At 43.0% G+C, this 144,179-nt stretch overlaps 5 protein-coding genes, 2 long non-coding RNA genes, 2 other non-coding genes and 1 pseudogene across 24 annotated transcripts; 7 read left to right on the plus strand and 3 right to left on the minus strand.

The window, feature by feature from the left end:
• Nucleotides 1-7,317: 7,317 nt before the first annotated feature.
• Nucleotides 7,318-17,205, plus strand: mc6zb (Zygotic DNA replication licensing factor mcm6-B). Its single transcript, NM_001173752.1, is given in 19 exon segments — nt 7,318-7,473; nt 10,732-10,878; nt 11,591-11,701; nt 11,814-11,901; nt 12,045-12,206; nt 12,296-12,461; nt 12,569-12,714; nt 12,838-12,988; nt 13,072-13,213; nt 14,194-14,335; nt 14,439-14,546; nt 14,626-14,781; nt 14,861-14,989; nt 15,588-15,752; nt 15,950-16,058; nt 16,060-16,077; nt 16,153-16,386; nt 16,454-16,593; nt 16,714-17,205. Coding segments are annotated over 19 exon segments (2,517 nt in total). The 5' UTR covers nt 7,318-7,375; the 3' UTR covers nt 16,819-17,205.
• A 626-nt stretch (nt 17,206-17,831) lies between these two features.
• On the plus strand, nt 17,832-25,066 carry LOC123741638 (uncharacterized). 2 transcript variants are annotated; one of them, XR_014391896.1, is made up of 4 exons: nt 17,832-17,931; nt 22,788-23,076; nt 23,211-24,003; nt 24,074-25,066. XR_014391896.1 is itself a non-coding variant. In XM_045714801.2 (3 exons), exons 1-3 carry the CDS (start codon nt 17,835-17,837, stop codon nt 23,365-23,367), a joined length of 543 nt encoding a protein of 180 aa, XP_045570757.1. In that variant the 5' UTR covers nt 17,832-17,834; the 3' UTR covers nt 23,368-25,066. The 2 variants fall into 2 exon arrangements, 1 of the variants encoding a protein (XP_045570757.1); XM_045714801.2 differs by having other exon boundaries at nt 23,211-25,066.
• A 731-nt stretch (nt 25,067-25,797) lies between these two features.
• Nucleotides 25,798-29,893, minus strand: LOC106599939 (protein lifeguard 3-like; annotated as a pseudogene).
• A 7,843-nt stretch (nt 29,894-37,736) lies between these two features.
• Nucleotides 37,737-47,215, plus strand: LOC100136459 (caspase 8-like protein). Its single transcript, NM_001123591.2, is given in 4 exon segments — nt 37,737-37,996; nt 45,737-45,896; nt 46,365-46,540; nt 46,649-47,215. Coding segments are annotated over 3 exon segments (408 nt in total). The 5' UTR covers nt 37,737-37,996; nt 45,737-45,788; the 3' UTR covers nt 46,773-47,215.
• Nucleotides 47,216-52,063: 4,848 nt separating this feature from the next.
• LOC106600207 (caspase-8) lies at nt 52,064-66,506 on the minus strand. Its single transcript, XM_014191531.3, has 6 exons — nt 65,635-66,506; nt 56,081-56,427; nt 54,988-55,022; nt 54,556-54,661; nt 53,916-54,381; nt 52,064-52,697 (listed from the first exon to the last, which is right to left on the minus strand). The coding sequence occupies exons 2-6, from the start codon at nt 56,418-56,420 to the stop codon at nt 52,538-52,540; spliced, it is 1,107 nt and encodes a 368-aa protein (XP_014047006.2). The 5' UTR covers nt 56,421-56,427; nt 65,635-66,506; the 3' UTR covers nt 52,064-52,537.
• LOC145877572 (uncharacterized) lies at nt 52,564-55,748 on the plus strand. Its single transcript, XR_014391898.1, has 2 exons — nt 52,564-52,813; nt 53,836-55,748. It is a non-coding gene; the product is annotated as an uncharacterized LOC145877572 (long non-coding RNA).
• A 70-nt stretch (nt 66,507-66,576) lies between the features above and the next one.
• LOC145877571 (uncharacterized) lies at nt 66,577-81,222 on the minus strand. The gene is made up of 4 exons (XR_014391897.1): nt 81,136-81,222; nt 74,453-76,242; nt 67,497-67,804; nt 66,577-66,983 (listed from the first exon to the last, which is right to left on the minus strand). It is a non-coding gene; the product is annotated as an uncharacterized LOC145877571 (long non-coding RNA).
• Nucleotides 76,549-76,620, plus strand: trnae-cuc (transfer RNA glutamic acid (anticodon CUC)). Its single transcript has one exon. It is a non-coding gene; the product is annotated as a tRNA-Glu (tRNA).
• On the plus strand, nt 77,381-77,452 carry trnae-cuc (transfer RNA glutamic acid (anticodon CUC)). Its single transcript has one exon. It is a non-coding gene; the product is annotated as a tRNA-Glu (tRNA).
• Nucleotides 81,223-115,336: 34,114 nt separating the features above from the next.
• LOC106600202 (uncharacterized) lies at nt 115,337-138,378 on the plus strand. Of its 15 annotated transcripts, XM_082973486.1 has the most exons (14): nt 115,340-115,669; nt 119,944-120,137; nt 120,723-120,788; nt 121,337-121,425; nt 126,670-126,778; nt 128,997-129,073; nt 129,531-129,715; nt 129,848-129,965; nt 130,044-130,143; nt 130,410-130,746; nt 130,951-131,089; nt 132,674-132,785; nt 135,891-135,966; nt 136,092-138,378. In XM_082973486.1, the coding sequence occupies exons 6-14, from the start codon at nt 129,004-129,006 to the stop codon at nt 136,167-136,169; spliced, it is 1,215 nt and encodes a 404-aa protein (XP_082829612.1). In that variant the 5' UTR covers nt 115,340-115,669; nt 119,944-120,137; nt 120,723-120,788; nt 121,337-121,425; nt 126,670-126,778; nt 128,997-129,003; the 3' UTR covers nt 136,170-138,378. The 15 variants fall into 15 exon arrangements, with proteins under 15 accessions (XP_045570766.1, XP_082829604.1, XP_082829603.1 ...); XM_082973478.1 differs by lacking the exon at nt 126,670-126,778 and having other exon boundaries at nt 115,339-115,669; nt 119,767-120,137; nt 120,723-120,871; XM_082973477.1 differs by lacking the exon at nt 126,670-126,778 and having other exon boundaries at nt 115,339-115,669; nt 120,723-120,871.
• Nucleotides 138,379-144,179: the final 5,801 nt, after the last annotated feature.

Consider the following 144,179-nt stretch of genomic DNA (forward strand, 5'->3'; position numbering starts at 1 on the left):
AATATTGTTGACAATGGCATGATGATATAATACTGTTGTTGTCTATTGACAGTCAAACAATAAAGGAGAGGGGAAACGTTATAAACACATTCTCACCGCACAGCTGTAGTGCATCTGTATGTATGAGGGTACAGCTGCTGTGGGTGAGTGAGATAAATTGAGAGAGAGGGAGAGCGAGATTTGTGTTTGCACCACTTTGTCCCTTTGACACAGAGCTGAATCAGAACAGTCCTGCATGAGTGGCACCATGAAGAAGTGCACAGGTGTGTGAGAGAATTCTCTGACTTGCGTCATCTGATATTATTATTATGTGTGTGTGTGTGTGTGTGTGTGTGTGTGATATTATTCTCAGATCAGATAGTGTCTCCTCCCGTTCTCCGTTCTGTTAAATACCATGTTCTCCCACGGGTTCTTTGACAATAAATGAACCGTGTGTGTGTGTGTTATAACCGTGTCGCCTCTCAGTACGCTAGTCCATACTCCAGGCGCACGGTGCCATTGCGCATTTTGGGCGCTCAGTCTACCCACAGCCTGTGAAGGGTTCAGGTAGATGTGTGTTTAGGGTTGTGGTATACACCGTGGGTGTGATGTTCGTTATAGGTGAGGCATATCCTGTGCAGACATAGAGTCAGACCCAGACAACACTGACGAAGGTGTCACCCCGCCCTTACCACTCTCACACCCTTATACAGTAGGATCTTAATTTGAGCCAGTTTGCTACAAAAACTCCTGCAGCAACAGGAATGTGAATTATTATGTGGATGATCATTTATGTTTTGTATGGGTTGATACATTTCACGTCAGGGCAAATAGAGTCTGACATTTCAAAGTGGAAATTACAAACTTCAGAAGCATTTTTAAAACTTGAATACACTTCACAAAATTGTCATCAACACAGTGATCAAATTAAGATCCCAAATCTGTACCCCCTCTCTCTCTCTCTCTCTCTCTCTCTCTCTCTCTCCTCTCTCTCTCTCTCTCTCTCTCCACTGTATCTCCCTCTCCTCATAGGCCTAATTAGAACTCCACTTTGCACCCACTCTCATGTAGACTCCAAAAGACTGAAGTGAAAATGCGTTTTTTGGGGGGATTGTTATCAGGCCTTATGACACAAATATGAACACTACTACAGCAGAGTCTCTTGTAGGCCTACAACACTTACAGTATATGGGCATGAACTGACTCAGAACACACACACACACACACACACACACACACACACACACACACACACACACACACACACACACACACACACACACACACACACACACACACACACACACACACAGGCGAGCAGGTGTTTCTGGTCTAACAGGGTTACCATGGAGCCTGTTCCAACGACAGCGCTGGTAACCAGCTGGTTTAGCTCCATACCTTCAGCTGTTTTACAGACCACCCGAGGGACACACACACACGCGCACACGCACCAGAACAGAGGACCAAGAAAAGAGTATTTCCCCACATAAGTAGGATGTTGGTGTAAAATAAAAGGTGGTGGAAAGAAACAGTAGGGAACACTAGGTAGGGAACTCACAGTATTGCTGTTTCTGCTGGCCAGCTGAGCCGTTTCAACTTAGAGCCAAGTAGGTTACATGGGAGGGTGGCTCGGTGAGTGACGAGCAGAGTCAATTTTCCCAGGGCCTCTCAAGCACTTCCCATACACACACGGAAGCAGGAGAAACAGAAGCTGGAAGTTGACTGCCTCTCCCAGCATTAAAACAGAGCTTCCTGGCAGAGAGAGGGAGGAAGAGGAGGAGGAAGAATGAAGAAAACAGAGAGAAGAGAAGACAAATCAACACTCCCTAACAAGTACCCATTCCCGAATCAGTCACCCCTCAGCCACACACACGGATGCACGCACGGTCACACACACACACACACACACGGATGCACAAGGCATACCCCACATCCAAAACGTACCACTTCCCAAACCCATGCAGCTGCTAATGTGTCAAGGGTTTGGTGACCCACACACACACACACACACACACACACACACACACACACACACACACACACACATTATTCTCCTCTAGTCATAGAGTATTCATAACAGGAAGGACTTCCTCCCTCTGTATTTAGGAAAAGCAAACAGCTGGAAAGATCTCTCACACACAGACACTCCTGTACACATGCAGACACGTACACGCATACACACCTGTAAAGATATGTACATCCAGCTTTGAAACAGACACGAATGCCCTCAATTTTACCCCTCATTCTTCTCATCACTCGTCTCCTCTATTTTCCTCTCTCCTTCTACCCCCCGGCACCACTATAGTGATGGTCTATACGCTCGGGTGTGTGTACTTGTCTACTGCCTATAGAATGTTAACTCGTCTGTCAATGCAAGACAGACTTTCCTGTTGGTGAGGCTCTGAACAATCCTGGGAAATTCAGACTGAGATGGGCTACATCTTAAAGGAATAGTACACCATTTTGGCAGTGAAGCCCATATTCAACTCAGAGACATAAAAATAGTATCCACACGTTCATCTGACTCTGGGGAAGTACACTGAATAAAAATATAAAAATGCAACATGCAACAGAGTTGCATTTCATATAAGGAAATTAGTCAATTGAAATGAATGCATTAGGCCCTAATCTAGGGATTTCACATGACTGAGATTACAGGTATGCATCTGTAGGTCACAGATAGATAAAAAAAAAAAAAAAAGTAGGGGTATAGATCAGAAAAACAGTCAGCATCTGGTGTGACTATTTGCTTCATTCAGCTTCACACATCTCCTTCGCATACAGTTGATCAGGCTGTTGATTGTGCCCTGTGGAATGTTGTCCCACTCCTCTTCGATGTCTGTGCGAAGTTTCTGGATATTGGCGGGAACTGGAACACGCTGTTGTACATGTTTATCTGGAGCATCCCAAACTTGCTCAATGGGTGACATGTCTGGTGAGAACTCAGGCCATGGAGGAACTGGGACATTTTCAGCTTCCAGGAATTGTGAACAGATTCTTGCGACATGGGGCCGTGCATTATCATGCTGAAACATGGAGGTGATGGCGGTGGATGAATGGCACAACAATGGACCTCAGGATCTTGTCACAGTATCTCTGTGCATTCAAATAGATAAAATCGACTAAATGCAATTGTGTTTGTTGTCCGTAGCTTATGCCTGCCCTTACCATAACCCCACCGCCACCATGGGGCTCTCTGTTTGCAACATTGACATCAGGAAACCGCTTGCCCAAATGACGCCATCTGCCCGGTATGGTAGAAACCGGGATTCATCCGTGAAGACCACACTTCTCCAGCGTGCCAGTGACCAAGGTGAGCATTTGCCCTCTGAAGTCAGTTACGACGCCGAACTGCAGTCAGGTCAAGCCCCTGGTGAGAACGACGAGCACACAGATGAGCTTCCATGAGATGGTTTCTGACACTTTGTGCAGAAATTCTTTGGTTGTGTAAACCCACCGTTTCATCAGCTGTCTGGGTCGCTGGTCTCAGACGATCCCGCAGAAGAAGAAGCCGACTGTGGAGGTCCTGGGCTGGAATGGTCACACGTGGTCTGCGGTGAGGCCGTACTGCCAAATTCTCTAAAACGACATTGGAGGCGGCTTATGGTAGACAAAATGAAAATGTAATTCTCTGTCAACCTCTCTGATGGAAATTCCTGCAGTCAGCATGCAAATTGCACACTCTTTCAAAACTTGACACATCTGTGGCATTGTGTTGTATGACAAAACTGCACAGTTTAGTGGCCTTTTATTGTCCCCAGCACAAGGTGCACTTGTGTAATGATCATGCTGTTTAATCAGCTTCTTGATATGCCATACACGTCAGGTGGATGGATTGCCTTGTCAAAGGAGAAAGGCTCACTAAGAGGGATGTAAACAAACGTGTACCCCAAATTTGAGAGAAATAAGCTTTTTGTGAGTATGGGAAATTTCTGGGATCTTTAAATTCAGCTCATGAAACACTTTACATGTGGCTTCTTAACAGGCTTCTTAACAGCTTCTACCCCCAAGCCATAAGACTCATGAACAGCTAATCAAATGGCTACCTGGACTATTGGCGCTGCTGCTACTCTCTGTTTATTATTTATGCATAGTCACTTTCCCTACATGTACATATTACTGTGCCCTGCACATTGACCCCCTGTATATACCCTCGCTACTGTTATTTTATTGTTGCTCTTTAATTATTTATTATTTTTCTACTTTCTTTTTTTTATTTATTTTTTTACTTCAGTTTATTTTAGTAAATACTTTAAAACTTATTTGTCTTAAAACTGCATTGTTGGTTAAGGGCTTGTACGTAACCATTTCACTGTAAGGTCTACACCTGTTGTATTCGGCGCATGTGACAAATAACGTTTTATTTGATTTAATATATTTTTGTTCAGTATAGATTAAGGGCCTCATTGCCAAAGTCCCATACTATCCCTTTAATGGTATAAACGGGCTTCTTCTCCTTTATCTGCTCTGGTGTAAAAACACTGGACATGTGAATACATATTTAAAGGAATCACGCTGCTTGCTCAGCAAGTACTACTGCTCATGTTTCTTGGCCCAAGAAAAAGTATCTTCTTCTTACTGCTGTCCTTTAGTAGTGGTTTCTTTGCAGCAATTCGAACATGATTCACGCAGTCTCCTCTGAGCAGTTAATGTTGAGATGTGTCTGTTACTTGAACTCTGTGAAACATTTATTTGGCCTGCAATCTGAGGTGCAGTTAATTGCTGATTTCTGAAGCTGGTAACTCTAATGAATTTATCCTCTGCAGCAGAGAATGTGGAAAAACTGGACAGGTGAATGGCAGGCAGAGTAGGGGAGTAACGGATTATTTTTTTAAAACGGTAACTGTAATCCGTTACGTTACCAGCAAAAATATTGTCATCAGATTACAGATACTTTTGAAAAACTATGTGATTACTTTGAGGATTACTTTTAAATTCAGAAAGGAGGTTTGCAGAATTTTTTTTCGACATGTCTCTGTTTTCTCAATGATATTCAAATCAGCGTTGAAAAAAGGCGCACATTTAAGTTTGTTCCATCCTGAGCGAGTTTTACCACAAATCAAAGTCCACTATGACGACACACCAAATGGGTTTGATGGATCACGGGAAAAGAGCAGGAATAGGCTTTTGTAGGATACAGCCCAAGCTATGTCTTCCAATGGTACGATTGCTGTCGTCATCCAATGATTATCCAACGTGAATAAACGCTTGGAGGTAAAGGATGACAGCAGTGATGTAGTACGGACATCACTTATTATTGTTATCTACATAGCGCATTGATGTGAATCACACTGCTGCTCTCTCATTTAGTTATTTCGGCCTCACGGATTGTGGTTGTTGTGGATGGCTGTTCACAAATCTAAATGTCTATTTGAACCCAATAATGGATGAATTCAAGAAGTTTAAGCTGCCTATCAATAATTGTTTTTGAAACCAGTGGACAGCCAGTGAAAAAATGTGCTCTTGCACCAGCTGCATATTGCGGATCCCAGCCTATGGAATAAAAGTGGAGCTTTTATTGCTCAATCTAATTCCATTGGCCTAATGGACACATGTTCAAACTCGCACACTTTTGACAGCCTTAAAGGGGCAATCTGTAGTTGCTACATCCATTTTTGAACTTATATTTAAAAAATATATATATCCATTGATTCCTGATGAATAGAACTTACAAATGCCTCATGAGCATAGTTCAACTGTCACTCCATGAGGACCCAAAATATAAACTTGTTTTTCTCCAATGTTTGTAAACATTGTAAATGTAAACAAACACTGTATAGCCTCATAACATGGTTAAAACAATACTTCTGATATCATGGATGGTCAGTCCTTGCATCTATAGCTCTGTCTATTAATCTGAGTGATTACATTTCTCCAGGCCCATCCCTCAGCTTTTTACCAAAACAGAGGTGGGGCAACCGTTTTCTTATTGTTTCATCTTTGGATTTGTACTTTAAACAGCTGCATATTATCAAGATATCAAAGTGTCACCAACTAAAAGATAAACAATAGGCCTATAGCAAATGCAGCATATGGCATTCATTTTTCACATGTAAATAGCACTTTTCAGTAGAGCTCAAAGCATGCCATTCCATGAGCGCAGCATTTATTTTTCAACTCGATTCAATGAGCCCAATCAGTCCTCCATGACAACAAAATCATAAACAGCAGAGAAGGGCTGGCTAATAAGTCCTTAGTTTTGGGGTCATGCTTAGGTAAAACAATTTGGCTAATCTATACTTCCATATTTCCAAGTCTTATTCTTGAAGATCAAGGGGTATAACATTTACGGGAATGACTGAAATTCTGATAAGACTTTGGTTTTTAATGTAAAGAGATAATTTAATTGTATTATTATATGTAGTAGAAAGCGATGGGTTAGAAGAAGCCTACATAACCAATCCATTAAGTTAAATTTAACATCCATATATGGCCAGCTATGTAAACTTTAACATTGATTTATCCTGCAATAGATGTCGTTCAATTGGTAACATACATTTTGGTCTTCTTCTAATGCCTCTTAAGGGGAAAGTAATCTAAAAGTAACTGAATGTAATCAGATTACATTACTGAGTTTGGATAATCCAAAAATCGTTACTGATTACAATTTTGGACAGGTAACTAGTAACTTTAACGGATTACATTTAGAAAGTAACTTACCCAGCCCTGATGGCAGGTGATAAGCGATCTCCATGTTGCTCTCACCTGTCAGATAAGAGTTAACTTCTGTGTACTCTCTGGAGGAGAGATGAGAGAGAAAGGCATTTTGCCAGAGAGGACTGACAGGCTATGGTCCTCGTCCTTCCCCTGTGGAAGACCATGAAACCAGACAGTTTTGTTTGAATGTTAAATGACGAGACAGAGGCATTGATGCGAGTAACCAGTCTTGTTCAGTATATTGCAAGACATCCGGGTATCCCAAGCACACCGGTTGCAGTAAGTAACATTTACCAACAGATGGCATCACTGTGCCATTTTACACCCATAACACGTTTTTACAAAACCAACACGCAAATATAATAATGCTGCATTTGAGAACCTGCTCTATCCGTTCAACAGCTACCTCTAGTGGCGAAATCGCAGAACTGTACCCCACCATCACTCTGGAAGTAGCTTCTACCTGTAAAGCGCTATGGTTTTACACAACGTTGCTCCGACAAGGAGAAAAGGGGTTCGTATTTGCATACCACATTTGATTGGCTAGAATCTTTCAGTCTTTTACACGGTGTCAAGATACAACGATGGGATTGGTCAACTGTGTCGCCCCAAACGTCACATGGTCCTTGTTTTCGCGCGAAAAGTCCACTTTTTCTTCTCCAGCGTGCATGTTTCGTCAAGTGAAGACGGAAGAGATTTTAGAAACAATTTTAAATTTCAGTATTAATCCAGTGAAAAGATGGATCTTGCACAGACGACTCAGGAGAATGCGGGACAGATGGTGAAAGACGAGTTGGCAGAGAAATGCCAGAAGCTTTTCCAGGCTTTCTTAGAAGAGTGAGTGACATTATTTTATTGTTCTTGTTACCTAACGTTTGCTGACTGGTAGATTTATAGATAGCTAGATAATAGCTATTGGATATCTAGCAAAACTAGAGAGACAACAATGTTATGTCTAGATTAAACATATATATTTATTAGTACCAGTCAAAAGTTTGGACCTAATCATTCAAGCGTTTCTTTATGTTCCACATTGTAGAATAATAGTGAAGACATCACTATTTTTGAAATAACACATGGAATCATGTAGTAACCAAAAAAGTGTTAAACAAATAAAAATATATTTTAGATTCTTCAAAGTAGCCACCCTCTGAGTTGATGACAGCTTTGCACACTCTTGGCATTCTCTCAACCAGCTTCATGAGGTAGACACCTGGAATGCTTTTCCAACAGTCTTAAAGGAGTTCCCACATACGCTGAGCACTTGTTGGCTGTTTTACCCTTCACTCTGGGGTCCAACTGAACCCAATCCATCTCAAATGGGTTGAGGTTGGGTGATTGCGGAGGCCAGGTCATCTGATGCAGCACTCCATCACTCTCCTTCATGGTCAAATAGCCCATACACAGCCTGGAGGTGTGTTTTGGGTCATTGTCCTGTTGAAAAACAAATGTTAGTCCCACTAAGTGCAAACCAGATGGGATGACATATCACTGCAGGATGCTGTGGTAGCCATGCTGGTTAAGTGTGGCTTGAATTCTAAATAAATCACAGGCCGTGTCACCAGCAAAGCACCCCCACACCATTACACCTCCTCCTCCATGCTTCAATGTGGGAACCACACATGCGGAGATCATCCATTCACCTATTATGCGTCTTACAAAGACACTGCCGTTGGAACCAAAAATCTCAAATTTGGACTCATCAGACCAAAGGACAGATTTCCACTGGTCTAATGTCCATTGCTCATGTTTCTTGGCCCAAGAAAGTCTCTTCTTCTTACTGGTGTTCTTTTAGTAGTGGTTTCTTTGCTGCAATTCAAACATAAAGGCCTGATTCCTACAGTCTGCTCTGAACAGTTAATGTTGATGTGTCTGTTACTTGAACTCTGAAACATTTATTTGGCTTGCAATCTGAGGTGCAGGTAATTGCTGATTTCTGAAGCTGGTAACTCTAATGAGCTTATCCTCTGCAGCAGAGGTAACTCTGGGTCTTCCATTCCTGTGGCGGTCCTCATGAGAGCCAGTTTCATCATAGCGCTTGATGGTTTTTGCGACTGCACTTGAAGAAGCTTTCAAAGTTCTTAATGTTCTGTATTGACTGACCTTCATGTCTTAAAGTATTGATGGACTGTATTTTCTCTTTGCTTATTTGAGCTGTTCTTGCCATAATATGGACTTGGTCTTTTACTAAGTAGGGCTATCTGTATAACACCCCTACCTTGTCACAATACAACTGATTGGCTCAAACGAATTAAGGAAAGAAATTCCACAAATTTACTTTTAACAAGGCACACCTGTTAATTGAAAAGCATTCCAGGTGACTAACTCATGAGAGAATGCCAAGAGTGTGCAAAGCTGTCAAGGCAAAGGGTGGCTACTTTTAATGAATCTCAAATATAACACTCTTTTTGGTTACTACTTGATTCCATATTTGTTATTTCATAGTTCTGATGTCTTCACTATTATTATAGAATGTGGAAAATAGTAAAAAGAAACAAAAACCCTTGAATAGGTAAGTGTGTCCAAACTATGGACTGGATATGTTTTTTGTTGTTGTAAGAAACTTAGTCTTGCTTTAAACTTACTCTTAAAAGTTGTAGCAGTAGAATGTACGAAATTCACACCATCATTAAGTTTGCCAATGACACAACAGTAGTAGGCCTGATCAATGACGAGACAGCCTATAGGGAGGAGGTCAGAGACTTGGCCATGTGGTGCCAGGACAACAACCTCTTCCTCAACGTGATCAAGACAAAGGAGATGATTGTGGACTACAGGAAAAGGAGTACCAAACACACCCCCATTCTCATCGACGGGGCTGTAGTGGAGCAGGTTGAGAGCTTCAAGTTCCTTGGTGTTCACATCACCAACAAACTAACATGGTCCAAGCACACCAAGACAGTCCCGAAGAGGGCATGACAAAACCTATTCCCCCTCAGGAGACTGAAAAGATTTGGCACGGGTCCTCAGATCCTCAAAAGGTTCTACAGCTGCACCATCAACAGCATCCTGACTGGTTGCATCACTGCCTGACTCCAGCCACCCTAGTCATAGACTGTTCTCTCTGCTACCGCAAGCAAGCGGTACCGGAGCGCCAAGTCTAGGTCCAAGAGGCTTCTAAACAGCTTCTACCCCCAAGCCATAAGACTCCTGAACATCTAATCAAATGGCTACCCAGACTATTTGCATTGCCCCCCACTTTTACGCGCTGCTACTCTGTTTATTATCTATGCATAGTCACTTTAATAACTCTACCTACATATTACCTCGACTAACCGGTGCCCCTGCACATTGACTCTGTATTGGTACCCCCTGAATATAGCCTCGCTATTGTTATTTTACTACTGCTGTTTAATTATTTGTTACTTTTTTTCTTATTTTTAATTTAGTTTTGTGTTAATTTTTTCTTAACTGCATTGTTGGTTAAGGGCTTGTAAGTATTTCACTGTAACCTGTTGTATTTGGCGCATGTGACAAATACAATTCGATTTGAATTGGGTAGGGCATCGTCAGTTGCTCTTGTCATGTTAGTCATTGCATACCTAAGAGAGCTATTTATAACTTGTCAGAAATGCCCAAATGAACTAGCCCATGTCAGTTAACGTTTTTCATTTAGGTTTTTAGCCCATAGATATTGTTGTAATTTTTTTGTTACTCATATCACACGAATACACATTAGACATGGCAAATGTATAGAATTGCAAGCAGATTAGCTTTAAAACTGCAAAATTCTCTCCACCAACAAGAGGGGTGTGAACAGTTTGTCATGACCTGTGCTTATTCCCATAGAAATAGACGTGGGGCTTGGGTGTGGCGCGCGGGATGTTCCCCAGTGCTGGAAGTGCCCCCCCCCCCCCCCCCCCCGAGTTGGAAAACATTTGGGAACCCCTGTGCTACAGCAACTTTATTAAAAAAAATTTAATCGCATCTTAAAACGTTTTTGGCACTGTTAAAACCTAGCAAGCTAACAAGCACGTTGAAGTTGGTTAAGATGTGCACATAGTCGGTCTAACCCTCATACGAGTCCTCTAATAACCTTATACATGAAAATGGGATGCATACGAGTAATAAAACTGTTTGTTTGTGTGTGTGTAGGTACCAGACATCAGACGGTGAGGTGAAGTATGTCCGTGATGCTGAGGAGCTGATCAGGCCTGAGAGAAACACTCTGTTGGTCTCCTTCACTGATCTGGAAGGATTTAACCAGGAACTGGCAACCACCATCCAGGAGGACTTCTACAGGTAGTTACAGATATAGGACCGGAAGACGAGACGAGACACTATTCCTAAAAAATAAAAGGCGTTTATTACAAATCCATAAAAAAACGGTGTGGGCCTTCATAAGACCTTCCCCAAACTCTAAAGCCCAGTTCAGATGCAACAGCCGAGAGGAGGCGAGGCAGTTGTAGAACAAAGTTTGCTTGATCTGAGCGGTCTAATTTTAGAATGTTTCATGTCCGCTGCGGAAGTTTCCGATGTTCAACATGTCACATCTTATCGAGACTTGCGACGAGATGGATCCGTTTAGCCAATCGAAAGGTACAGTGCGCTGACGTTCTGTTTTTAGCCAAGCAGCTAGCTATATATCTGGCAAGTCACGAAATAGGCCCTGTTTCTGGTGCATGTAATTAATTATGCTTGTTTGCTACAAGTGGCAATTTAGTTTCAAATTTGTACCGCGTCATTATAAAGAAACACCGTAAACAGTCCCAACCACCCGTCTTTTATCTTAATGCCCCCTCTTTAGTCAGCTGTTCTACAACACACAATTCTAAAACTGGCTCGTTTTATCTCGTCTCGCCTTTTGTCGGCTATTTTGTATCTGATTCGGGCTTAACAGAGCCCTTAGAACAGTCCTAGAACGTTGACTGTTATTGATGATCCAAACGTTACACAGTCCAGCAAACAAACTATCTCTCCTTTTGTTTCTCCTTCTACCTCTCCTTCTCTCCAGAGTATATCCCTTCCTCTGTCGTGCGGTGAGGAACTTTGCTAGGGATCACGGGAATATCCCTGTGAATAAGGAGTTCTATTTGGCCGTCCAGGACCTGCCCACCAGACACAAGTAAGACGCATACCCGACAGAAGTTACAAGTCACACACATAGTGTTCCCGACAGGTTCTGTTCTGTAAGATGTTTTGCGCGTGATCTAACAGTCCTTGTTTTTGCGTGATAGGATCCGTGAGCTGTCCTCCTTGCGTATTGGCTCTCTGGTGCGCATCAGTGCACAGGTGGTGAGGACACACCCTGTACACCCAGAACTGGTGAGTTGCACACACCGCATACCCTAGTATAGAGCTAGGGAGTAGTGAGGATAGTTAATGACGGCCGCGCTGCAGATATCGTTCCTGAACAAATCTTTAGCTGTGCGACAACTGTCTGATCCTCTCGGTTCTGTCTCCTTCAGGTGAGCGGGACGTTCCTGTGTCTGGACTGCCAGGGGGTGTGTCCGGACGTGCCCCAGCAGTTCAAGTACGCCCCGCCCACCGTCTGCAGGAACCCCGTCTGCAGCAACCGCGCTCGCTTCCACCTCGACACACACCGCTCCAAATTCATCGACTTCCAGAAGGTAGATTGTGTTTGTCTGTACTGAGGCGTGTGTGTGTGTGTGTGACACTTCTGTGTGTCTTACGCTCGCGTCTTAACCTCTGCGTGTAGGTGCGTATCCAGGAGACCCAGGCAGAGCTGCCTAGAGGGTCCATCCCCCGCTCCCTAGAGGTGATTCTGAGGGCTGAGGCCGTAGAGACGGCCCAGGCCGGAGACCGCTGTGACATCACTGGCTCTCTCATAGTGGTGCCCGACGTCTCCCAGCTCAGCACCGCAGGTATGTACACACACACACACACACACACCGACAGACACAATCACACCGGCATGACACGTACACGGTTCACGCTGGCATGACCCATTTCCCCATCTCTCTCTCTCTAGGTGTGCGAGCGGAGACCAGTTCCCGCGTAGGAGGGAGACAGGGTTATGAGAACGAGGGCCTTCGCGGTCTTAAAGCCCTGGGAGTCAGAGAGCTGTCCTACAGGCTGGCCTTCCTCGCCTGCCATGTGGCTCCTACCAACCCCAGGGTACGACACCCTCACTCAAACCTTGGAGACACACACACACACACCCCTACACTACAAACTGGTGGCCATATCACACATGCATGTACGCCGTTTGTTTGAAGGGAGTTGTAATCGTGTGTGTAGTTCGGAGGGAAGGAGCTGCGTGATGAGGATCAGACAGCAGAGAGCATCAAGAGCCAGATGTCAGTTCAGGAGTGGGAGAAGGTGTTTGAGATGAGCCAAGACAAGAACCTCTACCACAACCTCGGCACCAGCCTCTTCCCCACCATACACGGTCAGCACTACACGATCACTACAAACACAGCCTTTGCATGGGGTATTCTGTGTGCGTAATAAATGTATAATGTGTGTGTGTAGGTAATGACGAGGTGAAGCGTGGCATCCTGCTGATGTTGTTCGGGGGTGTTCCCAAAACCACCATGGAGGGAACATCTCTCAGAGGAGATGTGAACGTCTGCATCGTAGGAGACCCCTCTACCGCCAAGAGCCAGTTCCTCAAGTAAGACTCTTACACCCTGCACACTTACACACTATACACTCCTCTATGTCAAAAATCCCTCCACCCTATAGCCTACACACTTACACAACGACATACTTGCACACTACACCCCTATTCACTTGCACAATGCATGTCTAACCCTCACACAAAACCACCTCCATCTCTATACCCACCAGTGGCGATTTTGGCATGTAAATCTCAAACAAAGCCACAACACTAAACAATACATGAATTGCACTATAAAGGCAGATAAGCGGTGCCCACAAATGTTTTAGGGACTACATAAAGCTGTCTCAACAGCAGAGCTTTCTTTCCAGCACCATGGCGTGAATCCTTACCACCGCTACACCTAGCTATCAGTGGAGCCTTGTCTGGCAGGGAAACAGTTAATTCAGCCTAATTTACTGCCTTTAGAAAAAACATGGCTGACTATGTCTCCCTGGCGTAATATCATCATTTATGCAGCAGCATATAAGATGTTTTATGACTCACCTTGTTGTGCGCGGCGGTCCTTCGTTGGCAAATTTTGCCATCAAAAAGATTTCCAATTCCGAGTTAGGTTTTGAACAGTCATCCATCTTCCCAGTCTGACTTCCCAGTTGCAATGCTTGCAGTTAGCCACTGTCACGATTCCCTCCAAACCACTCATTGTTGAATTTGCAATTTCCAACTTGTTGTGTAATGTTTATGTCCTATGGCCGATGAGCACTGATGTTTGATATTTTCTCTTCATATGACGAGGGTTAAAAAGGACTTGCCAGTAGACTTGATTCACGATGACGACTGCTAGCTAAGATTGTGAAAATGAGATGTTGACACGATCAGTCCAATCAAAGCTACTGGACATGTATTTATTTATTTGTTTGTTGCTAAAAATGTGAGTCCCAAAACAGGTGGGGCTCTGTGCCACCTGTCCTGAATGACGGGTTGCCACTGATACCCATGGTGTACTTACACACACACTGTCCCCTCTCTCTCAGGCATGTGGAGGAGTTCAGTCCCAGGGCTGTGTATACCAGTGGGAAGGCCAGCAGTGCAGCTGGTTTAACAGCAGCCGTGGTTCGAGACGAGGAGTCACACGAGTTCGTCATCGAGGCCGGAGCTCTCATGCTCGCTGACAACGTGTGTGTGTGTGTGTGTGAGCTGAGGATGTTGCGTGCGTGTGTGTTTGAATTTCTGTCTGTGTTTTGTGCTTAAAGTGGGATGTGCTTCTCTTTGTCGACAGGGTGTGTGTTGTATTGATGAGTTTGACAAGATGGAGACCAGAGACCAAGTGGCCATCCATGAGGCCATGGAGCAACAGACCATCTCCATCACTAAAGCTGGAGTCAAGGTACACACACACCATCACTTAAGCTGGAGTCAAGGTACACGCACACTCTGTCCTTCTGACCTTCCTTCCTGTCCTCCAGGCCACTCTGAATGCCCGTACATCCATCCTGGCGGCTGCTAACCCGGTCGGTGGTCGCTACGACCGCAGCAAGAGTCTGAAACAGAACGTCAACCTGTCCGCTCCCATCATGAGCCGCTTCGACCTCTTCTTCATCCTGGTGGACGACTGCAATGAGGTGTGTTCTATGTGTGTGTGTAAGAGAGAACATTTATGTGTGTGTATAATTACTAATGGAAATGTGTGTGTGTGTGTAGGTGACAGACTATGCCATAGCCAGGCGTATCGTGGATCTGCACTCTCGCATTGAGAACTCAGTAGACAGACTCTACTCTCTGGATGAGATAAGAAGATACCTGCTCTTCGCCCGACAGTTCAAACCCAAGGTAAGTGCTGTGTGTGTGTGTGTGTTTCAAGGATTTTCACACTGAGTATATTTACATGCACTCTAATAATTAGATATTAAGCTGATTTATGGCATTAGTCATGTAAACACCTTACTCTGATTATCATATGATGATGTGGCCGGTGACACTTTGCTTCTTGAAAGTCAAATATCTTAAACTTGACTGCTGACAATTTTGGGACTGCATCAACAGTGGACTAATGAAAAGAATACCAAAATACTGTTTTTGTGGCTTTTCCCTTTAAAAAGAAGTAAGCATACACCGATTTATTTTTTTAAAACACCTTTTTTTTTTAAGCAATCTTTCGAAATATTAAGACTTGTAAACACCTGAATAGGAGTTCCAGTAGTGTATTGGACCTGCGCGTGTGCTAGCGCGAGCTTCTCATTCGCGCCAGTAAAGTGAGTTCGCAAAATGTAGCCTGATTTCAGATGCGTCCATGTAAATGTTTTAATTGAAGTATTATATTAATCTGAGTATACATGTAAACATATCCTGTGTTTCTGTGCTGTTATGGGGCTTATGCCCAATTCCAATGGAGTAGTACTGATGTGGCTGAATTTGTGTCGGTGCGTAGATCTCTGGTGAGTCTGAGGAGTTCATCGTGGAGCAGTACAAACGGCTGCGTCAGCGCGACGGCTCTGGGGGCGTGGCCAAGTCGGCCTGGCGAATCACGGTGCGGCAGCTAGAGAGCATGATCCGCCTCTCTGAGGGCATGGCCCGCATGCACTGCTGCGACGAGGTTAGAGGTCACACACCCTATACCCAACGTACCAAGAACTTAGACGCACACACAACTGCTTTCTGCTCTCAAAAACCTGTGTTTCGTTGTTTGGTTCTGTCCTGATAACGTTTGCTCTGTCGGTTTGTCATAGATTGCGTGCTAATAAAGTGTGTAGGGTGTTCTGTCGTAAAGCGTGTGTTTGTTGTTCCCGGCAGGTCCAGCCTAAGCACGTGAAGGAGGCGTTCCGCCTGCTGAATAAGTCCATCATCAGAGTGGAGACGCCTGACGTCAATCTGGAACAAGACCAGGAGATGGAGGAGGAGGGAAGAAGAGGGAGAGAACGGTACACAACCACTAGTACTACTGCCGCTTTACTCCAGATATTTACATGTACTGAAACCTCTCTGTCTCTCTGCAGGTCGTGACGTTCCCAACGGAGTGAATGGCGTAAACGGCCTGGTTAACAAGCACGCCGACGGAATGAACAGCCACTCCAACGGAACTAACAGCGGCACCAACGGCGTTAACGGACACGCCGACGCTGTGAGCGGCCGCTCTGACAGCGGCTCCAAGCCGCCGCTGCGTCTGACCTTCCCAGAGTACCGCCGCATCTCCAACCTGCTGGTGCTGCACCTCCGCAGGGCCGAAGAGGGTAAGACACCCAAAACGCACACGTTCTACACATTCTACATGTGTTAACTGTTTACCTGTGTGCGCAGCTGAGGAGGAAGAGGAGTTGAAGAAGAGCGCAGTAATCAACTGGTATCTGAAGGAGATGGAGTCAGAGATTGACTCAGAAGAGGAACTCATCAACAAGAAGAGCCTGATAGAGAAAGTCCTGCACAGACTAGTGCACTACGTAAGAAAACACAAACGCACCCATTGCAGCGTTGAGTCGGAGTAGTAACACCTTTACAAACCTTAAATGTCCAACAGACATCTTTACTATTACTGTTTTTTCCTCTCTCTCCATCTGTAGGATCATATCCTGATAGAGCTGTCTCAGGGAGGGCTGAAAGGGTCAGAGACGGAGGCACAGGAAGAAGTTCTGGTCGTCAACCCCAACTACACTCTGGAGGACTAGACCCGTCTCCCTCCCTAGCACTTTCCCCCTCCTTCTCAATCGCCTCTTTCTATAACTTTTACGTTGGACTCCAATTCAGGACTCCTTGAAGTTGTTTTTGTTGAATGTTGGTCAGTGTAATTACATTCTCAACATTTGTCATGTTTAATTTTATTGCTGCTTTATAGAGTTTTTAAACAACTCTACCCTGTTTTAAGCCTTTTATTTATATTGTTGTAGCCAGGTGAATAATGTTGCTCTGATTTCTCCAGGGCTTTTACTGGCACATGGCTGTTTGTGGGTCTCCTCAGTTAACATGATGTTAATCCTGACTAGCATGGTTTTACCTCCCATGTTAAATGTATGTATAAAAGAATACACACAAATTAAAGTCTACCCTTTGATGCATATGTTTTGTACAATTTTTTGGGTTGTTGAAATAACTGTTGTAGCATGTGGACAAATGCTTCCCAAAAAAACTAAGAAGAATAATCAAATGTTTGATATTGTTTATGCCCTCCTTGTCGCCAGTGATGTTTCGGGGAACACTAACGCAATATACTTCAAAATGACTAAAACCAAAACGAAACTGTAGAAATTATAATGGGCCTACATTCATGCAGTTTCTTGACTGTCCAGCTCACTAATAATCACCGAAATGAAAGCAAGACAGTCGGGGAGAATTGAAAAAATCCCAAAAGGATGCATAGAGGACTCTTCAGCAAATTTTTACAGTGAGGAAATATGACACATTTTCAGTATTGCCCTGGGGCTCTTTGAAGACAGAATGCGGCCCCCAGTTCCAAATGAATTTGACACCCCTACAGTAAACTTTTAGCAAAGATAATTAAGTTATTAACCTGGGTGGAGGGGGATCACATTTATACCTAGTTGGAGTTGAGATGATTGTAATGAATGAGTATAGCCAAAGATAATCATGTAACGCATCTTCTTCTGATATATTAATCCAAATGACACTGTCTGGAAAATCTATCGGTGAATCATCCGCTAGGTGGCAGCAGAGGGCCGTAGAAAGCATGAATGACGCTTTGCGCATGTCCAAGCCGACCTTACTTTTACGTAACAAGATGGCGGCGCCCTGTAGGAAGCTTGCGAGGTCGGTGATGTTTAAAGGTATGTTTACTCTGAACAGCTTAAAACCACCTTTATTTCGACAAAACTCATAAACAGAGGGTGTCAGCAGTTTTTAGGGGCAAAACTGTTCCTCTCCTTGTCTGGTGGTTTGAAAACAGGTCAGATGAAAATATCAACACAACGGGTAACTTCTACAAAGCTGTGAACGATTTGAGAGACAAGGCAAAAAGGGCCTCCTTCTACGCCGTCAAAGATGAACATTAAATTCGACATCCCAATTAGGATGTGGCAAAACATAAGTCAGTTATAGAACCGAGTGCCCTCTGAGGTCTCGGGCATAGAGAGCCTATAGAATTACAAGAGGGGATATCCTAAACCTTAACATTTCCGTAATGGGGCCAAAATGGTAGCTATCTTGGTCTGGGAGAAAATCAAAACCAGTCTTAAATACTGTCATATAATTATATATACAGTTTACATGGGTTTTATACCAATTTTCTGTATAAATAGCCTTTAAAATGCTGTATCTGTAAACAGACCATAAATGTCATTGTATTTTCATGGAAAGCTGTGAGTGCTATTATATGATACAATATCAGTACTTGGTGCATGTACAACTTGTCTAAGTCCCATTATCAACTGATTGCAGCCAGTGTATGGCTGTGGGTTGACTGTATTGCTGGAATGGAATGTTGGCATATTGGCAGTTAATTTGAAAAATATATATAATGGAATCATTCCTCAAACTGTCTGGCTAGCTACTTAATACACATACAGTGCAGATAATATCTCATCACAGCACTGACAAATCACGGTTGACCAACATGGCTGACCTTTTGACCATCATAAGAAGGTTCATGTCCTTTCTAGTATTCAAATTCGTAATTATATGGGTCTGGGGTCCTCTCACCAACCAAGAATTCACAAAATGGGACAAACACCAAATTCAGACTGCATGCAGAATTCTGAAAAAACATCCTCTGTGTGCAATGTAAAACACAAAATATTGCAGAATTAGAACAATACCCGCTAATTATTAAAATCCAGAAAAGAGTTGTTAAACTCTAACACCACCTAAAAGGAAGTGATTCCCAAACCTTCCATAACAAAGCCATCACATACAGAGAGATTAACCTAAAGAAAGAGTCCCCTCAGCAAGCTGGTCCTAGGGCTCTGTTCACAAACACAAGCAGACCCTACAGAGCCCCAGGACAGCAACACCATTAGACCCAACCAAATCATGAGAAAACTAAAAGATAATTACTTGACACATTGGAAAGAGCTAACTAAAAAAACAAAGCCAACTGGAATGCTATTTGGCCCTAAACAGAGAGTACACAGTGGCAGAATACCTGACCACTGTGACTGACCCAAAATGAAAGAACGCTTTGACTATGTATGGACTCAGTGAGCTTAGCTTTGCTATTGAGAGTTCACCGTAGGCAGACCGAGAGAGAAGACAGGCATATGTGCCCACTGCCCACAAAATTTGGTGGAAACTGAGCTGCACTTCCTAATCTCTTGCCAGATGTATGACCATATTAGAGATGCATATTTCCCTCAGATTACACAGACCCACAAAGAATCGACAGTTACTAACCTCGATTTCGACTTCATTTCTGACTCAGCTGTTCCTTTGTTCATTCCATTGTTTCATGGGCTACCAAAACGCTGCAGGCGTAGATGCAGCAGACGAGCCGGCATCCTTCTAAAACTGAGACGGAAGAAAATATCGACCGGCACTTCCCTATGTTCTATTGGCAAATGTCTAGTCACTCGAGAATAAGATAGGAGACTCTCAAACTAAGCTCATCCATCAGAGACTTAAAAAGCTGCAATATTATATGCCTTGCAGAGATGTGGCTGGATGACTGTCACAGCAAATCTAATTTTATTGGTCACATACACATATTTACCAGATGTTATTGCGGGTGTAGCGAAATGCTTCTGTTCCTAGCTCCAACAGTGCAGCAGTATGTCTGTTAAACTCTGTGGTTTCTCCATGCAGTGGCACAATTGGACGAAGGCGGCCATGGGCAAGTCCAAGGGGGGAGGGGTGTGCCTCTTCATAAACAACAACTTGTGCGCTGTTTCCATTGTGAAAGAAATGTCGAGCTTTCACTCACCTGATATAGTATACCACATGGTAAGCAGCAGGCTTTTATCTACCAAGAGAGTTCTCATCTGTAATTATCATGGCAGTCTACATCCCTCCGCAAGCCAACACCACTTTGGCACTTAACGAACTGCATGGGGTCATAAACAAACAAGAAACCGCTCACCCAGAGGCAGCCTTTCTTGCAGGTGGAGACAGTAACGTGGGGAGGACTTAAAACCTTTCTACATCACTTTTACCAACACGGCTCCTGCGCCACAAGGGGCGCTAAAACTGTGCAACACTTTTATTCTACCCACAGAAATGCATACAAGGTCCTCCCTTCGGCAAATTTAATCACGACTCTATTATCTTGCTTTTATTTATTTATTTTAACCGAAGGTTAAATCAAAGGTCGAGTCATGCGTCCTCCGATACATGACCTGCCAAACCACGCTTCTTAACACCCGCCCGCTTAACCCGGAAGCCAGCCGCACCAATGTGTCGTAGGAAACACTGTTCAACTGACGACCGGAGTCAGCCTGCAGGCGCCCGGCCTGCCACACGGAGTCGCTAGAGCGCGATGAGCCAAGTAAAGCCCCCCCCAGCCAAACCCTCCCCTAACCTGGAAGACGCTAGGCCAATTGTGTGCCGCCCTATTGGACTCCCGGTCACGGCCGGTTGTTACACAGCCTGGGATCGAGATGAAGCAGACACGAGGATACAAGACTGTTTTGCTAGTACAGACTGGGAAATGTTCTGGGTTCACCCGATAGCATTGAGGAGTTTACCACATCAGTCACAGGCTACATCAATAAGTGCATAGACCACGTCATCCCCACAGTGACTTTACGAATGTATCCAAACCAAAAACCATGGATTACAGGCAATATCCCCTCTTGGCTAAAAGCTAGAGCTACCGCTTACAAGGAACAGGACACAGACGCATACAAGAAAGCCCATTACGACCTCCGACGAGACATCAAACGTGCAAAAGGACAATATAGGAGGAAGTTGGAATCATATTACACCGGCTCTGACACTCGTTGTATGTGGCAGGGCTTGCAGACGATAATGGATTACAAAGGGAAACCCAACCGTCAGATGCCCAGTGATGCAGAACTCCCAAATGAGCTAAATACTTATGTTCGCTTCAAGGAATACAACACTGAGTCATGTGTGAAAGCCCCTGTTGTTCCGGGTGACTGCGTGATCTCACTCTCCGTGACTGATGTGAGTAAAACTATTTAACAGTTTGACACTCGCAAGGCTGCCGAGCCAGACGAAATACCAGGGCGCGTTCTCAAAGCAAGCGCAGACCAGCTGGCAAGTGTCTTCACTGACATTTTCAATCTCTCCTTGTTCCAGTCTGTAATCCCATGATGTTTCAAGCTGACCACCATTGTCCCTGTTCCCAAGAACTCCAAGGTAAAATGACTATCGCCCTGTAATTAATTAACAATTGCATTTCACACTGCCCTCTCCCACCTGGATAAGAGGGGAAATAACTATGTGAGAATGCAGTTCATAGACTACAGCTCAGCATTCACTGCCATACTCCCCTCAAAGCTCATCACCAAGTTGGGGACCATGTTTCTGAACACCTCCCTCTGCAACTAGATCCTGACTTCCTGACGGGCTGGCCCCAGGTGGTGAGGGTAGGCAACAACACCTCTGCCACGCTGACCCTCGACACGGGGGCCCCTCTGGGGTTTGTGCTTAGTCCCCTCCTGTAATCCTTTTCACATACGACTGCGTGGCCACGCACAATTCCAACACCATCATCAAGTTTGCTGACGACACGACAGCCTGATCACCATGGAGATGAGGCAGCCTACAGGGAGGTGGTCAGAGAATTAGCATTGTGGTGCCAGGACAAGAACCTCTCCCTCAACGTCAGTAAGACCAGGAAGCTGATTGTGGACTACAGGAAAAAGGGGAGAGCATGCCCCCTATCCACATTGACAGGGCTGTAGTGGAGGGGGTCGAGAGCTTCAAGTTCCTTGGCGTCCACATCACTAAGGACTTAACAGTGCACGGCAGTGCCTCTTCCCCTGCAGGAGGCTGAAAAGATTTGCCATGGGTCCTCGAATCCTGAAAAGGTCCTACAGCTGCACTATTGAGAGCATCTTGACTAGCTCCATCACCTCTTAGTATGGCAAATGCACCGCAAATTGCTACAGAAGGTAGTGCGGACAGCCCTGTACATCACTGGGGTCGAGGTCCCTGCCATGCAGGACCTCTATATCAGGAGGTGTCAGAGGAAGGCCCGAAAAATTGCCAACGACTCCAGCCACCCTAAACATAGACTGTTCACTCTGCCACCGTCCGTTAAACAGTATAGAAGCATCGTCTCTCGAACCAACAGGCTCCGAGACGGCTTGGGGGAAAAAGCTATAAGACTGCTAAATAGTTAATTAAATGGTTACCTGAACAATCACAAGACTATCAGTGAGCTCCAAAACTATTGGGACAGTGACAAATGTTGTTTTGCCTCTGTACTTCAGCACTTTGAATAGTCATTGCATGCTATGAATATGGGACCAAATACTAAACTTTTTACTACTTTAATACACAAATTAATTTGTCCCAATACTTTTGGTCCCCTAAATGGGGGGGGGGGGGCTTATGTACAAAAAGTGCTGTAATTTCCAACCGGTTCACCCAATATGGATGAAAAGACATCGTCTCATTTTTTAATTTTTTTTTTTATGTGTACTCATCGTCAACATCTCTAACGCAGGCAGCTGAAGCTGAAGGCTAGAATTATTTGACCTGACCAATACTCTCACTGTTTTAGGTTTGTGTCAGATTCCAGGCCGGTCACTATGGACACAGAGGTGCCCGGTCAAGTTACAGGCTCTGAGGTGCATTCCTCCCCGGTGTCTCGCCCGACTCTCCCGGCCACTGACCACCACCAGGTCGACACTGATCAGCACCAAAACAGAACAGCCGAGAAGCACCGATCAGCAGAAAACGACTGACACGCAGAAAGAGCAAGAGAAAGAGACTGAGGAGGAGGAGGAGGGACCAGTGTACATCCCCACGAGAAAGGCCAAGAACCCCATGATGAAGATCGGCTATGCCTGGTGAGAGACCCTCTGTTCTCTAGCGTGGTTTACGTTCCGATTTCTGTTGTAGAGAAACAGCTGACAATTTGATATTGTATTCAGGTGAATAACCCCCTTGATAAGTTCCCATTCTCTTCCCCCTCTCTCCATAGGATGATAGGTCTCCCTGCAGGTATAATAGGGTTCATCCTGACCAAGAGAGAGGTGGATAAGAACCGCCTGAAGCAGCTGAGGATTCGCCAGCGGATGAACCGGTCCAATGAAGGAGAGTACGAGGGCAGCCGCTACCGCAACAACAGACTGGACTGATCCCAACTACATTGAGAAGATGTGTGTGTGTGCGTGCTTGAGTGAATGTGTATGTCTGCAGCTTGTGTGTGTGTTCACTGCCTCTGCTACCGTTGGACTGACGAAGCCTTAAAAAGAGACTGATGTATACAGATTGAAAACAGTTGTTGAGAGACACCCGTACTACTTTGCTCGGTGTTCACACCTACAAGAATGTATATGAATCAACTGTAAACAAGTCCATGAGGATCACACAGACTGTCTGCGCGGGTCAGTATAGGATCCAGAGTTCTTCCTATGTCGTGACCTTATCAGGAAAAACGCTGGCCATGTCAATTCTGCTACATTCAACAGACCTTTTCTTTCCAGATTTTTCAAACATGCATCAGTAAGTACACCCTGCAAACTGTGTTCCCATATGATTTCTCTCAACAGTCAATCATTTAATATCAATAGTCTAAAACTTCCATTCTTCTCATGTGGTAGAATAGAATCTTGTATTTTAATGCTTTGAGATGTGAATTTGGGCCTTTTCTCAGTGTTCTGCTATGTCATCGAATGTTCTGTTCTGAGGGTTCTAAACACATTCGAGTCTAGAACTGTATGTTCAAGCCAGTACATGACAATAAGGCTAAACATTTCACAATACTATAATAGGTACACTGTATGTGTTAACAACAATACTATAATAGGTACACTGTATGTGTTAACAACAATACTATAATAGGTACACTGTATGTGTTAACAACAATACTATAATAGGTACACTGTATGTGTTAACAACAAATACATCAGAAACAGTCATCGCATTTACATAAAATGAAAATGAATTTACATCTATAAGATGGCATCACTAAGACGAGACCATTACCAAACGGCGTATCAAAATCACGCCAGTCAGCCCAGAGCTTTCGCTCATGATTACCTTGTTGTTACCTATGTTTAAATCATAGAAAAGCATCAGACATGCAGAGTAAAAATAAATACAAAAAAGAGCAGCGGATAATTTATCCAGAGTGGGTGGAGGAGGTGAGGCCAGACAGGGTAGTCATCTGCTCTTACTCCTGTGCAGCACTGATGAGCTTAAATTAATATGTGTCTCATGTATGTATGTATGAAGTTTTGCAGTGTTTGTATAAGGTGAAACAGATGGGGGGGTATTTGTGATGTTCCTCTGGGTACCAGCTCATGTGGGTGTAGAGGGGAACGAGGAAGTGGATATTATTGCCAATCAGGCTCTTAAACACCCTAATGTTGAGATGGAATTGTCAATTAGTAAAGCAGAAGCTAATGGATTAATAAGAACAGTGGTTAAAAGTAAGTGGCAAGAGTTGTGGAACAGGGAGAGTAAGGGAAGACACCTTTATAAGATTCAGGAAAAGGTGGGGGCAGGGAGGTCCTCAGGCCCGAGAGAGAAGGGAGGAAAGTGTAGTCACAAGGCTAAATAGTGCATTGAAAGTGGTGGGGAAACATCCGACTGGGAGGTGTGATCATGGTCAGGAAGGAGATGGAGACAGTGGAACATGTTCTATTTCAGTGCCAGAAATATGTGAGAGAAAAGGAGCGATTGCCATTAGATTTGAGGGGTTGAAGAGCCTTCATTGTCTCTGGTCCACACTCCAGTCCAGTTGGTGCCGGTAATGCACCTTAAAGTTGGTTGCCAACCGCCATATGAAATCCACAGAAGAAGAAGTAAAAATAAAACCTGTCTCTACTTTGATGTTGCCTCTATCCATGTCTCATAGCAAGATTGATATCAGGGGACCCTTTTCCCAGTACAAGACTGAGATGCGCACAACTCTTGGCAGCAGTAAGAAAGCAGTCGCCATCTGCGCCTATTCAACATAGTATAGATTTCCGCTATAAACAAACTAACTTTTTGGGGTTCTCATGCGCTTACAATAATGTTTTGATTCTTGCTTGAACAGTCGCTAAGATTATATTTGGTTGTGACCTTTGCAAAATAACTTTTGAATGCTACAGTTGTTAGCTAGAATTCTAAAACTCATTGGTCGTGGTCCCGTGTGGCTCAGTTAGTAGAGCATGGTGTTTGCAACGCCAGGGTTGTGGGTTCGATTCCCACGGGGCACCAGTACGGAGAAAAAAATGTATGAAATGTATGCATTCACTCCTGTAAGTTGCTCTGGATAAGAGCGTCTGCTAAATGACTAAAATGTAAATGTAAATGATATAGGCTGTAGCAAAAGCTAGCCAAAGAGCCATTTTACTGGTGGAAGTGTTTAAGTATAGTGCAGTTGATTTGCGATGATGACATAAACATCATATTAAGCAGGACATTTATATGAGCCTTAAAATCCAATTGTAATCCAAAAGTAATTTGATATGCACTCATAAGCAAAATGTAAATATAGGCTTTTTTTCACCGCAGTGTTGCCCTCGGCAGACAATTTATTTTTTCGGAAAGTACCTCACTATTCCCAGCTCATTGTTTCAAGGGGAGTCTGCACAGATGAGCTTCAGCAGCCACAGGAATGTCTGGGGTGCATTCCAAACAAACAGACACACCATCAGCCCTCAAATTAAGTGGACACTTCTGATGACGTGTCAGACGCGTTTAGACTTGCAGGGCGAGGGAGAAAGGAATTCATTTTAAATGGCCCGCCCTTTCCCGGAAATTCGTCACTCGTTCGTCCCACTACGATTGTGTTTTCAGCCACTGGTAGCTTGTGGTTGAGAATGGGGGCATGCCTGGCCCTCCTTTTCCTGTGGTCATTATATTCACTAGAGCCAATTATGATTGCATGTCTAATTATATTAACTGTATTAATAAACGCCTACTGTAGCTTACTAACGTTAGCCTGCCTAGCTACTTCTGAAGAAGGAAAATGTTTTATTTCTACAATTTCCAAAAGCTAACCAAACAAAAACATGACTTTTACGAGACGTTTGTGCATTAGTAGCACCATTTCTAACTTATTTACATTCATTTTACTTACACTTGTATGTTGACTCCATATTGATGTTGAGGTTTTAAGTTTTGGCAGACTTTTCTTAGCGGATGTACAATCATCGTGAATTGAATTATGGGGCGTTTCAGGCCCGATGTGAACATAATTGTACACTCGCACACTCCATTAAAAACGAGGGCTGAGGGACTTACATTGCAAACTTCCCATGCGTGGCTAATCATTTGGACCGACGACAAATATGGCCGCGAGGATTCCCCCAAGGGCATAAGGCGAGGGTAAGTGGACGAGGGTGTGTCTTTTGAGTTTGAAACGCAGCCCTGTGCGATGTCGACGTAGATGGAGAGTGCTGGAAACACGTATTCCTCCGGGCTGATGGAGTTCTTCCCTTTGCCGATTTACAGATGCGTGTGGTATGTCAGAAACTACGCACAGCAATATAGCAGAACTATAGCTGTAGGAACTATTTTGGCCTGTTTCTGTGTTGTGTATGTTATCCTTCAAGGGTTATTTTAACTTGTTTTGTACACTAGAGGGCACTTTATTTTGGGGTCATAGGTCACATGTATATAGGTAACCAGGAAGGGTTAGCACAGGTGAGAGGTTCTTACCATATCACAGATACAGCTTATAGAGTGCTTCTCTCTGCACCTTTTGAATAGGAATCTGTTTTGTAGCTATTTATATTTTATATGCGCAATATATGGGAACTTTACCCAAAAAGAGTAACGTTTGGAAAGCTGATTCTTGACACCGCGTTATGGACGGCTTTCTCTTGTGGCAGTGACTTATTGGGAATCGCCATTACAATAGCAGTAATATATAAATAACCACAGTAATATATAAATTACCACAGTAAAACTGCTATTATAAACTGGGTGGTTCGAGCCCTGAATGCTGATCGGCTGACAGCTGTGGTATGAGACCGTATACCATGGGTATGACAACATTTATTTTTACTGTTCTAATTACGTTGGTAACCAGTTTATAATAGCAATAAGGCACCTCGGGGGTTTGTGATATATGGCCAATATACCACGGCTAAGGGCTGTATCCAGGCACTCCACGACGAGTCATGCTTAAGAACAGCCCTTAGCTGTGGTATATTGTCCATATACCCCCCCCCCCCCCCCCCCTTGTGCCTTATTGCTTAAGTATATCCCACTAGCAACACATCAATACAAACAACAATGTATCAGAAATACCATCACTACAAACCTCAGCATATCAGACATATATTATACATATTATATATGTTATAGGAAGAAACACATGCTCATACAGTTTAAGTGTTTCTGTTTGTACTACATCTACCTGTGTTTTATCCTCAGTAGTGTGTAGACTATGGCTCCAATGGCCGCATACACCATGTGAAGCCAAGGAATCTGGCCAGGAGGAGACGACACCATTAGAAAACACTGAACCATTGCGGTAATACAATAGTAATGGTAAAAAAAAAAAAAAACATGACTCGGCATCAGCGGAGGCTGGTGAGGGGAGGACGGCCCATAATAATGGCTGGAATAGAGTCATTGGAATGGTATCAAACACCTGGTGTCTAACATGCAAGCTCACATATGTGAAGGAGAGCACAATGGCTGTGATAATGCCTGTCACCATGACAACGACCCCCAGTACACAAAATAGGCTTGTGCATGAGGTGAGGTCCACACACATACACACGCACCACAGGAGGTTGGTGGCACCTTAATTGAGGGAGAACGGACTAATGGTAACAACCGGACCGGAGTTGGTGGAATAGTATCAAACGCATGGTTTCTAGGTGTTTGATGGCATTCCATTTGCGCCGTTCTCCTCTTACCTTGGTCTGGAAGCAGAATACTGTGGTGGTGATGATGCATACGATGACCGCGATGCCCAGAGCCAGAAACACTGCCTTAGTATCATAGAAACTACACACAGAGCAGAGACGCACACACGGCGACAGACAGACGTTACTACCGCACTGTGTGTGTGTGTCTGTCTCACCTGGATATGGTCCCTGTCATGTACAGTAGGACATGGCCAGTGTCTGTGCAACAGAAAACACAGATCAATATAAACCACAGCAGGCCAGCACAAACCACTAAAGTCCATCATAGACCAGTAAAGACCATTGTAGACTATAGACTAGCCTGGACCAGTACAGAATAGTGCTAGTTACTTACAAAGGTGGGCAGCAGGAGGACTTTCCGTGGGAATTTCCTCCTAAAGACAGGCAAGAGGCCACGTTAAGGGCAGCACTTTAATACAATAAAACTCTATTGTCAACTATATTGTAAACTCTATTATTAACTTTATGGTCAACTTTATTGTCATGTTCTAGAGGTGATGTTCTTTAAGAAAGAGACTCACCTGGGTCCTTTACGGCAGACCGGCAGAATGTGAGTGACGATATACACAGTGCTACAAAGGCATAGGTCAACACAGCTGTCAATCAAACAGCACAGCCAAGACATAGGCCAAGCACAGCTGTCAATCCAACAACACTGTAAAAACATAGGTCAGTACAAAGGGATAGTACTTACAATGACAACCAGTAGACGGCTGGGTTTCTGATCACAAACCGCTTTACAGAGTCACTGCAGAGAAGAGTAACTCAGTTCAACACACGTGTGCAGTAACACAAAACCACTAATACACAGACATACCACAGTCATAGTAACACACACACTGCAACGAGTGCGACAGTGATGAGCAGCTGAGATGCCAGAATCATATACACCTAAGAGAAAGAGACAATATTATACTATATTATAAACTGGGTGCTGATTGGCTGACAGCCGTGGTATATCAGACCGTATACCACAGGTATGACAAAACATGTATTTTTTTACTGCTCTAATTACATTTGTAACCAGTTTATAATAGCAATAAGCCACCTCGGGGGTTTGTGGCATATGGCCAATATACCACGGCTGAGGGCTGTATCCAGGCACTCCGCGTTGTGTCGCGCTTACAGTAAGAACAGCCTTTAGCTGTGGTATATTGGCCATATACAGTACCACACTCCTCGTGCCTTATTGTTTAATTTTATCACCTTGTGTTTGTGTGTGCTTGCTTGTTGTGCTGTCTCACCTTTCGTATGAAGGCATGTCGCACTTTCAGACTGTCGAAGCTGCATGCCGCAAACCCCTCCCCATCGCCTGTGACATCAGCAGAAACCTCATTAATGACATTGTAACATCATCAGAACACAAGACTGGTGATCAACTACTAAAGTATAACCTTCAGTATCAAGGATTCGTATTAATCTGTGCAAAAGAGCTTATTCGGCAGTAAGAGAAAGCTCAGAATAAGCCCCAGCCAGGTGAGAGAGGAGGGTTCAGGCTTACCGCACAGTGCACTGGTTGGCATTGTAGGAGTAGTGATGCGGGGCATGGGTGGTATTGTGGGCTGGGTGTGATACCCTGGTGTTGGACCACCAAGGTGAGGCTGGCCTGGGTAGGTCCCAACGGGGTACCCTGCAGGCTGACCGGGGTATGGAGGACCATGGGGACCAGAGGGGTAGGGGGCAGATGGCTGGCCTGGTGGGGGACTTCCATAGGCCGGGAAGCCGTATGCAGGAAGAGGGGAGTAGTCACCACCTCAGGGGCCGTAGAGGTGGGTACTAGAGTCATCAAAAACCCGGGGGGAAGTCAGACCGCTGCATACCGTCTGGGAGGAAATCAGACCGCTGCATACTGTCTGGGAGAGAGACAGAGAAGGAGTGAGAGAGAGAAGTGGTTAAGGTTACCCCGAACTAAGAGAGGATTCTTATAAGTTAGGCTACTTTCTTTCGCTAAACAAGAAAAATGAAGTACTGTATACAAGGAGTTTAAAAACATCTCATTGTAAATTCGGAAAGAGCTGAGCCTTTACTCTCACTGCATCCTAAACATTCACACACACACGCACGTACGCACAGCTAACGAAACTGCTCATTTAGTCTTAAAGGCTCTGAGTGGTTTGTAGTAGTTATGTCTTTAGAGGATAATTGGGTTGAAGTGGAGAGTTTCCATGTGCTTCTGCATATATCTGTGGTTCACACACACCGCAGAACAACCACACATACACCGGGCACACATCGCAACCACGCTCCGAAAGGAAATTTCTAATAACCACTATTCTACTATTACATATACCACACATTTTACATGCACTGAACACTACACCCAAGAAAGAGAACGAGAATTGAGTTTATACAGTTCAACCTTCTCTTGCCCAGGGACCCCCTCCCAGGAAAACCGGTGACCCAGGGACCCCCTCCCAGGAAGACCGGTGACCCAGGGACCCCCTCCCAGGAAAACCTGTGACCCAGGGACCCCCTCCCAGGAAAACCGGCTACCCAGGGATCCCCATCATATGTTAGCAAAACTTTTTTTTTCACATCTTGTCTTATCATCAGGTAAATAATAATGGCAAGGAGAAGTAATCTACATTAGAAAAGAATAGATTTGGAAGAGCGTTTTTTATGATTTTGACCTCCGCACATAGTTGAAGAAAAATTACTTTGAGAAGCTCCACAGCTCATTAGTGGTGGTGAGTTAAGACAATCAGAAATACTATCAGACATCCCCAAATGGGCACATTTATAGGCCTATATTTGTGCGCAGGCCAGGTAGACTAGTCCTACTTCTATATGTGTAATCAGGTGCGCGACCTTTGACTCTTTAATGCATTAGTTCTTTCATCTCCTGTGTGTCAACTGAACTATTAGTGGTTTGGGCAGTAAGGCAGAGCAGTTGTTATGAAGGAAATGACATGGGGGGGACTTTACTAGATTATTGAGACATAAATTAGGAATTAGAGTTCATTTTCAGCTGTGTGTGGTCTCAATTGAAATTTTAATAAAGCATTATTTTTTTATTGAAGGAAAATGTGCTATTGTGGTTGTCTTGATTGCACTTAATACAGTTGAAGTCGGAAGTTTACATATTTATTTATAAAAAAAAATATTTCACCTTTATTTAACCAGGTAGGCCAGTTGAGAACAAGTTGTCATTTACAACTGCGATCTGGCCAAGATAAAGCAAAGCAGTGTGACACAAACAACAACACAGTTATACATGGAATAAACAAACGTACAGTCAATAACACAATAGAAAGGTACAGTGTGTGCAAATGGCGTAAGGAGGTAAGGCAATAAATAGGCCGTAGTAGCGAAGTAATTACAAATTAGCAAGTTAACACTGGAGTGATAGATGTGCAGATGATGATGTGCAAGTAGAAATACTGGAAATACTGGTGTGCAAAAGAGCAAAAAAGTAAATAAAGCAATATGGGGGTGAGGTAGGTAGTTGAATGGGCTATCTACAGATGGGCTGTGTACAGCTGCAGCAATCGGTAAGCTGCTCAGATAGCTGATGCTTAAAGTTAGTGAGGGAGATATAAGTCTCCAACTAGAGCGATTTTTGCAATTCGTTCCAGTCATTGGCAGCAGAGAACTGGAAGGAAAGATGGCCAAAGGAGGTGTTGGCTTTGGGGATGACCAGTGAGATATACCTGCTGGAGCGCATGCTACGGGTGGGTGTTGTTATGGTGACCAGTGAGCTGAGATAAGGCGGGGCTTTACCTAGCAAAGACTTATAGATGACCTGGAGCCAGTGGGTCTGCCGACGAATATGTAGCGAGGGCCAGCCGACGAGATTGCAGTGACGGGTAGTATATGGGGCTTTGGTGACAAAACGGATGGCACTGTGATAGACTGCATCCAATTTGCTGAGTAGAGTGTTGGAGGCTATTTTGTAAATGACATCGCCGAAGTCAAGGATCGGTAGGATAGTCAGTTTTATGAGGGTATGTTTGGTAGCATGAGTGAAGGATGCTTTGTTGCGAAATTGCAATTCTAGATTTAATTTTGGATTGGAGATGCTTAATGTGAGTCTGGAAGGAGAGTTTACAGTCTAACCAGACACCTAGAATATGTGGACATCTACAAATACCTAAGTCAGAACCGTCCAGAGTAGTGATGCTGGACGGGTGGGCGGGTGCTGGTAGCGATCGGTTGAAGAGCATGCATTTAGTTTGACTTGCATTTAAGAGCAGTTGGAGGCCATGGAAGGAGAGTTGTATGGCATTGAAGCTCGTCTGGAGGTTAGTTAACACAGTGTCCAAAGAAGGGCCAGAAGTATACAGAATGGTATCGTCTGCGTAGAGGTGGATCAGAGAATCACCAGCAGCAAGAGCGACATACAGAGAAAAGAGTCGGCCCGAGAATTGAACCCTGTGGCACCCCCATAGAGACTGCCAGAGGTCCGGACAACAGGCCCTCCGATTTGACACACGGAACTCTGTCTGAGAAGTAGTTGATGAACCAGGCGAGGCAATCATTTGAGAAACCAAGGCTGTTGAGTCTACCGATACAAATGTGGTGATTGACAGAGTCGAAAGCCTTGGCCAGGTCAATGAATACAGCTGCACAGTATTGTCTCTTATTGATGGAGGTTATGATACCGTTTTGGAACTTGAGCGTGGCTGAGGTGCACCCATGACCAGCTTGGAAACCAGATTGCATAGTGGAGAAGGTACAGTGGGATTCGAAATGGTCGGTGATCTGTTTGTTAACTTGGCTTTCGAAGACCTTAGAAAGGCAGGGTAGGATAGATATAGGTCTGTAGCAGTTTGGGTCTAGAGTGTCTCCCCCTTTGAAGATGGGGATGACCGCAGCAGCTTTCCAATCTTTGGGGATCTCAGACGTTAAGAAAGAGAGGTTGAACAGGCTAGTATTAGGGGTTGCAACAATTGTGGCAGATAATTTTAGAAAGAGATGGTCCAACTTTTCTAGCCCAGCTGATTTGTAGGGATCCAGATTTTGCAGCTCTTTCAGAACATCAGCTATCTGGATTTGGGTGAAGGAGAAATGGGGGAGGCTTGGGCAAGTTGCTGTGGGCGGTGCAGGCCTGTTGACCAGGGTAGGGGTGGCCAGGTGGAAAGCATGGCTAGCTGTTGAAAAATGCTTATTGAAATTCTCAATTGTCATGGATTTATCGGTGGTGACAGTGTTTCCTAGCCTCAGTGCAGTGGGCAGCTGGAAGGAGGTGCTCTTATTCTCCATGGATTTTACTGTGTCCCAGAACCTTTTGGAGTTTGTGCTGCAGGATGTACATTTCTGTTTGAAAAAGCTAGCCTTTGCTTTCCGAACTGCCTGTGTATATTGATTCCTAACTTCCCTGAAAAGTTACATATCGCGGTGGCTATTCGATGCTAATGCAGTACGCCACAGGATGTTTTTTTGCTGGTCAAGGGCAGTCAGGTCTGGAGTGAACCATGGCTATATCTGTTCCTGGTTCTACATTTTTTGAATGGGGCATGCTTATTGTGAGGAAAGCACTTTTAAAGAATAACCAGGCATCTTCTACTGACGCAATGAGGTCAATATCCTTCCAGGATACGCGGGCCAGGTCGATTAGAAAGGCCTGCTTGCTGAAGTGTTTTAGGGAGCGTTTGACAGTGATGAGGGGTGGTCGTTTGACCGCAGACCCATTACGGACGCAAGCAATGAAGCAGTGATCGCAGAGATTCTGGTTGAAGACAGCAGAGGTGTATTTGGAGGGCAGGTTGGTCAGGATGATATCTATGAGGGTGCCCATGTTTAAGGATTTGGCGTTGTACCTGGTAGGTTCATTGATAATTTGTGTGAGATTGACGCCATCTATCTTAGATTGTAGGACTGCCGGGGTGTTAAGCATATCCCAGTTCAGGTCACCTAACAGAACTAACTCTGAAGATAGATGGGGGGGGCAATCAATTCACATATGGTGTCCAGGGCACAGGTCGGAGCTGAGGGGGGTCTATACCAGGCGGTGACAGTGAGAGACTTATTTCTGGAGAGATTCATTTTTAAAATTAGAAGCTTGAACTGTTTGGGCATAGACCTGGAAAGTATGACAGAACTTTGCAGGCTATCTTTACAGTAGATTGCAACTCCTCCCCCTTTGGCAGTTCTATCTTGATGGAAAATGTTGTAGTTGGGGATGTAAATCTTTTTGGTGTCCTTCCTAAGCCAGGATTCAGACACGGCAAGGACATCAGGGTTGGCGGAGTGTTCTAAAGCAGTGAGTAAAACAAACTTAGGGAGGAGGCTTCTGATGTTAACATGCATGACACCAAGGATTTTACGTTTACAGAAGTCAACAAATGAGAGCGCCTGAGGACCCACAGGGCCTGGGTTAACCTCTACATCACCAGAGGAACAGAGGAGGAGTAGGATGAGGGTACGGCTAAAGGCTATCAAAACTGGTCGTCTAGTGGGTTGGGGACAGAGAATAAAAGGAGCAGATTTCTGGGCGTGGTAGGATAGATTAATGTACAGACAGAGGTATGGTAGGCTGCGGGTGCGGGTGCAGTGGAGGTAAACCTAGGCATTGAGTGACGATAAGAGAGATTGCATCTCTGGATGCACTAGTTATGCTGGGTGAGGTCACCGCATGTGTGGGAGGTGGGACAAAGGAGGTATCTGAGGCATGTTGATTGTTGCTAGGGGCTCCACAGTAAACTAAACAATGATAACTATCCTAAACAACAGTATACAAGGTATATTGACATTAGAGAGAGACATAAGGCGAGGCATAAAGCAATCACAGGTGTTGATTGGGAGAGCTAGCTAAGACAACAAATTGGTAAGACAACAACAGCTAATCAGCTAAGACAACAACAAAAGGTAAAATGGCGATGAATGGGCAGAGAGGGTCAGTTAACTACACACATGGCCTGGGTTCGAGGCTGGGGCCAACAGATAAACAAAATAAACAAAATAAACAAAATGGAGTACTGTGATTAATGAACAGCCCAGCAGGCATCAGCTATGTAGCCAAGTGATCATAGTGATCAGTGAACAGCAATAGATGAAACAGGGAAGCCGCTAGGTAGTCATTACTACGCTAGCAAGCGGAGACACGGCGTTCCAAAAAAAGTTAGCAGGCCGGGGCTAGTAGAAGCATCTTCACCGATGTCCGGCAAAGGCCGGGTGAGGGCACAACAGATGGAATTACGTTGGCAGACCAGTCGTGATGGATCGGCGGGGCTCCGTGTCAACAAAGGGTCCAGGCCAGTTGGCAAAAGAGGTATTGTAGCTGTAGTAATTTTGTTTGCTAGCCGGGAGATACGCCTGGCTTGAGGCAACTGGTGCTAGCTTCGGACAAGGGCATTAGACACTATAGCCACTCTGTAGCCGCTAGCTAGCTGCGATGATCCGATGCAAAGGTCCAGAGCTTACGGCAAGAATCCGGTGATGTAGTGGATTCTAGTCGTGTTAGTGAAGAGTCCGGGAGGCATCAGCTGTTTAGCCGAGTGATCATAGGGTCCACTGAGCAGGCCGGGAGATGGGCCTGTGCCTGGCTCAAAGCTAGCATCGGGGCTGGGCCACTCGGTAGCAGCTAGCTAACTGCGATGAACAGGAGTAATGGTCCAGGGCTTACGGCAGCGATCCGGTGTTGTAGTGGAGAAAAAACAGGCTAAAAGAGGGTGGTGTCTGTGCTACAGGTAAAGGCCACTAGCAGTGGCTAACAATGACTAAATAGCTAGTAACTGGTTCGCTTCTGATGGAGGTTCTGGCTATAAGGTCTAAAAATAGCAGATCCGTATCACATTGGATGAGGCGGTTTGCCGGAAGGTATATTTAATTTAAAAATGGAAAAAGAGATTGTATACATTTCAATATATTTCAAATAAAGACGAAAAAACTAATTTACACAGGAGAATGACAAACAACGTCTGCACTGCTACACCATCTTTGTTTAAAAAAACATACACCTTAGCCAAATATATTTAGACTCAGTTTAACAATTCCTGACATTTAATCAGAGTAAAAATTCCCTGTCTTCGGTCAGTTAGGATCACCACTTTATTTTAAGAATGTGAAATGTCAGAATAATAGTAGAGAGAATTATTTCTTTCAGCTTTTATTTCTTTCAGATTTTATTTCTTTCATCACATTCCCAGTCGGTCAGAAGTTTACATACAACCAATTAGTATTTGGTAGCATTGCCTTTTGTTTAACTTGGGTCAAACGTTTTGTGGAGTCTTCCACAAGCTCCCCACAATAAGTTGGGGGAATTTTGGCCCATTCCTCCTGACAGAGCTGGTGTAACTGAGTCAGGTTTGTAGGCCTCCTTGCTCGCACACGCTTTTTCAGTTCTGCCCACAAATTTTCTATATGATTGAGGTCAGGGCTTTGTGATGGCCACTCCAATACCTTGACTTTGTTGTCCTTAAGCCATTTTGCCACAACTTTGGAAGTATGCTTGGGGTCATTGTCCATTTGGAAGACCCATTTGCGACCAAGTTTTAACTTCCTGACTGATGTCTTGAGATGTTGCTTCAAAATATCCACATAATTTTCCTCCCCCATGATGACATCTATTTTGTGAAGTGCACCAGTCCCTCCTGCAGCAAAGCACCCCCACAACATGATGCTGCCATCCCCATGCTTCACGGTTGGGATGGTGTTCGTCGGCTTGCAAGCCTCCCCCTTTTTCCTCCAAACATAATGATGGTCATTATGGCCAAATAGTTATATTTTTGTTTCATCAGACCAGAGGACATTTCTCCAAAAAGTACCATCTTTGTCCCCATGTGCAGTTTCAAACCATAGTCTGGCTTTTTTGTGGCAGTTTTGGAGCAGTGGCTTCTTCCTTGCTGAGCGGCCTTTCAGGTTATGTCGATATAGGACACGTTTTACTGTGGATATAGATACTTTTGTACCTGTTTCCTCCAGCATCTTCACAAGGTCCTTTGCTGTTGTTCTGGGATTGATTTGCACTTTTCTCACCAAAGTACGTTCATCTCTAGGAGACAGAACGTGTATCCTTCCTGAGCGGTATGACAGCTGTGTGCTCCCATGGTGTTTATACTTGCGTACTATTGTTTGTACAGATGAACGTGGTACCTTCAGGCGTTTGGAAATTGCTCCCAAGGATGAACCAGACTTGGGATTTTTTTCTGAGGTCTTGGCTGATTTCTTTTGATTTTCCCATGATGTCAAGCAAAGACGCACTGAGTTTGAAGGTAGGCCTTGAAATACATCCACAGGTACACCTCCAATTGACTCAAATGATGTCAATTAGCTTATCAGAAGCTTCTAAAGCCATGACAACATTTTCTGGAATTTTCCAAGCTGTTTAAAGGCACAGTCAACTTAGTGTATGTAAACTTCTGACCCACTGGAACTGTGATACAGGGAATTATAAGTGAAATAGTCTGTCTGTATACAATTGTTGGAAAAATGACTTGTGTCATGCACAAAGTAGATGTCCTAACCGACTTGCCAAAACTATAGTTTGTTAACAAGAAATGTGTGGATTGGTTGAAAAACGAGTTTTAATGACTCCAGCCTAAATGTATGTAAACGTCCGACTTCAACTGTACATACAACATCGAAGGCCCTATAATTATCTGTCTCTGTAAACAGAAGAGGGATGTCGAAATCTTTGAGCATTTTTTTCAATGCGTCATGTTACTGTACAACCACGCCCATTGTCATGACTTACTTCCTGACTCAAATGATAAAACCGTGGAGAAGAAGTCGAACCGAAAGAAAACGGGACAGCTCGAAGAGTGCGGTGGCAGTGGTATTTATTTTTTATTTTTTTGTATACATTTTGTGTACAGTGTATGTTACAGTTGAGTGAATTGGCTGTTCTCTTTATTTAGTCGTGTCTTATCTCATTGGCGTCTCATTAACTGACTACGTAGTTTCGTTAGTAGAAGAAGCCGGCGGGAAATACTCGCCCAGCCGACCCAAGGTGAGTTTTGTCCGCCTTTTAAAGTTTATTTTAAGTTCCTATCCATGACAACATTAAAATGCTGTATTACAGTTTAATTACAAGTTGATTTCATTTAACATGGTGTAGCCATTTTTTGCATAGTATTTGCGATTTCAAAAGTACAGAATAAACTATTCTGCCAGCAGCACAAATGATGACCTCACTTTTTATGCTAATCGGGGAACTTTCTAAATAAAAGCCCACATTTCAACACTGTATTTATTAGTTTTTATTTAACCTTTTATTTTGCTAGGCAAGTCAATTAAGAACAAATTCTTATTTGCAATGACGGCCTACCAACAGGCCTCCTGTGGGTACAGAGGCTGGGATTAAAATATCATTAGCTGATAAAAAATATGTCAAATTTTAATCAATGGCCAATGTTCTACCTGTCTCTGCCTAAGTGGGGTGGGAAATACTCAGTTGGGTCTGTAGAATCTACAGATGGTGTTATTTCATGGGGGACTGTGGTCTAATGCCACGTTCACTTTATGTCAAATTAATGTAAGTTATTTGCGTAAAGCTTCCTATTGTTTGATTCTGATACTTCCCAAGTGGGAAACTCGAGTTTCCGACATCATGTGAATGTGTCATAATTACCCAGGAGCACTTTATTTATTTTTGAAAAGTTTTATTGTCACATTTACTTTTTAAACAGCTCATTTATACATTTACAACATTTATACACATAAAAACAGCATTTGAATATTACATTTAAGTTGTTAAAAAGTACATGTTGTAAAAACAACCATAAATAAAAGTACTTTTTCATGTAAAACATCCAAATGTGTAAAAGCCATTTAAAATGTGTATAAATTATTTAACAAAAGTAAAACCTTTTTAAGACATGAAAACATGTATATAAAAAAAAAAGTGACTTTGTTAAAAAGCTGTCTTCGGTCCTTTGTACAGGAACGGGGTGAGTTCTTATCAAACTCGCCTCTTCCGAATCGATTTCCGTCCTGTCAGTCGGGGCCAGGAGCACTTTATACTCCACCCATTCCATTGGCCACAACTAAGTTGTAGGTCGGTAGCGTAGCCTCGAGGTTAGAGCATTGGACTAGTAACCGAAAGGTTTTAAGATCGAAACCCCGACCTGACAAGGTACATATCTGTCGTTCTGCCCCTGAACAAGGCAGTTAACCCACTGTTCCTAGGCTGTCATTGAAAATAAGAATTTGTTCTTAACTGACTTGCCTAGTTAAATAAATGTAAAATAAATAAAAGTAGGGTCTGTAAAAAAGCATAACAGCATAACTTGGGGGCTGCCTTACGTAAAGTTTTCTGAGCTTTTTTGTTGTTGAATTGTATCATTGTACATAACTATAAAAACACAAGGAAATCAGCTCCAAATTATTTTAATAAGTGAAATCTGTTCTGAAGTATTTCCATGCATAATCGAGAGACACGTGATCATATACAATTGTAAGTAAGGTTTGAAATTGTTTTAGTCAAATATTATATCTGTTTGGGCTTCTTGCAGTCTACAAATTATTTGTAATTATATTCCGACCATCCCCTCAAGAAAAAAATCGTCCCGCTGCTGAATCTAGTTGATGATCCCTGATGTAAAGTCTTTATACTAATCAAATATTCTGTTTTTCAGGGGGGTTTTGTCAAACGGCTGGTTATTACTCAGTCTGTCTTGTTATAGACACTCATTTAGTCCTGCATGTTATATTAATTCAAAAACAATAAAATAATTTACTATTGCTGTGTTGAATATCAGCTAGAAAAACAAAACATCGTAAAAAAAAATTGTCCTTACCCTGTTTGCTTCCAGTGTGAAATAAAATGCCATTCCGTACTAGACTTTCATGTACTCTTGTCTTGCCCTAATGGATTGGTGATTGGTTGAGAACTGCTTCAAAGAGTATGATGGACTGACATTAATCTGTCCTAGATTAATCTAATGGGGATGTGCTGGCTGCACCTTTACACATTTAAATCAGCCTGAGGGCAGCCTTGACATGTTCCAAATAATGCATCAGGTCAATTGCTTGGCCTAACAAATAAAAAGTTGTCAGTATCCCAGTAAAATCATGTTGCTCTAGGTTCACCCCAGCTATGCATAGCCTTCCAATTATTTTCTTAAACCCAGCTTGGTCACAATAAAAAGGTTTGACTTTTGGACTTTAATGGGCTATATGTATCCCATGTACAGCATTGGGGGCAGTGGAAGGGGTATCTGTGGTTTTTTGGGGTATCAGTACTTTACTATATATATTTTATCAATTTTTACTTGATTACATTTCTGAAGAAAATAATGTACTTTTTACTCCATACATTTTCCCTGACACCCAAAAGTACAGGGGCAGCCAACCAGCGCAAAAGTAATATTGCGATATTGTTGATACGATATACATCGTCAAAAATAATATCCAGATATGTAACTGTATAATGCGATCACTAATATGTATAACACAGTCCCCCTCCAAAACTACACATATTTGGTTATTAGAGACCCTAGAGTATTTCCCACCCCACTTTAGCTGAGAAAGGTAGAATAATTTTCTCTCTACAACCCAATTTTTATCTCATGTACATTGTATTGTTAAGAACAAATTCTTGCTATCATTGTAAGCCTGACACACACGATAGATTTATTAAACATAAGAATGAGTGTGAGTTTTGTCACAACCTGGCTTGTGGGAAGTGACACAGAGCTCTTATAGGACCAGGGTACAAATAATATTATTATAATAATAATCAGTAATTTTGCTCTTTATTTAGCCATCTTACATATAAAACTTTTTATTTGTTAATTGAAAATTGTGAATAACTCACCACAGGTTAATGAGAAGGGTATGCTTGAAAGGATGCACATAACTCTGCAATGTTGGGTTGTATTGGAGAGCGTCTCAGTCTTAAATAATTTCACACACACAGTCTGTGCCTGTATTTAGTTTTTATGCTAGCGAGGGCTGAGAATCCACTCTCACATAGGTACATGGTTGCAAAGGGCATCAGTGCGATTTGCCAAGGCAGGATACTCTGAGCGCAGCGCAATCCAGAAATCTGGCAGTGGCTTCTGATTAAATGACATTTTCACAGAACCGCTTGATACAATTTTGATGAGGCTCTCTTGTTCAGATATCAGTAAGTGGACTGGAGGCAGGGCATGAAAGGGATAACGAATCCAGTTGTTTGTGTCATCCGTTTCGAGAAAGTAACTGCGTAATTACGCACCCAACTTACCCAGATGCTTCGCTATATCACATTTGACATTGTCCGTAAGCTTGAGTTCATTTGTGGACTTTGGACAATAGCTTTCAACATACCAATATTTGTGTAAACTTTCAAAAGAAATGCTGGTAGAAATAACTTTTATTTTTAATATTGTATGTCAAATAATCCATCTATTTGTTTTTTCCAAAGGTGATGGCAATGCTGTGAAAAACAGTTGTACTGCACGAGTGCTAAAAATAAATATTCCCGAAGTTGAGCATTTCTTTGCATAGAGACTTTTATTTTGAAGGGGAAAATCTGCATCTTTACTACTAGTATAATATTCTGCTGCTAGCTGGAACCTTGCCACTTTGTTGCCACTCCTGTTGAGGCTGAAAGACATGTACATATAGAGTAGTAAGAATGTCTCACCTCATGTTCAAGAATGGCCATTTTCCCTTTGTGCAGATTACAACCGCTCACTTTCGGTTATTTGAAATTGAAATCATCTCCAAAATATCATAATTTTTTTAAAGAAGCCATAGAAAGTTGGTTGCAATTTCAGTTTAATCCCAAAAACGTTTTCAACAAAATGATAGTCTAGAAACTAAAGCTTTGGTTGTCTTCCTCTCGAGCTTCCATGTCTTCTCCATGGACCTCGTCAATGTCCACCTCTTGAACATCAGACTCTGAGGCCTCATCTTCGCTGTCACTTTCCAGCCTGGTTGTGGATGGCTCGTTGTCAGGCTCAAAAAGCCTCAAATTTGCCCGGATGGCCACCATTTCTCAACACTTTTATTGGTCAGCCTGTTGTGTGCTTTAGTGTGTGTTTGTGTGTGTGTGTGTGTGTGTGTGTGTGTGTTCCCAAACAAGGACCAGTTGCGCTCTGAGGCGGCTGATGTTGGTGGGATTTGGAGGATGACAGGCAACAGGGGAAAGAGCCTCTGGCACGACTGCCATATTATAGCTCCATCCCAATGCCCTAGCTTGGAAGTGTACTTCGCAAGACTGCCAAGAACTGTGGCAAGACACAGTAGTCATGATACCATTGTTGATCTCTGTACCAGTCAGGATGCTCTTGCCAGCATACTTGGGGTTCAACATGTACGCTGTGGCGTGTATGGGCTTCAGGCAGAAGTCTTCATGCTTATTGATGTATTTCAGAACTGCAGTTTCCTCTGCTTGGAGCAACAGTGATGTGGGCAAGGCAGTACGGATTTCTTCGCTTACATCTGCAAGCAGAGTCTGAACATCAGACAGGATGGCATTGTCTCCCTCAATCTGTGCAATGGCTACTGCTATAGGTTTCAGGAGTTTCAGGCTGCTTACCACTCTCTCCCAAAATACATAATCCAGGAAGATCCTCTTGATGGGGCTGTCCATATCGGCAGACTGTGATATGGCCATTTCTTGGAGAGACTCCTTCCCCTCCAGGAGACTGTCAAACATGATGACAACACCACCCCAACAAGTGTTGCTGGGCAGTTTCAATGTGGTGCTCTTATTCTTCTCACTTTGCTTGTTGAGGTAGATTGCTGCTATAACTTGATGTCTCTTCACATACCTAACCATTTCCTTGGCTCTCTCGTAGAGTGTATCCATTGTTTTCAGTGTTATGTCCTTGAGGAGCAGATTCCATGCATGAGCAGCACAGCCAATGGGTGTGATGTGAGGGTAGGGCTCCTCCACTTTAGACCAAGCAGCGTTCATGTTTGTAGCATTGTCTGTCACCAGTGCAAATACCTCCTGTGGTCCAAGGTCATTGATGACTGCCTTCAGCTCATCTGCAATGTAGACACCAGTGTGTCTGTTGTCCCTTGTTTCTGTGCTCTTGTAGAATACTGGTTGAGGGGTGGAGATGATGTAGTTAATTATTCCTTGCCCATGAACATTCGACCACCCATCAGAGATGATTGCAACACAGTCTGCTTTCTCTATGATTTGCTTGACCTTCACTTGAACTCTGCATCCAGCAAATGAGTAGATAAAGCATGTCTGGTTGGAGGGGTGTATGCTGGGTGAAGAGCATTCAGAAATCTCTTCCAATACACATTGCCTGTGAGCATCAGAGGTGAAGCAGTTGCATACACAGCTCGAGCAATAAATTAATCAGCATTTCTTGGACTACGTTCTGCAATTGAGTCAAAAAAACTTCTGATTCCAGGAGGACCGTGAGCTGTTGCTATTGATAAGGTATCTGATTCATCATTTTCACCTTGAATAGAAGTAGAGGGACTTTTGTCAGAGGTTGCTTGTTGTGAGTGCTGAGGGAACTTTATGCACTTGGCCAGATGGTTCTGCATCTTTGTTGCATTCTTCACATATGATTTGGCACAGTATTTGCAAATGTACACTGCTTTTTCTTCCTTATTAGCTGCAGTGAAATGTCTCTACACATCAGGTAGTGCCCATGGCATTTTCCTGTAAAGATGAGGGGGGGAAAAAAAAAAAATATATATATATATATATATATATATATATATATATATATATATATATATATATATATATATATATATATATATATATACACACACTTCCATGTACAGATAAATAGTTAAGCAGTTAGATTAAACAATTCCTTTGTAAGATAAATGTTTTATAATGAAACATGTATGGAAACAGGTGAATTAATACTCCTCAGCTAGCAGGCTCAAGCAAGCTAAAACCCACATGGAAGCAAAAACTAACTAGTAGAAATTGTTAACAAGTTAGAAATCATTTAAACACACTTTGCTGTAGGCTACTATTTACTAGTTAGCAAGAAATCTGGTATGTCATATAAAATATATTCACCCCACCCAGTATTGTAATCAAAACTTACCAGAAAGCATGTTGTCCTTGACTCAGACAGTGTGGGCTCAATAGCATCTCATTAGTGTGTAAGATCTTGAGAATCGGCTGTACATGTGATGGAAGAGTGCACTGTGCATGCAGAGGGTTGCAATTCCATTGCATTGGGGATAGTTTAACCAAAATATGCCACAAGACCTAGAATTGCCTTCTGTGTATCCCACAAAAACAGGTTCACAGTTAGCTTATAACTTTTTTGATGAATTTAAGCAAAATTCCACAAATTCCATGGCTTAACTTCCCATGGAAAAATTCTGGGAAAATTCCAGAAATTCACCGGAAAGTTTCCCGACCCTTTGCAACCCTGTGTGTGTGTGTTACCCCAAAAATATACGGGGATTGGAAATGATGCAGACATTTACATTGATGGAAGCTACAATCTATCCGTAATATTAAAGCTGATTTCTCCCCCCCCAGTAGGAGGCACTCTTTCCTCTGGTCTAAGGCGATCCTAATGCCCCAGGAAATAGAAGCCTGTCTCTAGTATGCGCCGATCACTAATATGCACAACACAGTCCCCCTCAAATTACACGGATTTGGTTATTAGAGACCCTACTGAGTATTTCCCACCCCACTTTAGCTGAGACGGGTTGAATAATTTTCCAGTAGGAGGCACTCTTTCCTCTGGTCTAACATGCTGACCACACCGCTCGCGTTGCAAAATAAATGTACATGTTATTCAATCATTGCACCCACATTGCTCGCGAGTGTCTGCGTAGCCGTGCGCTAAAATAGAACTTGGTTCTATTTGTGATGCTCAACGCGCTGCAAGTCCTGCCTCTCAAATCTCCTCATTGGTTTTTAGGAGCATATACCCACGTGGGTGATTGAAAGATAAACTGAGTAGAGGATCTTGTGCATTTCAGGTAAAATAACAACCCAATGTTTATATCCCAGTACAAATTAGCTAGCAACAGCAAGCTCGCTAGCTAAATTGTCATAAATGTTTCATGCTTTTCGACCTGTCCCCAAATGTAATATAATTGGTTCAGAGTTTGATATTTCAACCTGCATGTCCTGATCGCGTCTGGTGTGGGGAGACAAAATCAACATGCGTGCAATGGCAGACGCGCGTGCAGTCTGGTCAGCATGTAACGAGAGTATAATGCCCCAGGACAGTGATTGGGGACATTGCCCTGTCTTTCGGATGGGACTAAATGGGTGTCCATCCTGACTCTCTGTGGTAACAAACGATTCCTTGGCACTTATCGTAAGAGTAAAGGTGTTAACACCGGTGTCCTGGCCAAATTTCTAATTTGGCCCTCGTACCATCGTGGCCACCTAATCATCCCCAGCTTCCAGTCGGCTCATTCATCTGTTTCCTCCCCCTGTAACTATTCCCCAGGTGGTTGCTGTAAATTACAATCTGTTATCGGTCGACTTGCCTGGTAAAATAAAAACATCTATGACTAGGAAAAAACGAATCAGGTAATGATGGAAAAAAAAAAACACATGTTGACATCCTATCTATAAAACAATATCAACTCACTGAGCTCACCTCTCCTTCATTCATACATCCTTCACTGATGACTGTGGCCTGTGGTTTTCTCATCCTGTCATCCAGGAGTTATATAGAGGCTGGTCACTTCTCATAGCCCTTTAGGAAGCCTTCCTCCTGGTCATCTCCTCATACCTGACCCAGCAATAATGCACCAACATGTTGGACTTCAAGCCTCCTCTACTTTCGCTCTCTCATAGCCCTGTGCAAGTGGATGTTGTAGTGCGGTCTGGTCAGGGGATCCAGTGTGTGATGGACCTGCGCCTGCTGTCCCGTATCGATGAGGAGCTGGACTCCTCTGAGGTGGCTGCCCTGTGCTTCCTGTGCACAGATGTGCTCAAAAGGAAACGCCTGGAGACGGTGAGGGATAGGGACCACATACAGAGGGATAAAATCCCACATACAGAGGGCTAAAATCGAGATGAATGGCCAATACTAACCTCTTTTTGAAGTGATTGGATGATAGGTATTAGGATTGTGGTAATAGCACATCCTAGCCCTCAAGCAGACTATGGAGTTTCTGCCATATTGCTATGCAATCCTTTCAGATGTTACAAGTGCCAAATGGAAACTGGTGAAAGGTGTAACCAATACCATCAATTTGAATTGAATTTGGGTATAAAACATTTTTAACTCAAAATGTACATTGGATCCCCAGAGCATGTTTTAAGTAAAGCTTTAATTAAAACGCTTGTTTTCAAAGTGGTCCATGGCTATAGAGTTTCCTATCATTATATTTCACATCAGTGCATTCCTTTTACAAGCAGTGAAAGCAAGTGTAGAGAATCAGAACGCAACACCGTCTAATCCTTTGTGGTCTGGCTTCAGGTGGAGGATGGGCGTGGCCTGTTCCTGAGGCTGCAGGAGAAAAGCCTGCTGGAGGACCACTACTTCCTCTCCCAACTTCTCTCTGTCATTGGTCGACTGGACCTTCTCCGCCTCCTGGAGACAGACAGCAGACAGCCGACCCAGACAGACGCATGCCCTGCCCTCTCACAGTACAGGTGAGCACAGAGGTGTGTGTGACTGCATTCTCACCACATAGCACAGCTGGACATTCTGGTAATTCACTGGTTGCATTACGTCTTTCTCTTTCTTTCACTCTCTCTCAGGAGGATGTTGTATAAGGTCTCAGAAGATGTAACTAAGGAGAATCTCACTAAGATGAAGTTTTTGCTGAGCGACAAACTGCCCAGAGGACGACTGGATCTCTGCACTGTAAGAACACCTACATGAACACACTCATTTGCAAATGCACACTAGAAAATTTGAGCCCGGTCCGACCTAGCCCGAGCCCCACCCGAGTCCAACATCACATAAATGGAATGAACCCGATTTCTAGAAAAGATAATGTTGCCATTTCACCAGTAGGCTATATTGACTGTTGACAACAATGTGGTTGAGGTGGCAGCAGCGTGGGAAGACGAGGAAGCATCTTTTCTCAGAACTCTCCGTTGAATGTATCTTGACTACAAAATATCCATAGCTTTAGAAATTAGACAGATCTTGCTGCTGTTGCCCGTTTTTTGAGTGTTTGTTTAATACTGATTACGTAATCCGATATCAATTGAGCTTCAAGCCTCACGCAACCGCAACATGTATAAAGCAATTGCATTTTATGAATGCGACTGTTTTATTTTGCTATGCTGTAATAAAGGCTTTACAACTTGATTTCATTAGAAAAGACTCTGGGATTGTTTTATTTCTTTAGTGTTTACATTGATCTATTCTAAACGGTCAAAAGACAAACTTTTTTTAAAATCTTCCAACACCCATTTAGCACAGAATACGCATGCAGGGCACATGTCTCTTCCTCCTTCTTGGTCTTGTATTTTTTCTTATTATTTCTCTTATTATTAGAATTATTATAATAATAAGTGTTACTTTTATCAATATTAGGCCTAGTAGGCTAGTAGCCTTGCTTAATCTGTCCACCATCGAGCTTGTCGTGTTATAGCCATCTTCAGTCACTTAGGCCATTGTATCTCAATCAATCATTAATTCATGTCATCACACAGCATGATTCATGCCTTTTTAAAAACGATAAAACAAAACATTTTATTTTGAAAATGAAAAAAGAACCTAGAATAATTAAACGAACAAACACCGTAATACTTCAATTAAACGCAGTCTCAAATAGCAGCCTGTCCCTTATTTAATAGCCGGGCAACGGCACACATTTCAGAAAATGAACACCTGTTTCAAATAAACGCTGGTCTATCTGAATTTCTTACGAGATTACCATGAATTACCATAAATTGTTTTACGAGGTTTGTTTGATTTTGTTAAATTTCCATAATTTGAGTCATTACTGAATTATTTAATCCTCCGTTTTTATTGCCAGTAAGCTAGCCAACTGCTAGCCGTTGGCTCCTAACAGCTGAGAACTGCTAGCTAACTGGCAAGCACATAGTCAACAACTTCAGGAGTACTGTGAATCACCATAAATTGTCCGATCGCCGCCTAGTGGCGAAAGTAAGAACTGACAAATGTACAGTCAAAGAAGATAATAATAATTCTGTCAAGGAAAATTATTGTTATTATATTTATTTTTTTAGGCATACTAAGACAAAATAAATGTGACGTAGTGTGTACATGATAACATATTAGTGTAGGAATTGAAGAATTGTTTAAAATGCTGGAATTATACAGTTAACTAAGCAAATGAGCAAAAGCTGTGTGCCTTAAGGAAATAGACGCCTGGCTCAAATTGAAGTCAGTCTCTAATGAGCACATGTTGTGTTCAGTGATTTAAGCAAATAAATACTGTGCTATTAACTGAAGTTTTATGGTAAGTATATTTTCTACTGAACATCCATCATTTGCATAATTGCTCAAAAGCCCCATGTTGTGTGTGGATGCATGTTATTCTGAAATAACGGCATCAAGCCTAGACCTGATTAGGAAAACATTTGGATCAGTTATGGGTCTCTTTTCAATAGTTTACAAGGTCAAGAAGGGCCCATTAGCGGTGCAGTCATAGGGTGTATATTTGTTAGGATGTGTCGGCTTCTCCTGATTCTGAGAATCTCCCGAGTGCGCTCCAGCCTTTTTCGCGTCACAATTTGAAAACGTTTCAATCATCAGAAAAATATGTTTCGTCATGGCCACAAATGTCTCATACCCAGCCAATATTGTAATCCTGGTGCCGATAGTGGCTACTGCAGCGAAGAGAGAGCAGTAGTAGTAGTAAAAGGTGTGCAGCAAGCCCGAACCCCGCACAGACCGAATCAATTCTCGGAAATTCAGACCCAGACTGTTAAAAGCCCGTCAGGCCCCGTCGGGTTCGGGCTGAAAATGGGAGCTCTATGGCTGCGTTTACACAGGCAGCCCAATTCTGATCTTTTTTTTCACTAATTGGTCTTTTGTCCAATCAGATCAGCTCTTTTGCCCATAAGTGGGCAAAAGATCAGAATTGGGCTGCCTTTTTGTAAACGCAGCCTAACACACACACACAATTACACTCTCTCTCTCTCGCTCTTCCTCCCCCATAGACGGCCCTGGAGGTGCTGTGTGAGATGGAGAGGCAGGAGCTGCTGACAGAGGACAGACTGGATGAGCTACAGAGGATACTGGAGGAGTGTGACACACAGCTGGCCAACACAGTACGGCAGCATAGAGAAGGTACATATTGACACACCTGGCTAGCCGGTACAAGTCACTCTCACTGTTCACTCTTCTCTCTCACACCACTCTCTTGCGCTGATTGATAGTTCAGTATTTATGCAGTATATTAAAATAGTTATTTTTTTCATGTGGTTGCTGTTTTTCAGCAAGGGGCAGTGTGTCACAGCAGGAGTACTCTGTTCAGCCAATCAGCAACCAGGAACAGCAACTCAGCTTCCCTCAGTCACTACAGAGCCTGTCTATATCAGAGACACGGCCAAACCGTAAGTCACACACATAAACACACACACCCACACACACACACACAGGTAGTTGAAGTGTGTTCTTGTCCACAGTTGAACGTGGGCAAAGCATAAGGTTGTACTCCGATGCAATGACGGAACCTCAGCCTGGGTCTGGGCCTGACCAGGTGACCACTTCAACGATGCCATCCTGGAAGACCTCTGAGGTTAGACAGTGGGATACACTTTAGACACCAAACATAGAATCTAACATTTGGTTGATTATTTTTGTTTTTGTCCATGGTGGTAACTCCTGTGTGTGTGTTTGCCCAACAGATGGAGCACTATTCCATGACTTGTAATCCTCGGGGGACGTGCTTAATCATCAATAACCACCACTTCATGGGATTTTCAGGTCTGACAGACAGACCAGGAACTGAGCAGGACGAGAGTAGGCATTCTCGCTCATTGGTTGATATTATGAGCCTGATCTCATTGGCCAACCTGGATGTTAAATTCTGCCATCTGTCTCTCTGTCTCTGTGTGTAGAGGCTCTGCATAATGTGTTCTCCAGGTTGGGGTTTAAAGTGGAAGTGTGTAGCGACCTGACAGAGAAGACCATGTTGAGGGCGGTAGAGGCGCTTGGAGGGCGGAGTCACATACATGCAGACGCTCTGGTGAGTAGTGAGGTCATAACTCTCCAGTCTCTTCAGGAGGTACAGTAGCTCTACTCTTGAAGCCCAATTGGACTCCAATGAATTAAAGTAGGTTCAACTGTTCTAATCCCTGTGTCTGGTCCTAGGTGGTGTGTGTGCTGTCCCATGGGGAAAAGGGTTGTGTGCTTGGGACAGATGGGGTGGAGGTGCCCATTCGCTCCCTCACACAACCCTTCACCAGCGAGCAGTGTCCTTCTCTGATGGGCAAACCCAAACTGTTCTTCATCCAGGCCTGCCAGGGGAAGGGCTTCCAGCAAGGGTCCGTATTCCTGCCCTCCATAAGGCAGAGAGAGGGACAGGGGCGGTATGAGGCAGACGCCGGCGCCATCGAGTCCATCCCCTGGGATGCAGACTTCCTGATTGGTATGGCAACAGTGGAGGAGTGCAAGTCATTCCGAAACACTAAGGAAGGTTCCATCTACATCCAGGAGCTCTGCAAACAGCTGGAGTGGGGAGCGGACAGGTGAATTAAAGGGAAGGGGGTTAGGTTTGGCATTACCCATAGAGATGTATAAAGATCATTACATAGAAATAACCAATTTTTGTGATGTTGCCATTGAGGGATTCCACCATTTTAAAGGCCCAATGCAGCCGTTTTTATATCAATATCAAATCATTTCTGGGTAACAAATAAGTACCTTACTATAATAGTTTTTCAGAATTTTTTAGCAAACTATTTCTCAAGGAAGAATTTTGCTAGGATTATCTGGGAGTGGTCTGAGTAGGGAGGGGAAACTTAAAACTAGCTCTTATTGACAGAGATTTGGAACTCTCTTCGTTATTGGTCTATTAACCAATTTACTGCCTTGTGATGTCACCAGGCAAGCCCAAACTTAATTTTGACTACATTGGGCCTTTAAATAGTCAACTGGGTGGGAATTCCTACGGGTTGGGAGCGATCAGCCAATGATCAGACCCTTATGGTCTTCTTCAAATTGGTTTGTTTAGTTTGTAAATGGCTTTAAGCTATATGACCGGCGTCTCGTGGTCACAAATTCATTTCACATAAGATTTGATTTCAAGACTCCGGCACTGCAGGTCACCAATATAAGCTTGCTACTTTTTTCAAACATCAAAAGAAGAAATTTGACTATTGGAGATGGCCTCAATGACGCTGCCCATGCAGTCAGACACCATAATGGCAGATACAACGTTGTGATCTCTGGGCTCCCGGGGTGGTCTAAGGCACTGCATCTCAGTGCTTGAGGCATCACCACAAACACGCTGGTTTGAATCCAGGCTGTATCACAACCGGCCGTGATTGGGAGTCCCATAGGGTGGCACACAATTGGCCCAGCGTCTTCCGGTTTTGACCATCATTGTAAATAAGAATTTGTTCTTAACTGACTTGCCTAGTTAAATAAAGGTTAAAAACATACATCTCTATAACAGGTGAGCTGTATCGTGATGTGTATTTCCTGTTTCCTGTGTAGAGGGGAGGATATTCTGTCGGTGCTGACACGTGTGAATCGTGAGGTCAGCAGAGGAGTGTATAGAGACTCCAAACAGATGCCCGAGCCCAAGTACACCCTCACCAAGAAACTCTTCCTCCCCTACATCTGAAACCTCTGGTTGGCTGACTTAAAGCGTCAAATCCTGTCCCTCCTTCTGGATCGAGACACTTCAGAATGGCTGTCATGTCTTAACAGTAAGCTGTCACTCTCAGGAACCCTACCACAGCAGCCTCTACCTTGGCCCATCTCCCATAAGACAGTGTGTTTAACATTGGTTGGCATGTCTGATTTCCTGAAAGATGTTTCAAACTCATGAGATTAATACATTTTTCCATTAAATGCTGGAAATTGTGGAACATTTACTTTATATGTAATAAATGTGTTCTGGAGATGGATCAGTAAAATGGGTGTCTATTTTTCTATTAGCCATGTTTCACATTTTTAAAGTTCAACAAGATGTCTCTAATTCTGAGGAGAATGCGATTTAATAAGACTTCAGCAACCAACCGTTGATTAAAATATTTATTTTCAGGTATAAAATGTGTTAAGGTGAAAGGCAGGTAAGAACATGATTGTAAAAATAACCTAAATAAGGAAAGAAGATTAAATCACAACATGTAATAAAGTCAAGCTTAAGCAATGTGTTGATATCAATTACTTTGTTCTTGCTATGAGAATCCACTTGTTTACAAAGAATGGTGATTCTGAATTGTCTCTTCACATATCAAATACATTCTTAGTTTGGTTAAATCTAGGCTAGTTTACTTGATTGAGATGCCGCAATGGCACGCTTTCCCGAGTGAGCTAACAGTTCCTTGGTAAAATCTGGCATGCTCACGTGAGAGGGAACGCCCACTTATATAGACAGGATTTTTTTCAATGGAAAACTGCCCAATAAGAACTGTCTCTCCGCCCGCCTTACCCTACCATAAAAAAATTGGCCTGTGAGATGTCTCACTTTCTCTTCTGTCTCTGGCGTCGTCTCATTGGGGCGGCACTGTGAACACCAGCCTCTTCGTCAGCGTGTACTTGGGCTCGGGCATCTGCTTGGCCTGCTTGTTTTTGCCGGCCTCCCAGTATCGGACATCCATCTGGCTCACGTCTCTATTGACCTGTGTTAGGATGTTCAGGATGTCATCACCTCTAGAGAGAGCAGGAGACACACGCATACCAGACAACGAAGACATTAACACCCAGTAAAGACAACACAGCGCCCATAAAATATACAGCTCTCATCGCCAGCAATGCATTAATTTCAGGTTAGTCAGGGGACTTGCTCACTGCGAGCTAATAGATTTTATGGTAATATTGTTCTAGCCTTTATTTAACTAGACAAGTCCCTGGTTTATACCTGACAGTGTGTAGACTGGAGTTCTGAATAACACCGTTATTCTGGTGCATATGCTCAGTTTTGTATTGTCAGCTCTTTCCTACTAAACATCTGCTTTGTTAGATCATGACCATGTAAGAATATTTTAGCCTCTAGAGCATTGTTTCTCAAATGGCTTGGCCTCGGGACAGAAATTGTACTAGGCTGTTTCATTTGCGACCCAATAATTCGTATCGCGAAAAATAAATCTCTAAAATACAATCTGGAAAACTATTTTTAATGCTATATTGATAGTAAATGTAACAATTATAGGGAAAAACATTCCCACCTCTTTCATTGTCAATTATAACATTTTGCCCATATTCTTTTAAGAATGTTAATCAACTCACTAGTTTGAGACCACAAAAATCAACCAAAATAGCGCTGCTAATAGCTTTATATTGAAAATACTGTGATGAAGAAAACATTTTCAGAGATTACAATTACACTATGCAGAAATCGCTCTGCCATTTCCTGGTTGCTAAAACTGTAATAGTTAGCCTAATTTTAGTTTATGTGACAAAATAAGATGGTGCAATGATTCTCTACACTATACTATCTAAACCACTGAAATATATTTTATATATATATAAAATTGTTGTTTCAGGTCTTTGAAGATTGTGTACCTAACCGAAAGTAAAAGACATAACAAAAAAAATAAAGAACGGGAGGCATAGAAATAGCGCACATAGAACAGATCTACCGCTTTAGACTTTCAATTAGAATGATAGATCTATAACTCACATTTATGTGAATTTGGTCAGGTCGCCCAAAAAGTGACGCATTGCCACTTTAAATTATTTAAAAAAATGTAAGTTCATTATAATTTCTACACACTTTTTAACCTGGTTTAAAGTTCAGACTAGTATTTTTTTCATTAAAAAATTATAAATAAACTTTGTTTTTACTCAGATGCCTGCGAGCCATTCAAAACCTCCTGACGTGACCCACCAGAATTGGTGCTTTAGAGCACATATTCAATCAGGCTTCACCTGGGACAGCCCTGTTTGAGCTGTTTGCACAGAGTCTGGATGAACCAGGACCCACTGGTTGTGTCTCTGAACGAGCAGTGGTCTTCAACAGTGGCCATGGCAACCAGGAAATCGGCATCAGCTGGAATGTAGATCTGGGGACCTGGATTTACGTCTGCCTCCAACTGCACTCTAGCTTGGATATCTTTCCCCCTACATGCCTGGATGAAGAAGGCTTTGGGCTTGCCAACGAGGGTGGAGCAGTTGGTGCTTTTGAAGGGTGAGAAGAGGTCATTGGTGGAGATGGGTTCGTCGTCTGTGCCATAGATAACTCCTTTGTCACCATGACTCAGTACGCAGCAGACAAAGGCGTCGCCATGCGTCTCGTCACCAAACCTCTTCAATTCCTCGCGGGCCTGCACTGCTGTCTGGTCCAGGAGTACAGTCACCTTAAAACCGAGCCACTGGAACACATCCTCCAGAACAACTACAGGAAAAGCACACACAAAACAATTTCAAGACAAACACTAAACCAAGCCACATAAATATCTCCCTTTTACAATATCAGGATGTTTTGAGACAAGAGGAACAAGATCAATGTTCATGCAACAACAATATGGAACAAATATGTTAGAACTGTTTTACACATTGGTTACATTACCAACATCTTTGTCTGATCCCTTTCTTTCCCCCAGTTCATTAAAGTGCACATTGTTGATGATTAAACAATGACCACGTGGCAGGCTGGTCATTCGGTATTGACAGACCTGGAAACAGAGAAAAGTCATGGGATTAAGCACAAAAATGCATACACACACACACACCGCGCATTCAGGAGACTAACAAACACTTAACTCAGAGCTGTGTACACAGGTTAAAAGCTCTATGTTCCTTGTGTATGTTTTGTAGTGCAAAAATAAAAATGTTTTATTCATTGGCTTGACTGGAGTTGGTGGTGGTCTGAGGTGCTCAGTTGGGTTGTGAGTAGTATTGTGAATGTTGTGTTTTGAGCAGTTTAGTTTTGTGTAGTTGTGATGATTTGTTTGGTTTTGTTTCAGCTAAGAATGAAAGCATACGGGATTGCGGCAATTACCTCACTGCTCATTCCAACCGCCTGGTCAGTAGTATCTGGAAAAACCCGTTAGCATGTGTTAGTGTCCCTACTACAGACAATATGAGTAAGCAGATCCACGCTAACTGACGGTACTGGTTGGCAGCATGTTATTGTACGGGAAGGATTGTTCCATAGGGGTGTATTTTTAGGGAGTGATATTGGTTCTTGTAGAATCTTTTGTTTTCTTGAAGCTGTTAATGTTCTTAGCTTTATCCTTTGAAAATAGACCCGTTAAAAGATTCTGGGTATGACCCTGGGTTGGACCATACTTTTCTGGTCAATCATTTTGGGAAAAAGTTTACTTAACTGGAAATCAAATAATCCTCTATCGTTAAGACAGTGGGAGAATCAAATGCATTATTATTGAAATATTTTTTTTAAAGATTGGTAACAGAGAAACAAATTAGCACAATTTCAATCCATATGGCATAAAGTATTACAAGCACTAGAAATATCCAAAGGATAAAAACAAAATTGAAAAAAAATATTATGAGAACAAACAAGATGGGTATGGATATGGTGGGAACATGTAGGTCTGAGCAAGTACGATGTCATTAATGTTTGTTGAAATGTATGTACGTCTGAGTTGGTGTTTTTGTCTTTCAAAGGTTGGGCATTAAGTCCCAGCCAACGTCATGTCTAGTTTATTGGAGCCATGTCTGTGAAATGTTAAGTTGTCTTTTGTCTATGTCAATTTTCTATTGTCTAACCTAAATAAAATCTTACCAAAAAAATTTGAACATGTATATATGAGTGCATCCTAAGAAAAAAAAGAGGGACATTTTACAACAAATGTAATACCTGAATTCCCACCCAAATCCATAAAGGGTTAGGGTTATTATTCAGTCAATATCTGATGGGTTTTTAACAATTCTAAACGTTTGGAGTATCTTCACTCATTGTCCAACTGTTGCATTTAATAGAATTGTTTTTAAAACCTTATAACAAATTTGATGACCGTTGCTAATGTAAGTTGATTGATCTGTAAATGGACATGTTGTGTTGAGTCTACTGGTGGATGTGTCAGTGAACAATGAAAGACCTGTGGTGCACAGCTAGTAGTGTGCAGTACCTGTACTGGGGGTTGTGTATGGGCCTCTGGTTCCTGTGCTGAAGGTGTGGTCACTGGGTGCTGTGAGGTTGTTGAATACTTCCTCCATTCTAGAGTAGGTATCTATGATTTTTGGTTGCTGCAGCAGGGTCACAAAGTCAAGGCATTTTGCCGTTCCTTTGTTCATCACTTTATCCAGAAGATTGATGATAATGGTCTCTGGGGGATGACCAGCGACGCTTAGGTTGTTGTATTCACGCAGATTCACTATGTTCGCCTGCTGCACATGCTGAAGGATGAAGTCAGGTTCCGCAGCCAGGATCTCTATAATCAAAGTCTTATTCTCTCTTAACGTCTGCATGGTGGACCTTAAGAGAGAAAGATTGTTCATGATATTAAATATTTTAAACATTAATAAAACATACCCGGTTCCTAAAATGTTTTTTGGAAATTCCAAGAATGGGTCACATTCAAAATGCATTGACTGATACAAGTTATAGCTAGCCTATGATTGCGTTCAGGGGAGAACGACTGCCCCCTCTCCTTGAAGCCATGAAGTAAAAAAAAAAAAAAAAAAATCTAGCTCTATCTTTGGCCACTTCCTGCCACTGTACTTCCTCATCTTCGGTGGGGTTTTACAGTAGTTGGCAGCCAATGTTATTGGCGCATTACCGCCACCTACTGTACTGGAGTGGTAGCTAATGGTAGTAGGAGTAGAGACACCAGAGAATGTTCCTTGTCAACAGACGGATCCTGACATGTTGCATGTAAAGAAGGTGGACTTCGTAGTTTATTGCGTTGGTTATCAACTGTAGAGTGCAAACAGAGAAAATCGGAGAAAAATAGGCATTGTGATGAGTGCTGCTAAGCATTTTTTGGACTCAGGGATTTTACAGCAGAGGCTTACAACGAATCCTGTCGATGAATGCTCCATCTTCACAGGCCCCTGAACCTGTGTAGGGAAGTGATTTCAACTGTGACTAAAGGAGAGGAATTTTATTTTATTTTGTATGTCAGGTCCCCCCCATTTTACACAGTGGAATATTTTTGTTCAACTACCCCCTACAGTAGGTGGCTGCAATACACAAGTAGGTTGTAGTCTGCCATAAAACCTTAAAGAATAAAAATATATTATTGGATTTATACCCCTGTGGTCTGTCTGGGTTCCCCTCTGTCTGTGGAGTTACTTTAGCATTAGCTATCCTAGCATGCTGACGAAAAAGTTTGTTTCATTAAAAACAATCAGTATCTATCACGAAAAACCATACATACTTTGGGATAATTAGGAGTACAGCGACATTTTCCATCTCTGAATTGAGGTACATATTCCCAGCCATACATACAGTGCATTCGGAAAGTATTCAGACCCCTTGACTTTTTCCACATTTTGTTACGTTACAGCCTTATTCAAAAATGTATTACATTGTTTTTCCCCCTCAATCTACACACAATACCCCATAATGACTTGTAGATTTTTTTGCAAATGTATAAAAATAAATGAAATATCACATTTATATAAGTATTCAGAACCTTTACTCAGTACGCTGTTGAAGCACCTTCGGCAGCGATTACAGCCTCAAGTCTTGGGTATGACGCTACAAACTTGGCACACCTGCATTTGGGGAGTTTCTCCCATTCTTCTCTGCAGATTCCCTCAAGCTCTCTCAGGTTGGATGGGGAGCGTCGCTGCACAGCTATTTTCAGGTCTTTCCAGAGATGTTCGATTGGGTTCAATTCTGGGCTCTGGCTGGGCCACTCAAGGACATACAGAGACTTGTCCCGAAACCACTCCTGCGTTGTCTTGGCTGTGTGCTTAGGGTCGTTGTTCTGTGGTAAGGTTTTCAATCAAGGATCTTTCTGTACTTTGTTACATTCACCTTTCCCTTGATCCTGACTAGTCTCCCAGTCCCTGCCGCTGAAAAACATCCACATAGCATGATGCTGCCACCACCATGCTTCACCGTAGGGATGGTGCCAGGTTTCCTCCAGACGTGACGCTTGGCATTCAGGACAAAGAGTTCAATCTTGGTTTCATCAGACCAGAGAATCTTGTTTCTCATGGTCTGAGAGTCCTTCAGGTGCCTTTTGGCAAACTCCAAGCGGGCTGTCATGTGCCTTTTACTGAGGAGTGGCTTTCGTCAGGCCACTACCCTAAATGCCTGATTGGTGGAGTGCTGCAGAGATGGTTGTCCTTCTAAGGTTCTCCCATCTCTACAAAGGAACTATGGAGCTCTGTCAGAGTGACTATCGGGTTCTTGGTCACCTCCCTGACCAATGCCCTTCTCCCCCGATTACTCAGTTTGGCCGGCTGGCCAGCTCTATGAAGAGTCTTGGTGATTCCAAACTTCTTCCATTTAAGTATGATGAGGCCTGTGTTCTTGGGGACCTTCAATGATGCAGACATTTTTTGGTAACCTTCCCCAGAGCCGTGTCTCGACACAATCTTGTCTCGGAGCTCTATGGACAATTCCTTCGACCTCATGACCTGGTTTTTGCTCTGACATGCAAAACTGTGGGACCTTATATAGACAGGTGTGTGCCTATCCAAATCATGTCCAATCAATTGAATTTACCACAGGTGGACTCCAATCAAGTTGTAGAAACCTCTCAAGGATAAGGATGAATGGAAACAGGATGCACCTGAGCTTCATTTTGAGTCTCATAGCAAAGGGTCTGAATAATTATATAAATAAGGTATCTGTTTTTTATTTTTAATAAATGTGCAAAAAATTCAAGGTGTCTGAATACTTTACGACTACACTGTATCTAGCGCCAGCTCTGCGCTGTTCACATTATGACATAGCACCTTTCCGACTTGAGAGAGAAGTAAATTATGCCAGGCATGCACTATTTGCCACGAATTCGCCACGTTTTTACCGTCCCAGACGTTTCATGATAGGGGGGAAATCCTATGAACTTGGGCTAGGATAAGTACGTAGGGACTCCTGTAGTTTGAGCGGGTCAAAGGACGCACCGATGATGGCTGTTCTGTTCTCCAGACCCGTCGGATGTCCTGATAACTTTGACGTCTGAAATTTTGTTTGTGCATCTTGCAGTGTGAGAAGTACTACGACGCAATCGGGCATGGACTGCTGCCAATAGCCAGTGAGCATTCAGCATGTGAGACCAAAACAATGATGGCGAAAAGGAAAGCAACAACAACACGCACTGTGTGGACCGAGGTGATGGAAGACAGACTAGTGGAGCTGTGGAGAGAACGCATCTGTCTTCAATGGGCGAGTTTGTTTTAAATGGTCCGGTACCCCGGTTTGGGCAGAGTTTAAATATTTCTAGACCATTTCATTAGTCCTTCAGTAAATTTCCACCCACACGTGGCACCGGGCCATGAAAGAAACCAAAAACATCATTCTTATTGTAGCGACCCACACAGACACCTGTGTGTTATGTGTTAGATAGACTATTAGTTGGTTGTGTTGTACTTACCAGTACCCAGTGTTCACGGGGTCTGCCATGCCAATCAACCTGCTATCTGCCAATCACGGGAATGCCCAGAATGTTCTAATGCCGGGCATCCTGGTGGTTGGCGGAGTGGCGTGGAGGGAGGGTTGGGCAGGGGGAGCATTGGAAGTTAAGACCAGGTTTAGCCATTGTTCTCTCTCTTACGTCTGGCCTTCACAAGAGAAGGTCACGGTTGTTTTATAGGGTATCCTTAATTTATTTAGAATGGGCTACGGCCAAACAGTAGCCTGTATGAATTTGGGTTAACAAACCGTAAATTCGTAAACTCAACCCTCTGTCTGGACAATTGTTCCTTTATGATCTAGTCAGGTCATTACAATATTATAATGATTATTTCATATTAAGTGCATATTCTGTGTTTCCATCTCTCCTTTGATGTTTCTACACATAATAATGTGCACACAAATAAAACCTCTCGCTGTTTGCGTGTCAGCATTTCTTTCCTAGGACAACCGAGAATCAACTAGGGCAGGATCAACTAGGGAAGGATCAACTAGGGAATCATCGTGTAATGTCAGCACCCACGTCCTGGGGTTGAAGATGGACAAGGAAATAGTGAAATGTGAGCGTGTCCAAGTTGTTAAGATTTTATAAATCGTGTAGTGTACAGTGGTGTAAAGTACTTAAGTAAAAATAATTTAAAGTACTTTACTATTTGTATTACTTTTACTTGTATTTTACTCCACTACATTCCAAAAGAAAATCATGTACTTTTTACTCCTTACGTTTCCATGACACCCAAAAGTAATTGTTACATTTTTGAATGTTTAGCAGGACAGGAATTTTTTTATATTTTTTTAATTAACAAATATCAACAAACAAAAGAGGAATAGTCACATGCAAACAAGCATACATACAAACTATTTACATTGCCAGGAATCCTAAACAAACAAATCATATTCATTAATAATACAACAAGTTTTAATTGCCTTTTTGTTTTTCATTTTAGTTAAAGTAGTGCCATATTGTTTAAATTCATTTATAAAGGGGGAGGAAATGGTTTTGAATTAGACCATTTGCGAATATGAAAAATACCTAGTATTATTAGCAGTTGAATTAAATATACTACATCTTTATCTATGTCAGAATTTCTGAAATAAATTATCATATCAAAACCATTAAATTGTACAACCGGTCCTATTTTTTTTTGTAACAAAATTATGTATGTCAATCCAAACAATCCTACTATAAATACAGGCAAAAAACAAATGCAAAATGGTCTCCTTCTCCATTCCGCAGAAATCACAGTTATAGTCAATATTCAGCTTGAATCTTTCCGAAACATGTTTCACAGGAAAAATTCTATGTAACATTTTAAATGAAACTTCCTTTACTTTGTTACTGATACAATATTTGTTAGCAATTTCCCATGCTTTCCCCCACTGTATGTCACCATAGATATTTGACCAAAATAATCTTGCTGAGGGAATTGTAGTATCACAAACAATATTCCTAATCTGTTTATTACTACATTTATCTTTGATGTTAATATTGCCAATTCATATATTTTTGTGTAAATCTGTGTTACTTACATCAACCACAGAGGAATTTAAAAGAGATTCAACCCCCCTTGGAATCGCATCAAAAACAATTGCATATTCTTTCGGGGTTATTGGAATTTTAAACTTATCAAGAAATTCCCCATATGAGAGTAGATATCCTCATTCAGTAACTGACCAACCAAAATAATTTTATTCTCAAACCAGTTATGAAAAAAAAGAGACTTATTTTTAAATCGTAAATATTTGTTGTTCCATATAAAGTATCTGTGAGGGGGAAAAAAATGTGTTTATACGCTAACATCCAAGCTAAAATTGCCTGCCAACTTTACTGGGATTTGATCAACATCAAAATTACATCGAAGCAAAAAATTCTAAAACCACCAACAGAGTCAAATAAATACTTTGGGAAAACATTCCAAATACTGTTCTGGTTCTTAACATACTTAAGAATCCACATTTTAAAAAAAGTATTATTTAGAGTATTGAAATCTAAAACCTCAAGACCTCCTTGTTCTTGGGTATTAGTGAGAATATATTTTCGTAGATAGTGAGGCTTGTTCCTCCAAATAAAATAAAGAATCTTATCTAAGTCCTTTACAATTTTTGGGGGTAAGTCAAGTGATAACGACACATAAACCGATCTGGATAAACCTTCAGCTTTGGACAATAAAACCCGACCGAATAAAGAAATATCTCTCATTAACCAGAGGTTCAATTTCTTCTTTGTTTTCTCAATAATGGGGTTAAAGTTCAATTCACTCCTTTTTCATCCTTGCATATAACAATTCCAAGATAAGTAACCTTATCTTTAAATGGGATACCATATACTTCCTGTAAAACACAATCATTGAGTGGAAATAAGACTAACTTATCCTGTTAGGGCTAGGGGCAGTATTTACACGGCCGGATAAAAAACGTACCCAATTTAATCTGGTTATTACTACTGCCCAGAAACTAGAATATGCATATAATTATTGGCTTTGGATAGAAAACACCCTAAAGTTTCTAAAACTGTTTGAATGGTGTCTGTGAGTATAACAGAACTCATATGGCAGGCAAAAACCTGAGAAGATTCTGTACAGGAAGTACCCTCTCTGACCATTCCTTGGGCTTCTTGGCTCGGTTTATTGAAAATTTAGGATCTTTGCTGTAATGTGACACTTCCTACGGCTCCCATAGGCTCTCAGAACCCTGGAAAAAGCTGAATGATGTAATTCCAGCCGCTGGCTGAAAAACTTTAGCGCCTTTGGTTAAGTGGTCTATCAGAGGACAATGAGCTGAGGCGCGTGCACGGGGCGACACCATGTTTTTAGTTTCTCTCTCTTTGTACTAAAACACAGATTCCCGGTCGGAATATTATCGCTTTTTTTACGAGAAAAATGGCATAAAAATTGATTTTAAACAGCGGTTGACATGCTTCGAAATACGGTAATGGAATATTTCGATTTTTTTTGTCACGAAACGCGTCGGGCGCGTAACCCTTATTTACCCTTTCGGATAGTGTCTTGAACGCACAAACAAAACGCCGCTATTTGGATATAACTATGGATTATTTGGGACCAAACCAACATTTGTTATTGAAGTAGAAGTCCTGGGAGTGCATTCTGACAAAGAACAGCAAAGGTAATAACATTTTTCTTATAGTAAATCTGACTTTGGTGAGGGCTAAACTTGGTGGGTGTGTAAATAGCTAGCCCTGTGATGCTGGGCTATCTACACAGAATATTGCAAAATGTGCTTTCACCGAAAAGCTATTTTAAAATCGGACATAGCGAGTGCATAGAGGAGTTCTGTATCTATAATTCTTAAAATAATTGTTATGTTTTTTGTGAACGTTTATCGTGAGTAATTTAGTAAATTCACCGGAAGTTTGCGGGGGGTATGCTAGTTCTGAACGTCACATGCTAATGTAAAAAGCTGGTTTTTGATATAAATATGAACTTGATTGAACAAAACATGCATGTATTGTATAACATAATGTCCTAAGATTGTCATCTGATGAAGATCATCAAAGGTTAGTGCTGCATTTAGCTGTGATTTGGGTTTATGTGACATTATATGCTAGCTTGAAAAATGGGTGTCTGATTATTTCTGGCTGGGTACTCTGCTGACATAATCTAATGTTTTGCTTTCGTTGTAAAGTCTTTTTGAAATCGGACAGTGTGGTTAGATTAACGAGAGTCTTGTCTTTAAAATGGTGTAAAATAGTCATATGTTTGAGAAATTGAAGTAATAGCATTTCTAAGGTATTTGAATAACGCGCCACGGGATTCCACTGGCTGTTACGTAGGTGGGACGAAATCGTCCCACTGGCCCTAGAGAAGTTATTGATATTAATTTTCAAACCCGAAACTAAGAAAAAGTCTTCAATACAGGAAACTGCTTTAGAAACCTCGTTCCTGTCTCTTAAAAATATGCTGGTATCATCAGCCAGTTGACATAGTGTAAATTCATTGCCAAGTGCTGAAACACCTTAAATTCCCTTTCTTGCTATGAAGAGCCATAATTTGAGTAACCAATAAAAAATAAAAATGGACTACTTGGGCAGCCCTGCCTAATGCCACGGCCAATATCATATCTTTGGGATGTCCCGTGAGCTAATTTTACAGAGCTAGTACAACCACTATATAAAGTTTGGACTGCTTTAAAAAGAAAAGTCACCAAACCCCAAAAAACATATTGCTTTGAACATAAACTCATGTTCTACAGTGTCAAAAGCTTTATAAAAATCAACAAACATAAGAGAACTATCATCAAGGATGAGGTCATTAAAGTCAAGGATGAGGTCATTATAGTCAATCATATCTAAGATCAACCTGATGTTATTACTAATGTGTCGACCATGCATAAAACCAGATTGTTCTTCATCAATTATATGATGCAAGCCTTGTTTCAACCTTTTAGCAAATACAAGGGCAAATAATTTCCCATCATTATTCAACAGGCTAATGGGTCTCCGGTTGTCTATATAAAAAGAGTATCCTTATTAGGTTTGGGAATCAAAGTAATTACACCTTGCTTTAAGAAGCCAGTAACTCCCCTTTTTCTATTGATTCTTGAAACATAGCAAGAATGTAAGGAATCAATTTATCATTGAATGCTTTATAAAACTCGCTTATTAAACCATCATTTCCAGGGGTCCTATTGTCCTTAAGGCTTTTAATACAGTCTTATCTAAATTTCAGATAACTCATCATCCCAAAAATCTCTGAAATCATTATCTATCTATCTTCTTAACAATGTTTGCTACATTGTCTAAGAAAAGATCCATATTGGGAGTTGACTGGGCTGATGTATACATATTCTGATAAAACTGGGCAACATGCTGAGAGATTTCTTTTGGATTTTCATTGGGAGTATTATTAATAATGAATTTACATATGGAAGTCTTTTCGCCTGCCCTTTTTTCTAAATTAAAGAAATAGTTTGTATTTTTCTCTCCCTCTTCCATCCATTTTCGTCTTGATCTTACAAACGTCCCCGTGCCTTTTCCCTTTGATTTTAGCCGTGAGGATGCGGACGATGTTGTCCTGTAGCTGGCTCATTGATGGTTAACTTCTTAGCTTCTTTGGAAGTTGCTCCTTGGTTGGGATATTCGGGTATGAAATCACATTCACCCCCCTTTTTTACAATGCAAGCATACGAGTGAGTTTCAACAACGCCTCTTTTCTCCTTGGAAGTTTCGACATCCATTATCTCAGCAAGTTTGTCATGTCCTGATTCCATGCTACTAGCTATGAAGACGTTAGCAGGCTAACTTAACTACAAAACGCTGAAACTTTTCGATAGCGAGCTTGTTCGTTGGAAATCGTCAGAAATATATATCAATGGTTTGATTAATTACAAAATTATTCAAAATAGCTACACTGTATGGTTAGATATCATTTTTGTTGGAAAAAAAACTAATTGCAACTGCAGTCTAAAACTATAAACTTTGTGAGAAAACCCTAAAACACCCTCTCATGTCGCCATCTTCAGCGCCCCCCGAAATAGTCCAATTCACACTTATCAAGAGAAACATCCCTGGCCTCCAATATGGCGGACTCACTAAACACACATGCTTAATTTGTAAATTTTGTCTGAGTGTTGAAGTTTGCCCTTGTCCATAAAAAAAATGGTGCCATCTGGTTTGCTTAATATAAGGAAGTTGAAAATATTTATACTTGAACTTGACATTTTTATACATTAAGTATATTTTAGCGATTACATTTACTTTTGATACTTACGCATATTTAAAACCAAATACTTTCACTTTTAATTGTTACTCAAGTAGTATTTTACTGGGTGACTTTCACTTTCAATTGAGTCATTTTCTTTTAAGGTACTTTTACTTAAGATAATTACCCACCACCGCCCAATAATACCAAAGATGATTTAGTAGGTTTAGAAACTCTTGATATCTACGGTAGCTAACGTTATTAGGTTTAGTGTAAAAGTAGCTAGTATTACAGTAACGCGCAGGTTTAGCATGAGTAACGTTAGCGGCCTAGCTAGTTACTTTCGTGTCAACTATCAGTGAGCATACTTTGCCGATGTGGTTATCAATATATATTAACAACGGTTTGATGGCTAATTGTAATAGCTGCGACTTACCTGTACGACTAGTGATTCGCTCGCCGATTGAAATAATTCAGTGTTCGCTTGCGCTGACTGCACTTCCTCCTCGATGCTGGGGTGGAACCTCCAAGTACTCCTTCAAAGTCATCTGATTGGTAGCATGTTTTTTTTTTTTTTGCGTTACTCTTCATCGATGCCACCAAATACCCAGCACAGGTCTGCTTCTTTTAAAGCCAAGGCTAAACTGCATCTCGTGCTGACCCAACAAGTGTGCCTTGTTGCTGGCAGGGGTGGAAAACGTACTCAATTGTAAAGATATCTTAATAGAAAATTACTCAAGTAAAAGTCACCACGTAAAATACTACTTGAGTATAAGTCAAAAAGTATCTGGTTTTAAATGTACTTAAGTACAGTTGTGTAAAAAGTACCAATTATCATACTTGAGTGAAAGTACAAAGTTATACATTCAATTCCTTATATTAAGCAGTGGTGGATATACTTAAGTATCAAAAGTAAAGTATGAAGCGTAAGAGCCGTAAATCCAAAAAGCAAAACAACCAGACCTTTTACTTGGTTTGAGCTTTTCTGAAAGTTAACAGTCTTATAGACGCAGTAAGAGCTCAGATTAAAAAAAAAGTGGATTGTCAAATAGGCAACACTTCAAAATACATATCTTACAGACAAAATAGAATTATGCCTTAATAATGAAGGAATATAGCCAGTACTCATAAGCACTTACGTTGCTTTAGAAAAAACAGCATCAAAAGTACACACAACTTCATCACCACTGATGGAACTGTATTATAAATCAGTGTCAGGTCATAGCAAGGGCACCTATAACTTGTGAATTTTAAACATAAATTAACAAAATGCATAAGGCATCCGTGTCCTTGGGCTTGCTAGCGTTAAGCCGGGGGGCGAGCACAGAAAAAAAAAAAAAAAATAATAATAATATATATAATGAAATTGTATGAAATGTATGCATTCACTACTGTAAGTCGCTCTGGATAAGAGCGTCTGCTAAATGACTAAAATGTAAATGTAAATTACTTGAAGTTGAAGAATTTACGGTTCATCTTCAGTAAAAGCTGGTTTTCAAAGTTTCTGGAATACAGCCTTGCTCTCCTGGGCTGAAAACAAGTCATGCAATGCTGAACAGCCTTTCACAGGCAGCTGATGCAGGTAAGGGTGTGTTTAACCTCAGACAGCTTACAGACTGCCGGGAAGGACTTGAGCAACTCCATATGATCAGCTGAACAGGCCAGGTATCCATCCAGCTGTTTGGAGCTTTCTTGTGCTTGAGACGTTTTCAATAAAGCGAAGAAGTCCTCATCTGATGAACTGGTGCCATCACCTAGCTGCAGCAAGGGTTCTTCCAGATGGTCCTTGATGTAGTCCATTCCAGAAATACAAGGAAGATGACAATAGAAATCATGTCATTATGAGCCTACATGAATCTATATTTTTATTTAACTAGGCAAGTCAGTTAAGAACAAATTCTTATTTACAATGACAGCCTAGGAACAGTGGGTTAACTGCCTTGTTCAGGGGCAGAGCGACAGATTTTTACCTTGTCAGTTCGGATATTCGATCTAGCAACCTTTCGGTTACTGGTCCAACGCTCTAACCACTAGACTACCTACCGTTATATAAACCAAGCAACAGGGCTAAGTAGACTGATCTAGAGGCAACGTTGGTTATTAAAATGATTGCATCTAAGCTCCTAGAGTGTGCGGCTCTCCTTTAATTTTTCAAGTGTTCTACCCATTGGACTGAACCACAAAGTCAAGAATGTAGTTTAAATGGGTGGTTCTCAAATCTATGAAGTGTCAAATGTACACTATACACAGTTGTTTATGAATAATAAAATACTGTTAATTAACCACATGTTGTCTTACCCATTCTGATGGTGGCGTCATCCTTTGTCCACGTTGTTTCGAATTTGGGGAGAAGGATTGCAGCTAATATCAGCTCAGGGTCGTGAAACATGTGGCTGAAGCACTTCTTCAGTCCCAGTTGTAGCGCATCCACCAGAGGCTTCAGGGACAACTTGATTCAGTCAAGTTTTGTGATCAGCAGGTTGATAGTTGGAAGTAGCCACCCCATCTGGACATTGGTTTCAGCCTGCAAGATGTTGATGGCCTTTGCGACTGGGCTCATGGTGGCAGCATACTCTGTGAGGAAGGCGAGTTCAGCTGGATTGAACCTATGAAAAATAAATAATAAATATATATATATATATATATATATATATAGCTAAAAAAAAATAAAGGGAACACTAAAATAACACATCCTAGATCTGAATGAATGAAAATCTTATTAAATACTTTTTTCTTTACATAGTTGAATTATGCTGATAACAAAATCACACAAAAATAATCATTGGAAATCCAATTTATCAACCCATGGAGGTCTGGATTTGGAGTCACACTCAAAATTAAAGTGGAAAACCACACTGCAGGCTGATCCAACTTTGATGTAATGTCCTTAAAACAAGTCAAAATGAGGCTCAGTAGTGTGTGTGGCCTCCACGTGCCTGTATGACCTCCCTACAACGCCTGGGCATGCTCCTGATGAGGTGGCGGATGGTCTCCTGAGGGATCTCCTCCCAGACCTGGACTAAAGCATCCGCCAACTCCTGGAGAGTCTGTGGTGCAACGTGGCGTTGGTGGATGGAGCGAGACATGATGTCCCAGATGTGCTCAATTGGATTCAGGTCTGGGGAACGGGCGGGCCAGTCCATAGCATCAATGCCTTCCTCTTGCAGGAACTGCTGACATACTCCAGCCACATGAGGTCTAGCATTGTCTTGCATTAGGAGGAACCCAGGGGCAACCGCATCAGCATATGGTCTCACAAGGGGTCTGAGGATCTCATCTCGGTACCTAATGGCAGTCAGGCTACCTCTGGCGAGCACATGGAGGGCTGTGCGCCCCCCCAAAGAAATGCCACCCCACACCATGACTGACCCACCGCCAAACCGGTCATGCTGGAGGATGTTGCAGGCAGCAGAACGTTCTCCACGGCGTCTCCAGACTCGGTCACGTCTGTCACATGTGCTCAGTGTGAACCTACTTTCATCTGTGAAGAGCGCAGGGCGCCAGTGGCGAATTTTCCAATCTTGGTGTTCTCTGGCAAATGCCAAACGTCCTGCACGGTGTTGGGCTGTAAGCACAACCCCCACCTGTGGACGTCGGGCCCTCATACCACCCGCATGGAGTCTGTTTCTGACCGTTTGAGCAGACACATGCACATTTGTGGCCTGCTGGAGGTCATTTTGCAGGGCTCTGACAGTGCTCCTCCTTGCACAAAGGCGGAGGTAGCGGTCCTGCTGCTGGGTTGTTGCCCTCCTACGGCGTCCTCCACATCTCCTGATGTACTGGCCTGTCTCCTGGTAGCGCCTCCATGCTCTGGACACTACGTTGACAGACACAGCAAACCTTCTTGCCACAGCTCGCATTGATGTGCCATCCTGGATGAGCTGCACTACCTGAGCCACTTGTGTGGGTTGTAGACTCCGTCTCATGCTACCACTAGAGTGAAAGCACCGCCAGCATTCAAAAGTGACCAAAACATCAGCCGGGAATCATAAGAACTGAGAAGTGGTCTGTGGTCATCACCTGCCGAACCACTCCTTTATTGGGGGTGTCTTGCTAATTGCCTATAATTTCCACCTGTTGTCTATTCCATTTGCACAACAGCATGTGAAATTTATTGTCAATCAGTGTTGCTTCCTAAGTGGACAGTTTGATTTCACAGAAGTGTAACATTTGTTGTTGAAGTAGAAGTCCTGGGAGTGCATTCTGACGAAGAACAGCAAAGGTAATCCAATTGTTCTAATAGTAATTCTGAGTTTAGGTTGCCCCAAACTTGGTGGGTGTCAAATTAGCTAGCCTGCGATGTACTCAGAATATTACAAAATGTGCTTTCGCCGAAAAGCTATTTTAAAATCTGACATAGCGATTGCATAAAAAAGTTCTGTATCTATAATTCTTAAAATAATTTTTATGTATTTTGTCAACGTTTATCATGAGTAATTTAGTAAATTCACCGGAAGTTTTCGGTGGGGATACTTTTTCTGAACATCACACGCCAATGTAAAAAGCTGTTTTTTGATATAAATATGAACTTGATTGAACAAAACATGCATGTATTGTATAACATAATGTCCTAGGAGTGTCATCTGATGAAGATCAACAAAGGTTAGTGCTGCATTTAGCTGTGGTTTTGGTTTTTGTGACATATATGCTTGCTTTGAAAATGGCTGTGTGATTATTTTTGGCAGGGTACTCTCCTGACATAATCTAATGTTTTGCTTTCGCTGTAAAGCCTTTTTGAAATCGGACAATGTGGTTAGATTAACGAGAGTCTTGTCTTTAAAATGGTGTAAAATAGTCATATGTTTGAGAAATTGAAGTTATAGCATTTTTGAGGTATTTGTATTTCGCGCCACGCGATTCCACTGGCTGTTGAATAGAGTGGGACGCTAACGTCCCACTGGCCCAGAGAGGTTAACACTCCGGCCATCTTACAATCTAAGCTCAATGCCCTCAATCTCACACAAATTATCAATGAACCTACCAGGTACAACCTCAAATCCGTAAACACAGGCACCCTCATAGATATCATCCTGACCAACCTGCCCTCCAAATACACCTCTGCTGTCTACAACCAGGATCTCAGCGATCACTGCTTCATTGCTTGCGTCCGTAATGGGTCTGCGGTCAAACGACCACCCCTCATCACTGTCAAGCGCTCCCTAAAACACTTCAGCGAGCAGGCCTTTCTAATCGACCTGGCCCGGGTATCCTTGAAGGATAATGACCTCATTACGTCAGTAGAAGATGCCTAGTTATTCTTTAAAAGTGCTTTCCTCACAATCTTACACAATCATGCCCCATTCAATTCATTTAGAACCAGGAACAGATATAGCCGTGGTTCACTCCAGACCTGACTGCCCTTGACCAGCACAAAATCATCCTGTGGCGTACTGCATTAGCCACTGCGATATGCAACTTTTCAGGGAAGTTAAGAATCAATATACGCAGGCAGTTAGGAAAGCAAAGGCTAGCTTTTTCAAACAAGAAATTTACATCCTGCAGCACAAACTCCAAAAAGTTCTGGGACACTGTAAAGTCCATGGAGAATAAAAGCACCTCCTCCCAGCTGCCCACTGCACTGAGGCTAGGAAACACCGTCACCACCGATAAATCCACGATAATTGAGAATTTCAAGAAGCATTTTACTACAGCTGGCCATGCTTTCCACCTGGCCACCCCTACCCTGGTCAACAGCCCTGCACCACCCAAAGAAACTTACCCAAGCCTCCCCCATTTCTCCTTCACGCAAATCCAGATAGCTGATGTCCTGAAAGAGCTGCAAAATCTGGACCCCTACATATCAGCTGGGCTAGAAAATCTGGACCATCTCTTTCTAAAATGATCCACCACAATTGTTACAACCCCTATTACTAGCCTGTTCAACCTCTCTTTCGTAACGTCTGAGATCCCCAAAGATTGGAAAGCTGCCGCGGTCATCCCCCTCTTCAAAAGGGGGAGACACTCTAGATCCAAACTGCTACAGACCTATATCTATCCTACCTTGCCTTTCTAAGGTCTTCGAAAGCCAAGTTAACAAAACAGATCACCGACCATTTCGAATACCACTGTACATTCTCCACTATGCAATCTGGTTTCCGAGCTGGTCATGGGTGCACCTCAGCCACGCTCAAGTTCCAAAACGATATCATAACCTCAATCGATAAGAGACAATACTGTGCAGCTGTATTCATAGACCTGGCCAAGGCTTATTGGTAGACTCAACAGCCTTGGTTTCTCAAATGATTGCCTCGCCTGTTTCACCAACTACTTCTCAGACAGAGTTCAGTGTGTCAAATCGGAGGGCCTGTTGTCCGGACCCCTGGCAGTCTCTATAGGGATGCCACAGGGTTCAATTCTTGGGCCGACTCTTTTCTCTTTTTGTCGCTCGTGCTGCTGGTGATTCTCTGATCCACCTCTACGCAGACGATACCATTCTGTATACTTCTGGCCCTTCTTTTGACACTGTGTTAACTAACCTCCAGATGAGCTTCAATGCCATACAACTCTCCTTCCATGGCCTCCAACTGCTCTTAAATGCAAGTAAAACTAAATGCATGCTTCAATCGATCTCTACCAGCACCTGCCCGCCCGTCCAGCATCACTACTCTGGACGGTTCTGACTTAGGTATTTGTAGATGTCCACATATTCTAGGTGTCTGGTTAGACTGTAAACTCTCCTTCCAGACTCACATTAAGCATCTCCAATCCAAAATTAAATCTAGAATTGGCTTCCTATTCCACAACAAAGCATCCTTCACTCATGCTGCCAAACATACCCTCATAAAACTGACTATCCTACCGATCCTTGACTTCGGCGATGTCATTTACAAAATAGCCTCCAACACTCTACTCAGCAAATTGGATGCAGTCTATCACAGTGCCATCCGTTTTGTCACCAAAGCCCCATATACTACCCACCACTGCGACCTGTATGCTCTCGATGGCTGGCCCTCGCTTCAAATTTGTTACCAAACCCACTGGCTCCAGGTCATCTATAAGTCTTTGCTAGTTAAAGCCCCACCTTATCTCAGCTCACTGGCCACCATAGCAGCACCCACCCGTAGATTTCACTGGTCACCCCCAAAGCCAATTCCTTTGACCGCCTTTCCTTCCAGTTCTCTGCTGCCAATGACTGGAACAAATTGCAAAAATCACTGAAGCTGGACACTCATATCTCCCTCACTAACTTTAAGCACCAGCTGTCAGAGCAGCTCACAGATCACTGCACCTGTACATAGCCCATCTGCAAATAGCCCATCCAACTACCTCATCCCCATACTGTTATTTATTTTTGCTCCTTCGCACCCCAGTATCTCTACTTGCACATTTATCACTCGTGTTTAATTTCTAAATTGTAATTATTTCGCCACTATGGCCTATTTATTTCCTTACCTCACCTCATTTGCACACACTGTATATATACTTTTTTCTATTGTGTTATTGACTGTATGTTTGTTTATTCCATTTTTTTATTTCACCTTTATTTAACCAGGTAGGCTAGTTGAGAACAAGTTCTCATTTCCAACTGCGACCTGGCCAAGATAAAGCAAAGCAGTTCGACATATACAACAACAGAGTTACACATGGAATAAACAAACATACAATCAATAATACAGTAGAAAATCTATATACAGCATGTGCAAATGAGGTAGGATAAGAGTGGTAAGGCAATAAATAGGCCATGGTGGTAATGTAATTACAATATAGCAATTAAAACACTGGAATGGTAGAATGTGCATAAGATAAATGTGCAAGTAGAGATACTTGGGTGCAAAGGAGCAAGATAAATAAATACAGTATGGGGATGAGGTAGTTGGATGGGCTATTTACAGATGGGCTATGTATAGGTGCAGTGTCTGTGAGCTGCTCTGACAGCTGTTGCTTAAAGCGGGAGGTAAGAGTCTCCAGCTTTAGTGATTTTTGCAGTTCGTTCCAGTCATTGGCAGCAGAGAACTGGAAGGAGAGGTGGCCGAAGGAAGAATTGGCTTTGGGGGCGACCAGTGAGATATACAGTGAGATATACCGGCTGGAGCGCGTGCTACGGATGGGTGCTGCTATGGTGACCAGTGAGCTGAGATAAGGCGGGGCTTTACCTAGCAGAGACTTGTAGATGACCTGGAGCCAGTGGGTTTGGCGACGAGTATGAAGCGAGGGCCAGCCAACGAGAGCGTCCAGGTCGCAGTGGTGGGTAGTATATGGGGCTTTGGTGACAAAACTGATGGCACTGTGGGAGACTGCATCCAATTTGTTGAGTAGAGTGTTGGAGGCCATGTGTAACTCTGTGTTGTTGTTTGTGTCGCACTGCATTGCTTTATCTTGGCCAGGTCACAGTTGTAAATAAGAACCTGTTCTCAACTAGCCTACCTGGTTAAATAATGGTGAATAAAAAAATATTTAAAAAAAAAGATTAATGGGGTTATGGCTCCCTCTAATGTTCCATATACATTCACGCAGTCTGTTAACTGCACTTTGACCAACCAATATCCAGACTGAATCCTACTGTAAAGATGGGATGGTACCTTTTCCCATGTGTTGAACTCTCCTCAATCTCACCAAGCATAAACAAAAAATATGAACCCGAACTATACTAAACCAGAAAATGAAACATGTAAAGATCCAGAAGGGGGTTTTCCCACCAGCTAACATGCAGGGGATTTCAACTCTCCAATGTAGACTCTTCACTCCGCATAGCCACTCTATAGCCTCATCCTTTATATATATGGAAATGAAAATCAATAAAAGAAGATTGAGGCTCTTCCACCTAAAACCAAGCCTGGGCACCAATATAGATTCACACATATCTCAGTTTGAGCTAGGGTTGCCAACTTTCTCACTACCAAATAAGGAACAAAAGGTGGCGTGCCAGTGCACGGTGACACGGCGGTGTGGGTATGGTGTAATGGGAATGAATATACAGTGTATATTGGAATTGGAAAGGCATTATGAGTTATGTGAGCTGGGCAATTAGCTTTCAGAATGCGATTGTTGTCACTGCTCAATAACTGGTAAACGGAGTGGTGTTTTCCCAAATTGACCAAAGTTGGCTGTGATGTGTCTAATATCCAGTTCATGCTTTTCCAGACAGTTCATCAGAGCTTGATGTATGCCATTTGTAGTTTCATCACTGTCTTCATAAAAGTCAAGTAACTTGCACTGCACTCCGTCAGACACAGAGAAATATCTGACGCACACTGGAAACATTTTTTCTATTTCCCTTGTTTGAGGCATCACAACTGAGAAATACACGGGCTCACCTTCCGTAGGAGGCAGATCATCATTTTCCGCAGTAGACGTCACGAAGAATGCGCCGATATTGCTAACACCTTTAGCTAGCGTAGCCTTCTTGTGCATTTCTGTGGATGCATGCCGAGTTCGGTCACTCTCCCCTCCATGGCCAATTGAGAATTCCTGACGGCATAAAGTACAGAAAGCTTTCGTCGAGTCACCACTGACAGCCTTAACCCACCTCTTTTTTTGCTTCCCATTGTTTGTTGTAGCTGCACAGTCTTTCTTTTTGCAAGTTTATCCATATTTCCTTGATATGCCAAACCGACCGAACAACAACATCAATTACTTTTCCGGAATTGGCGCGTTTACGCTATTACTGTGATTGGATGAATATACGGGACAAGGGGGATCACGTATGGGCCAAACCAATTTCGGCCAATATAATGGACATCCCGGCTAATACGGGACAGTTGGCAGCCCTAGTCTGAGCTATAGTGGCAGTTACTTTAGCAAGAAAAATGATAAAACATACGAATATTACTGAACAGGAGCACTTGAGAACTCACATCACTGCTTCATGATCAGATTCAAATAAAAAAGTTATCCAATGCTGCAGAGGTGCAGCTTAAAGTTATTTACCCGAGAGAGTCAATAAGCGCAGCAGCCTCTTCAGGTGTGTAGAGTTTTTTAGGCGATCCGTTGACCATAATCTCCAATGTGGCCCTGTACATCAGTGCGTAGTCCATATTCATTATCTGGAGTCGAGCCTTCACCTCATCAAACGTCATGCGTCTTCGTACAACCGCTGTGGAATAATCATTGAAGAATGAGACCCTTGGACTTTGACTAACGTCAGAACCGATGCGTCTGGCCGCATCCATGACGCACTGCTTGTGGGTGAAGTTGTCCAGCTTCACACGACCAGCCTTAGTATCCATTTGTAGGTAGCCAGGGATCCATTCCACGAAAATGTATACTGAACGTGTCCCTTTCCGGGAGTCCCACAACACGGATATTGCATCTGCGTCCTCGATTATCCAAGTCGTCAATGTGCTGCGCCATTTCGCGCACCTGTTTCTCAAGTGCCTTTATTTATTGATGTAGTTGAAGTTTACACAGTAGCAATTCTTCCTCCTGCCTCATCCACACGCTTGACAACCCTCTGTAGTTCAGCTGAATGGCCTGCTATTGCTTCCAAGACCGTTCCTATCTTAACATCGATCTCTTTAGTAATGTTATCCGTCTTCTTTTCAATCACCTTCCTTATTGTCCTATCGAGATTCTGGGAGGGGTGTAGTTTTCCAACCAGCAATGACCTGAGTGAGGATGTTGAGGACCTCTGGGAAGTGGGACCAGTGGTCATCTGGTCTTTGCATGGCTGGGGGGTGGCGGATGGCTGGATGTTGGACTTAATCCTGATAGCCTCCCAGCCCTCAGGGAAGAGATCCATGTGTTTCTTGAAAGCCATTTTATCAGCATCATGGTTTTTTAAATCACTACTTGCTGGCTGAGAGGCAGATTCTTTCTGCATGATGCCACCAAATACCCAGCCCAGCACACTTTCAACCACCCACTTGAAGGTCTGCTCCTTATAAAGGCCAAACTGCATCTTATGCTGACCCAGCAAATGTGCTCTGCTTGCTGGGTTGCCACCTCTGAGCAGTACAGCCCTCCTGGCTGAATCCACCACTTTGTCTGGAGACAGGCTTGCTCCATTCTCTTTTAGTAGTTTTAGTCCTGTAACTCCTGGAATCCTTACTGTCCTTTAAGACAAGGATTCCATTTGGCAGTTTTCTGAAGCTGGACTCCATGTCTGCTGTGAAAATAAAGGGGAACGTTTGTATTTAATAAGCATAAATGATATACATTTTAATCACAGTGAGCAGATTAGATTAATAGATGGAACAATAAAATGAAGTGTATAAACTCTAGCTACCTCTAGCTACTTGCTAAAGGACATTTCTACTACAAACAGACACACCAGCATAAGCAAGAGCATAGGATATCGCTCGTGCCTTTTAATTCATAATTAACATGATGACCCTATAAAAACAGTATTTACGCTATATCCGTGGCCAAGTAAAGCTTTATTTCTTCACTTTTCTCGCCTAAATGTATGGTTTCCCTGGTGGTCTAGTGGTTAGGATTCGGCGCTCTCACCGCCGCGGCCCGGGTTCGATTCCCGGTCAGGGAACATCTTTTTGATTTTGACCCCCTCAGCTGAAAATACAGTTTTTAAGTGTTTGGGATTATTTTAAAAAGTAATAGGTTTATTCCCCACTGAACAATTTATGGTTACAAGGCTTTTTCATCGTGTTTCACCTTGTTAACTGTGAATGACAATGAACAACTTTGATGGCCATGTTAACTGTTTTTCTTCATGTTAACAAAGTCGGTAGAGCAAAGGTGCAGACGCTCTGAAGTACTACAGGGCTGCTTTGGGCTAATTGCCGACGTGCTGTGAGCTATCCGGTGCCCTGTTGAAAATGTCAGATACATTAATTTGCTTGACCATGCTGTAGGAAAATGCTTTGTGGACTTCACCAGACAGATGTTGCGTTACATTTATTCTGACACTGTGTCTTCTTATTGTCTCGGATTTAGGCCTATATTTTTTATTTATTTATTTCACCTTTATTTAACCAGGTAGGCAAGTTGAGAACAAGTTCTCATTTACAATTGCGACCTATATATCATGGTGGCTAGGCCTGTGAGCTAACAGGTTACAGAGCAAACAACGCAATAATCACAACGCATATGGCTTTTTTTTAACGGATTGGCTTCCCCAGTGATTTTACCCTCACACCGATACTGCAGAGTTTTGCTCGCCGTGTGCTCCCCTCGTAAAAGCGAAGTGTGAGTATTGTAAGTTAGCTGGTGTTGCTGTCCAATCGGACAAATGTGTACTTTGTGTAATATATGTCATGTCACTTGTTGGCACTACAAATGTCGTTTCCCTGGTGGTCTAGTGGTTAGGATTCGGCGCTCTCACCGCCGCGGCCCGGGTTCGATTCCCGGTCAGGGAACTACCCTTTTGCGAACTCAAATCGAAAGTACCGTTTTTGACTGCTTGGAAGTATTCAAAAGCTCATAGGCTTATTCCCCACTAAACAACTTCTGGTTGCAAGGATCTTGAATAGTTTTTTTTTTTTACAGTTACCATGGTGAAAAACAATTAAAAACTTTGATGGTCACCATGGACCTGCCGTTCATTAATTGTTTATGGTTCATTGAACATGGGAAACAGTGTTTAAACCCTTTACAATGAAGATCTGTGAAGTTATTTGGATTTTTACAAATTATCTTTGAAAGACAGGGTTCTGAAAAAGGGACGTTTCTTTTTTTGCTGACACAGCTGTCCATTTTTTGGTCCTTAAATGAAACTGGTATATGTGTCTGTCAGCGTAGTGTCCAGAGCATGGAGGCGCTACCAGGAGACAGGCCAGTACATCAGGAGACGTGGAGGAGGCCGTAGGAGGGCAACAACCCAGCAGCAGGACCGCTACCTCCGCCTTTGTGCAAGGAGGAGCAGGAGAAGCACTGCCAGAGCCCTGCAAAATGACCTCCAGCAGGCCACAAATGTGCATGTGTCTGCTCAAACGGTCAGAAACAGACTCCATGAGGGTGGTATGAGGGCCCGACGTCCACAGGTGGGGGTTGTGCTTACAGCCCAACACCGTGCAGGACGTTTGGCATTTGCCAAAGAACACCAAGATTGGCAAATTCGCCACTGGCGCCCTGTGCTCTTCACAGATGAAAGCAGGTTCACACAGAGCACATGTGACAGACGTGACAGAGTCTGGAGACGCCGTGGAGAACGTTCTGCTGCCTGCAACATCCTCCAGCATGACCGGTTTGGCGGTGGGTCAGTCATGGTGTGGGGTGGCATTTCTTTGGGGGGGCCACACAGCCCTCCATGTGCTCGCCAGAGGTAGCCTGACTGCCATTAGGTACCGAGATGAGATCCTCAGACACCTTGTGAGACCATATGCTGGTGCGGTTGGCCCTGGGTTCCTCCTAATGCAAGACAATGCTAGACCTCATGTGGCTGGAGTGTGTCAGCAGTTCCTGCAAGAGGAAGGCATTGATGCTATGGACTGGCCCGCCCGTTCCCCAGACCTGAATCCAATTGAGCACATCTGGGACATCATGTCTCGCTCCATCCACCAACGCCACGTTGCACCACAGACTGTCCAGGAGTTGGCGGATGCTTTAGTCCAGGTCTGGGAGGAGATCCCTCAGGAGACCATCCGCCACCTCATCAGGAGCATACCCAGGCGTTGTAGGGAGATCATACAGGCACGTGGAGGCCACACACACTACTGAGCATCATTTTGACTTGTTTTAAGGACATTACATCAAAGTTAGATCAGCCTGTAGTGTGGTTTCCACTTTAATTTTGAGTGTGACTCCAAATCCAGACCTCCATGGGTTGATAAATTGGATTTCCATTGATTATTTGTGTGATTTTTGTTGTCAGCACATTCAACTATGTAAAGAAAAAAGTATTGAATAAGATTATTTCTTTCATTCAGATCTAGGATGTGTTGTTTAAGTGTTCCCTTTATTTTTTTGAGCAGTATATTTCGCCCCCGCCCCCCAGATTTTTTTCAACAAAACTTATTCAAAAATTGTTGAATGAGTTTCTTGTAAATATATATTATATTCCTTCTATTGTAGCCAGTTAAATACTGACCGTATTTTCTTATTATCTGCTAAGCCATTACAATTATAACTGGCTATATTTATTTCACCATTTATTATAACTGGCTATACTTATTTCACCGCTGGTGATTTGCATTCAAAGTTGGGAAAAGTTTATACACTGCTCAAAAAAATAAAGGGAACACTAAAATAACACATCCTAGATCTGAATGAATGAATGAAATAATCTTATTCAATACTTTTTTCTTTACATAGTTGAATGTGCTGACAACAAAAATCACACAAATAAATCAATGGAAATCCAATTTATCAACCCATGGAGGTCTGGATTTGGAGTCACACTCAAAATTAAAGTGGAAAACCACACTACAGGCTGAAACAACTTTGATGTAATGTCCTTAAAACAAGTCAAAATGAGGCTCAGTAGTGTGTGTGGCCTCCACGTGCCTGTATGACCTCCCTACAACGCCTGGGCATGCTCTTGATGAGGTGGCGGATGATCTCCTGAGGGATCTCCTCCCAGACCTGGACTAAAGCATCCGCCAACTCCTGGACAGTCTGTGGTGCAACGTGGCGTTGGTGGATGGAGCGAGACATGATGTCCCAGATGTGCTCAATTGGATTCAGGTCTGGGGAACGGGCGGGCCAGTCCATAGCATCAATGCCTTCCTCTTGCAGGAACTGCTGACACACTCCAGCCACATGAGTTCTAGCATTGTCTTGCATTAGGAAGAACCCAGGGCCAACCGCACCAGCATATGGTCTCACAAGGGGTCTGAGGATCTCATCTCGGTACCTAATGGCAGTCAGGCTACCTCTGGTGAGCACATGGAGGGCTGTACGGCCCCCCAAAGAAATGCCACCCCACACCATGACTGACCCACCGCCAAACCGGTCATGGTGGAGGATGTTGCAGGCAGCAGAACGTTCTCCACGGCGTCTCCAGACTCTGTCACGTCTGTCACATGTGCTCAGTGTGAACCTGCTTTCATCTGTGAAGAGCACAGGGCGCCAGTGGCGAATTTGCCAATCTTGGTGTTCTCTGGCAAATGCCAAACGTCCTGCACGGTGTTGGGCTGTAAGCACAACCCCCACCTGTGGACGTCGGGCCCTCATACCACCCTCATGGAGTCTGTTTCTGACCGTTTGAGCAGACACATGCACATTTGTGGCCTGCTGGAGGTCATTTTGCAGGGCTCTGGCAGTGCTCCTCCTGATCCTCCTTGCAAAGGCGGAGGTAGCGGTCCTGCTGCTGGGTTGTTGCCCTCCTACGGCCTCCTCCACGTCTCCTGATGTACTGGCCTGTCTCCTGGTAGCGCCTCCATGCTCTGGACACTACGCTGACAGACACAGCAAACCTTCTTGCCACAGCTCGCATTGATGTGCCATCCTAGATGAGCTGCACTACCTGAGCCACTTGTGTGGGTTGTAGACTCCGTCTCATGCTACCACTAGAGTGAAAGCACCGCCAGCATTCAAAAGTGACCAAAACATCAGCCAGGAAGCATAGGAACTGAGAAGTGGTCTGTGGTCCCCACCTGCAGAACCACTCCTTTATTGGGGGTGTCTTGCTTATTGCCTATAATTTCCACCTGTTGTCTATTCCATTTGCACAACAGCATGTGAAATTTATTGGCAATCAGTGTTGCTTCCTAAGTGGACAGTTTGATTTCACAGAAGTGTGATTGACTTGGAGTTACATTGTCTTGTTTAAGTGTTCCCTTTATTTTTTTGAGCAGTATATTTTTTCACCACCTCCCACGCCGCCCAAAGGTGAATGGGAAGTGGGTACCATCTGCAAGTGAACACGGGGCATGAGGAACTTCTTCTTTCTATTGGATACCACCAGTAAATACCGGATTTTCTCTCATGGATCTAGTCTACGTCAAGGGGTGGGAATAATTTGTGGAACGTTCCAACAGGAATCCGTTCCAAAAGCTCCGTAAATGTCAAGGTTGCCAATCAACAACGCATACAAAGTCGTATAACGGTAGAATGAGATACCGGGTAGGGAGTGAGCAATGTAATAACGTTTTTCACTTACCACGTTTATCCCGAAAAATGTCTCTTCGTTCTGGTAGCCTCCACCATTCCTCGTTCGATGGTTTAGTTATTATTTCCGGTGTTCCTGCATTCGCCGGTGAACTCTGTTGCGCCTCAATTAGGGAATCGCTATGGTTGAAATGTAACTAATGACTGCCAGCCCCTGTATTTTATTATCTAGGTGGCTTGTACACAATTGTTACCGATGATACTGTATATACCAGCCTACTCGTATTACAGAAACATACATTGTATTTTGCCATGTTCTCTCTGTGTTAATCCTGGTTCCCAAATATCAGCTAACTTGTGTCTGTGTCGATGTTGTTTAGTTCAACTTGCCTAGTTAAATAAAGATTACATAAATTAGAAAGTATAAAATATGCTTTGACCTATTTCAGGTAACCTAAAGATGCTTGATTCACTATAGTTGCTTTTGAAGAACTTTCCAGTCGTTTGTGCTTTACATTACGATTTTTGAACGTCTGTTTATTGGACATATATATTAGTGTCTTATAAAAAAGGGCAACGTATGTAAAGCATCCCATCTTTTTTAAGGTTATAGTGTGTATGTGTGTGGTGTAGTGTAGTTCCTCTTGATGTCCACTAGGTGTCAGCACAGCTTTAATAATGTCACACCAGGGTCACAACATGTTTTCATGTGTAACCTTACAGTGAAATGCTGACTGACAAGCCCTTAACCAACAATTTCGTTTTAAGAAAAATATGTGTTAAGTAAAAAATAAGAAATAAAATTAACTAAAAATTAAAGACCAGTAGTAAAATCAAAATAGCGAGGCTATATACATAGGTACCGGTTTGTCGAGGTAATTGAGGTGTTCCTTTCAATTCCAGGGGTGTAAATTACTTAACAAAAAATGTATTTAAACTACTCCACTACATTCCGTTTATATATCTGTTTATTGTGTATCTGTACTTTTACTCTTTCTGTTTCTTTACAACTTGAAATTTTACTTCACTACATTTCTAAATAAAATAATGTATTTTTTACTCTATACAGTTTCCCTGGCACACAAAAGTACTTGTTCATTTCAAATGCTGAGCCGGACAGGAAAATGGTCCAATTCACACACTTATCAAGAGAACATCCTTGGTCATCCCTACCGCTTCAGATCTGGCGGACTCACTAAACACATGCTTCATTTGTAAATTATCTCTGATTGTTGGAGTGTTCCCCTGGTTATTTCTTAAATAAAATAACAGAATTGTGCTGTCTGGTTTGCTTAATATATGGAAGGTAAAATAATTGATACTTTTACCACTGATACTTAAGTATATTTTAGCAATGACGTTTAATTAGTATTTTACTGGGTGACTTTCACTTTTACTTGAGACATTTTCTATTAACATCATCATCTTAATATTGTAACTTTTTCCCTTCATTTGCCTACTACTGTCTATAAGCTATCATAACATGTGGGTTTTTTCTTGGGGACCAGGTATCGGAACGCCTTTGAAGGGTCTACAAAGCATGTCCCCAGGTAAAAGTTGCCTTTTGCAGACAAGGATTGTATTGTTACTCCACGACATAATATGTTATCACAACTCTATTAAAAGGACATTTCACACAAGGCGTCACTTCATTCCTTCTATTTGATGGGAACTAGCCCCTACTGCCCTACACACCTCAAGTTAGCTCTTTCATGCCAAAAAAAGCAACATCAAAAATGCTTCACTATTATTTGTTCCTCAGGGATTTGTTTGTACTCACAAGAACTAGCCCCTGGTTAGGAATGGGGAACGAGTGCTATCTCTTGGGAAAAAAAACATGTTTATACCTATGCAGTACCTTTAGCAATAATAATAATAATAATAAAAAATGTCTACTTTTGTATAAAAAAAAAAAATGGACATGTGTGTTGTAATAAAAATGAGTGGTGGCCACTGACTAAATGCAGTCTTTCTGGAAAACCCAGATATTCACAAAGTGTTTGATGAATGACATGTTGTTTCTTCATGCAAAATAGATTAGGCCTTTAAAATTCAATTAAGCTGCTTTATTTTCAGGGTTTAGTGAAGGAGGGTAATTTTTTACCCTTGGGACAATGGAAGTAAACGACTGTTAAGACTACACAAGGGTTAAGTCAAGTATTTACAAGGTGTCTAGTCATTTCTGGTCGTTAATGTCTAATTGACCATACATCAGTGCAAGTTGAGGTGTAGTCAGTGCTACACAGGTGTCTGTAGTCTAGGTGCTCATTATAAGTGCTTGAAATCATAGATTTCCCTGTTCCAGAGCATCAAGACTGTGATCGAAGGGTGAATTGTGACTGAATTACTGAGCTACAAATAATATTAAGTAGTTATTTATAAATCAAGGTTACTCTAAATCTCGACTCGCCTTAAAAGTCGTCATCGACACAGTTGTGACTGGTAAGGTTTATTTGTTATAGCATCAGATTTTACACATGCCAAAATTCATATAAAGATCATTTTAACATACACATGCCATTGTCATGTCTCATTGTGCCTCCTCCAGACTCCTTCATAGCCGTCGCCCAGCTCTTTCACATCAAGCATCTAATTGAAGTGAAAGGCCGTGACCTTCCAATCTAAAATGTAAGACTTATCTTCACATTTCAAAAGTAGTGTCATGAAAACATTTCATCCAAATTATATTTCAGTGTCATGTCCTTAAAATTACATTTCTTGATTTTGAAAATTCTGTGGTAAAGGAGGTTATTGGGGGCCTTGAGGCACAAGAGGAATTGAAATAGGATTGCTATAATGCTAAGTCCATTCCTGTGTTTGAATTGATATTAGATGACCCACTGTTGACAAATTGTTTGAAAAAGGGTTGTTGCAGTCAGTCATCCATGCTATATGAAATGATAGGAACACCGTATGGGTGGAGGTCATCCGGAATTTAGAATGATCAAAGGGTCAACGGTCCAATTTGTTATCCTTAGGCCCAGAATGGCACTAGTAACACATGCAGGTGAAATGCCCTGTAATTGACCAGAATGACTGATTGCGTTATCAGACAAACTTGCATGCATGCACCCTAATCATTTTTCCCCTTTACAGTTATGGAAATATACAAATGTTGAAAGTGGGTTTTCTGCTACCTTGGTGGTCTGCAGCACCACTAAGGACCATTCTCGTATGATGTAGTAGACCCTATCAGAACATTTTTTTTGTAACTTTTTGCTTTTATACAAAAAACATGCCATTTCTCCATTTTGGTGAAAGTGGCCCATTAGCTAACCACAACCTTCGTGTCCAAAGACCTTCATGAACTACTAAAACTATATCTGACAGTTTGAGGAAATCATTCTAACGGGTGAAAAATGAACCGTGTCTTTTCTGTGTATGTGCCGGTCTTTAAGCATAGCTGTGTACAAATATACTAATAATGCATCCAGTCTCTGGTTATTGGTGATACTTCCCATTCTGCACAATTGTGACCTTTGACCCCTTGCACATGGCCTTAAATTTCCACTTTCTGGATGACATCCTGCAAAACTTTGTTGGTATTTCACTGTTTGATCTAGAATGTGACTGTTTTTTTCCCCCAGCACTTGTCCCATGTTGGCTGGCCTACTATGCAGTTAAATGGAAAGGTTCTACACGATGTAGACATGACATGTGAATTGGGATGAGGGGAAATGCCAATCAATGACAACTGAAATGGCAAACATTATCTGTATATCGCTATATTTTTTATTGTAGACATACCTTGAATATGTTTAATATGTGGGTGAAGCATTTCATTTGTAGTCTTTCTTAATTTGTCATTTTGAGTGGCCTCTAAATATTTTTACATAATTTGGTCTGATGTCTGTGTAAAAAATAACTAACGATCATGATTTCAATTCAGTTTAATGACATCACTCACTTCTCCTGAAGGGCGCACATAATATTATTCACTATTCGCCATAAATGTAAAAGCATTAGATTGGCATATGCATGGCCTAAAATGAGTTAGCACCATATTTTCTCTACATGTTGAGATTTTAATGGGTGCACTTTGGGAGAACTGAGCTGTTTGGTACTAATTACTCCCTCACTGCTTACACAGAATTGGGCAGTTCAAACCAAGGGTTCCACTACATGGGTTTAACCCTTCTAGTTATCGATAATCAGAGACTTTTAGGGAGGAAGAAAGGAGGGATATATGTAAAGAGCCTCTATTATCGGCTCGACAACCCAATCGTGTTATTTGCATATAATAGACTTTTGACCTCGAACCTGTATACTGTCTGTACCATTCCACAGATATCTCGTACAGTGGAAACACTTGAGCCTCTGCGTCATCCGCGTCAGCAATAACTCATCACTCCTACTCCAGGTAAATTCATTAGCATGAAGTTTGATACCCATATGACCCCACTCAACCCCAGGGGCCAAGTGTCAGCATTCAATCTAACCTGGGGCCTTACGTATCAAGTGTCTGTGGTGGATGAATCAGAATTAGTTGGGTAACATGGATAATTAAGATGTCTTATCTGCATAATATGCTTATGTGATATACTTGTTATTATAATGTATCCTTTTGGACTCTGGTGTTGGCAGTTGCACTTCTTCCCTCAGGTGGGGCCCAGAGAGGGGAGAGGTCAGGCTTGTCTTTCACATATCCCTGGTGCTATGCAGAATATCAAAAAGGGAAGAGAACAGGGTGGAACATTGTCTTCATATGTGACTGTATCTGTTAAACCATGTGAAGGGAGGGCGTGATTAATGGGGAACCAATTACTTGTCTCCACAATGTCTGTGCGCAAGTCACTCCCTCCTTTGGCATTGGGGGAGGTGTATGGCAGTGTCTGGAACCATTGTATGTCCTCTCTGATGTTGCACTTATCCTTGGATAGTGTATGACCTAGAGGCTCACTCTCCTCAGTGAGCTTGTCCAGGAGTGGGGTCAAGAAGGGGTTTTACTTGAGATGGGAGTATCTAGAGTTGACAATTGAGTTATGCCATTGGATGAGTTGGTGTTTTTGGGCTATTAAGTACCAAGAACGAGATTAGAACCAACTGAACCATAATTTATAGCGAATGCTATCTGGCTACGGGATACTCCTTTCTCATTATAAAGTCTTCCTTTGTGAATTGTTCCTAATATCTGTGGTTTGTTATGTCGACTAGGGGGTGGATTTTGCTATAAAAGATCTCAGTAGCCGTTGTGTTCTCACTCGCAACGGTTCATTAGAAATAGGGAATAGTTTAAAGTCATTGCTATTGCAAAGCTCTTATTATTAAAGATGTAGTTTAAGTATAACTCTGACTGGTGTGTGAAGTTTGTTTCTCCTCATTTGGTCCCCCTCTGTCCATGTTCTGATGTTCATTTGGATCTTAACATGCCTTTTGGGGGCTCTGACTGAGATTTTGTTGGGGTACAAAAAGATTTTACCCCCCCACCTGACGGTGGAGCGAAATGGACAATTCTAATACATTTCAGGTAATTACTCATTTTGCCATGGAGCAGTATTGCAGGGAATTTCCTGCAATTCTACACATCTTGCCAAGACTTATGTTTGTTAACCATATCTGAATGAGAGTGATGTTAAGACAACTGGCTAGACTAACTTACCAATCTAAATGTTTGTAGCTGACATGACTCAGACTTACACAACTTGTTCTGATATTTATTATATACATTTTCAAGATTGTGTTTTCTATTGTTAGGTATTACTGCATTGTGGGAGCTACAAACAAACCTTTTGTTAGGTATTACTGTGCATGTGACAAACTTTTATTTGATAACCAACTGCTGATTCATAACCAAATCTCATTTTCACCTTGTGTATTTTACTATTCTAATACAATAAGTTAATACATGAATCCTAATAATGGTATGTGGCCCCCTAGCTACTGCTTATGTCCCTTATACCTGCAGCCCACTGGTTATGAATGATAGCGTAATTCCATTCTCCCTGGAAGTAATCATTGCTTAGACATGATTTGGCAAGTCATGTATTTAAAAATTATCACTGATTACAGGGGGGATATGGTTGAATTGTTTCAAATAATCTAATTCACTTTAAATCCATTTCCTATACCTTCAGTGTCAAACTCTGCATGCAGATTTTTATTGAAAAATATGTCATTTATGTAGAATGTAACGGGTCTCAATTTCATTCTGAATGTACCCCAGTCTGGCTTGGTAAACTATTTGAGGCACTAGGGGATATTTTTCCATATAACATTCCATATAGTTAGTTAACTGTCTTAAACTTGTCCTAAGTGTAATCTCAATACTTATACCAATGTCATTTCCCTTGTCAGAATGCCAAAGAGAAAGAGAGCTCCAACTTTTGATGACATTGCCTCAGTTGTTAAAAGGCTAGGCCTCTCACCAGAGGAAGTTACAGCAGCGAGCTACCATCAGGAAAGTGGATTATTTTCTGTGATAGTCATTGAACTGGGAAGGTCTAACACCCTCAGCTATCGCCGTCAACTCTACGACGTGTGGAGTAAGGGAAGGATGGCCAATGCACAACCCCACTCCGTCTCCCAGATTGCCCCATCACCACCCCTGGTCCCCCAATCACTACCCCAGCAAGTATACACCACACGGCAGCTGCCTTTAACACCAGCACAAGCAGCTGAAATGATTGAAACGGTTGATCCCGCTAAAGTATCCCACCTTCCTCCACCCCCAAGCCTGGAGAGATTTTTCTGTTTGCAGGTAGTTCCTCGTCATGTGAGGACTGGAAGGCGGACCAAAAAAGATGGATTCAGAAGGGATCCCACAGCCTTCTTCGCCATTCACCAATACTAAGGGTGCGGTACTATGCAGGAAAAAAAGCACCAGGGTTCCAAAAAAGGGAGTATGAGTTGCTTCACCAGCCTGATACTCCTGTGCTAATTCACTACTTTGGTGAGGAGGCACACTCCAATGTCCCCCACCCCCACGGCAACAGCCAACAGCAGCAAGCAAGGGATTTCATTCGCTCGGCTACATCAATTATAGATGAAATGTCCCGGCGAAAGAGTGAAACACCTAGCCAAGTATACTCAGACATGACCAATAACCCACCACCACCACCAAATGCATCATTCATGCCAGTTTACCAACCTCGGAACTTGGCACAAGTGAAAAACACAATTCGTCGAGCAAGGGACATCACTGTTTTGGACCGGGACGAGTTGGTGGCAACACATATGATGGGTGACATTCTCCCCGGATTTGTCACCCATATGGAGACTCGACCTGCAACCCTTCTGGTAGTGGCAGCACCAGAAATGGTTGAGGCCAAAGCAGTTATTAAAAGCAAACACCAAGGGGCACACACTTTTCACTATGACACCACATTTGACCTCGGCAATTTTTATGTTTCACCCCTTGTTTTTCGTCATGTTGCATTTCAAGAGGCACCTGTCCTTCCCATTGCATTCCTCATTCACACCACCCGGCACATGGAAAACCACAAACTGTTCTTTCGCACCATCCTTTCATTCCTTCCCCAACTATCAACAGCAATCTTCTGCACAGACCGTGAGGCGGCTATTGAGGGAGCAATCCAGTCTGTGCTGCCGCAAGCCAGGATTGTCAATTTCTGGAACCACATCTCCAACAATGTGAAGCACAAGATGGGGTCAGAGGGTGCCGAAGCTGTGGCCGATTACCAGCAGGCCATCAAAGAGCTCTTGGCCACGAAATCAAGGAGTGACTACAAATGCACACTGGAGAGTGTGCGCCTTCACTGGAGCCCTGGTTTCATGGCTTATTTCCATCAGTCGCTCTCTGACGCCATGGACAAGAGCTCACAATATGTGCTCAACAGCTTGGGCATCCAGTCAGATGGAATTACGAACAACTGCTCAGAGAGCTTCAATGCTGTCCTCAAGGCATTGGTTGGCTGGAAGAAGGTCAGAGTAGATAAATTGGTTTATCTACTCTACCAACTCCAAACCAATGCCTTGAGGGAAGTGCTGCGGGGCTACTGTAACCTAGGGAATTTCCACCTGAGTGCCATGAGATATTTCAGGCGAATGGCCACCCAGTTTCCCCTACCACATGTCAGAGGAAGACATGGTGTCTTTTGCTGAAGGCATCCAGTCCTGTGTGGCACGAAGAGGTTGTCATGGCAGAAACTGGAGCGGAGGCCTTAGCCAGGATGATTGTGGCAAAAGGACGAATCTTCCTGGTGCCAAGCACCAAATCGTTCCTCTACCAGGGCTTCTCAGACAAGGAGTATGTCGTTACTCTGTTGCCAACGGAGACGTGCTCCTGCTCTGCTTCTGACAGTGCCCAGAGGTGTGTCCACCGAATGGCAGCTGTACTGGCCATTGGAGGAAGTGTGGACAGTCCTATGCCAATCAAGCTGAGGACAAGGCATCTGGCCGCAAAACGCTCTGGCCATAAGTGTGCCACCAAGGAGCATGTCCAGACGGGCGCCAAACACCAGGAAGAACAATTGGCCGTTCATCAACAGGTCGGTCTTATGTGTTGCTATTTAGTTACATTTCTTATTTGGGTATGTTAAAATGGTAACCTATTTACTAAGCCATGTGGTCCTCATGGGTTTTATGTATATCCGTTAACACAAAATGCAGATCTGTCCCAAACTGAACTGTCACCATTTATTCAATAGGGTGACTTGTCTCTGTCTGACAAACACCCCAGCAGGGATGAAGAATTGGAGAATAGAGTAAGTGGAATGTGACTGTTTTGGTTACATTCTGCACGTTGATCACATCTGTACAGTCAGGCAGTTTTTTGATGGTCAAATTCTGTTTGCCCACAGTTGCTTCATCTATACAATGTCGTCAGATGGAGTGGACAGGGCAACCGCAAGATTGTTGTTGGAGGGATCCGTTGCCATCCTGCACCTCCATGACTTCCTTACGTTGAAGCCCAATGAGTGGCTTAGCGGGAGGTATGTTATGGTTGAATTGTATGAAATTTCCATGCGTGCAGTTGGTATAAAGCACAATTAGAGTTGTTGACTGTATTGCCTGGGCATCATGTGAACTTTGACCAACCGTATGCCATTCTGCTTTAGGTAATTGACTTCTACCTCCAACTGAAGAGGATTGACCTTCAAGTGGAGGGGGATGTTTTTATTGTGGATCACTTTGTGGCAGGGATTATCCTGCATGAGGATACGGTGGCGATGCGCAAGAACACCTTGTCAAAGGTAAAGGCATGTCCGCAGAGTTGCTTTTGTGTCATGTTTCTAAATAAGAGGCTAGAGGGGTCAATGTAGGGAGAGCTGTCACCTTCCTGACAAAAGATTGCCTGCCACACCGTATAAGTTTATCTTCACTCCCATTCCTGTAGACCAATCTGGAGCAGCACAGTTGCTTGATTGGAGTTTGCAATGTGGGAAACTACCACTGGATATTCTTGGTAAGCTCCACAAGAATGAGCATTTTAGTGAGAGATTAGACAGTACTATTGTTGAATATGTTATGTTTGAGGCCATTTTGATATACTGACTTGGAATTACCGCTTGTGTTTAGTATGTCAATCGCAGGACCCACTCTGCCATTGTCCTGGACCCTACTGGTTCCCCTAACGCGGAGAGCCATATGAGTGAGAACCAGGTGAAGCACATCAGGTATGGTCAATCCAGTGGTGTAAAAATACTTAAGTACTTTTTTGGGGTATCTGTACTTGACATTACTATTTATATTTTTTTACCACTTTTACTTTACTACATTCCTAAAGATATGTAGTTTTTACTGCATACATTTTCCCTGACACCGAAAGTACTCGTTACATTTTGAATGCTTAGCAGGTGAGAAATGGTCCCGTTCAGGCACTTATCAAAAACATCCCTGGTCATCCGTAATGCCTCTGATCTGGCGGACTCACTACACACATGCTTTGTTTGTAAATTATGTCTGAGTGTTGGCGTGTTGGCGTGCTTTTTGCTCTGTAAAGAAAAAAAAAAAACTAGAAATCATGCCTTCCAGTTGGCTTACATAAGGAAATCAAAATGATTTGTTCTTGAACTTTTACGTTTGTTTTTAACTATATTTTACCTATTCAATTTGCCTTTGGTACTGAAGTATATTTAAAACCAAACACTTTTAGACTTTTACTCAAGTAGTATTTTACTGGGTGACTTTCACTTTTACTTCAGTGATTTTCTATGAAGGCATCTTTACTTTTACTCAAATATGACAATTGGATACTGTGGTGGAAATGTTAAATGCTATCAAATGAGGAGAGACACACTTATCACACAAGTCTGTACTGTTCCAAAGTTTTGCCTCACTTAAAAATGTCCTTGTTATTTTAAATTAAATAATTGTCCATTTAAAATAACATCAAATTGATCAGAAATACAGTGTAGACATTGTTAATGTAGTAAATGACTTTTGTTGCTGGAAACAGCAGATTTTTTTAATGGAATATCTACATAGGCGTACAGAGGCCCTTTATCAGCAACCATCACTCCTGTGTTCCAATGGCACGTTGTGTTAGCTAATCCAACTTTATCATTTTAAAAGGCTAATTGATCATTAGAAAACCCTTTTGGAATTATGTTAGCACAGCTGAAAGCTGTTCTCCTGACTAAAGAAGCAATAAAACTGTCCTCCTTTAGACTAGTTGAGTATCTGGAGCATCAGCCTTTGTGGGTTCGCTTACAGGTACAAAGAGACGCCTCACAAGTCCTCAGCTTGCAGCTTCATAAAATAGTACCTGCAAAACACCAGTCTCAACATCAACTGTGAAGAGGCGACTCCGGGATGCTGGCCTTCTAGGCAGAGTTGGAAAGAAAACAGCCATATCTCAGAAAGGCCATTATAAATAAAATATTAATATGGCAAAAGAACACCGACACTGGATAGAGGCAATCTGCCTAGAAGGCCAGCATCCCGGAGTCGCCTCTTCACTGTTGACACTGAGACTGGTGTTTTGCGGGTACTATTTCATGAAGCTGCCAGTTGAGGACTTGTGAGGTGTCTGTTTCTCAAACTAGACACTCTAATGTACTTGTCCTCCTGCTAACTTGTGTACCGGGGCCTCTCACTCCTCTTTCTATTCTGGTTAGAGCCAGTTTGCCCTGTTCTGTGAAGGAAGTAGTACACATTGTAAGAGATCTTCAGTTTTGAGGTAATTTCTCACATTGAATAGCTTTCATTTCTCAGAACAAGAAAAGACTGACGAGTTTCAGAAAAAAGTTATTTGTTTCTTGCCATTTTGAGCCTGTAATCGAACCCACAAATGCTGACACTCCAGATACTCAACTACTCTAAAGAAGGGCAGTTTTATTGATTCTTTAATCAGGACAACAGTTTTCAGATGTGCTAACATAATTCCAAAATGGTTTTCTAATGATCAATTAGCCTTGTAAAATTATATACTTGGATTAGCTAACACAACGTACCATTGGAACACAGGAGTGATGGTTGCTGATAATGGCACTATTTACGCCTACGGAGATATTCCATAATAAATCAGCTGTTTCCATAAACAAAAGTAATTTATAACATTAACAATGTCTACACTGTGTTTCTGATCAAATTGATGTTAATGATTTGATTTTAATGAAGAAAAAAAAATCCTTTCAAAAACAAGCACTTTTCTAAGTCACCCCAAACTTTTGAACGGTAGTGTAAATCTTTATTCGAATAACTTCTTCACAAGGGAGCTTGTCGCCATACCCACAAGGTGGATATAGTGAGAACCCACTGAGTGGAGTTAGTATATAACCCAGAAGCAATCTCAGCATAGGTCAGGATAGGTGCAACCTCAGATGACGTACAATGGTTTCAAACACTAACCCCACACATCCTGTGCCAGACCTTAGGCCCCAAATACCAATAACTTGTTTCGTTCTGTAGTAAGAACTTAGGATATTTGTTGTTACTTTGTTTTCTCTCCCCTAGTTCAAGGTGAAAACTCTCCCCCTAGGAGGAGGTGACTGACTCACACACTGTGGAGACAAGTGATTGGTTCCCCATTACTTAGGCCATCCCTTTACATGGTTTGCAATGATTTTATTTATTTAATTCACCTTTATTTAACCAGGTAGGCTAGTTGAGAACAAGTTCTCATTTGCAACTGCGACCTGGCCAAGATAAAGCAAAGCAGTTCGACACATACAACAACAGAGTTACACATGGAATAAACAAACATACAGTAGAAAAAGTCTATATACAGCATGTGCAAATGAAGTAGGATAAGGGAGTTAAGGCAATAAATAGGCCATGCTGGCGAAGTAATTACAATATAGCAATTAAACACTCGAATGGTAGATGTGCAGACGATGAATGTGCAATTACAGATACTGGGGTGCAAAGGAGCACGATAAATAAATAAATAAATACAGTATGAGGATGAGGTAGTTGGATGGCTATTTACAGATGGGCTATGTGCAGTAATCTGTGAGCTGCTCTGACAGCTGGTGCATAAAGCTAGTGAGGGAGATATGAGTCTCCAGATTCATATATATATATATATATATATTTTTTTTTTTTTTGCAGTTCATTCCAGTCATTCGCAGCAGAGAACTGGAAGGAAAGGTGGCCAAAGGAATAATTGGCTTTGGGAGTGACCAGTGAGATATACCTACTGGAGCGCATGCTACGGGTGGGTGCTGCTATGGTGACCAGTGAGCTGAGATAAGGCGGACCTTTACCTAGCAGAGACTTGTAGATGACCTGGAGCCAGTGGGTTTGGCAACGAGTATGAAGCAGTGGTGGGTAGTATATGGGGCTTTGGTGATAAAACGGATGGCACTGTGATAGACTGCATCCAGTTTGCTGAGTAGAGTGTTGGAGGCTATTTTATAGATGACATCGCCAAAGTGGGATCTGTAGGATGGTCAGTTTTACAAAGGTATGTTTGGCAGCATGATTGAAGGATGCAATAAAGACACAGTTCACATATGGAAGCAATGTTTCCTTACCTCCTTTGCCATATTCCTTGCTGATATTCTGCATAGCAACGGGGACATGTGAAAGACAAGCCTGACTTCTCCCCTCTTTGGGCCCCAGGTGACTGAGGTCCATATGTTGGAGGCAGTGCAGCTGCCAACACCAGAGTCGGAAAGGAGATATTCTAATGACGAGTTCAACAGTTCAATTATATAAGCATGTTCTGCAGATAAGACATCTTAATTATCTATGTTACTTAGCCAGTTCTGATTTCTCCACCCCAGTACTTTTCCACCACTGAGTACATCTATTGTATGGTCAGCCAAAAATATTGTTTGACCATTTCTCCAATATCCGGCATACAAGTTAAATTGACCTGTCAATGTTCAGACTACTTTTACATTTATGGTCCGGTTGCATATTGACTTAATTAGCCTATGTTCATTTTATGAATGTTGTATGCTATGAAGAGAATTATTAAGCATTATTGATTTATGTTCAGGCATGCTGTTTTCGATCATGAGCAGCCATTCATGTGTTGTGCAGGTGTATAAGTTGTTGGAAGTATAACAATGAGGAGAGAATGTCATGGCCTATGTACAAACAATTGATGTTTTCCTCCCCAAACAGATACTGGTTTGAGGAACGAACCCGCAGAACTGGGACAGAATCTGTTTTCAGCAATGTTCCCTGGCAGGCGATGACAATACCGCACACCAAGCAAAGCGACGGCTACAATTGTGGAATTTATGTGCTGCTGATGAGTTCATATGCTAATTAGTTCCCAGGATAAATCAGGAGGCAAATTTGTTATTTTAGAAATCTGTGCGTAACCCTTAAGGGTAGGCCACCCAAAAATGAGTAAAAAGCAAATGCACCCAATGTTCACATTAAGAGATCTTTGAGGGTTTAGCCAAAGTCATTCCATTGAAAGGATTAGATTAGCATAACAAATTAGTATACATTTCACACCTGTCATGTGCACACCTAAGAAAATGGTCTGAAACAGGAAGGGACCCATGTGTATGTGTTCAAGAGGAAACCATTTTTTTCCTATTGCTAACCGATGTGCTATGGTATCCACTAATGAATATGACTCAGGTCAATAAGGAACTTGGTTGCTATGTTAAATGTTGGTATCAGTGGAGCTTCAACATCACCAGTGTGCTGCCTTGTTTTCATGATTACAGCCAAGCGACAAAGGTTTTCCAAAGTGTAAGATTATCACAATGAATCAGATGATTATTGTTAGGATGACAAGGCAGTTGGAGGCCTGCTTTCACAAAATCTTATATTTCCCAATGGCCCTATAGATGGTAGATATATTTATCCCATTGTCTGTCCTTTATGTACTACCTAGATGGCCAGAAAGTTAATGCAGAGAGAGAAGGCACTAAGTCACCCAACTGTCCCAATGCATGTTAACATCGGTGGTGCCAGAATGGAGGTGGCCAAAGAGATCCTGGACAAAGGTAAGATTGTCTGACTTTTTTTCTAATCTGACAATGTAAAGCTGAAGACTCGTAGCCTAGTCTACATGATACACTGCTTTTTGTGTCATTACCGTGTGATGGGAAATAAGGTGATACAGCCCAGCAGCCAAGGCCAAGTCACTGCTGCCTTATCTCAATTACTGTTGCTACATTGTCCTGGCCCCACTTTAATAAACTATTAATAATGTTCGATAGCACTATTTTACCTGACATGTTTGAGCTTGGCAACATTTTGTTGTAGTTTTAGCCTACATGGATGTCAAAGTAGCTGACCGACTACATTATAATTCCTCAGTAGGCTATAACCTAACATAACCTCCCCATGTTTGATTGTAGAGGTTGCCATTTACTTTTAATTATGAATTTGGTTGTTGGTAAACATAGAAACACCCCACTGCTGAAAGACGCAAAGCCCGACTAAACTTCTCAAATCCACCTAAACATTTATCTTTTAGAAGAAATTAATTATTATTTCAGAAAATTGTAAGGGTGACCATATATTTGGCAATAACTGTATATAGTATATCATCCTAAGGCATTATGTGAATTAGCTGACATGTTTCCTTTTTTCTTTCAGAACTTGACAGGAAACTCTACTGCAGTTTCTGTGCAACAGATGAGGGGGGAGACTGGGTGAGAATAATTTTACATATTCACGTAAGCTACGCAAAAAGCCTGAGTGCCGGTCAGTTGGCATTCCAACTCCTTGTCACACAATTGACATGACAATTCTCTAAGAACTTTGACCTTTCAATGTTTGAAGGGGCCCAAACATGTCCGTTGCTCTATGAACAATGGCTGGAGGGTAGGCAATTGCTGTTGTCTTTCTATTACTGTGGTCTAAGGGGGTGTTGAGTTTTGTAGTAAATATATGTTCATAACCTTAAAGGGGTGGATAAGTAATTTCACTCTTTTCAACGTTTTCTTACGTTTAAAGCAGGTAGTGACTTCAATCTTCAGTTTTTTTTAACAAGTCACTGCCAACAAATGCTAATTAATTTCTTCACCAAACTGTCAAGTTCCCCTCTTTGCCACATTCATGGCTAAATCGTCTGTTGAATGGATTGTCGGTCAATGATTTCATCTAGAATCGAATGGCAGTGGCTAGTTAAACAAACCAAATCGTGGATTGCTGCGCTATCCTTTCAGCTGTGACATCATATAAAGGAATCAATGGCCTAATTGACATGTACTTTCACAGATGGAGTGCTCCACATGCTCCAGTTGGTACCACACCTCCTGTGCTGGGGTATCCATCAGCATTTACCATCAACACATGGATAATCCTGCCTTACAATGGATATGCCCACCCTGCGACAATTGAAGACCTGCACACCAAGGCTACTATTGGGTTGATACTGTGTCAAATCGATATAATGTCCAGAGGTGTAAACGATTTACAACTACAGTAGATGGTATATTTTAGGGCTGTCCCCAACGAAAAAAAATCTTGGTTGATTTGCACTGAGCTTGTCTACATATGCACTGAGCTTGTCTGATGCTTAAGCACACTGTTTGATTTCATTTTGCTGTTGCGTTAGGCTTGACGCTCATGGAATCAATAAGCTATTAAACACTCAAACAGCCAATAGAAGCAGGGACGATGTTATTTCTGTAGATGTATAGATTTATCAAGCCAAGGCGATTTATAATTTAGTTAGGTCGCGCAGTTGCCATACCAGGGCAGTGATGCAACCTGTCAGGATGCTCTCGACGGTACAGCTGTAAATCCCTTTGAGGATCTGAGTATCCATTCCAAATCTTTTCTGTCTCCTGAGTGGGAATATGTTTTGACGTACCCTCTTCACAACTGTCTTGGTGTGCTTGGACAATGTTCTTTTGTTGGCGATGTGGACACCAAGGAACTTGAAGCTCTCAACCTGCTCCACTACAGCCCCATCGATGAGAATGGGGGCATGTTCGGTCATCCTTTTCCTGTAGACAACAATCATCTCCTTTGTGTTGGTCACGTTGAGGGAGAGGTTGTTGTCTTCGCCCCACACGGTCAGGTCTCTGACCTCCTCCCTATAGGCTGTCTCATTGTTGCCGGTGATCAGGCCTACCACTGTTGTCATCAGCAAACATAATGGTGTTGGATTCGTGCCTGGCTGTGCAGAATTGAGTGAACAGAGTACAGGAGGGGACTGAGCACGCACCCTTGAGGGGCCCCCGTGTTGAGGATAAGCGTGCCGGATGTGTTAACTATCCTTACCAGCTGGGGGCGGCCCGTCAGGAAGTCCAGAATCCAGTTCCAGAGGGAGGTGTTTAGTACCAGGGTCCTTTGCTTAGTGATCAGCTTTGTTGGCACTATGCTGTTGAATGCTGAGTTGTAGTCAATGAGCAGCATTCTCACAGAGGGGATCCTTTTGTCCAGGTGAGAGGGTAGTGTGGAGCGCAATAGAGATTGCATCATCTGTGGATCTGTTGGGCCAGTATGCCAATTGGAGTGGGTCTAGGGTTTCCGGCATGATTGCTTGATGTCAGCCACTACCAGCCTTTCAAAGGACTTCATGGCTACCAATGTGAGTGCTACGGGGCGCTAATCATTTAGGCAGGTTACCTTTGCTTTCTTGGGCACAGGGACTATGGTGGTCTGTTTGAAAGATGTAGGTATTACAGACTCGGTCAGGGAGAGGTTGAAAATGTCAGTGAAGACACTTGCCTGGTAATCAGTCTGGGCCCGCGGCTGTGGGAATGTTTACCTGTTTAAAGGTCTTGCGCACATCGGCTATGGAGAGCGTGATCCCACATTCATCCAGAACAGCTGGTGCTCTCGTGCATGCTTCAGTGTTGCGTTGCTCGAAGCGAGCATAAAAGGCTTTTAGCTCATTTGGTAGGTTCTTGTCACCGGCCAGCTCGTGGCTGGGTTTCCCTTTGTAGTCATGAATATTTTCCAAGCCCTTTCACATCCAACAAGCATCAGAGGCGGTGTAGTAGGATTCAATCTTAGTCCTGTATTGACACTTCAGGACAAGACTCTGAATTTCCTTGAGTGGGGCAGCCAGAACTGTGACTTGAACCCAATCGAACATCTCTGGAGAGACCTGAAAATAGCAGTGCAGCAACGCTCTCCATCGAACTTGACAGAGCTTGAGAGGATCTACAGAGAAGAATGGGAGAACCTCCCCAAATACAAGTGTGGCAAGCTTGTAGCATCAGACCCAAGGCTGTAATCGCTGCCAAAGGTGTTTCAACAAAGTACTGAGTAAAGGGTCTGTATACCTATGTAAATTTGATCAAATTTTGATTTAATAAATTGGAATTCATTTCTAAATGTCACACCCTGATCTGTTTCACCTTTCTTGTGATGGTCTCCAACCCCTCCAGGTGTCGCTTATTATCCCTAGCCTCTGTGCCAGTTCGTCTTGTTTGTCAGGTTAAGCAGAGTTTTGTGTCTCAGCTCCTGCTTTTTAAAGTGTCTCTTCTTCTCGCCCTCCTGGTTTTGACACTTGCCTGCCCACCTGAACACTCTGCCTGCCTGCCCCTGAGCCTGCCTGCCAGCCTGCCCCTGAGCCTGCCTGCCTGCCCCTGAGCCTGCCTGCCTGCCCCTGAGCCTGCCTGCCCCTGAGCCTGCCTGCCTGCCCCTGAGCCTGACAGCCTGCCTGAGCCTGCCTGCCAGCCTGCCCCTGAGCCTGCCTGCCAGCCTGCCCCTGAGCCTGCCTGCCAGCCTGCCCCTGAGCCTGCCTGCCCCTGAGCCTGCCTGCCTGCCTGCCCCTGAGCCTGCCTGCCTGCCTGCCCCTGAGCCTGCCTGCCTGCCCCTGAGCCTGCCCGCCTGCCCCTGAGCCTGCCCGCCCGCCCCTGAGCCTGCCCGCCCCTGAGCCTGCCCGCCCCTGAGCCTGCCCGCCCCTGAGCCTGCCCACTCTGCCTGCCCGCCCCTGAGCCTGCCCACTCTGCCTGCCCGCCCCTGAGCCTGACCACCTGGCCACTCTGCCTGCCTACCCCTGAGCCTGCCCACTCTGCCTGCCTGCCCCTGAGCCTGACCACCTGGCCACTCTGCCTGCCTACCCCTGAGCCTGCCCACTCTGCCTGCCTGCCCCTGAGCCTGCCCACTCTGCCTGCCTGCCCCTGAGCCTGACCACTCTGATAGCCTGCCCCTGAGCCTGACCACTCTGATAGCCTGCCCCTGAGCCTGACCACTCTGCCTGCCTGCCCCTGAGCCTGCCCACTCTGCCTGCCTGCCCACTCTGCCTGCCTGCCCACTCTGCCTGCCTGACCACTCTGCCTGCCTGCCCCTGAGCCTGACCACTCTGCCTGCCCCTGAGCCTGACCACCTGGCCACTCTGCCTTCCCGGGAACCCCGGGTTACCTCCTCCAGAATGATTTAATGGAGAGCCGAGCACCTGTCAGGCGTTTTTAGCCTAGTGTGCCCTCATTTTCGAGCTTCAGCCCTCCTTCCCCTCAGATCGCTCCAAAATAGCCTACCTCATCACGTATATGTCTGGAAGGGCTCTCACCTGGGCAACCGCCGTATGGGAACAGCATCCAGCCATATGCGTGAGCCTGGAGGGGTTCGTGGGAGAGGTGAGGAAGGTTTTTGATGCCCCGTTCTCCGGGACAGAAGCTGCCTGTAAGTTAATTGATCTCCGGCATGACGCCCGCAGGGTGGCCGACTATGCAGTGGATTTCCGCACGTTGGCAGTGGAGAGTGCATGGAACCCGGAAGCACTGTTTGACATGTTCCAGCACGGCGTCTCGGAGGAGGTTAAGGACAAGCTTGCTGCTGGGGAGTTACCCACTGGTCTTGACTCATCGCTTTGACATCACTACTCAGCCCCTCTTTATTCCCATTGATGTTCGAGCGTTGAACGTGCGCTCTATATGTCGGGTCACCCATAACACCACTCCCATCAACCTATGGGTGTCAGGGAATCACAGCGAGACCATTCAGTTCCTGCTCATTAAGTACCCCCAGATTCCCGTGGTTTTGGGATTCTCCTGGACCAAACAGCACAATCCACTCATCTACTGGTGCTATCATGGGCTGGAGTCCGTTCTGCCACGGCCATTGTCTGAATTTGGCACAACCTGCCCCGGGAAGGCTTCCTGGGTCCTCATAGGTGGTTACGGACCTCTCCGTCATTCATGAAGAGTACCGGGACCTCTGGTAGGTTTTGAACAAGTCCCGGTCCACTTCCCTTCCGCCGCACCGCCCCTATGACTGCGGGATTGACCTTCTCCCTAGCACCACGCCGCCCCGGGGACGTCTGTACTGGTTGTCGGGACCAGAGACGAAGGCTATGGAGAACTACATTGGGGACTCTCTAGCTACAGGATTTATCCATCCCTCTTCCCCTCCCACTGACGCAGGCTTGTTCTTCATGGATCAGACCCTGTGCCCGTGCATTGACTACAGGGGACTCAATGTCATTACTGTTAAGAACCGATATCCGCCACCACTCATTTCCTCGCCCTTCGAGCCTTTCCAGGTGGAAACTGTATTCTGGATCTATGAAACGCCTACCACCTGGTGGGGATACGAGAGGGGGACGAGTGGGAGACTGCCTTCAACATGGCCAGCGCCCACTAAGAATATCTGGTCATGCACTTTAGCATCACCAACTCCCCTGCCGTGTTCCAGACTCTGGTGAATGATGTTATCCGTGACATGCTGAATCGGTTTGTCTTCGTCTACCTTGATAACATCCTTGTCTTTTCCCACTCCCCTCAAGAATACATGCTTCATGTCCAGTAGGATCTCCAGTGCCTTCTGGAGCAATTTCCATCGCTCCACATTCCCTTTCTGGGCTACATGATCTCTGCTGGGAGTGTCCAGATGTATCCTGAGAAAGTGAAAGCGGTGGTGGATTGGCCTTCGCCTATGTCCAGGATGCAGCTGAACACCTCCTGGGGTTAGCCAACTTTTATCGCCGCTTTATCTGGGATTACAGCATCCTTGCCTCCCCCTGTCTGCCCTCACCTCTACCAAGGTTCAGTTCACGTGGTCCACGGCCGCTGACCGGGCGTTCCGGGACCTGAAATAGCGATTCACCCCAGTTCTGATCTTGGTTCATCCGGACCCTTCCTGTCAGTTTGTGGTGGAGGCAAATGCTTCTGATGTCAGAGTGGGGGCTGTTCTGTCGCAACGTTCTGCCCTGGATTGGAAGTTGCATCCTTGCGCTGCTTTCTCCCACCGCCTCAACGCCACAGAGGAATAATGATGTGGGGAATCGGGAGCTTCTAGCAGTGAAGATGGCAATGGAGGCACTGGCTTGAAGGGGTGGAGCATCCGTTCATTGTGTGGACAGACAACAAAAATCTGGAGTATCTCCGCACCGCCAATCACCTCAACTCCAGGCAACTGAAATGGGCACTGTTTACCCAGTTCTACTTTCCCCCTCCTACTGGCCGGGGTCCAAGAACGTCAAGCCAGATGTTTTGTTTCACCGCTATAACCCCATGGCTAGCACCCCGGAGCCCGAGACAATCCTTCCTACCTCTTGCCTGGCGACGGCACTCAGCTGGGGTATAGGGGAACAGGTCCAGGAGGCGCAGCGGTCGTAGCCGAAACCTGGGGGGGTCAAGATAACCAGATGTTCGTGCCTGAGGTTGTCTGCTACGCGGTCCTGGAGTTGGCCAATTCCTCCAGGCTATTCTGTCACACTCACCGTCCCTGGTCCAACATATCTCTGGATTTCGTCACAGGTCCCCCCCCCCCGGTCTGAGGGCTACACTGCCATCCTGACTGGTCGACCGGTTATCCAAAGCAGCCCACATCATTCCTCTCCCCAAATTTCCCTTGGCCAAGGAGACGGCCCAGCCCATGGTGTAGCACGTCTTCCGGATCCATGGACTGCCCGTGGACCTGGTCTCCAACCGGGGGCCTCAGTTCTCATCCCGGGTCTGGAAGACATTCTACGCCCTCATTGGATCGTCGGCCAACCTGTCCTCTGGGTTCCACCACCAGTCCACTGGCAAGTGGGAGCGAGCAAACCACGATCTAGAGACTACTCTGCACTGCCTGGTCTCCGCCAACCCCACCACCTGGAGCTAGCAGCTGGTGTGAGTCGAGTACGCCCGCAACACCCTACCCTGCTCTGCCATGGGCCTGTCTCCGTTCGAGTGTTCCCTGGGGTATCAGCCTCCGCTCTTCCCCGAGCAGGAGGAAGAGGTCGGCATACCTTCTGCCGAGATGTTTGTCCGCCGCTGTCATCTAACCTGAAGGAGAGCCCGATTGGCCCTCCTCAATACCACCTCAAGGTATCGAAGACAAGAGGATTGCTATCAGACCACAGCTCCCCAGTATCGGCTAGGGCAGAAGGTATGGCTGTCCACCCGGGATCTGCCACTCCGGGTGGATCTCGCAAACTCTTCCCCCCCAGGTTATTGGCCCATTTCCCATCTCCAAGATTATTAGGCCCTCTGCTGTTCATCTTCTGTTGCTCCGTACTCTTCGTATACATCCCACCTTTTAATGTGTCCTGAGTTAAAACCATGTCTCACAGCTCTTTGTCTCCTGTTTCTGACCTCTGCCTACCCAGAACCTGAGCCTACCTGTGGTCTGGTACTGTTGCCACACCTCTGGTTACTGACCCCTGCCTGCCTTGTACTGTCAAATCAAATCTTATTAGTCACATGCGCCGAATACAACAGGTATAGACCTTACAGTGAAAGGCTTACTTACGAGCCTCTAACCAACTCTGCAGTTTCAAAAAATACAGATAAGAGAAAAGTAATTAAAGGGCAACATTAAAATATAACAATATATACAGGGGATGCCGGTACAGGGTGAATGTGCGGGGGCACCAGTTAGTTGAGGTAGTATGTACATGTAGGTAGAGTTAACTAAAGTTACTATTGCTTGCCCCTGTGAGTATTACACTATTGTTTCATTGATGTGGTCTGCATCTGGGTCTTACCTTCATACCTGATAAATATGGTAAGATTTGCCAAGTGGAGGGCGAGCTTTGTACGCGTCTGTGTGCGGAGTAAAGCTGGTCTCGAATTTGTTTCCCTCTGGTTGTGCGTTTAACATGCTGATAGAAATGAGGTGACTCTTTTTTTTTTTTTAAACACATGTCTTTGTTGCAACCAATTAAATTACCTCCTACAGTACATTTGCTACTTCTCCCTTAAATTGAAAGGAACAGGTAATGTGTGAAAACATTAAGGTAACAGAAAAAGTGAAAAAATTTCAAAGACTAGTTGGAATTTGAAAAATACTTTTACTCAGTACTTTGTCATTTATATACTTGTAGTTTTTTTCAACCAACAAAACACATTCCACATTCACAGATGTGACAGACTTAAAACATATATTATTTATAAAAACTAACAATAATAAAAAAGACAAATGTTTTATATATATATATATAGATGAATTATTCAAATAGAAATTATATATAAGACTTGCAGCAGCACTATCAAGGTTCTTATTAGCTATTTCCAGCCTAAGCTGAGACGACGAGCAAATCTTTAGTTTTTACAGCACAATCACCCCATTCACTCTATCCAATTTGAAATATAGTTGAGTAGTGGAGACCGGAGTCTATCAAACTTGGCTTGTCTCTTGCTGAGGTCATAAGTGAGCTTTTCAAGAGGGAGAAAGTCAACACTCTGGTCAATCCACATTTTAAATGTAGGAGAAGTATTAGAGGCCCACAATAGAAGAATGCATTTCTTAGCAAAGTATGTAAGAGTCATGAGCTAATTTTCTTTGTCAGGATCAAGAACAAAGTCCTGCTAGGCATTAAGAAGATAGATACACGGATCATATCAAACTGTACATCTAGTATTTTGTGTGCAGCAGTATGTATAGATTACCAAAATCTGGCAATCTCTCTACAGCTCCAAAAGAAATGCATATAGGTTCCATTTTCAGAGGTACATCTTCTACGGTTAGGAAAAATGTCTGTTTTCATTCTGTGGAGTCTCATTGGAATGTAATACAATTTGTAATTAGATTCTTTCATTTTTAAATTAGTAGAGGAGCAGTATACCCTGTCGCAAACCTCCGTCCATAACTCATCACTGATAGTCAGACCAAGGTCATTTTCCCAGATTATTTTCAAAGGAGTAAAGGAGGAGCCTCCTTTCTCAGAAAGGAGTCTATAGATATAAGATATTTTGCCTATAATGGATTGTGCTGTGACAAGAAGGGTTTCAACCTCATTCAGCTGAGCTCTAAACCTCCTCTTGGAAGTAAATGAGTGAATGACATGTCTAATTTGATTATTTATCTTTTTATATATATTTTTTTTAATGGGATCTTGGCACATTGAATTCACTGCAGAGCTCTTGAAAGGATTTCAGTGTAGTGATTTTCTGATGAAATAGGTCTGAAAAGGTCCTGATACCAACAGTATGCCAAAGATCAAAGTTGGCATCACTCTGGGCTTTTGGCAAGTCTGGGTTGCCTACTATAGGCGAGTGAGAACATATTTTGGAGGAAATGCCCAGGTATTTCTTAGTCCCTCCACGCTAGTAGGGTGCTGTAAATCACAAAGGTTTTGGCTATGTTGCCCACTTCACTAAAGTTATTAATTAATATAATTGAGCTTAGGGGCAACGTTGACTCTTGTGAACCATGTTAGCATGTTGCGGATTTGGGTAGACCAGTAGTACAATTGAAGGGAGGGAAGGGCAAGACCACCCTTAGATTCAGGTTTCGATATAGTGGAGCAGTTGATCCTAGGTTTTTTATTTTTTTTATTGCCCCATATAAATTTGGTGACGCTTTGGTTAGTTGTTTTGAAAAAGGAAACTGGGTGATAGCATGGGAGCATGTGAAATAAATAGTTCAGTCTACGGAGGATGTTCATACGGGTGACATTAATTCTTCCGACTAGGCTAATTGGGAGGGAGATCGTTCTTGATTCGATCTAGGAGTGGAAGATAATTTTCCTTAAAGGCTATTCAGACCTGGTGTTATGAAGATCCCAAGGTATTGAAACCCCTGTCTTCCATTGAAATGGACATAGTGTCTTCATAGAGCTGGTGAGTGTAAGATTGAGAGGGCAGACAGTGGATTTGCTAAAATGTATCTTATAACCTGAAAACTTGCCATACTGAGCAATTGTGTATAAAATGGGAGGCAGGGATTTCTCAGGGTTGGATATGTAGAGCAAGATATCATCCACGTAAAGCGAAATCTTGTGCAGCAGGCCGCCTGCAGAAACACCCATAATACTTGGATTGCTCCTTATCAACTCTGCCAGAGGCTCCGCCCCCAACAAATAGAGCAGGGGGGACAGAGGGCATCCTTGTCTTGTGCCCCGTCCCAAAGGGAATCTGTCAGAGTTCAGTCCGTTAGTAGTCACCATGGCATTTGGATGAGAGTATAGGGACTTAATCCATTTAATGTTTGGCCCCATATTGAACTTTTCTAAGACTGAGAACAGAAAGCTCCACTCCATCCTGTCGAACGCCTTCTCAGCATCCAGTGAAGCCAGCAGGACAGGGGTCTTCTGTGCATTTACTTGATCAATAATATCAAAAAGACAGCGAATGTTATCAGAAGAGTATCTGTCTCTAATAAATCCAGTTTGGTCCGCTTGTATTATTTTGGGAAGAAGAGTGTTTAGTCTTTTGGCGAGCAATTTGGTAATTATTCTGTAGTCGAAATCCAACAAGCTTATGGGCCGGAAGGACGAGCAGGATAGAGGGTCCTTGTCTTTTTTGAGCAACACTGTAATGCGAGCTGTGTGCATTGAGTCTGGGAGAACTCAGTTTTTGTAAAAATCATCCAGCATTGGCATGAAAATAGGGCTAAGCTGGGGCCAAAAAGCTTTGTAGAACTCTCTGGGGAATCCATCTGGGCCTGGGGACTTGGCATGGAGGTAATTGCCTCCAAGATCTCCTCAGGAGTGAAGGGGGAGATGAGATCTTCTCGGTCGGTCTCTGATAGTTTAGGTAGCGAGATTCCCTCTAGGAAGGAGTGGAGTTCTGTCTCCGTATGTTTTCTCTCAGAGGTATATAGTTTGCAGTAAAAATCATGAAAAGTTACATTTATCTTTTTTGGGTCATATGTGACCTGGTCCTCTGCTGTTCGGATAGCCATGATTGTACACTCTGACTGCTCTTTTTTTTAATTGGCAAGCAATCTACTCGGCCTATTGCTATACTCATGGTATTTCTATTTAGTGAAACTTTTTTTTATCTCCCGTGTATAGTCCAAATTCAGCTTTGGCTGCTTTAAGTTGACTCCAGGAGGTGCTGTCTGGGGATTGTTTATGTACTTTTTCATAGTGTTCCAGCTCCCTCAAGATCTAGCCTGTGTGCTTCCATTGCTTTTTTCTTAGAGGAAGCATATACAATTAGATTACCTCTTAGTGTGGCTTTGGCAGCGTCCCACATTGTGGCCGGAGAAACAGCAGAATCTTTTGTCTTGTGTGTAGTTGTCTATCCATGTAGTTACCAATGTATGGAACGCTTCGTTTGATAACATGGAGGTGTTGAATTTCCAGCTCTTTGACCTTGGAATGTTGTTGCAGAGGTGGACAAAAGCGTGATCTGAAAGTGCTATGGGTCCGACTGTACACGTGGCTGAATTTATGAAACTCTTTGGGATGATATAAATGTAATCTATACGGGAGTAGGTGTTATGGACATTACAGTAGTATGTATAGTCCATAGATGAGCTATTAGTCTCTCTCCAGATATCTATCAGTCCCATCTCTTTAGTAAGAGACTTCAACATCTTTGCAGATCTAGGATTTGTGGTGGGGACTTGAGATGATTTGTCCAGGGTTGGGTTGAGGGTACAATTAAGATCTCCGGCCAGCCCTCCAAAGGAAGCACAATGCTCATTGAACAGGGTTATCATTTTTGACATGAAAGCAGGAGTATCTGTATTAGGGGCGTATATGTTTAAGATAGTAATTGGTTGCCAATAAAGTGACCCAGTTTTCTAAATAAATCTCCCCTCCGGATCAGATAAGTTTTTGTCAATTATGAATGGAACATGCTTATGGATAAGTATGGCTGTACCTCTACTGTTTGATTTGAAAGATGAGAAATACACCAGTCCCACCCAGGCTCTGCGGAGTTTGGCATGTTCGGCATCACAGAGGTGTGTCTCTTGTAATGGCGCAATGTCTGCTTTTTTCCCTTTTTTAGAGCAAATGGTATCTTTTTCCGTTATATTGCATGACCTAGACCATGGCAGTTCCATGTCAAGAGATTTAAGGTACTAGTCATCGTCATCGAACATTAGTGCAAGTCATCTCTGGGTAAAGGTGGATAATAGTTACAGCTGCGTTCACATAAAATAACAATCTCTGAACACCCCAGCCGAGTTCCCAAACAACTCGACATATCCCGTTGGATCTATTACTCCCCCCCCCCGCTTAGTCTCAATTCTGTTCCCCAAAAAAAGGGAACAGTTAGCAACGCACAACGTCTCCCCCACCCACCAAAGAAATGCCTCATCCTCTCCTCTCCGCCCCGCATTGAGTAAATGACAACGTAGCCCCCGTCCAGACCACATTAAAAGAGGGAGAAAATAAAATCTATAGCCTAGCCTACATATACCTCCCCCAAGGGACATAGTAATAATAGCACCAAAAAAGGGAAATAAAAGTAGGCTGAAACGTTAGTAGGTCAGGCTATAGAGCCTATCCCTCTCAGCTAAAGGAAAATAAATATAGAATAGATGGCTATAATGACATTTAGCGGGGCGCGTGGGTCTTTGGATGTCGGCTATATGTTGTCTTCCCTCCTTTAGTAATAACAGTAATCGCATTTAGTCATTGGTCCATTTTTCATTGACCAGGATTGTCTTTCAAAAAACGTTTTGCCTCCTAGAGTTTTGAAGTGTCGCAGGGCTCCTTGGTGAAGAATCCTGAGCTCGTTCGGGTATTTGAATCCCCTAAATTTGCCTCGGTCAATGGAGTATTTCTTCACCCCGTCAAACTCTCGGCGTATTCCAGCTGACAGGTCCTGGTGTAAAGTGAGTTTGGCGTTTCCCACTGTCATGGTGTTGATTTTCGCCACCTGTAGGACTCGTACCTTGTCGGTGAATCTCAGGAAACGTATGGTGATTGGGCGCGGTGGTTGTCTGGCTGCTGGTGGGGGCCTCAGTGCTCGGTGAGCTCTCTCGAGTTCTATGGGCCTGTCGGTGGACAGGTGGAGCCACTCGGCGTTTGTCTTGTAGGTAGCGGCTCATTGGCATGTTTCTCTTCTTCAGCCTGGTTTAATAGAGCCCTGTTATTCCTTCGCCCCCTGTTTTCCAGGTCCTCTGTTTTCTCTTCCAGATGTTCTATTTTGTTTTTAGCATATGCTATTGATTCCATGGCGTCTGTCAGTAAGTTTTCCATGGATAGGATTCGCCCCTCTGCCTCGTCCAGGCGCCCCGCGTTGATGGTTCTTGTTGTTGATGTCAGGCAAAGCATTTTCCAGGATTGTCACGTTGCACCCTATCGCACTGAGCTGAGCGTTAATGGCATCTAATTTAATGTTGAGTTCTGTACGTTGGGATCTCAGTTCAGAAAGGATGTCTTCGACAGAGTGCGAGGTTGGGCCTTGTGGGGAATCGGGTCCTCTTGCTCCTGGCTAATTGCGCTAGCTTTTTCTAAAGCTAGCTGCTTCTTGGAGTCTTTTTCCGCTGCTAATGCTCGAGTCAGGGTAAAAATGTCACTTGTAACATCGCCTTTTGTAGGCGCCATGACTTTCTGACTAAAGCTAAAGGAGTTTTAACTTGAAGTGGAGGTAAGATTAGGAATTGGAAACTACTTGTGCGGAGCTCTTAGTTCATGCAGCCATCTCGATCAAGGGTCACGTGATTTCCCCCCGGTAATTTTTTTATAGTTAAATGTAATTAAAGTAACAGTACCCCGATAATGCCATATTGCAATACTGAACTGTATAGATGGGTTATGGTTAAGCTGGCATAAGCGAATGATAGTGGATTTCAGTGAACTTGTTTTTTTGGTTTCGTTTTGAGTTATCTGACTGAAATTTACCTCTAGGTTCTTAGAGAAATGCACATGCTAGTTTAATTTGTAATTTAAAAAACAATCCATTCTTATGGTTTTTTGAGTGACAATTGGCAGGAAGCCTACATGGCTACAGTAGGTATTTTCCTTTCTGCAACTTCTACAAAGAACGTTAACCATTATATTGATGAAAAAGGAATTTTGTGTTTACCATCAGTGGCATTAAAAAGCCTTAATGGTATTAAGATATTGACTCTTGATTAATCTAATGTATTGGAAGACTGTACTAAATGTCTTGGGTATGATGGGATAAGTTATACTATCCTGACTGTATTAGTCTCAACCTACCATTTCTGAATTTAACTATATGGTTTAAAACATATTTGGTACTGTTGGGTTCGCGTCAATTCGAATCTGGTATCAGAACAAAAATAGTCAGCACAGAGTAACTTCTGATTTCTTTGTACTTTAATTAATGCAAACACTTGAATGGTAAATATGATGTTCGTATATATGGGCTCACTGTGACACCACGCAGGGCAGACAGAGAACTGGAATGACATAACAAGTTTTTATTTAAATACTTCTTGACAGACTTAGTTCCCTCTCCCTGAGGGCCTGTCATAGTAGAGGCTTGGGTGTGGTTTAGACTTACTCCAGCCTATCGTTGGCGTGCAGCCTGTAGACGCATCTTTGTTGCCAAGCATAGTTGTCTTCTAGCTTATCTTCGTGTGTGTACCCGAGAGTCCGACACCCAAGGACAGTGCCTGTTCTTATGCCACAGCCATTTTCCCCTCTATCAGTTCCTCACATACACCTGTCCTTGAGCGGCCCCACAACCAGGCATTGTGTGTGTGTGTCACGAGTCTACTCAGCCTACACTCCAGTAACCCTCCAGTTAGTCACACATTATTATATGTAGCTCAATCCATGTTAGTACAATACAAACCTGTTATGTTTAACATTAATTTACTCATAAGCTATGCATCACAGTTTAAGAAAATATAACCCAACAGTACAAGGTGACTTATCAATATTTACAGTGCTTCGGAAAGTATTCAGACCCCTTGACTTGTTTGACATTTTGTTACGTTACAGCCTTCTACAATTGATTACATTGGTTCTCTCATCAATCTACACACAATAGCGAACAATGTCAAAGCAAAAGCAGGTTTAGTATAAGAGCACAAAGCGAGACCCAGATGCAGACACGGGAGGCAGATGGTTTGAGTCTTGATATTTATTAAACAATCCTAAAGGGCTAGGCAAGAGTGGTCGTGGAAAGGCAAAATGTCAACCAGTTCAGAGTCCAGGAGGTACAGAGTGGCAGGCAGGCTTGAGGTCAGGGCAAGCAGAATGGTCAGGCAGGCAGGTATGGAGTCCAGAAAACAGGCAAAGGTAAAAAAAAAACGTGAGGACTAGCAAAAGAGAATAGAAGCAGGAGTAAGGGAAACGCTGGTTGCCTTTAAAAGCATACAAGACGAACTGGCACAGAGGCTAGGGATAATAAGCGACACCTGGAGGGGTTGGAGACCATCACAAGAAAGGTGAAACAGATCAGGGTGTGACATTTAGAAATGAATTCCAATTTATTAAATCAAAATTTGATCAAATTTACATAGGTATACAGACCCTTTACTCAGTACTTTGTTGAAACACCTTTGGCAGCGATTACAGCCTTGGGTCTGATGCTACAAGCTTGCCACACTTGTATTTGGGGAGGTTCTCCCATTCTTCTCTGTAGATCCTCTCAAGCTCTGTCAAGTTCGATGGAGAGCGTTGCTGCACTGCTATTTTCAGGTCTCTCCAGAGATGTTCGATTGGGTTCAAGTCACAGTTCTGGCTGCCCCACTCAAGGAAATTCAGAGTCTTGTCCTGAAGTGTCAATACAGGACTAAGATTGAATCCTACTACACCGCCTCTGATGCTTGTTGGATGTGAAAGGGCTTGGAAAATATTCATGACTACAAAGGGAAACCCAGCCACGAGCTGGCCGGTGACAAGAACCTACCAAATGAGCTAAAAGCCTTTTATGCTCGCTTCGAGCAACGCAACACTGAAGCATGCACGAGAGCACCAGCTGTTCTGGATGAATGTGGGATCACGCTCTCCATAGCCGATGTGCGCAAGACCTTTAAACAGGTAAACATTCCCACAGCCGCGGGCCCAGACTGATTACCAGGCAAGTGTCTTCACTGACATTTTCAACCTCTCCCTGACCGAGTCTGTAATACCTACATCTTTCAAACAGACCACCATAGTCCCTGTGCCCAAGAAAGCAAAGGTAACCTGCCTAAATGATTAGCGCCCCGTAGCACTCACATTGGTAGCCATGAAGTCCTTTGAAAGGCTGGTAGTGGCTGACATCAAGCAATCATGCCGGAAACCCTAGACCCACTCCAATTGGCATACTGGCCCAACAGATCCACAGATGATGCAATCTCTATTGCGCTCCACACTACCCTCTCACCTGGACAAAAGGATCCCCTCTGTGAGAATGCTGCTCATTGACTACAACTCAGCATTCAACAGCATAGTGCCAACAAAGCTGATCACTAAGCAAAGGACCCTGGTACTAAACACCTCCCTCTGGAACTGGATTCTGGACTTCCTGACGGGCTGCCCCCAGCTGGTAAGGATAGTTAACACATCCGGCACGCTTATCCTCAACACGGGGGCCCCTCAAGGGTGCGTGCTCAGTCCCCTCCTGTACTCTGTTCACTCAATTCTGCACAGCCAGGCACGAATCCAACACCATTATGTTTGCTGATGACAACAGTGGTAGGCCTGATCACCGGCAACAATGAGACAGCCTATAGAGAGGAGGTCAGAGACCTGACCGTGTGGGGCGAAGACAAAAACCTCTCCCTCAACGTGACCAACACAAAGGAGGTGATTGTTGTCTACAGGAAAAGGATGACCGAACATGCCCCCATTCTCATCAATGGGGCTGTAGTGGAGCAGGTTGAGAGCTTCAAGTTCCTTGGTGTCCACATCGCCAACAAACGAACATGGTCCAAGCACACCAAGACAGTTGTGAAGAGGGTGCGACAAAACATATTCCCACTCAGGAGACAGAAAAGATTTGGAATGGATACTCAGATCCTCAAAAGGATTTACAGCTGTACCGTCGAGAGCATCCTGACAGGTTGCATCACCTCCTGGTATGGCAACTGCTTGGCATCCGACCGTAAGGCACTACTGAGGGTGTATCGTCGGACGGGGCCACAGTGTCTCCCGACCACTCCTGTCTCAGCCCCCATTATTTACGTTGCAATAGTTTGTGTAGGGGGGTTAGGGTCAGTCAGATATACCTGGAGTATTTATCCTGTCGTATCCAGTGTCACGTGTGAATTTAAGTATGCTCCCTCTAATTCACTCTCTCCTTCTATCCTGGAGGACCTGAGCCCTGGGACCACGTCTCAGGACTACCTGGCCTGATCACTCCTTGCTGTCCCCAGTCCACCTGGTCATGCTGCTGCTCCAGTTTCAACTGTTCTGCCTGCGGCTACGGAACCCTGACCTGTTCACCGGACGTGCTACCTTGTCCCAGACCTGACATTTACTCCTGAGATGCTGACCTGTTGCACCCTCTTCAACCACTGTGATTATTATTATTTGAGCCTGCTGGTCATCTTGCCCATGTTCTGTTATAATCTCCACCCGGCACAGCCAGAAGAGGACTGGATACCCCTCAGAGCCTGGTTCCTCTCTAGGTTTCTTTCTAGGTTCCTGCCTTTCTAGGGAGTTTTTCCTAGCCACCGTGCATCTGTATTGCTTGCTGTTTGGGGTTTTAGGCTGGGTTTCTGTACAGCACTTTGTGACATCGGCTGATGTTGAAAGGGCTTAATGAATAAAATTTGATTGCGTACGGCCGAGTACATCATTGACTAGAAGCTTACTGCCATCCAGGATCTACTGTATATACTAGGCGGTGTCAGAGGAAGGGCAAAAAAAAATGGTCTAAGACTCCAGTCACATTGTAAAGTATGTCATTTCAATAGTGTTGTGATATCAGATTATGTCATGGAGTAACAAACTTTAAGATGGATTTGATACAAAACTTCTCTGCAAAAGCCAACTTTTACCTGGGGGCATGCTTTGTAGACCCTTCAAAGGCATTCCGATACCTGGTCCCCAAGAAAAAACCCACATGGTATGATAGCTTATAGACAGTAGTAGGCAAATGAATGGAAAAAGTTACAATATTAAGATGATGGTATAACATTTCTAGAGTCTATTTGCTGGTAATTGGAAACAGGTCCCTTTGGAATTTCGTCCCCCATTCCTAAACACATCCATCCTATAGTGTAGGTTTTGAAGATTCATAATCTCTGATTGTAGTCATCAGAAGAAGATTGAGGAACGGTTGATAGGTCCAAGAAGTACAAGCCCCCACACCGTTCTCCAACCTCTGAAATGTTGTGTTGAATGTGTGCATTTTTTTGTTCCCCTCAACATTCTGCCTCTGTCTGTCTGGTAGAGTAGTGGTAATGGTACTTGCTCCCCAAACAAGAGCGTGTGAGTACAAATCCCCGAGGAACAATTAACAGTGACACATTTTTGATGTTGCCTTTTGTTGGCATGAAAGAGCAAACTTGAGGTGTGTAGGGGCTCGTTCCCATGAAATAAAAGGAATGAAGTGACACTTTGTGTAGAATGTCCTTTTAAGAGAGTTGTGATAACATATGTTGTGGAGTAACAATACAATCCTTGTCTGCAAAAGGCAACTTTTACCTGGGGGCATGCTTTGTAGACCCTTCAAAGCCGTTCCGATACCTGGTCCCCAAGAAAAAACCCACATGTTATGATGGCTTATAGACAGTAGTAGGCAAATGAAGGGAAAAAGTTACAATATTAAGATGATGACGTTAATAGAAAATGTCTCAAGTGAAAGTCACCCAGTAAAATACTTATTAGACGTCATTGCTAAAATATACTTAAGTATCAGTGGTAAAAGTATCAATTATTTGACCTTCCATATATTAAGCAAACCAGACAGCACGATTCTGTTATTTTATTTAAGAAATAACCAGGGGAACACTCCAACAATCAGACATAATTTACAAATGAAGCATGTGTTTAGTGAGTCCTCTAGATCTGAGGCAGTAGGGATGACCAAGGATGTTCTCTTGATAAGTGTGTGAATTGGACCATTTTCCTGTCCGGCTCAGCATTTGAAATTAACAAGTACTTTTGTGTGGCAGGGAAACTGTATAGAGTAAAAAATACATTATTTTATTTAGAAATGTAGTGAAGTAAAATTTCAAGTTGTAAAGAAACAGAAAGAGTAAAAGTACAGATACACAATAAACAGATATATAAACGGAATGTAGTGGAGTAGTTTAAATACATTTTTTGTTAAGTAATTTACACCACTGGAATTGAAAGGAACACCTCAATTACCTCGACAAACCGGTATCTATGTATATAGCCTCGCTATTTTGATTTTACTACTGCTCTTTAATTATTAGTTAATTTTATTTCTTATTTTTTACTTAACACATATTTTTCTTAAAACGAAATTGTTGGTTAAGGGCTTGTCAGTCAGCATTTCACTGTAAGGTTACACATGAAAACATGTTGTGACCCTGGTGTGACATTATTGAAGCTGTGCTGACACCTAGTGGACATCAAGAGGAACTACACCACACACATACACTATAACCTCAAAAAAGATGGGATGCTTTACATACGTTGCCCTTTTTTATAAGACACTAATATATATGTACAATAAACAGACGTTCAAAAATCGTAATGTAAAGCACAAACGACTGGAAAGTTCTTCAAAAGCAACTATAGTGAATCAAGCATCTTTAGGTTACCTGAAATAGGTCAAAGCATATTTTATACTTTCTAATTTATTTAATCTTTATTTAACTAGGCAAGTTGAACTAAACAACATCGACACAGACACAAGTTAGCTGATATTTGGGAACCAGGATTAACACAGAGAGAACATGGCAAAATACAATGTATGTTTCTGTAATACGAGTAGGCTAGTATATGTTACGGAGTCTAGTTGATAGGTAATCGACTAGCCGGACTGTTCCCCGGACTCCGGGTGTAGGGATTTGTACAATGCATGAACAAGGCTATTGAACTAGACATTGGTGTCTGTCTTTATTACTTTATCCAATATATCATACTGAAACAGTATATACAGTATCATCGGTAACAATTGTGTACAAGCCACCTAGCTAATAAAATACTGGGGCTAGCAGTCATTAGTTACATTTCAACCATAGCGATTCCCTAATTGAGGCGCAACAGAGTTCACCGGCGAATGCAGGAACACCGGAAATAATAACTAAACCAACGAACGAGGAATGGTGGAGGCTACCAGAACGAAGAGACATTTTTCGGGATAAACGTGGTGAGTGAAAAACGTTATTACATTGCTCACTCCCTACCCGGTATCTCATTCTACCGTTATACGACTTTGTATGCGTTGTTGGTTGGCAACCTTGACATTTACGGAGCTTTTGGAACGGATTCCTGTTGGAACTTTCCACAAATTATACCCACCCCTTGAGGTGATCTACAGTGTTCAGTCCGCCATCTTTTCAGAATTCCCTGTGTCGTTTTATTGTTTCCGTGATATTTAGGCCTAAGGCCGAGACAATAAAACGACACAGGGAATTCTGAAAAGATGGCGGAACTAACGGGTTATAGAGCAATTATCACAACAGGTTGTAATATGGCTTCCCCGGTGATTTTACCCACACCGCTACTGTGATTTGCTCGCCGTGCGCTTCCTTCAGGAAAGCCACCTTTGAGTAACTTAATTTAGGTACAGTCCAATCGGACAAAGTCGTCATCACGCAACCAATAACTTGGCGTACGTAGTGTAAAGATACAGTATATTGTCACTTTTCTCCATAATATGCAAGGTTTCCTGGTGGTCTAGTGCAAGTGCTTCCCAACCTTTTTTCGGTTACTGTACCACCAAGTACACTTTGCTTTGCTCGGAATACCCCTGAAGTACCCCCTCGTGAATTTTACCAGTAGGCATATGGTCTAATGAGTTTTCTCAAGTACCCCTTGTGGAATGTCGTCACGGTATCTCTGTGCATTCAAATTGCCATCATAAAATGCAATTCTGTTCGTTGTCCGTAGCTTATGCTTGCCCATACTATAACCCCACCGCCACCATGGGGTTCTCTGTTTACAATGTTGACATAGGCAAAACGCTCACCCACACAACGCCATACACAGCGGTTGTGAGGCTGGTGGGACGTAGTGCCAAATTCTGAAAAATGACATTGGACGTGGCTTATGGTAGAGAAATGAACATTCAATTCTCTGGCAACTGCTCTGGTGGACATTCCTGCAGTCAGCATGCCAATTGCGAGCTCCCTCAACTTGAGACGTCTGTGGCATTGTGTTGTGACAACTGCACATTTTAGTGACCTTTTATTGTCCCCCGAACAAGGTGCAACTGTGTAATGATTATGCTGTTTAATCAGCTTCTTGATATGCCACACCTGTCAGGTGGATGGATTATCTTGTCAGTGTAGAAATGCTCACTAATTGGGATGTAAACTCATTAATGCACAACATTTGAGAGAAATAAGCTTTTATGTGCGTACGGAACATTTCTGGGATCTATTATTTCAGCTCATGAAACATGGAAACAAGACTTTACATGTTGAGTTTATATTTTTAATCAGTGTAGATACTAAACCTAATACCTTAGGCCTTGCTGTAGGCCTAATCAAAGTTGATTGGTCGTGTACACAGATTTTGATGTTCTTGCAGGTGCAGTGAAGTGCTTGTGTTTCTAACTCCAACAGTGCTTTAATAATACCTAGAGAACAATACGCACATCATCCAACATTTGAGATCTGACAGAATTTCTATAACGTCCTTTTGTACCCTTCTTCCTCCATTTTTGAAGTAACCACTGACATGACGTAGTTGGATAGGTGAAAGTAAAAGGCTACATAGGCTACAGTATGGATCTTGGTGAAAAAATAGCTTTCATGGGTCCTGTCACAGAGCAGTTAGTAGGCTAGGCCTACTTCCAGCAGAGGTGCGTGGGTAAAATCACTGGGGAAGCCAATCCAGGAAAAAAATGCTACCTGTGTGTTGTGATAATTGTAATTTGCTCTATAACCTGTTAGTTCCTATGCCTTGCCACTGTGATATATACTGCTCAAAAAAATAAAGGGAACACTTAAACAACACATCCTAGATCTGAATGAAAGAAATAATCTTATGAAATACTTTTTTCTTTACATAGTTGAATGTGCTGACAACAAAATCACACACAAATAATCAATGGAAATCCAATTTATCAACCCATGGAGGTCTGGATTTGGAGTCACACTCAAAATTAAAGTGGAAAACCACACTACAGGCTGATCCAACTTTGATGTAATGTCCTTAAAACAAGTCAAAATGAGGCTCAGTAGTGTGTGTGGCCTCCACGTGCCTGTATGACCTCCCTACAATGCCTGGGCATGCTCCTGATGAGGTGGCGGATGGTCTCCTGAGGGATCTCCTCCCAGACCTGGACTAAAGCATCCGCCAACTCCTGGACAGTCTGTGGTGCAACGTGGCGTTGGTGGATGGAGCGAGACATGATGTCCCAGATGTGCTCAATTGGATTCAGGTCTGGGGAACGGGCGGGCCAGTCCATAGCATCAATGCCTTCCTCTTGCAGGAACTGCTGACACACTCCAGCCACATGAGGTCTAGCATTGTCTTGCATTAGGAGGAACCCAGGTCCAACCGCACCAGCATATGGTCTCACAAGGGGTCTGAGGATCTCATCTCGGTACCTAATGGCAGTCAGGCTACCTCTGGCGAGCACATGGAGGGCTGTGCGGCCCCCCAAAAGAAATGCCACCCCACACCATGACTGACCCACCGCCAAACCGGTCATGCTGGAGGATGTTGCAGGCAGCAGAACGTTCTCCACGGCGTCTCCAGACTCTGTCACGTCTGTCACATGTGCTCAGTGTGAACCTGCTTTCATCTGTGAAGAGCACAGGGCGCCAGTGGCGAATTTGCCAATCTTGGTGTTCTCTGGCAAATGCCAAACGTCCTGCACGGTGTTGGGCTGTAAGCACAACCCCCACCTGTGGACGTCGGGCCCTCATACCACCCTCATGGAGTCTGTTTCTGACCGTTTGAGCAGACACATGCACATTTGTGGCCTGCTGGACGTCATTTTGCAGGGCTCTGGCAGTGCTTCTCCTGCTCCTTCTTGCACAAAGGTGGAGGTAGCGGTCCTGCTGCTGGGTTGTTGCCCTCCTACGGCCTCCTCCACGTCTCCTGATGTACTGGCCTGTCTCCTGGTAGCGCCTCCATGCTCTGGACACTACGCTGACAGACACAGCAAACCTTCTTGCCACAGCTCGCATTGATGTGCCATCCTGGATGAGCTCCACTACCTGAGCCACTTGTGTGGGTTGTAGACTCCGTCTCATGCTACCGCTAGAGTGAAAGCACCGCCAGCATTCAAAAGTGACCAAAACATCAGCCAGGAAGCATAGGAACTGAGAAGTGGTCTATGGTCCCCACCTGCAGAACCACTCCTTTATTGGGGGTGTCTTGCTAATTGTCTATAATTTCCACCTGTTGTCTATTCCATTTGCACAACAGCATGTGAAATTTATTGTCAATCAGTGTTGCTTCGTAAGTGGACAGTTTGATTTCACAGAAGTGTGATTGACTTGGAGTTAGATTGTGTTGTTTAAGTGTTCCCTTTATTTTTTGGAGCAGTGTATACAACTCACCATTCAAAGAAACGTCCCTTTTTCAGGACCCTGTCTTTGAAAGATAATTCGTAAAAATCCAAATAACTTCACAGATCTTCATTGTAAAGGGTTTTAACAGTTTCCCATGCTTGTTCAATGAACCATAAACAATTTATGATCATGCACCTGTGGAATGGTCATTAAGACACTAACAGCTTACAAACGGTAGGCAATTAAGGTCACAGTTATGAAAACTTAGGACACTAAAGAGGCCTTTCTACTGACTCTGAAAAACACCAAAAGAAATATGGCCAGGGTCCTTGCTCATCTGCGTGAACGTGCCTTAGGCATGCTGCAAGGAGGCATGAGGACTGCAGATGTGGCCAGGGCAATAAATTGCAATGTCCGTACTGTGAGACACCTAAGACAGACGGACAGCTGATCGTCCTCGCAGTGGCAGACCACGTGTAACAACACCTGCACAGGATCGGTACATCCGAACCTCACACCTGCAGGACAGGTACAGGATGGCAACAGCAACTGCCCGAGTTACACCAGGAACGCACAATCCCTCCATCAGTGCTCAGACTGTCCACAATAGGCTGAGAGAGGCTGGACTGAGGGCTTGTAGGCCTGTTGTAAGGCAGGTCCTCACCAGACATCACCGGCAACAACATCGCCTATGGGCACAAACCCACCGTTGCGTGACCAGACACGACTGGCAAAAAGTGCTCTTCACTGACGAATTGCGATTTTGTCTCACCAGGGGTGATGGTCGGATTCCCATTTATCGTTGAAGGAATGAGCGTTATACCGAGGCCTGTACTCTGGAGCGGGATCGATTTGGAGGTTGAGGTTCCGTCATGGTCTGGGGCGGTGTGTCACAGCATCATCGGATTGAGCTTGTTGTCATTGCAGGCAATCTCAATGCTGTGTGTTACAGGGAAGACATCCTCCTCCCTCATGTGGTACCCTTCCTGCAGGCTCATCCTGACATGACCCTCCAGCATGACAATGCCACCAGCCATACTGCTCGTTCTCTGCATGATTTCCTGCAAGACAAGAATGTCAGTGTTCTTCTATGGCCAGCGAAAGAGCCCAGATCTCAATCCCATTGAGCACATCTGGGACTGTTACGTGAGTTAAGTTATCAATGTTCTTAAACCGAACTTCAATTAAACTACTCAGTCTGCCCCCCCCCCCCCCCCCCCCCAGAGTGTGTAAGATTCTGGTTGAATGAAGCTGACGGAGAACCAGCCTACAATGGTCAAAACGTTTATTTATGAGAGCTCTAAAATCCATACAATGCACAAAGCCTTTTATATTACCACACACACCCAAATGAACTCGCATCAGTAGAGAACTCCACCCCACTTTAGGCGGCTGTATTTTTCCACAGTACACATACATTCATTATCAAACCTTGCAACCTGTCTTCTAATCTCCTGCCAGCTAAGCCGTTCTCAGGCTGTTGTTTCTCTCCCTAACTTAGGGAGGCCTCTTCTCCTGTTCCTTTCCCAAGGTCGTCTTATCAACTCTACCCTGCTCATTTTGAAGTAGTAACAGTGTCCTAGTCTTAGAAAGTCTACTCACACACAGCATTGGATTATAGTCTTTAACACATTATTATAGCCTTATAATTTCTAATACATTTCAACAGGTTATATGGTTTCTGAGTGAAATCATTTAGTCAAACCTTTAATCATATAATTTCCATTACAGGGACCTGTTGGATCGGAGGGTGAGGGCTAGGGCCATTCCCCCCCAGAAATATCCGGGAACTTGCAGGTGCCTTGGTGGAAGAGTGGGGTAACATCTCACAGAAAGAACTGGCAAATCTGGTGCAGTCCATGAGGAGGAGACGCACTGCAGTACTTAATGCAGCTGGTGGCCACACCAGATACTGACTGTTACTTTTGATTTTGACCCCCTCTTTGTTCAGGGACACATTATTCAATTTTTGTTAGTCGTATGTCTGTGGAACTTGTTCAGTTTATGTCTCAATTTACAAACAAAGCATTTGTGTTTGTGAGTCCACCAGATCAGATGTAGTAGGGATGACCAGGGATTTTCTCTTTAAATGCGTGAATTAGACCATTTTCCTGTCCTGCTAAGCATTCAAAATGTAACGAGTACTTTTTTATGTAGTAGAAAGCACATTATTTTCTTTAGGAATATAGTGAAGTAAAAGTTGTCAAAAATAGAAATTGTAAAGTACAGATGCCACAAAAAACTACTGAAGTTGTACTTCAAAGTATTTCTACTTAATACACCACTGGTTGTAGTTTCCTGTCTATCAACCTTCCAGTAATGAGTAATGTCACATTTCCCTCCAGAGGCAGTCAGTGTGTGTGACAACACTCTTTCTGCTGACACTAGACGGCATCAAGACCAGATGCAGGAAGATACTCAGTGAAACACAACGGTATTTTACTTTTATCTTGATATGAGACCATCATTCTAACCTCTACTTAATTAACACTCAAGCCTAACATGTCTTGTGCTGTTTTGAACTTTTGATATGTCCAATGTTAAGGGGACAATTTAGTGTTTTGTGTTTCTCAACTGTCTAAAACCCATGACTGTATATCATCAAGTTTCCCTTAGATGATGATGCAAGGTCAGTCTGGTTTGTACTGGATAGGGGAAGGATTTCATGTAGTTAAGCTGGTCTTCAAAATCAAATTTTATTTGTTACATGTGCCGAATACAACAGTCATTCCTTAGAATGAAATGCTTACTTACAAGCCCTTAACCAACAATGCAGTTTTAAGAAAGAAAATAATTAAAGAGCAGCAGTAAATAACAACAGCAGGGCTATATACAGGGGGCACTGGTGTCTTACTGTAGATCTATACCTTAGAGAAGCCTCTACCAGAAGCTATAAAGCCAATGGAATGACATGATTAAAGAACGACTCCAGGCGACACTCTTAAACCTGGTAGAAATAAGTAAAACATGTGTGGCCCTCTGAATTTTGAACTTCTGATGTGCCTTGAGTTTTTTGGATATTTTATTAGGATCCCCATTAGCTGTTGCAAAAGCAGCAGCTACTCTTCCTGGGGTCCACATGAAACATAATACAGAATTACATAATACAGAACATCAATGGACAAGAACAGCTTAAGGACAAAACTACATACATTTTTTAAAAGGCACACGTAGTCTACATATCAGTGCATACACACAAACTATCTAGGTAAAATGGGGGAGAGGCGTTGTGCTGCAAGCTGTTGCTTTATCTGTTTTTTGAAACCAGGTTTGCTGTTTATTTGAGCAATATGAGATGGATGGAAGGAAGTTCTATGCAATAAGGGCTCTATATAATACTGTACGCTTTCTTGAATTTGTTCTGGATTTGGGAGCTGTGAAAGACCCCTGGTGGGATAAGTGTGTGTCAGAGCTGTGTGTAAGTTGACTATGCAAACAATTTGGGATTTTCAACACATTTTTTCTTATAAAAATAAGTGATGCAGTCAGTCACTCTTCGCCAAGAGACTGGCATGCACAGTATTTATATCAGCCCTCTGATTACAATTAAGAGCAAAACATGCCTCTCTGTTCTGGGCCAGCTGCAGCTTAACTAGGTCTTTCCCTGCAGCACTGGACCACACGACTGGACAATAATCAAGATTAGACAAAACTAAAGCCTGCAGAACTTGCTTTTTGGAGTGTGGTGTCAAAAAAGCAGACCGTCTCTTTATTACGGCCAGACCCCTCCCCATCTTTATAACCATTGAATCTATATGTTTTGACCATGACAGTTTACAATCTAAGGTAACGCCAAGTAATTTAGTCTCAACTTGTTCAACAGCCACACCATTCATTACCAGATTTAGCTGAGGTCTTGAACTTAAGGAGTCATTTGTACCAAATACATTTTTTTTTAATGTATTTTTAATTTCACCATTATTTAACCAGGTAGGCCAGTTGAGAACAAGTTCTCATTTACAACTGCGAGCTGGCCAAGATAAAGCAAAGCAGTGCGACAAAAACAACAACACAGAGTTACACATAAACAAACATGCAGTCAATAACAGAAAAGAAAAATAGAAAAATCTGTGTGCAAATGTAGAAGAGTAGGGAGGTAGGCAGTACATAGGCCCTAGAGGCGAAAATAATTACAGTTTAGCATTAATACTGGAGTGATAGAATGTGCAAATGATGATGTGCAAGTAGAGATACTGGGGTGCAAAAGAGCAAGAGGGTAAGTAATAATATGGGGATGAGGTAGTCGGGTGTGCTATTAACAGATTGGCTGTGTACAGGTACAGTGATCGGTAAGCTGCTCAGACTGCTGATGCTTAAAATTAGAGAGGGAGAAAAAAGACTCTAGCTTCAGAGATTTTTGCAATTCTTTGCTGCAGGGGGTGCTGAGATGTTGGCCAGGGTAGGGGTAGCCAGGTGGAAAGCATGGCCAGCCGTGGAAAAATGCTTATTGAAATGATCGATTATCGTATATTTATCAGTGATGACAGTTTCCTATCCTCAGTGCAGTGGGCAGTTGAGAGGAGGTGCTCTTATTCTCCATGGACTTTACAGTGTCCCAAAACATTTTGGAATTAGTGCTACAGGAAACAAATTTCTGTTTGAAAAAGCTATCCTTAGCTTTCCTAACTGACTGAGTATATTGGTTCCTGACTTCCCTGAAAAGTTGCATATCGCGGGGGTTATTCGATGCTAATGCAGTACGCCACAGGAAGTTTTTGTTCTGGTTAAGGGCAGTCAAGTCTAGGGTGAACCAAGGGCTATATCTGTTCCTAGTTATACATTTTTTGAATGGGGCATTCTTATTTTAGATGGAGAGGAAAGCACTTTTGAAGCGCAACCAGGCATCCTCTACTGACGGGATCAGGTCAATATCCTTCCAGGATACCCGGGCCAGGTCGATTAGAAAGGCCTGCTCGCTGAAGTGTTTTAGGGAGCGTTTGACAGTGATGAGGGGTGGTCGTTTAACCGCGGACCCATTACACACGCAGGCAATGAGGCATTGATTTCTGAGATCCTGGTTGAAGACAGCAGAGGTGTATTTAGAGGGCAGGTTGGTCAGGATGATATCTAAGAGGGTGCCCATGGTTACGGATTTAGGGTTGTACCTGGTAGGTTCCTTGATGATTTCTGTGAGATTGAGGGCATCTATCTTAGGTTGTAGGACGGCTGGGGTGTTAAGCATGTCCCAGTTTAGGTCACCTAACAGTACGAACTGTGAAGATAGATGGGGGGCGATCAATTCACATATGGTGTCCAGGGCACAGCTGGGGGCTGAGGGGGGGGGGGGGGGGGGTCTATAACAAGCGGCAACGGTGAGAGACTTGTTTCTGGAAAGGTGGATTTTTAAAGTAGAAGCTCAAATTGTTTGTGCACAGACCTGGATAGTATGACAGAACTGTGCAGACTATCTCTGCAGTAGATTGCAATTCCGCCCCCTTTGGCAGTTCTATCTTGTCGGAAAATGTTATAGTTAGGGATGGAAATTACTGGGGTTTTGGTGGCCTTCCTAAGCCAGGATTCAGACACAGCTAGGACATCCGGGTTGGCGGAGAGTGCTAAAGCAGTGAATAAAACAAACTTAGGGAGGAGGCTTCTAATGTTAACATGCATGAAACCAATGCTTTTACGGTTATAGAAGTCAACAAATGAGAGTGCCTGGGGAATGGGAGTGATGCTGGGGGCTGCAGGGCCTGGGTTAACCTCTACATCACCAAAGGAAAAAAGTGCGTTCGGAACAGAGAGTAAAGAAGCAGGTTTCTGGGCGCGGAAGAATAGATTCAAGGCATAATGTACAGACGGGGGTATGGTAGGATGTGAGTACAGTGGAGGTAAGCCTAGGCATTGAGTGACGATGAGAGAGGTATTGTCTCTAGAGGCACCATTTAAGCCAGATGCGGTCACCGCATGTGTGGGGGGTGGAACATAAGGGCTAGCTAAGGCATATTGAGCAGGGCTGGAGGCTCTATAGTGATATAAGATGAAAGATTTCTAACCAAAACAGCAATAGACAAGGCATATTGACAATAGGGAGAGGCATGTGTAGCCGAGTGATCATAGGGTCCAGTGAGTAGCTTGGTGAGCTGGAGGCACGGCAATTCAGACAGCTAGCAGGCTGGGGCTAACAGCAGGCTAGCAGATGGGCCTCAGGGAGATGTCGCAATGGGAGAGTCTGTTGAAAAAAAACCCTCGGACGGTTATGTCGGCAGACCAATCGTGATGGATCGGTGGGGCTCCGTGTCGGCAGCAAAGGGTCCAGGCCAATTGGCAAAAGAGGTAATTGAAGCCCAGGAATTGCTTGATGGAATCTCTTCGGCTAGCCGGGAGATGGGCCTAGTTCGAGGCTAGCTCCAGGCTAGTTAGCTGGCTAGCTGCAGAAGGGGGTTCCTGTTCAAAAGTGTAAAAATAGCAGATCCATACCACATTGGGTGAGGCGGGTTGCAGGAGAGTATGTTCAGTCCGTAAATGGAAAATGAGAATACAAGTATATATGAATAAAAACGATATATACAAGGGACGGGACAAGACAGTCAAAACAGACATCCCCACTACTACTCCATCTTGGTTCATGCTTTTAGTTTTAGAGATGTTCAGGACCAGTTTATTACTGGCCACCCATTCCAAAACAGACTGCAACTCTTTGTTAAGGGTTTCAGTGACTTCATTAGCTGCCCTGCGGTACACCACACTTTACATGTTTGACATTAGAGAAGCTTCCATTAAAGAAAGCTCTGAATCCACATTATGGCAGAGGTTGAAAAGTCATAACCTGTTGTTGAAAGAACTTGTGCTATGGTCAATAATATCAAAGGCTGCACTGAAATCTAACAGTACAGCTCCCACAATCTTATCAGTTTCTTTCAACTAATCATCAGCAGTTTGTCTGTGCAGTACATGTTGAGTGCCCTTCTCTATAAGCATGCTGAAAGTCTTAATCTGTTTACAGAGAAATAGCATTGTATTTGGTCAACAGTTTGCTAAGAGCTGGCAGCAAGCTTATAGGTCTGCTGTTAGAACCAGTAAAGGCCGCTTTACCACTCTTGGGTAGCGGAATTACTTTGGCTTCCCTCCAGGCCTGAGGACATAGCCTTTCCTATAGGCTCAGATTAAAAATATGACAGGAGTGGCTGTAGTCAGCTACCATCCTCAGTAGCTTTCCATCTAAGTTGTCAATGCCAGGAGGTTTCTCATTATTGATCGATAACAATAATTTTTCCACCTCTCCCACATTTAACTTCACAAAATTCAAACGTACAATGCTTTTCCTTCCTTATTTGTATTTTTTATGCATGAATACAATTGCTCACTGTTTGTTGTTTGAAAGTTTGCCCACTTTGCCAATTAAATAATCATTAAAATAATTGGCAACATCAAAATGTTTGTGATGAATAAGCCATCTGATTTGATGAAAGATGGAGTTGAATTTGTCTTTCTGCACATAATTTCATTTAAAGTACTCAAGTTTTTCCATCGTTCTTTATATCATTGATCTTGGCTTCATAATACAGTTTCTTCTTTTTGAGTTTATTCACAAATTCTCCATTTGCAGTAAGTAAGCCAGTCAGATGTGCAGCCAGACTTATTAAACACTGCTTTTGCCCCATCTCTTTCAACCATACAGTTTTTAAATTCCTCATCAATCCATGGAGCCTTAACAGTTCTAACAGTCCATTTCTTAAAGGTGCATGTTTATCAATAATTGGAAGAAGCAATTTCATAAATTCATCAAGTGCAGCGTCTGGATGCTCCTCATTAATCACATCAGACCAACAAATATTAACATCATCCACGTAAGTCACAGCAGAATCTTTTGTATGATCTCTGATATACTATTTTAGGCCCAGCTGTTGGAACTTAGGCTTTCCTGGATATAGCCACTATATTGTGATCACTGCATCCAATGGGTACGGATACAGCTTTAGAACAAAGTTCTACAGCATTAGTAAAAATGTGATCGATACATGTGGATGATCTTGTTCCTGTAGTGTTTGTAAACACCCTGGTAGGTTGATAACCTGAACCAGATTACAGGCACTGGTTTCAGTAAGAAGCTTCCTCTTGAGCAGACAGCTTGATGAAAACATTTCTGTCTCTTCTGTAGGTGTTATATCCTTGTATTGCTACTGCTGTATCATCAAATGAATTATCTAATTAACTGTCATAAATGTCTAATATAAATGTTATCTGATGTTAGCAAGTTATTGATTTTCATTAACATAATTTCTAAGGCAACATATATTAATATGGGCTATTTTCAGCCCTTTCCTGAGTAGCTTATCAGAGATGGACATACAGTGCCTTGCGAAAGTATTCGGCCCCCTTGAACTTTTCGACCTTTTGCCACATTTCAGGCTTCAAACATAAAGATATAAAACTGTAATTTTTTGTGAAGAATCAACAACAAGTGGGACACAATCATGAAGTGGAACGAAATGTATTGGATATTTCAAACTTTTTTAACAAATAAAAAACTGAACAATTGGCCGTGCAAAATTATTCAGCCCCTTTACTTTCAGTGCAGCAAACTCTCTCCAGAAGTTCAGTGAATGATCCAATGTTGACCTAAATGACTAATGATGATAAATAGAATCCACCTGTGTGTAATCAAGTCTCCGTATAAATGCACCTGCTCTGTGATAGTCTCAGAGGTCCGTTTAAAGCGCAGAGAGCATCATGAAGAACAAGGAACACACCAGGCAGGTCCGAGATACTGTTGTGGAGAAGTTTAAAGCCGGATTTGGATACAAAAAGATTTCCCAAGCTTTAAACATCCCAAGGAGCACTGTGCAAGCGATAATATTGAAATGGAAGGAGTATCAGACCACTGCAAATCTACGAAGACCCGGCCGTCCCTCTAAACTTTCAGCTCATACAAGGAGAAGACTGATCAGAGATGCAGCCAAGAGGCCCATGATCACTCTGGATGAACTGCAGAGATCTACAGCTGAGGTGGGAGACTCTGTCCATAGGACAACAATCAGTCGTATACTGCACAAATCTGGCCTTTATGGAAGAGTGGCAAGAAGAAAGCCATTTCTTAAAGATATCCATAAAAAGTGTCGTTTAAAGTTTGCCACTAGCCACCTGGGAGACACAAACATGTGGAAGAAGGTGCTCTGGTCAGATGAAACCAAAATCGAACTTTTTGGCAACAATGCAAAACGTTATGTTTGGCGTAAAAGCAACACAGCTCATCACCCTGAACACACCATCCCCACTGTCAAACATGGTGGTGGCAGCATCATGGTTTGGGCCTGCTTTTCTTCAGCAGGGGCAGGGAAGATGGTTAAAATTGATGGGAAGATGGATGGAGCCAAATACAGGACCATTCTGGAAGAAAACCTGATGGAGTCTGCAAAAGACCTGAGACTGGGACGGAGATTTGTCTTCCAACAAGACAATGATCCAAAACATAAAGCAAAGTCTACAATGGAATGGTTCACAAATAAACATATCCAGGTGTTAGAATGGCCAAGTCAAAGTCCAGACCTGAATCCAATCGAGAATCTGTGGAAAGAACTGAAAACTGCTGTTCACAAACGCTCTCCATCCAACCTCACTGAGCTCGAGCTGTTTTGCAAGGAGGAATGGGCAAAAATTTCAGTCTCTCGATGTGCAAAACTGATAGAGACATACCCCAAGCGACTTACAGCTGTAATCGCAGCAAAAGGTGGCGCTACAAAGTATTAACTTAAGGGGGCTGAATAATTTTGCACGCCCAATATTTCAGTTTTTTATTTGTTAAAAAAGTTTGAAATATCCAATCAATTTTGTTCCACTTCATGATCGTGTCCCACTTGTTGTTGATTCTTCACAAAAAATTACAGTTTTATATCTTTATGTTTGAAGCCTGAAATGTGGCAAAAGGTCGAAAAGTTCAAGGGGGCCGAATACTTTCGCAAGGCACTGTAATACTGAAAAGAGCAAATGTAGGAGGACAGTTATGACCATAGTTGTCAGGTTTTTATCATGGTGTGATATCTGTGTGTTTGTCTCCCCCCCCCCAAGGTTTGCAATGGGGCTATATCTGGTGGTCCTCTGGGTCTGTGCTGTGATGCTGCATTCCCTTGGGAGAGCAGAGAAAGGTGAGTGATAATGTGAATGTGTGTGTATCATCATTAAAGCCTATAACATTTCAGATTTAGATATGATCATTTTTTTCCCCCAAAGTAGCTTGGATGTAGTGAACTACTTTTTCAATGTAGCTTTACTTAATTAAACTACACTGAGTGTACAAAACATTAAGAAGACCTTCCTAAAATCCTTCTTTAACCTATGTCATCCCCTTCATCTACACTGATTTGAGGTGGATTTAGCAAGTGACATCAAAAAGGGATCATAGCTTTCACCCAGATTCACCTGGTCAGTCTGTCATGTTTATGTTTTGTACAGTCAGTTCCTAAGGGTATCTTTAATGTAGCTTAACTTCTAGTGTGAAGTAATTGGTCATTTGGTAAACTATGATTTCAGAGTAGCTTCCCCAACACTGTTACCCTGTAGTGTGCGACCTTACTGAGCTCTATTTCTGTCTCTGTCTGACAGTAACTCAAACGATTGAAACAAGTTTCTCTGAGAGCACAGAAGGGTTGACTGCTGGGACGGTTACTATAGGGCTGGACGAGACCCAAAGCCCTGCTACACACACACACCAGAGCCTAGAACCTGAACAGAACCAAGAACCGCCTCCCTTATACCCCTGTCAGGATGACGAGACGGATTATAGAGAAGTGAGATCACTACGATAGTCTGTGGTCTCTAAAGGCCCTGTCTCAAACCATTTTAGATTTACAATCTCTTTGTCTCTTAAAAAAAAAAAAATGTCTCTCTCGTGCTTTCTTTTTCTGTCTCTGATGCACCAGATAGTGTACCAGAGGGATTATCATGGTGTTATGCAGCTGGTTCAGAGCGAGGAATATGAATACACTGACATTGACACCAGCATTGACACCAGCATTCACCCCTGCAACCTATCACCCAGTAAGACAAAACGCACAAAGACCCAAACACACACTCACACACGCATGCACACTCACTGAACCCTGTCTGTAACTCTAGGTGGACTGGCCCGCTGTCTTATCTACCCAACCAATCAGCTCAACTGCTCCTGGAAATTCCATGGTCTCCCTAATGACAGCCAATCCTCTGCCTCTGTCTCGTAAGCCCCTCCCACAATATCCAAGACACACAGAAAATGAAAGGCTTAGCAACAATTATTTAATGTGATAGTACAAGCTTGTCAATTTATTGGTTATTACTGTGCAATTACCATTTTACAGTATAATAAAATTGTAATCTAATTTTAGTACATGACACCCACCTTTTAATTAAGGTGTCTGCTTTAAGTGATTGTGTGTGATTGTGTGTGTGTGTGTGTGTGTGTGTGTGTGTGTGTGTGTGTGTGTGTGTGTGTGTGAATATCAGTGTGTGTAGGAACAATGAGAGTATGTCCAGTGTGGACTGTGTCTCTGAGGTCATGGGAGCCCAGGGATGGCCTGGCGGTGTGGGTCGAGACGTGTCTATTGGCTGCCAAGGCAGTGTGGGTGACGGCGTCACCTCTTTGAGTCTGACTTTCAAAGTGTCACTCCCTGACGTGTGCTGCATCTACACCAATAAAATGGACACCATAGATATTGAAGTACTGCGCCCGCCCCCCAACATCACTGCCTGGGTCAGAGAGGAGGGTCTGCTTGTGCAGTGGGGTCTCTCGTCCAGCACCACACCCAGATGCTTCCACTACCAGCTACAGATCAATGACCTGGTAATACTATCAAATCAAATTGTATTTGGCAACAGGTTTAGACCTTAGAGTGAAAAGCTTACTTACAAGCCCTTAACCAACAATGGAGTTTTAAGAAAAATAAGTGTTAAGTAAAAAAATAGATGAGTATACCAGAGAGTTGTTGTCTAACTCAGTGGTGGCCCTGTTTTTATTAACAGGTTATTTGTATATGTGTCTTGTAAGGTGAGGAGCTTTACAGAGGGACTGACATACACTGAGACCAACCTAGACCACACACAATGGTACGATGTGAAGATGAGGGTGAGGAAGAATAGTGACTGCAGAGGATCTGAATACTGGAGCAGCTGGAGCAACACCATCAGTGAGTCCGCAGTCATCGATATTATAATGACATCTGGATTAGAGGTCGACCGATTCAGATTTTTCAACGCCGATACCGATTATTGGAGGACCAAAAAAAGCCGATACCGATTAATCGGATGATTTATATATATATATATTTGTAATAATGACAATTACAACAATACTGAATTAACTTTTATTTTAACTTAATATAATATGTAAATAAAATCTATTTAGTCTCAAATAAATAATGAAACGTTCAATTTGGTTTAAATAATGCAAAAACAAAGTGTTGGAGAAGAAAGTAAATGTGCAATATGTGCCAAGTAAAAAAGCTAACGTTTAAGTTCCTTGCTCAGAACATGAGAACATATGAAAGCTCGTGGTTCCTTTTAACATGAGTCTTCAATATTCCCAGTTAAGAGGTTTAGGTTGTAGCTATTATAGGAATTATAGGACTATTTCTCTCTATACCATTTGTATTTCATATACCTTTGACTATTGGATGTTCTTATAGGCACTATAGTATTGCCAGCCTAATCTCGGGAGCTGCGCTGTGCTTCAAGCATTGCGAAGAGCTGCTGGCAAACACAGGAAGTGCTGTTTGAATGAATGCTTACGAGCCTGCTGCTGCCTACCACCGCTCAGTCAGACTGCTCTATCAAATCATAGACTTAATTATAATATGATAAACACACAGAAATACGAGCCTTAGGTCATTAATATGGTCAAATCCGGAAACGATCATTTCGAAAACAAAACGTTTATTCTTTCAGTGAAATACGGAACCGTTCCATATTTTATCAAACGGGTGGCAACCCTAAGTCTAAATATTGCTGTTACATTGCACAACCTTCAATGTTATGTCATAATTATGTACAATTCTGGCAAATGAATTACGGTCTTTGTTCGGAAGAATTAGTCTTCACACAGTTCGCAATGAGCCAGGCGGCCAAAACTGTTGCATATATCCTGACTCTGCTTGCACTGAACACGAGAAGTGACACAATTTCCCTAGTTAATATTGCCTGCTAACATGAATTTCTTTTAACTAAATATGCAGGTTTAAAAATATATACTTGTGTATTGATTTTAAACATCAATGTCTTTCTTATGGTTAGGTACACTGGTCCAAAGAGTGTGCTTTTAAATCATCACCCTTTTGGCGAAGTAGGCTGTGATTCGATGATTAACAGGCACCGTATTGATTATATGCAACGCTGGATAAGCTAGTTAAACTAGTTAAACTAGTAATATCATCAAGTAGTTAACTAGTGATTATGTTAAGATTGATTTGTTTTTTTATAAGATAAGTTTAATGCTAGCCAGCAACTTACCTTGGCTCCTTGCTGCACTCGTGTAACAGGTGGTCAGCCTGCCACGCAGTCTCCTCGTGGATTGCAATGTAATCTGCCATAATCGGCGTCCAAAAATGCCGATTACCGATTTATTATGAAAACTTGAAATCGGCCCTAATTAATTAAATGGTCGACCTCTAATCTGTTTTTAATCTATTTTTAAATTTTATTTAGCAGTCTTTTTTGTCGGTTTATATTTACACTGCTGTGTGTGTGTGTGTGTGTGTGTGTGTGTGTGCCTGCAGCGGTGGCCCCGTCTGAATCACACAATCAGCTGAACACTCTAGGGGTTGTTGGCATCACTCTGGGGATACCCATGATCCTCCTGGCTCTGCTGCTGCTGATCAGACTCCATAGGTATTTATTCTGTTGGGTTCATGGGGAGGAAGGAGACACTGAGAGAGCAAAGAGACACAGACACACAGAGAGTAAAGAGAGCAAAGAGACACAGAGAGCACAGAGACGCAGAGCCACTGAGAGCAGAGAGACGCAGAGCCACTGAGAGCAGAGAGATGCAGAGAGACGCAGAGCCACTGAGAGCAGAGAGACGCAGAGCCACTGAGAGCAGAGAGACGCAGAGCCACTGAGAGCAGAGAGACGCAGAGCCACTGAGAGCAGAGAGACGCTGAGAGAGCACAGTCTCTTTGCTCAGAGGCCGCGAGCAAGCGCGCAGAGACGCAGAGTGAGCAAAGAGACGCAGAGCGAGCAAAGGGACCCTGGGACCCTGAGAGCAAAGGGACCCTGAGAGCAAAGGGACCCTGGGACCCTGAGAGCAAAGGGACCCTGGGACCCTGAGAGCAAAGGGACCCTGGGACCCTGAGAGCAAAGGGACCCTGGGACCCTGAGAGCAAAGGGACACAGAGCAAAGAGACACAGAGAGACGCAGAGCCACTGAGAGCAGAGAGACGCAGAGCCACTGAGAGCAGAGAGACGCAGAGAGACGCAGAGCCACTGAGAGCAGAGAGACGCAGAGCCACTGAGAGCAGAGAGACACAGAGATAGCACCGTTTCTTTGCTCAGAGGCCGCGAGCGTGCAAAGAGACGCAGAGAGAGCCAAGAGGCGCCGAGGCAGAGAGAGCCAAGAGGCGCCGAGGCAGAGAGAGCCAAGAGGCGCCGAGGCAGAGAGAGCCAAGAGGCGCAGAGAAACTGACACTGAGAAAGAGCAGAGACACTGAGAAAGAGCAGAGACACTGACATTAAGACAACATATTAATAGAGTAATGCAGAGGTGTTAGATTTTAGCTTCTGTCTACAGACTGCACACATTTTCACAGTGACACTGAACTTCCTTCTAACGAGAGAGAGCAGAGCGAGCAACTGAGAAAGAGAGCAACTGACAAACTGAGAAAGAGAGCAACTGAGAAAGAGAGCAACTGACAAACTGAGAAAGAGAGCAACTGAGAAAGAGAGCAACTGACAAACTGAGAAAGAGAGCAACTGAGAAAGAGAGCAACTGAGAAAGAGAGCAACTGACAAACTGAGAAAGAGAGCAACTGAGAAAGAGAGCAACTGACAAACTGAGAAAGAGAGCAACTGACAAACTGAGAAAGAGAGCAACTGACAAACTGAGAAAGAGAGCAACTGACAAACTGAGAAAGAGAGCAACTAAGAGAGCAACTGACAAACTGAGAAAGAGAGCAACTGAGAAAGAGAGCAACTGACAAACTGAGAAAGAGAGCAACTGAGAAAGAGAGCAACTGAGAAAGAGAGCAACTGACAAACTGAGAAAGAGAGCAACTGAGCAAGAGAGCAACTGACAAACTGAGAAAGAGAGCAACTGACAAACTGAGAAAGAGAGCAACTGACAAACTGAGAAAGAGAGCAACTGACAAACTGAGAAAGAGAGCAACTAAGAGAGCAACTGACAAACTGAGAAAGAGAGCAACTGACAAACTGAGAAAGAGAGCAACTGACAAACTGAGAAAGAGAGCAACTGAGAAAGAGAGCAACTGAGAAGCTGAGAAAGAGAGCAACTGAGAAAGAGAGCAACTGAGAAGCTGAGAAAGAGAGCAACTGAGAAAGAGAGCAACTGAGAAGCTGAGAAAGAGAGCAACTGACAAACTGAGAAAGAGAGCAACTGAGAAGCTGAGAAAGAGAGCAACTGAGAAAGAGAGCAACTGAGAAGCTGAGAAAGAGAGCAACTGAGAAAGAGAGCAACTGACAAACTTAGAAAGAGAGCAACTGAGAAAGAGCAACTGACAAACTGAGAAAGAGAGCAACTGAGAAAGAGAGCAACTGACAAACTGAGAAAGAGAGCAACTGAGAAAGAGAGCAACTGAGAAAGAGAGCAACTGACAAACTGAGAAAGAGAGCAACTGAGAAAGAGAGCAACTGAGAAAGAGAGCAACTGACAAACTGAGAAAGAGAGCAACTGAGAAAGAGAGCAACTGACAAACTGAGAAAGAGAGCAACTGAGAAAGAGAGCAACTGAGAAGCTGAGAAAGAGAGCAACTGAGAAAGAGAGCAACTGAGACGCTGAGAAAGAGAGCAACTGAGAGAGAGCAACTGAGAAGCTGAGAAAGAGAGCAACTGAGAAAGAGAGCAACTGACAAACTGAGAAAGAGAGCAACTGAGAAAGAGAAACTGAGAAGCTGAGAAAGAGAGCAACTGAGAAGCTGAGAAAGAGAGCAACTGAGAAAGAGAGCAACTGACAAACTGAGAAAGAGAGAAACTGAGAAAGATAGCAACTGAGAAGCTGAGAGAGAGAGCAACTGAGAAAGAGAGCAACTGAGAAAGACAGCAACTGAGAAAGAGAGCAACTGAGAAGCTGAGAAAGAGAGCAACTGAGAAAGAGAGCAACTGACAAACTGAGAAAGAGAGCAATGGAGAAAGAGAGCAACTGAGAAAGAGAGCAACTGACAAACTGAGAAAGAGAGCAACTGACAAACTGAGAAAGAGAGCAACTGACAAACTGAGAAAGAGAGCAACTGAGAAAGAGCAAGCAACTGAGAGAGAGCAAGAGAGCAACTGAGAAAGAGAGTAGCTGAGAAAGAGAGCAACTGAGAAAGAGAGCAACTGAGAAACAGAAAGAGAGCAGAGAGAAGCGGAGCAGCAGCAGAGAGCGACAGAGCAGCAGAGAAAAATGGAGAGCGACTGAGAGAGAAGGAAACAGAGAGAATGGGAGGGACCAGAGAGAAACGAAACATTACAAAAAATAGACACCCAGAGAAAGATCGAGAGAAGATGAAAACGTATTAATAGAATAAGGGCAGAGGTGTTAGATTTTAGCATCTGTATACACTCTGCACACATTTTCACAGTGAAACAGAACTTCCTTCCAACGAGAGGTGGAAAACACCCATTTATTCTTAGAAAACAACAGAAAGGGGAAGACAAATGCCTGTGTGATTGAACAGTAACTGGCAAGAACAATATGAAAACAGTATAAGGTTTAAATGTAATGATATAACGCTATGGTATTAGTGGTGTGATTCCCTGATTGACTGTGGTGTGTGTGTTCAGGGAACGTCTGTTTCCCCCCATCCCTGGTCCCCCACTGAAGATGAAACACCTCTTGGAGAGAGACGAGCTACTTCAGGTGAATAAACACACGCACGGAGCAGAAACATTTATCTTTACTTTTGTAAACTATCATATCATAACCCCTCTCTTGTGGAGCTAACAAAACTTCTCTCCTTCTGGTTTGCACCGTTTGTCCCTCAGGCCCTGCCGTCCAAATGTGTTGAGGAGATCACAGTGGTGGAGGAAGCTGAGGAAACACCTGTCAATATGGCCAGTTAAACAAGATGGCCTGTTTTTAAAGTACCCCTTGTAAATACCAGACTGAAGCTTGCGGGTTCAGACGGCTTTGCTAGGCTGTTTAAAGCCCTGTCATCGTTAGCCCCTAGGCTCGTGGGCCGATCTGTAAGAAGGATCCCCTTAGCCTATCATAGGTCAAGATGCAGTCATTGCCATTTGTTATTACCTATACAGTCCTTTCAGATCTACAAGAAGTAGGACAAGGAAAGTGTGTGCTTGTAGGGCAAGTTTGACCTTCCTGGTCCCGTCCCTCAAGTCCGTGAGTCAACACAGGAAGGAGTAATGGATGGATAGTTATTTTATTTCCAAAGCTGCAATCATGGGACACACACAGTATGGATGAATGATTAGTAGTAGACGGGATATAACAGCACTCCCACAGCAATTCTCCATAAATCTGCTGTATACCGTAATTTCCGGACTATTGAGCGCACCTAAATATAAGGTGTAAAAAAAATATTAGTTTGAACATAAATAAGCCGCACATGTCTGTAAGCCGCAGGTGCCTACCGGTACATTGAAACAAATGAACTTTACACAGGCTTTAACGAAACACGGCTTGTAACAAAAATAAATAGGCTTTAACGAAACACGGCTTGTAACAAAAATAAATAGGCTTTAACAAAACACGGCTTGTAACAAAAATAAATAGGCTTTAACGAAACACGGCTTGTAACGAAAAATAAAAAATTAGCAGTAAACAGTAGCCTACCAAGAAAGTCATGAGTCACTATCTTCCTCCTCCTGTGCACTGAAACCACTGAAGTCATCTCCTTTAAAAAAAAATTGAAAGTGGGAAAAATCCATATATTAGCCGCGTCATTGTTTAAGCCGCGAGGTTCAAAGCGTGGGAAAAAAGTTGCGGCTTATAGTCCGGAAAATACGGTAATATACAGACAAAAGAGCAATTGTAATGTCTTTCAAAGTCATTGTGATCGTATAGTGGATTTAACTGTTTCTAATAATTACAAATTTACTATAATAAACATACATTGTTTCCATGTGTAATTTCATATTCACAACATCAGAATAAACTATCATCCATTTTAGTATTCAAAAGATATCAAATGAAACTGAAAAATAACTCAAATGTCACACTCTTGTTGCGAAAAATTCAATACACCTAGAATGTACCACATATTTTCCTCAGCTAACAAAACCAGGCTAATACACTGCTAGCTGGTGCTCATAAATTTATAAAACATATACTTTACACATTTGTCAAATTACCTGCAATCATGGGACACACACAGTATGGATGAATGATGAGTAGTAGACGGGATATAACAGCACTCCTAAAGAAGATGCATTCTCCAGTTAGCTACCAACTTCAAAGAGGGAACTTTAGCTAGCATAAAACCCACATGGCAAAATGAGCTTCGGCAAATAACATATAAAGAGTGGCTTATTTGACGCCAAACCAACAACATTAGTTACTGATAACATAAATTGCTCATGTAAAATGTGAATTTTATGATGTAATGTCAACTTTATACATTTCTATCCCGGGACCATTCCATTTTCAACTCGCCCACAGCAATTCTCCATAAATTTGCTGTGGATTACTCAGAATCCCATACTTTTATCACTGAGACAATGTAAACACACTAATCCACCAGGCGGTGGCATAATACCAATTTTATGCAGGAATTTAACAATTTAATCACACCGTTACACAAGCAGTTTCTTGGGTCAGATATGTTGGATTCTAGCTTGAAATATACTTATTCATGTTACAATACTATAAATTATTGATGACTTTACATGTACAGTGAATGTATATGTTTGGGTCAATGGCGGATAAGAACTAGGTGTATGGAAAGTTAATCAGTGGGTCCTATGGAGGGAGGCAAAGGGAAACAGTCTGGTTTCAGTCACTGGTAAGGTAGGACAGCTGTGGATTAGGGAGGAGTGAGAAATTCGGCCCCAGGTCAGATGAAAGTGAGAAGGAATAGTCCTGTCACGCGCAGACTTGCATGCCCACAAAGGTTCTAGTAGGAGGCGGGCCATGACTACACCAGTGAGAAGAACCAATTCAGTTCCTGACTAGCAACAGTGATGTTGGCTATCTAGATATGCAAAGAGGTGACGCCTCCTAGTACTAGGCTATAAAGATATGTGCTTGTGTAAACATGTTTTTGTCTTTGCAGCTGTTTGACCCAGTGGGGGAATAAAGTTGGTTTGAGCTTTTCCTAGTCATCTGTTTGAGTTTTTACTCTGTTTGTTTAGAACCTAACAGGTCATATAGTCAGGAAAAATGATTGACCTTGATGATGTATTCCAAAAAAAATACTTCCTTCAGATTGAAATAGTAAAAAGTAATGTCAGACTGATTTGTAATACTGTCCTAGCCCAAATGAAAAAAGTAAACATTGGCCGTTGATTACATCACTTTTTTTGTGACATGGTGGGGGTCGCGGTCCAAAAACTTTTGGGAACCCCTGGTGTAAGTGGATGCTACTCCAAAATAGAAGCTACGCATATGACACGGACATGCACTGTCCTTATGTGCTTAGCTTCTACTGCGGAGTAGCGTCATCCACAAGAGGCTCTGCAGCCCCCTAGCTGTCTGCTCCCCCAATGGCTGTAGTAATAAGCTCATGGCAAATTATGTGGACAATACTGAAAAGTGAGGGAAGAGATGGAATACTTTGATAACCCTCTTAACAGTTGAAGTGTGCACTTGTAAGGGTTGTTGGGTTGTCCCCACAGTGACAGTACGTACATACCGTACATACCTGATAAAATGTTTAAAGATAATGATTAAATAATTCTACCCTGAAACGTAACCATTAGGGATTATAGTTTATGTAGCATGTAATTAACTTTTTGGTGACGGGGCAGTATTCGGAAATTCAGATGAATAACGTGCCCAAATTAACCTGTTATGGCTAGGGGGCAGTATTTTCACAGCCGGATAAAAAACGTACCCGATTTAATCTGATTATTACTCCTGCCCAGAAACTAGAATATGCGTATAATTATTAGCTTTTGATAGAAAACACTCCAAAGTTTCTAAAACTGTTTGAATGGTGTCTGTGAGTATAACAGAACTCATTTGGCAGGCCAAAACCTGAGAAGATTCCATGCAGGAAGTGGCCTGTCTGACAATTTCTTGCCCTTCTTGATTATCTCTATCCATTACAGAGGATCTCTGCTGTTACGTGACACTTCCTACGGCTCCCATGGGCTCTCAGAAGGCGGCAAAAAGCTGAATCGTGGCTTTGCAGGCTCTGGTTGAAAAAAAGTAGCGCGTTTGGGTAGTGGCTGGTTACAGTACTGTGAGACTCAGGCTCGTGCCCGCGTCGACAGAATGCTTTGTTTTCTTTCGTCTGTTTACCTAAACGCAGATTCCCGGTCGGAATATTATCGCTTTTTTACGAGAAAAATGGCATAAAAATTGATTTTAAACAGCGGTTGACCTGCTTCGAAGTACGGTAATGGAATATTTAGAAATCTTTTGTCACGAATTGCCCCATGCTCGTGACCCTTATTTACACTTCGGATAGTGTCTTGAACGCACGAACAAAACGCCGCTATTTGGATATAACGATGGATTATTTTGGACCAAACCAACATTTGTTATTGAAGTAGCAGTCCTGGGAGTGCATTCTGACGAAGACAACAAAGGTAATCAAACTTTTGTAATAGTAAATCGGAGTTTGGTCAGGGCTAAACTTGGTCGGTGTCTAAATGGCTAGCCGTGATGGCTGGGCTATCTACTGAGAATATTGCAAAATGTGCTTTCACCGAAAAGCTATTTTAAAATCGGACATATCGAGTGCATAGAGGAGTTCTGTATCTATAATTCTTAAAATAATTGTTATGTTTTTTGTGAACGTTTATCGTGAGTAATTTAGTAAATTCACCGGATGTTTGCGGGGGGTATGCTAGTTCTGAACGTCACATGCTAATGTAAAAAAGATGGTTTTTGATATAAATATGAACTTGATTGAACAAAACATGCATGCATTGTATAACATAATGTCCTAGGGTTGTCATCTGATGAAGATCATCAAAGGTTAGTGCTGCATTTAGCTGTGGTTTTGTTTTTTGTGACATTATATGCTAGCTTGCAAAATGGGTGTCTGATTATTTCTGGCTGGATACTCTGCTGTCATCTGATGAAGATCATCAAAGGTTAGTGCTGCATTTAGCTGTGGTTTTGTTTTTTGTGACATTATATGCTAGCTTGAAAAATGGGTGTCTGATTATTTCTGGCTGGGTACTCTGCTGACATAATCTAATGTTTTGCTTTCGCTGTAAAGCCTTTTTGAAATCGGACAGTGTGGTTAGATTAACGAGAGTCTTGTCTTTAAAATGCTGTAAAATAGTCATATGTTTGAAAAATGGAAGTTTGTATTTCGCGCCACGCCCATCATTGGATATTGGAGCAGGTGTTCCGCTAGCGGAACGTCTAGATGTAAGAGGTTAAACTGCCTGCTACTCGGGCCCAGAAGGTAGGAAAGGCATATTATTAGTCGATTTGGATAGAAAACACTCTGAAGTTTCTAAAACTGTTTGAAGGATGTCTGTGAGTATAACAGAACTCATATGGCAGGCAAAAACCTGAGAAAAATCCAACCAGGAAGTGTGGAAATCTGAGGTTTGTAGTTTTTCAAGTGATTCCCTATCCAGTATAGAGTGTCTGTGGGGTCATTTTGCACTTCCTAAGGCTTCCACTAGATGTTAACAGTCTTTAGAACGTTGTTTCATGCTTCTACTGTGAATAGGGAGAGAATAAGAGGTCCTGGAGTCAGATGACTGAGAGAATGACATGAGTTCAGTGGTGCACACTCCCGTGAGAGTTAGTTGTGTTCCTTTTCTTTTCTGAAGACATTGGAATTGTCCGGTTGGAATATTACTGAAGATTTATGATAAAAACATCCTAAAGATTGATGCTATACATCGTTTGACATGTTTCTACGAACGTAAATAGAACTTTGTTTGACTTTTCGTCATGACATTTTGCGCGCGCTTCCTGCATTTGGAGTAGTGGACTAAACGCGCAAACAAAAAGGAGGTATTTGGACATAAATTATGGACTTTATCGAACAAAACAAACATTTATTGTGCAACTGGGATTCCTGGGAGTGCATTCTGATGAAGATCATCAAAGGTAAGTGAATATTTATAATTGTCACGTCCTGACCAGTATAAGGGGTTATTTGTTATTGCAGTTTGGTCAGGACATGGCAGGGGGTGTTTGTTTTATGTGGTTCGGGGTTTGTTGGGCTATGTTCCTATGTAAGAGAGGTGTTTGTTTAGAGTGTTTTGGGGTTTGTTGGGCTATGTTCTTGTTAGTTTATTTCTATGTTAGTCTAGTCTTTCTATTTCTATGTTTAGTTAATGGGGTTGACCTTCAATTGGAAGCAGCTGCTCCTCGTTGCTTCTAATTGAAGGTCTTATTTAAGAGGGGTGTTTTTTCTATGGGATTTGTGGGTAGTTGTCTCCTGTTTTGTGTCTGTGCACCTGACAGGACTGTTTAGTGTCGTTCTTTGTTTTGTATACGTGATTTGTTTGTTTTTCCTTCTTCAAAATTAAAAAGAAGATGAGTATACATGTTCCCGCTGCACCTTGGTCCAATCCTTACGACGCCCGTTACAATAATGCTATTTCTGATTTTAGTTGACTCCAAAATGGCGGGTATCTGTATTACTTGTTGTTGTTGTCTGAGCGCTCTACTCAGATTATTGCAAAGTGTGCTTTCGCTGTAAATTTTTTTTTAAATCTGACACAGCAGTTGCATTAAGGAGAAGTGTATCTATAATTCTTTGAATAACAGTTTAATATGTTATCAACGTTGATGATGAGTATTTCTGTAAATTGATGTGCTCATTCACTGGAAGTTTTGGGAGGCAAAACATTTCTGAACATTACACGCCAATGTAAAATGGGGTTTTGGGATATAAATATGAACTTTATCGAGCAAAACATACATGTATTGTGTAACATGAAGTCCTATGAGTACCATCTAATGAATATCGTCAAAGGTTAGTGATTAATTTTAGCTGTATTTCTGGTTTTTGTGAAACCTCTCCTTGCTTGGAAAATGGCTGTGTGGTTTTTCTTGTCTCAGCGCTGTCCTAACATGATCTAATGTTATGCTTTCGCCATAAAGCCTTTTTGAAATCGGACAATGTGGTTGGATTAACGAGAAGTGTATCTTTAAAATGGGATATAGTAGTTGTATGTTTGAGAAATTTGAATTATGAGATTTTTGTTGTTTTGAATTTGCCGCCCTGCTATTTCACTGGCTGTTGAATAGTGTGTCCCGCAGGTGGGACGCTAGCGTCCCACATTTCCCAGAGAGGTTAAAGTATCAAACATAAGTCCAACTAGGTTGGACTGGGAGGGAGATAAATGTGTGTGTGTGTGTGCCTAAGAGAATACCGAGAACAATGAAGACTGTGTTTGGCTCGACCTGGCTAGAACTCTGAGAAACTTATGATAGGACAGGGAGTACTTCTCAAGGTTCCTCTAATCTCGGGGGAATGGGACTGACAGCGCTGGGTAGTGATTAACAGTGGTGAGACCTCTGGGGAGGCATACAACTCACCTACTGTTTATGTGTATGTATGTGCGTAGGATATCTACTGTTTGTGTGGAGGTATGTGCGTAAGTAGGGAGTGAGTTATAAAATGAATGTCTTTGTATTATGGACTTCAGAATGTTCTCTGAATAAACTGTACAGACCTTTTGCAGAAGCTGAGTCTTTGACTAATTATTATTAACTCAGTGTCTTACAAACCTTGGGGATTGGTCAAAGCTTATTGATTGTTAGTTATTATCATTGGGATAGAAAATTCTCGTGACAATATCCCAACCAGAAGCCATGGATTACAGGCAACATCCGCACTTAGCTAAAGGCTAGAGCTGCCGCTTTCAAGGAGCGGGACTCTAACCTGGAAGCTTATAAGAAATCCCGCTACGTCCTCCGACGAACCATCAAACAGGCAAAGCATCAATACAGAACTAAGATCGAGTCGTACTACACCGGCTCTGATGCTCGTCGGATGTGGCAGGGCTTGCAAACCATTACAGACTACAAAGGGAAACACAGCTGAGATCTCCCAGTGACATGAGCCTACCAGATGAGCTAAACTACTTCTATGCTCGCTTCGAGGCAAATAACACTGAAACATGCATGAGAGCACCCGCTGTTCCGGAAGACTGTGTGATCACGCTCTCCACAGCTGATGTAAGACCTTTAAACAGGTCAACATTCACAACACCGCACGGCCAGACGGATTACCAGGACGTGTACTGCGAGCATGCGCTGACCAACTGGCAAGTGTCTTCACTGACATTTTCAACCTCTCCCTGTCCGAGTCTGTAATACCAACATGTTTTAAGCAGACCACCATAGTGCCTGTGCCTAAGAACACTAAGGTAACCTGCCTAAATGACTACCGACCCGTAGCACTCACGTCTGTAGCCATGAAGTGCCTTGAAAGGTTGGTCATGGCTCACATCAACCCCATTGTCCAAGAAACCCTAGACCCACTCCAATTTGCATACCGCCCCAACAGATCCACAGATGATGCAATCTCTATTGTACTCCACACTGCCCTTTCCCACCTGGACAAAAGGAACACCTATGTGAGAAGGCTATTCATTGACTATTGCTCAGAGTTCAACACCATAGTGCCCTCAAGGCTCATCAATAAGCTAAGAACCCTGGGACTATACACCTCCAACGGCAACTAGATCCTGGAATTCCTGATGGGCCGCCCCCCAGGTGGTAAGGGTAGGTAACAACACCTCTGCCACGCTAATCCTCAACACAGGGGCCCCTCAGGGGTGCTTGCTCAGTCCCCTCCTGTACTCCCTGTTCACTCATGACTGCACGACTCCAACACCATCATTAAGTTTGCCAATGACACAACAGGGGTAGGCCTGATCACCGACAACGACGAGCCAGCCTATAGGGAGGAGGTCAGAGACCTGGCCGTGTGGTGCCAGGACAACAACCTCTCCCTCAACATGATC

The sequence above is a fragment of the Salmo salar genome, chromosome 03 (assembly GCF_965601325.2).
Source record: "Salmo salar chromosome 03, fSalSal1, whole genome shotgun sequence".
Lineage (NCBI taxonomy): Eukaryota > Metazoa > Chordata > Actinopteri > Salmoniformes > Salmonidae > Salmo > Salmo salar.

Bases quoted from the DNA above. Each gene is read 5' to 3' on its own strand.
- LOC123741638 (XM_045714801.2), top strand. From the start codon at position 17,835: ATGAATGACGCTTTGCGCATGTCCAAGCCGACCTTACTTTTACGTAAC. The intron at 17,932-22,787 runs GTATGTTTACTC...TCACTGTTTTAG, and splicing joins GAGGTCGGTGATGTTTAAAG to GTTTGTGTCAGATTCCAGGC. The intron at 23,077-23,210 runs GTGAGAGACCCT...CTCTCTCCATAG, and splicing joins ATGAAGATCGGCTATGCCTG to GATGATAGGTCTCCCTGCAG.
- LOC106600207 (XM_014191531.3), bottom strand. From the start codon at position 56,420: ATGCAGACGTTAAGAGAGAATAAGACTTTGATTATAGAGATCCTGGCT. The intron at 55,023-56,080 runs GTACTGCACACT...GGGTTTTTCCAG, and splicing joins ATACACAACCCCCAGTACAG to ATACTACTGACCAGGCGGTT. The intron at 54,662-54,987 runs GTAATTGCCGCA...CTCTGTTTCCAG, and splicing joins CGGTTGGAATGAGCAGTGAG to GTCTGTCAATACCGAATGAC.
- LOC106600202 (XM_082973478.1), top strand. From the start codon at position 120,851: ATGAGGAGGAGACGCACTGCA. The intron at 130,747-130,950 runs GTAATACTATCA...GTGTCTTGTAAG, and splicing joins AGCTACAGATCAATGACCTG to GTGAGGAGCTTTACAGAGGG. The intron at 132,786-135,890 runs GTATTTATTCTG...GTGTGTGTTCAG, and splicing joins CTGCTGATCAGACTCCATAG to GGAACGTCTGTTTCCCCCCA.